The following is a 144,179-nucleotide window of genomic DNA, read 5'->3' as shown; positions in this document are numbered from 1 at the left end:
ATTGATAGCTGACAGACTGGCTGCTTCTTATTTTTGTGGTTAATAAAAAGTTCTATGAACGGACTAAACTGGCCAATATAAGGGACTATTTATCTAGTGGAAGCAGATACACACCTTCATAAGCTCTGCAGTGTTGGCAGCGAGTATCTTTATATTTGGCAGCTCTGACTCGTCAGTTTGGACACAGGCATCTTGTCCAAAAAATCCTGCCCTCAGCTGGTTTGACAGAGCATATCTGAAGAGACAGAAAGACCGTGTGATGAAATTAAGTGCAAAACCTGCGCTACTGAACAGATTAGTTTAGCATAGTTCACCGGAAAGTTGGTCTTGGCTCTGGAGGTCTTCGGCAACGTTAAAGCTTGTTTGCAAGAGAGCAGAAATTCTTACCGACGTATTTCCTTAATCTCTTCTGAAATCAGCTCCTCCTCGGCTTCATCCGCAATGCTGTCTATTCTCTTTTCGATAACGTCCATGAATCCAAACTCTGGGACATAAAACGCTATAATGTTTGACTACAGATTTCGGCTGCGCTAAAAACGGTTACCGTGGCAACAGAAACTTAACAGGAAGCCAACGACTCTCACTGTAACCTGAGCCGTTTTGTGCTGGACTCTGTAGGATACAGTCGTTTCACAATATTATTTTTTAAATAACCTAATTATTATTATCAATAAAATTAATTAAAAGAGTTATTAATAATATATTAAACAGTCTTAATTAAAATGCAAAAAAAATGTGGCCAAGTATGGTGACCCATCCTCGGAATTTCAAGTGTACACACAGTAGTGAATATACACCCGGAACAGTGGGCAGCCAATATTGCTGAGGCGCCCGGGGAGCAGTTGGGGGTTCGGTGCCTTGCTCAAGGGTCTCACCTCAGTAGTGGTATAGAGGGTGGAGAGAGTGTTGGTTATTCACTCCCCCACCTACAATCCCTGCCTGAGACTCGAACCCACGACCTTCAGGTTACAAGTTCGACTCTCTATCCACGACTGCCCCGTGGCCTAATGGATAGAGTTTAAACACAATCAAAAACTGAAAACTCTTAAAACCTATCAAAACATAAGATTATACAGTTGAAGCTTCTAGAATCATAAATTTACTTTATTTAATTTACTGTAACAATGTAAGTCTGTTCAATTTTTATTCAGTTTAACATATCATTGCTGACTAAAATATTAATTTCTTTCTAAATATAATAAAATAAATTACTGCCCGCAGACCTTTGAACGTTAATGTAGGCCTATACTGCTACAAAAGATTTCTATTTTAAATAAATGTTGTTCATTTTTACTTTTTATTCAGCAAAGAGTCCTGAAAAAAGTATCACGTTCCAAAAAAATATATGAATATTAAGCAACATAACAGTTTCCAACATTGATAATAAATTAGCATATTAGAATGATTTCTGTTGGATCATGTGATACTAGAAGACTGGAGTAATGGCTGATGAAAATTCAGGTTAACATCACAGGAATAAATAATATTTAAAATTATATTAAAATAGCAAACTGTTATTATCTATTATAATGTATATTTCACATATTTTTGATCAAATAAATGCAGCCTTGATGAGCTTAAGAAACTTCTTTGATCTTACTGATCATATATTAAAAGCATTAAATTAGTTTAAATCTTCTGGATCCACTTGTTAGCAGAACAGATCCTGACAAATGAAATTACAAGTGAAATTCGGAAGCCTATTACCCTTGATTAGCTCTAAACAGCTCTCCTAATTCACCATGACAGCAGACAACTAGGTCTCTGTGTTTATTAAGTAATTCTAGTCAATTCATATCTCAGACTGAAGACAGACAACAGACTTCAAATGAACTGGGTTTACCTCCTTAATATATTTTAGGGGACTGTTGTGCACTTTCATGTGTCTAATCACAAAGCCCACTCTTCATTTTCAGACAAGGAAAAGTCCATTAAAATAGATTAGTCTACCATAGTCTGTCTAGATGGCATAATCTCTTTGAGTCTGCTTAAACAGCATAATCCCCAATACTGAAATATACTCCCATGCATGCTGTAAACCGTACCCTGAGCGAAGCAGTCACAACAGCAGACTCTAGGTATGTCCCCTCCCCCTCGTAGACAGCGTTGCTTGTACTGTAAGAGTCTGCCCTGGGGCAAGCCAATATGGCCCTTTAATTAATCTGTGTATTCCTCAGTATAGAGGAAAGGGCTAATAGTGTTGATTTTTTTTTTTTTGGCTCTGTTTTCACTGAATGGAGATTTCTGATCTTCATTTTGCATGTGGTCCAAAACAGTTTGTTATTTTATGCTGCTCCAGTTGAGAGGCCTTATGATCAATAACGTATGCACCATTGAGTATCAGTCAGGCGTAAAGTGAGCGCAACTGTCTTGGACATGCTTGTTTAACACACACATCTCCTAATGAAGAGACTAGAGATGGAATAAATGTTCTTTAATTTTTTTTGCTAAATTGTTATTTCAGTTTTGTCTGATTGGTATTTTCACCTCAAGGTTTAATGTTGCATCAAAATGCTTGTAGTACGTATGCAACTTTAAATTTATATTGAGCATAACGTGTTATGTAAAAACAATTAAATATCTGCAGGCAAACATAATATCATAAATTATATTTTGTAGATGTATTTAAACATTTACTATTTGGAGTAAGCCTTGTGTGGTAAAGTGTAAATTGTACGTTGTTTCTAAAAAGCGAATTTTTTAGTTTCATCTGACCATAGAAGCCAGTCCCATTTGAAGTTCCAGTCGTGTCTGATAACTGAATATGCTGGAGTTTGTTTTTGGATGAGCTAGGAGAATTTTTCTTGAAACCCTCCCAAACAACATGTGGTGATGTAGGTGCTGTTTGACCTTTTTTTTTTTTAAGGTTTTCTTCACCCTGAGACTCAACTATTTTCTGCAATTCTCCAGCTGTGGTCCTTGGAGAGTCTTTAGCCACTCAAACTCTCCTTGTCACCGTGCATTAAGACGATATAGACACATGTCTTCTTCCAGGCAGTTTCGTAACATTTTATGTTGATTGGAAATTCTTAATTATTGCCCTGATGGTGAAAATGGGAATTTTCACTGCTCTAGCTCTTTTCTTAAAGCCACTTCACTAATTTGTGAAGCTCAGTTATCTTTTGCTGCACATCAGAAATATATTCTTTGGTTTTTCTCATTGTGATGGATGATTAAGGGAATTTGGGCTTTGTTTTCCCTCCTATTTATATTTCTGTAAAACAGGAAGCCATGGCTGGATAATTTCATGTTCATAATCACCCTGGAGTGCTAAAAATTGTGAATATGAATGGGAGTATACTTCAGAGATATTTTATTCATAAGAATTTCTAGGGGTGCCAATAATTGTGTCCAACATGTATTTGAGAAAAACATTTATTTCATAATGATATTTTCCCCCATTTTAAATTCTTATTATCCAATGAAAGGTTAGATTTTTTTGTGAATTTTTTAAATAAAATATCAAAAGGATTAACAATGCAGATTAATTTTCACAGCCTTCTTTGATCATATTTACCAAGTGTGCCGATATTTTTGCCATGACTGTATCTGTTAGCACTATATATCTGTCATTGATTTACTATTATAGCTTTTATTAATATTTTAATTAGTTTTTGGTTTTATAGTTTCCTTTTAATTTTAGTTAAAATTTTAGTAATTTTTCTGTGTTTTTTTATTTTGACAAATATATTTTAATTAATTTATATTTCAGTTTGAGCTTTAGTTATTTTATACATCAAGTTAAACTGAAAATAAGGAATGTTGCCTTGTTTACCTTTCTTATATTTTAATTTTAAATAAAGCTTCAAATAAAGCTTATTTTATTTTAAATAACAAAAGTTTATTTTATGGTTAAAGTTTTTAGTTTTAGAACCTGGTCTGAAGAGTTCTGTGTAATAATGATGAGGCAGACAGAAAATGGAGGGTATCTTTATGAAGCCAAGTCAAGCAACAAATTCCCTAAGAGATGGCCCGCCAGCTGACAATGGAAATCAGCCTTAATTCGTTTAGTCTGAACCAGCACTTCGCAGAGGCCTTGGGGCCCCAGTGCGAGCCTGAGCAGAGCTACATGCTGAAAGAGGAGCTGTCACACTATGGACTCCATTCATGAGGACTATTCTGAGGAAGAATCAAACTAATCTAATACAATGCCTGGGAATGGGTGCTCTCGGACAGGACAACAAGATCATTATATTGGTCTATTGACACTAATTTATGCAAATTAATAAAATGCTTCACATATGTATTTATATATTGCACATTTATAGATGTCAACATGACACTCAACAAAATAAATAGATAAATGATACAGACTCTCATTAGTTTGCACGCAGGGCTTCGGTTTCATAGGGCTTAGTATTTACCATGCCAACAAAACCCAGCAGTGTCATTGTAAACAGTTCATTTTAGCATGATTTCAGCTCATCATCAAGTCTGGAGGCTGATCTCACATCACTACTCTGGGTGACTTTTTTCTAAAAGTAGGCGCAAATACAAAGTCGAGTTTTGCTGCCCTCCACTGGTTGAAACGCCTCAACCTCCAAAAGAGTTATTCCTGCAAATAAGAGACAAATAAACAATAATATATATATATATGTATGTATGTATATGTATATGTATATATGTGTGTGTGTGTGTGTGTGTGTGTGTGTGTGTGTGTGTGCGTGTGTGTGTGTATACAGTATATATATGAATTCTTTTTTTTTACAACTTAATTGTGGGCTATTTCAGAAACTTGCAACCCTAAAACTTTAGTTAAAAAAATAAAAAAATAAATATATATATATATATATATATATATATATATATATACATATATATATATATATATACATATATATACATATATATATATATATACATATATATATATATATATACATATATATATATATATATATATACATATATATATATATATATATATATATATATATATATATATATATATATTGTCTGCTCAATTGTCTGGACTCTTCATTTACATACTTCCTATTTCATTTGTTATCAATATATGCACAGAAGTAATAACAGTAATCCCCATATTTACTAAAAACTGTGGAAAATAGGTCAGTGCTGTGGACAGTCAGTCTTTTTTTTTTTTTCGCCCCAGCAGTCAGAAATGGGCAGGCTGCCAATGAATCCCTTGTCATACTATAAAATTGTCACTAATTATGGATTGTGGTCATTAATTGTTTTATATATATATATATATATATATATATATATATATTCGAAACAGTAAAATAAATTTACCTTTACTTTCACATAACAAAAATAACATGACAAAATTGCAAAACAAACTTATATATATTATTGCTGTTTTATTTCTATTCATTGATTTATTTGTTCATTTTTCCCCATTTTTTATTTGTTTGTTTGTAGGACAATCTAATAAATAACTATTGTGTGATTGACCTACGTATGTCATATTTATTGAAAGCCACAACACAGCAGACACAGTGGAAAAGGGACACAGATTTCTGATGAACCCCATGGGATCTAATCAGGGCCAGATTGGTTAGGAAACCAAAACAAGACATGCAAGCCCCCAGAGAACACACCACTGGGAGGGGGAAAACATGATATTAACAAATGGCCTCTGGTGACATAAGCTAAAGCTCCCCTTCTGAATACACAGAGAAATTAATTAGTTAGAGTTGGCAGCATATGACAGAGGTTCAAAATGGCATATGGCATAAGTTTGCTTATTGCTGATGCAGTCTTGCCCAAGAAAAAGAAAGTGGGAACAACTAGGCTGATACAGAAATAAACTGGATAACAAATACCATGATCTAATCTGTGGTTTTATCTGATGCTCCTGACATTATGTATTTTAATTTAATGTGTATGGACATGCTTTGCAGAATCTTAGGCTTCGCTATATCCAACTGTTTTCTCTAGAGGGCAGTAGCTGACCAGGTGTGACATGTTAAAATTAAACTTTTTCCTGAACTCCGTGGAGGTAAAATTCATTATATTAATATACTTATACAGCTTTTTGGTGCAAAAATCGTTATTTAAAAAAAACTAAAAACATATTAAAGTATCTCTAGAAATATGCGCTGGTCAAACGCAGGCATTTATTATTATTAACTATAATTCGAACGTCGAGAAAATGAGCAGCAGTTCTAACCGGATGGAATCCAAACCAATAGAACAAGACCACAAAACATCACAGATTACCAAAAACTAATATTCTCTGCAAATATCACTTTTTTGAGGATGATGCCATCAAGGAACTGGCGTTTTTCATAAAAATATTAATAAGGTTAATAGCATGGTTCAATCAGCCTCTACTGGTAAATGTCATAACTACACCATTCTGAGGGGCAAAAAGCATTCAAAAGTGTCCGTGTAGAGGTGCATCTCAGCAAATTAGAATATGTGAGAAAGTTCATTTTTTCTTGTAACTTATTTCAAAAAGTGAAACTTTCATATATTTTAGATTCATTAAATGTAAAGTAAAACACTTCAAAAGTGTTTTTGTTTTAATTTTGATGATTAGAGCTTACAGCTCATGAAAGTCAAAAATCAGTATCTCAAAATATTAGAATATTTACATTTGAGTTTCAATTAATGACCATCCATACAGTATAAATTCTGTGTATGTCTTGTTCTTTGAAACCGCAATAATGGGGAAGACTGCTGACTTGGCAATGGTCCAGAAGACAATCATTGACGCTCTCCACAAAGAGGGTCAGTCACAGAGGGTCATTACTGAAAGGTGTGGCTGTTTACAGAGTGCTGTATCAAAGCATATTAAATGCAAAGTTGACTGGAGGAAATTGGGTAGGAAAATGTGCACAAGCAAAAGGGATGACCTCAAGCTTGAGAATACTGTCAAGCAAAGCTGATTGAAACACTTGGGAGAGCTTCACAAGGAGTGGATTGAAGCTGGAGTCAGTGCATCAAGAGTCATCACCACGCTCAGACGTCTTCAGGAAAAGGGCTACCAAGCCACTTCTGAACCAGAGACAACATCAGAAACGTCTTACCTGGGCTAAGGAGAAAAAGAACTGGACTGTTGCTCAGTGGTCCAAAGTCCTATTTTCAGATAAAAGTAAGTTTTTCTTTTCATTTGGAAATCAAGGTCTGGAGTCTGGAGGAAGACTGGAGAGGCACAGAATCCAAGATGCTTGAAGTCCAGTGTGAAGCACTTTATGCTTCCATCTGCTGACAAGCTTTATGGAGATGCTGATTTGCTTTTCCAGCAGGACTTTAGCACCTGCCCACACTGCCAAAACCACTTCCAAGTGCTTTGCTGACCATGATATTACTGTGCTTGATTGGCCAGCCAACATGCCTGACCTGAACCCCATATGGAATCTATGGGATATTTTCAAGAGAAAGAATGAGAAACAGTGGATCCAACAATCCAGACGAGCTGAAGCCTCAATAGTGCCTCAGCAGTGCCACAGGCTGATTGCTTCCATGCCACACCTCACTGATGCTGGAGTTTGTGCTAAAGGAGCCCTGACAAAGTATTGAGTGCATAAATGAACATACTTTAAAGAACTTGAACTTTTCTGTTTTGCAAATCCTTTTTTTGATTGATCTAAGAAATATTCTAATATTTTGAGATACTGATTTTTGACTTGCATTAGCTGTAAGCTCTAATCATCAAAATTAAAACAATTTTTTTTTTTTTACTTTACATTTACATTATTTTGTAATGAATCTAAAATATATGAAAGTTTCACTTTTTGAAATAAGTTACAAGAAAAAATTTACTTTTTCACCATATTCTAATTTTCTGAGATGCACCTGTATTATACTGAAAAAAGGGTCTCAAGCTAAATATAAATCACAAAAATGTCGTTATATTTTAGATTTACAGTGAATGTTTTTTTTTTGGGAGGGGGGGGGTTGTTTTTTAGGGCTCTTAAGGTTGTGGAACTGTGACATATAATTGCTTAACAGTTTCATCAGTTTTCTACTGTAGCTGTGATCAGTTTTGGGGAGTAACTAGTTATGTAACGGAATTACCTAATTTAATTACAAAATAAAAGTAATTTGAAAATGTTAAGGATTACAAAGGGGGTTACATCTGATTTTTTTCACACACACTCCCACATACAGATTTAACTGATTTCATTCATAAATTGCAGTGACTGCTCTAAAATATGAAACACCAATGTTTCAGAAGTTTATAACATGCTTATCCGATAAGTCTTATATTTCCTATATGTGTATATGTATATGCTTTTTTTTTAGCTATAACTGTTTTTTTTAGGCATTGTTAGATGCCAGTGTTTCCTGGCATAGCTATGCAAAGATTTGATTTCAAAAACAGTATCATAGCCATTAAACTATTTCTTGTTATGGTTTTAAATCTGTATTTAACCTCAGAATGATTGTAAGTCTGCTTTTGTGGTGGCTGTGCTTCAAAGGGGACATCGGATGACCATTTTCCACAAGTTGGTGTGATTCTTTAGGGTATTCTTGAAATAGTCTCAGTGGTCGTGTAAAACAACACAGTGACTAGTCTCTGTGCATATCCATTTACATGCTAATGAGCTCTGCTCACCCCACCCCTCTCTTCTGTGGAAGAGCAAACACGATTCGCAAATAATCATAAAAAATATAAAGTGTGAGACTTACTTCTTCTGGAGGTGCAGCTGGATCATGAACAGTGGGTACTGATCCATCCTTGCGTTTGAACTTTTTAACAAAACCTGCCTTGAATTGTCCCTTCAGAAAGCAGTCTGGAGTAAAATGATTTGCGCAGCCAGACATAAACGGATTTAGTGAAAGTGAAGTGACGTGTGGCCAGATATGGTGACCCATGCTTTGAATTTGTGCTCTGCATTTAACCCATACAAGTGCACACACACAGCAGTGAGTAGTGAACAAACACACACCGTGAACACACACCCGGAGCAGTGGGCAGCCATATTGCTGCGGCACCGGGGAACAGTTGGGGGTTTGGGGCTTTGCTCAAGGGTGGAAGAGAGCTGTGGTTATTCACTAAAAAATCAAAATGGCTTGATAATTAAGACTATTTAGGTTTTTGGGGGATTAATAAAAAAGAAGTGATTTTTTATCATTGTAGGGTGGTTGTGTCCACACACTGCTAAGACACATTTATATGCAAATGAGGATATTTTGCATCCAATGTCTCCTTTAAAATTAAAATATTATCATCTTAATTCAAGTGATGAAGGATTTTGAAAGTCTGACAGAAATCAGTATTAAATACTACTGTAAGGTTACATATACATAACATATTGAAAATGATTAACAGTTGAGAACATTTGAAATTTAGAAAAGTAATCAAATGTAATCAGTAACTTTACTTAAATAAAGTAGTTGAAAAGTTACACTACTTATTACATTTTAAGTAGGGTAACATGTAATCTGTAACCTATTACATTTCCAAAGTAACCTTCCCAACACTGGCTGTGATCTAGGATGCAAATTTGTGAACATAGGCCTATACCTTGAAGATTTCTTATTTTTTCAGTGTTTTTTTTTTCCTTTTCATGCTTAGAGTGTGCCTCTGTGTGTTCTATAACGTTGCAGTTCTGATATTTGTCAGTGAATGCCCACCATCCCTCTGGGATTTTTTTAATCCTGTTAATGCTCTTAGATCAAACTGTGCCAAGAACCTGCTCAAAGATCTGATATCTGCTAAAAGCTAATGGCTTCTGAACACAAAGGATGTCCTTTGTTCTCTGCCAGTGTCTGAATATGAAAACAATGTGCCAAGAGGTACGTAATTGAAATGTTGCTCACTGATAGACACAAAGCTTTTTTGATGCAGGCCATTTCTGAAAGAGGCACAAGAACATCTGTGCAACATCTGTCAAACTACAGCTTTAACTGCAACTGTGAAAGACTGATTGAACTTCACTGATGATTCTAATTTAAGCACATTATTGCCTAGACACAATATGAATTAAACTTTTATCTGCAATTATAGGTAATATTAACAAAACAAACAGTGTGTCTTTTTTTTTTTTTTCACTGAAAACATTTTCAGTTTGGACTTGTACTTGCTGTTGTGAAACCATCCATAACTACATCCTACAATTTCATACCAATTAATTTCCATGACTTTTCTAGTAGTTTTGTTTGTGATTAAGTAGTTTTAAAAAGAGCAATTTCCAGTCATATACTGCATGTTTTTTGAAGTGTATATTTGAGTAAAAAAAAAAAAAAGAGAATCTATTTCCTCTGTCATTTTCTCCTCAGCCTCCAGCTTGAGTCTGACAGAATAGTGTGAGTCACTGTTTTTCTTTGTGTCCCTTGAACTTACTTCCCTTGAGACTGACAAGACATATGTCACCATCAGTGCGGGGGAAGGTTACTTTGGAAATGTAATACAGATTACAGATTTCAAATTATTACCCTATCTAAAATTTTATAAGTAGCTTAACTATTTAAATTACATTATAAAAGTAATGGAAGTGATTAAATGTGATTACTTTTTGATTACTTTTCAAAATTTCTAATGTTTTCAACTGTTAATCATTGTCAAACATGTAAACCTGACCTAAAACATTGGTCTCATATTTTAGAGCAGTCACTGCAATTTATGAAAGAAATCAGTTAAATCTATATATGGGTGTGTGTAAAAAAAAAAAAATCAGCTGTAACCCCCTTTGTAATCATTAAGATTTTCATAAGTAACTGTAATTTAATTACACTTTTTTTCTCAGTTACTGTAACTGATTACAATTACATTTATTTAGTAATTTTATTTAGTTACATGTAACTAGTTACTCCCCAACACTGGTCACCATACAACTCCACTCATGTGGACTGATTATTTTAAGCTACAATGTCTTTGTACTCTGGGCGGTTTGGTTCTCTTTAATAAATCTATCCCAGTCTTTTCAGGTTAATGATGGGCCGCCAGGTATGAGTCATTTTTGGTGATTAAATTAAAAGTGTTTTCAACATGATAGAAATAGTTGTCTCTCCAACCCGCACAGTCTGCTCTTACTGTAGCTTGTCTGTGACCACAGGTCTGTGGGAGAGAACATCAGACGCATGGATATTAATGCAGGCTGAGTAGGAGTAGACTTCAAAGGATGAAATGAGAGTGGGAGAGAGTGACCTGGACTTGCTATTAGGGTCCAGTTAATTTAAAATGGACTTCTTCGGCTTCCCTCAGCACACAAGTCTCAACTCACTGACAGCCCACCTACAAACCGGCTCACTCACCACTAGCAATATCAATGAGGCAATCATGTAGCTAAACATCATTTTGGCAACACTTTAAAATAAAGATTTGGCACTACCCTGATGTAAATCTATTGACCAATCAGAGTAGAGTATTTCAGAGTAATAAATGCATATGAGTTGCTTAAGTGGAATCTTTACCTCTCAACAATCATAATGATTAGGCCTACGTATTGCAGGTCATCACCTATTAATTTCTTAGCTAACTCGCTGCAAGTGAAGATTGGATTAGGAGTGACGTAGCCCTGCCTACAGCTCAAGACACTTGGCTAGACTCCATCATCTCCACCATCCTACAGCAGTTTGGAAAATAGATGGATCAGTGGATGTATGGTAAGCCTGTGGGATGGATCATTCCTAAAACAATTAACTTGAGCCCACCTTTCTCATTCCTCAAACTGAACGAACTGAGCTATATGTCTTGATCAGAATGCTACGGTCGTATCTTATAACGTTTTTTTTTCTCCTAACAAGTGGTGTCACAATAAGCAGCTTGAGGAAGGAGATGTGCAGTATATTCTAAGCAAATCCAGTGTACACTCTTCCAGTCTTACTCAGGGAAGTCAGGGTGGCTTATTTTTGACCATGACACAGCTACGGCATTTCATCCCGAGAGGAGATAATGAGGGCTTTATTTTATCTTGTCTGTGAGTAAGAAGGTGACATTTATATTACTGTGGCTAATGGAGAAGAAACACAGGAAGGACTATAGTGACACCATCTCCTCCCTGGTGAACTCTACTTACCACTGTGCCCTTTCTTCTCTCACAAAGCTGGACACTAGCTGGACTTTACTCAGCTATCTGTCTAAAATAAAAAAAATAAAAAATCAATAACCCATAAGCAGGTATGTAGCCCATAGTCACTTACTTCCTTTCACCATCAGTGTGCCTCCTTCCTCTGCACACACACAATGTAAGTACAACGATCAGTCAAGTGTGTATATGTGTGTACGTACCCGGCTCCTAGCAAAGGCAAACTAAATTAAGAGGAGGGAAACTCATTTCCTGATAACTTGCTTAAACAATCAGGGACGGAGAACTGCCCGTTCCCTTTAAACGGAGGAGAGGGAATGAACTCAGAGTCATCATGGAAGAATGGTTCAGATTTAAAGACAGGAAATAAGATGTTGTGTAGTTGTGCCTGAAATTAAATGTTGTTGAATATATGCATAGGGTGAACTGAAGGCTCTCACCCCTGAAGTAACCCCCAAATGATCCATGCAGTAAATCTGTAATGTGCCTCAATTAACTTCATAATTGTGATGATGCCTTTGTTTGTGCTTTGCTTAACCCACACAGAGTCTAAACATAATCAAACAAACTGGAAAGCAGTGTCTTGACCCTTCAGAGCTCCTACTACAGCAGAAGATTCTTCTTCTGCACCTGCATACTGTGATTTGTGATTTTTTTTTTTTTAAATAGAACTGACAAAAGATTATACAACCAGTAATGTATAATATAATATAATGTGGTCAGTTTTGACTCCTTTGCCCATGTGATGTACTCCAATATTCAAGCGTAAGGAATTGGATGGATGTTCTGAGTGATGCCAGTTCACAGTCTTGTGTTGCTGCCTGGAATTAAACCACATGTTGGTTTATTTGGCCAGAGGAGAACAGGCTGGTGACTAAGCCTGTTTTCTCCCAAGGTTTTTTCTCCATTTCTGTCACTGATGCAGTTTGGGTTCCTTGCCGCTGTCACCGTTTTGCCTGCTCAATTGTGGATACTTAATATTTGGAAATATTATCAACTTGTTTGCACAGACATTATTGGATGATGACTTCACTGAATCAATAATGAACTGACTTTAACTGAATTATAATATAATATAATATAATATTTATTTATTTATTTATTGCCAAACAACATAATTGTCTGGAATTTCTTAACTCAAACACATTCGTACATACATACATCAATTATTCCAACCATTATAAAGAATGAAATAAAGATTCATAGGTGCTAAAAGAGTTTAAAACATGAACCATCCTAGGTACAGTTCAAAAAGTGTGCAGACTTCATTTTAATTGCGCCAAGTCGTCTGCCTGAGGGTAAAGGAATAAAAAAAATGTCTGGCCGGATGTGTGGAATCTCTAAGAATTGTTAAGCAATTTTTCTGCAGATGTGAGACATAAATGTCATCAATGGTGGGCAGATCACAGGCTATAATATTCGAGGCAGTCCACATTATATTACGAATCTGACTTTTTTGTTGAACTGTGGAGCTGCCAAACCACACTGTTATTGAGAAAGTCAGCACACTTTCTATGACAGCTCTATAAAACCTGAACATACCAGCATTAGATACTCCAAATTTTTTGAGCTGTCTTAAGAAATAGAATCTTTGATTAGATTTCTTAATAATGCCTCTTAAGTTATCCTGCCACTTCAAAGATGCAGATATTGTGGTTATGAGAAACCTAAAACTTTCCACATTTTCAATGACCTGGCCATTAAAGGGATACTCCAACCTAAAATGCAAATTTTGTCATTAATCACTTACCCCCATGTCGTTCCAAACCCGTAAAAGCTTTGTTCATCCTCAGAACACAATTTAAGATATTTTAGATGAAAACCGGGAGGCTTGTGACTGTCCCATGACTGCCAAGTAAATTATACTGTAAAGGCACAGAATCTGTGCATCTGCCATCAGTGGTTCATGAAGCGACAAGAATACTTTTTGTACGCAAAGAGAATAAAAATAACGACATTCATTTATTTAACAATTCGTCTCCTCTGTGTCTCTCTGTGTGTGGGGTAAGTGATTAATGACAAAATGTGCATTTTGGGGTGGAGTATCCCTTTAACAGTCTTTTTACCCCGTCGAAAGTTAAACACAATTTCCTTTGTCTTAAAGACATTCAATGTCAAATTGTGGGTACAACTCCATTCAATCAATGTACCTCCTTTCTATAATCGGTTTCATCATTATCTGTTATCAAACCAATTATTGTAGTATCATCTGCAAACTTAAAAATAACTGATTCATTGTGATTTGAACTGATTCACTGTGTGAAACACAATCATAAGTGTACATGGAATATAACACTGGTGACAATACGCAACCTTGTGGAGCTCCAACACTTATTGTTCTATATAATATAATATAATATAATATACTTACATTTTAGACCCTTAAATATTTTATAATTGATTATAAATATATAATATAAAAATATAAACTTACAATTTTGATATACTCTACAATTTAGAATATGATACTTTTAGCTCTGCATTGAAAATAGTTCAAAGTCACAGCAGAATGTATTGCACCAAGCAACACACAGTATAAAAGCTTCTTCAACAAATGGGTTGGGTGAGCGATTCAATGACTTAATCATAAAAAGTCTCAAGAATTTCTGAATTAATCTGCCTCACCCATAAAGACTTTTCTCTCAAAGACCTCCTCCTATCCAACATGGTATATAATAAAACCAGACACCAATTTTTGTTCTCATGTGACAGCGCTGACAGCAGAGTTGATAGGTAGGCTGTTCTGGCAGTACTGCTGAATATGTGCTTTTTAATAAAATCAAATCCAGACGCTGTAGACAGGCTGATGAGTCAAACTCTCATAAGACGAGGATACACCTAAAGTCTAGGATCCTGTGTGCCTACATGTCTGTTAGCTTTCATTCTTTAGACCTCAGGCCTGCTCTCATGTGAACCGAGGGCGGGCTGAAAATAAACATCTATTAAAGCCATTTTATTCCTGTTCTTCAGAGAACCATGACAGCATGAACTCCCTGGACCATGTGCTTGGGAGATATTTTTGGCACAGATTAGAGCACAGTAACCCATGACAGACACAAAAATATGCCGGAGGGGGCAGTGAGACATGGGCATCACTTAATTGTTGTGACCACAAGATACTTCAGTGCATCTGTGAGTCTAGCTATGGATGTTTTATAGCTATCACAGAGGAGGATGTGGATTGTCTTTCTTTTAATCTGAGAAACAAGACATTGTGTGGCTGCAGGCTATGTTGGTTGTGAACTGTCAATTATATGCTGTAGTTACATGTCTTATTACAAACCGGAAATGTTTGCTTTTGACCAAAATGCCCTTTTATAACAGGCAGTGTTTGGCAAAAACAGCCAGATGAACTGCCGAACAACATCTCTAAATCCTCCTGTTGTTATTAGCTAGACTGAATTTCAAACCGTAGCAGGCTATGATGTGTTTCTGCTGGATTCTTAAATTATGCATTCAGAAAAAACATTTTTTTTGCGCTAATATCTCTTGCTGTCATAGTTGCTACAAGTTTTTATAAAGATAATCATAATAGGAAAGTAATAATACATTTACCCCCCCCCCCCCATTTATTTATAAAAAAAATAGATATCAAAAATAATAATGATAAAAATATTTAAAAGAAAATAAATTGTGCTACTTAATGTTTTGTTTTTTGTTTTTTATTATTATTATTATTATTTATTTTTTTATTTGTATGTTCTCGTCAAGTTTAAGGGTTAAGGTGAATTTAGATTATGTGGCTACAAAGGAGTTGACGCCATTTTATAGCAGGATATGTTGTAATACTGGTGAACTCTCTAAATATTCAAAAATACATATTCATATAGACAGACCCTTATATACTCCTATTAGTACCATAGCAGAGCAGTGGTTAGAATAATTGTATAGGTTTCATAAACATGCAATGCACTCAAATGCACAGAAGGTTAATGACTGTGCATATTTCACTGCACATGTAAACACGTGAACAGACCTCAGATGATCAGTCATCCCATTAAATACTCAAGCTATTAAACTCTAAACATACCATTTGTGAATATGAATTGCTTCTGCATTTCTCATAAGAGCAGATAGTTCTTGTTAAAGATCCTCTCTTTCCTCACAGGCTTTGCAGCACGATCAGCAATCTCATCACTCTTCTCCATCCCTTGTTCTGGTTTAGTTTAGAGTCACTCCGGAGGGGAATGGGCGAGACTAATAGCCTTAGTAGGAGGAATGCTTTCTTTGCCTCAACATGCATTGTTTTGAGTAATTGCCTTTTTTTTCTCAGTAATGTGCAGATTCTTTTTGTTTTTTTTAAGTGTTTAATGACCAGTACTGGACTGTATCATTACTGAATAGTGTTACAGTCACTTAGTTACAGTAGCTTGAAAATCATTTTCCCCTCAGTTTTCAATTCATAGTAACATGATCCAGATGGTAGCAGACTTACATCAACATAAAATGAGCGAGAAAATCAATTATGAACCTTCTATTTTGGATGCGTGGAGAGAAGTCATACAAGTTCAAGTTTAGAGGTGTAAAACAGAGTCAGTGTCACATTACTTCCCATTATATTTCTGGGTAAGCATTAACAACACTATTTTTAAGTGTGCTAAAATGAAATTGATTTTTTCTGTTTGGGGAAATATAGAGCACCCTACAGTGGGGATCTGTGTACCTCATTTGCATATAAGAGAGTGTGATATTCTATTATAAAAAATAAGATTTGTTAATTTTGATTTTATGGACTTTGAAGTGTAAGGAATTGTTTGTAAGATATATCAATACATTTTCTATTTTAATTTAAAGAAATTATAATAATGCAACAATTTCGATAGCCAGTACTTTTTTCAAACAAAATGAATGTTGATAATGCAGCACTAGAAGATGACAGTTATTCATTAATTATTTACAATGAAAATGAATGCAAATTCAATCTGACCCAGAGTTTGACATAAAGAGAAAAGGTTAGTAAGCAAAGAAATGTTATGGCATGAAATAGAAATATTTAATATTAAGAGCACTAATTCTAGAATATATATATATTATTTCTAGATCACTAATCACATTTGTAGCAATGTGAACTTTGTTTAAAGTTTTTCTCAGTTGCTTTGGTGCATTTCTCAGAACAGAAATGAAATCAGAAAATCAACCTCCACATCATCTAGTCACTTGTGCACATCATAAAAGCAGTTTCTCATTCTTTTGAACAAGTTGTGATTGCTTTGGTACATTCATGCAACTGATTATGTACATTTGTCTGCTGTTTCCTACATTATCAGTTGGAATATATCAGATTTATTTTTTATAAAACCTTAATTTCCATGGTTGACTCTCATGGTGAAAAAACAACTAAACATTTTGACCAGTGTGGCTCACACAATGACAAAAATACTTTATATTTTGGTGGCCTTGGCCAAATTACTGACACGATAACTAGGTTTTGAAGCGTGAATGAAATGTTTTGGGTGAGTAACTACATTTTGCAGACATGCAATAAAGTTCTGAAGTCCAGCAAACAGTTGTGACATTTGCACTCACAGTTTAGAGAATGTTAACACTGTTTCGAAAAATTTCCAAAGCAATTGAGAAAAACTGTAAAAGGTCAAATGTTTCTCCACTGAAGCAAATCATGCTGGAGAACACGATCATCAGGTTTTTCTTTAAACTTTTCATTTAGACTGTTATATTGTGATATAATTTGTGATGAAAAAAATAAAATAGAAAAATGCAAAACAGAAGCATTTCACAAATTTAATCAGACTTTTGAACAGCATAGATCAATACTAGATAGATAGATAGATAGATAGATAGATAGATAGATAGATAGATAGATAGATAGATAGATAGATAGATAGATAGATAGATAGATAGATAGATAGATAGATAGATAGATAGATAGATAGATAGATAGATAGATAGATAGATACTGTAATTTACCTGTGCGCTGATCATTCCAGTGCAGTACAACATGCCTTCACTTTATGAGGATAAGGTTGGGAGGGAGGTTACAAGAGTTCTTAGCCTATCACAACCATGCACATGGGAGTAAATCTCTCTCCTCTCTATTCCTTCTCTCTCTCTCACTGCCCGAGTGTGACTTAGCTGTGGCTCTGGTCTGCATGCACAGCAGTAGGAAGCCAACTAACACACAGTGATCATCTCTACTGCCTCCCTGGTTAAATCTGCATGGCGACTTTACACAGAGATTACATCTGCATTAAGAGCACTGTGTTTCACCAGCAACTACACAAGTAGATTAGATGCCTGATGCTTGCCTGGTGCTGGATTATTAGGAGGATCATTTCTCCAAAGCGGGAGACGTGTTTAGACATCAGCATGCTGTGCCTTTCTGCATAGCGAGAGAGTTTAACAACCTCAGCTCTTTCAATGATTCAGTTCTTCAAGCGTTCAGTTGTGTCCTCACTGTGGTGCCTCAAGCTGAGCAGATGGTTCTCTCCAAGGACTCCTCAACTACTTCAACTGGTTTCACTCTCCAGTATTCTTCAGAGCAAGAATGAATATTAACAGAGAAGGACAGCGAATCAGTTAGGTGGATGTCAGGTTATCTGCAAAGTTTGGACAGGTGAAGGTGTGTGCAGTTTCAGAGAACTTTGGAAAATTCCCTTAGCAGCGTGCTTCAGGAGAACGTGGAGAGATGTCCAAACCTTCACGTCTGGTCAAACCCTCCAAGCTGTCCCGAAAAGAACCTCCAGGGAATCGCTCACACATGCTGGTTGTCGGGGAGAGGTTGATGAGAGCTGGCAGTGAGGGCAACCTGGTGAGATCCAGACCACCCCAGAAGCCTTCTGACACCAGTCCAGTGGGTTCCAATCCAGGTATTATGCTTCCTAAATCTGATTGGTGTATCTTGATTAGTTGATTAGATATTTGTGTCACACCACAAAATAGTAGACATATGACCACGCACACACATAGAGATATGATATGCTTACGGTTCTGCCATCAGTTTATATCCGCCCGTCTGAGAAGCTATTGTGCGGTATTCCTGACTGCAGCACATGAGTACGCTTGTATAGTTTGGCTGATGCCTTCTCTATATGGGGGGATTAAGACAGGGGTTTGACCCTCACTGTTCACTCTGCTGATTAGTTACATTCCCTCCTCATCATCAAATGATCTCACATGATCTCATTGGTGCTAATCAAACCAGCAACTCTCAGATAGATTCAGTAAGAGTTACATGTTTTTTAAACAGTGACTGAATAGGTAGCTAAACACACGGTTGTATATGTAATACTGATTTTAGCATAAAATGATTATAAATCATTTACGAGCCAGTAGATTTTATCAAACTATGCTCTTTCCGATTGATTTTGATGTATATTTGCAATAGTTGACTTCATAATCTCTGAAGTTATATTTTAAGAAAATAGCAATGCCTTCTGTGCACTTGGGTGTATTGTGTAATAGTTAAAAAAGAGAGAAGAAGAGAAGAGCAGTAATGGGAAGCTCTCTCAATTGATGTCAGCAGTTGACTTATAAGTTTTGACAGTGCGGTTAGGCAAAAGTTTTGAAGAACTGTCATCACTCTAATTAGGTCAGTTTAGAAACCACATGGTAGCTAATGGGTACAGGGACTGAGGCTTCTCAAATCAATTAAAATTTTATCAGACACCTTCCACTAAAGGACTTTCTTGTGATTCATTACGGTAAACACACACATACACACTGGTATTCTTATAATTATGGGGACATTCCATAGATGTAATGGTTTTTATACTGTGCAAACTGTATTTTCTATCCCCTTACCCTACCCCGAAACATACCCATCACACAAAACCTACTGCATTTTTAGATTGATCATTCTATATGATTTATAAGCTTGTTTCCTCATGGAAATAAAAATAAAAAATGTCCCAACAAAGTCAAAATTTACTGGTATTACTATTCTTGTGGTGACATTTGGTCCCCATAATGTAGTGAATACAGGTACACACGCACACAAGATGAAAGTAACACAAACAAACAATTTCAAAACAAGGCTATATTATCAGGCACTACAGTATTTGTAATACAAGATACATTATGGAAGCACAAATAACAAACATGCAATTTAAAATCCAATTCCGGTAGTACACTTAACTATAAATATGCAAACTCATTTTGCTCTTTTTTACAGAATATTACAAACTCGGTAAATTACACAAACACAAAGTATGCTGGGTAATGGGTGTGTTACAGTACCATATAGAATCTTGTTTTATTTTTATTTATTTTTTTTATTGCCGTTTGAAAATAGGAAATGACCCTGAACACACATTTACTATTGTGTTTAATTTCCTTGTAATCTATATCATTTAAAAGTTTGGGGTCAATAAGATTTTAAAGTAATAATACTAATATTTTATTCTGCAAGGATGCATTAAATTCAAAGTTCCAGATTTAAAGTGACGGTGACCGTTTTACTTGATTACAAAAGAAAAAATATTTTAAATTAATACTGTTCTTTTAAAATGAAATAATCCCTAAAATAAACAAAATGCTTCAACGTTTCCACAAAAAATAATAAGCAGCACAACATTGATAATAATAATCAATGTTTCTTGAGCACCAAACTACTGAAGACTGGAAAAATGTCTGCGGAAAATTCAGCTTTGACATTGCAAGAATTTGTTATATTTTAAAATATATTCAAATAGAAAAAAGGTATTGTATAGTGTAATAATAAAAAATACAGTTTTTACTGTATTTTTGACCATTCTTACTAACCAGGGCTTTAGACTCATTCTTCCCACTGGTCGCACTTTCTCAGTTGGTGGCAAGAGCACCTAATTTGGTCGCATTTTTTTTTTCTTTTTTTGCTATTTGATTAATCAATGCATGCTGATGAACTCATAGTTTATAGTTATATGGTAACGAAAGTGTTCAACATTCAACCCGTTCTGTTTCATCAGTATTATTCGTGATTTAAATTTTGTGAACAGGAATTCCTTTTTTTCCTGCGCTTTCACTTTCACTTTCAAATTCGCGATCTTGGTGTCACACTTAAAAAAAAAAGATAGTTGTCTATTTTGCTTATATCTATACACCTTTCACTTTTTAAGAATAAAACAAAAGATTGATTCATTGTTATTCTTAATTAAAAAGCACAGCAACAATAAAACAGTAGGTTACAATGACAAACTAGCTTCCATAACATTTATTAACAAAAACGAATAAGACAAGGCATGGCATAGGACACATCACATGCTGTATTATATACCGACTAATAAATTACAGAATGTTTAGCAAACACTGAGGAATCAAATAAATAATAATATTTTTAAAAATTAAGGAAAGCCTCCATAGCATAATGTGAGGTAAAGAGCAAAGATAACAAGCTTTTCAAAACGAAAACAAAAAGAAAAGTAAAACTAAACTGTCTGTTGCTGACAGGACTTGCATGTTTTGTTTTGTTTTCTACAAGAATACCAACATGTTCACCTTCTCTGGTTTAAGAAGTGGTCTTTTACTTTAGTTTGAAAACCAAATCTTCCGCAAGTATAAACTAGGCTCTACCGACGAAGCGCTCGCGCTGAAAGCGCCCCTCTTCTCCTGATCGGTGTAATCTGACTCCTGCTACGATGTGCCGTGGCTCTGCAGCGCGCGCTATATGAAGCAGACGCTTTGGAGCAGCACAGACCAGGCACTCGCACAAATGCGACCACGTCAAATTTCAACTCGCACACTCTCAAAAAATGGTTGCAGTCTAGAGCCCTGGTAACCCCCAATATTTTGAATGGTAATATAATTATATTATTTATCTATTATTACTACCTGCTTTCCACTAGATTGCTATTTGCTGTTTTTGGGTAAGGTTTTTTTTTTGAGTATTGTGCTTATTTATGTTATCAGTCTCCAGTGACTTTCAAATGCCAAAATAGTTTTCTTTCGCTTCAATGATTTTTACTCACACTGCTTGGAGAGGTATTAGATTGAAGGCACAGCCTTAGAACCACTGTCCCCCATTCCATCCGTCAGGTCTATTAAAACAGAGATTTATCCCAGAGACAGCACCAATCCTGCCACGCCACTGCAGATACAGTACATGACATTTCCACAGGCACAGAATCCAACACTGCATGGACTCTTAGAGTTCTTTCTACCCTCAGAGGCTCCAAATGTGCTAAAAGAGATTCCTCTGAAAAACCTGCAGCTCCAATTGCCTCCATTAACTGACACCTAATCTTAAAGCCTCTTTTCTTGTGGCTATATGTGCAACGAACTGCAGTTCATGTTTATGAAGAATGTATTTTTTCATATTCAGCTGAACTCCAAAATGCATTTTTAGCAAAAGGTGCACCTGAGATATCACACCTGTTTTTGTGACAGCCTGAAGCTCTGTAACAAGCAAAAAATAAAATAAAAATTGGGGGTGTGGCCTTTCAATTTGTAGCCAATCAGAATGGTTGTCGCATCAATTTGATTGCAATAGTGCAATAGTCAGGTTTTGGAAATAAAAATTCCATTCATTTTCTCTGTCAAGGGATTGATTTTAAATGATAACTTAGAAGACAGCCCCACTGTGAGCAACAAAGTTGTTAATCTATGATATGTGTTTTTGTTGAACAACATATTTCATTTTTTCTTTAAATAACTTTGTTCAACAATAGAGTTAATGTAGTAACCCAAGATTACCCAAGAAAAAAAAAATCTCCACCAATGGAAACAAGTAAATTACACGAAAACTCTTACACCCGGTTTCACAAACAAGGCTTAAGCCTAGTCCTAGACTAAAATGTAAGTCTGAGCTATTTCAACTGAAAGAAACTTCCAATGATTGATCTTAAAACATATCAGTGACTTTGTTTTGTCTTTAGATGCACACCAGTAATGTTTTTTTCTAAGGCACGTTTATAAAACTTACTTAAATGTCCTAATTGAACAATGGTCTAATCCTGGTTTAGGCTAAGCCCTGTCTGTGAAACCGGGCCTTAGTGCCCTTAATGAGAACTTTATATCAATGGTTTTATACTTCTCTGTCATTTTTCATTCAATATAATTGAAAGAATTTTGTCTTTTTGCCCAATTTTCAAATACTTTTCTAAAAAAGTTTTTTTTTTTTTTTTTTTTTTTTTTTAAATTCATTCATCACTTCAAGCTTGTAATGTGATTTACGCTGTAGCTGTTTGGTTTGGTTCATAACTCTTAAGCAAATAATCAAACACAATTGCCAAAATGGTCCTCTCACTTTCTCTTTTATTCTAGCAGATTGGTTCATTTAAAACAGTCCTCTTTCTCAAATGTGCAGCACTAAGGATTCATTCTAGCTCATTAGTGTTCACAATGATATGATTTATCAATTCATCTTCTACTATATTTTTTACTTGCTTATGTAAATTAGGATGTTTTCGTTTGTACATTTACCTGTTCAAATTTGATACCTTAAGATTTGTTTCATTCAAAAGCCATTAACTATTTTAGTGCCAGCAGAAATACTGCTCTGAAAAAACAATTACACCATTTGATAATTATATCCTTTTATATATAATAAAAAATCACTATTAAGTAACATCAGTCTAGTTTACTTTTTGTAGCTGCTTCAAATCACGATAAGCTTGTACTGTAGCTTGAACCTTTGCTCATGCTTATTATATCACCAAATAAGTAATCTTTCATATAGTGGCTCTTTGATTTTGTGCTGTTTAGGGAAAGGAATGAGAAATATGTTTCAAAAGCAAGTGACATTAATCATAATTAGGCTACAGAGGTGTAGCATGTGAGAAAATGCTTTGCTAGGTTGGAGATAATTTGGGCCTCTCTTTGCTAAATAGTGTGATTATATTCGCCTACACTGCAGCTGTATGGGAAAAACTAAAAGTTCTCAAAAAAGCTTTTGGAACAACAAATTGTTCTTTTAATGATAGAGTTAACGCTTATTGCACAATCAAACCCTAAGAAAAACAGAATGCTTTTTTAACACACTCCCATTAGGAAATGTCACGTTTGTGACTTTTATCCTACTCACAAATTTTGTTTAAGTTTTATCGTCAAAGCTTAAAATTTTACTTAAGCATCCTACTAAACTGCTTATTGTACACAGAAATTGGAGATGTCTTAATCTTGCTAGTGAACTGAACTTTAATGCTCTGCAGTTATATAACCTCCCTGCATCTGCCACTGAAGCACTAATGTAATACAGGAATTAACCAGATCTTCATGTGCCGTTACGTCAGCTTAATCAGCAGGAAGCGATATGGTTTGACATCAGTGTAATCTCACACAGAATGTGTGCCTGTCTTGTCCCATTCCTCTCTGCTTCCCTGTCCAACCTCATTTTTGTTCCCGCCACCAGCTTAGCTCTATGGCATTCTCACAGCTTTGAACCAAACAGTTCAGAAAACATATAGTATGCGGAGCACAACAACCTAAAAAAAATCAATGTTGGAAATTATGGAGATTATTTTTTTTCCAAGATTCAATCATATGTCCACATTAACATTCCTGTCATTTAGCAGCACATTCTGCATGGAAGACCAGCAGAAAACTGGTTAATATACTGGCCACTTCTGTGCAATTTTCTGATAATGATTTGGAATTTAAAGCTGCTGTGAGCATGCGTTCAGTCTAATCTCCAATCAAGTCCAGTTTGTCCGGTTGTGTAGCAGCTAAGACCAGGAATATTAGTGCTCACTCTTATTAGAACCACACTACTTCAAAACCTGAGTGGGCCAAGATCCACACTGCAGAATTCTTAGCTTGGCCTCTTCAGATGGAGTTATTAAAGATACCCCCCCCACACACACACACACACACACAACGAAAACTGCCTATAATGAGACTTAGAGGTGACTGGAGGAAGAAGACGGCAATAGCTCTTCCTCAGGTTGCACTATCCTTCTTCTCAGACAATTTATTTCCTACTCATTATAGTCAGGAAGGACACTTCATTACAGACCATTTGGCAGCTGGAGTTAGTCTGTTTAAAATAATAATTCTGTAGAGCTGTTGTCAAAGTTTATGTTGTATTTTCAGTTGTTAGTCAAGCCACTGAATTATAACATTTTATTAGTATTTTGTTTAAAGCCTGAGATGTGAGTAAAGTCAATCTGGGACAATCAATCATTCATAATATTACAGGTTGAAGTGTTGTCACTGGTATGAGTGGTGTGTAATATTAAATGGAGAGTGTTTCCTGAGGTTATCCATTACCATAGATGGAGGTCATGTATCATTTAAAAAATGCCATGGTTTGGTTTCTCTTCCTGCCTCTTCTCTTTCTCCATAGTGTATGTTGCTTTTCGCTCTGCACACACATAGAGACATGGAAGGAGATGCTTTCTCAAAATATGATTTTGTGGTTTTCTGGCTAGCACTGGTTTTACTATTTTTAGGGTATTTTCAGATTACAGTCATGCCAATTTAGCAAAAGTTACAGTGAAAGTACCTACACAATTTAAATAGGTGACAAGGGACCCAGCATAAGGAGACATGACAAGCATACTAAATGCAAAATTAACATAGCAAACTCAAAACTAGCTTTTTCCTGGAAGGTTAAAACTTATGAAAATATTTTAAAAATACTATTTAAAAAAAAGGCCTTAAACACTTTAATGATGCCAAATAAAATACAGATACTGGACAGTAAGTTATGAAGTTTGAACAAAACTAATTCTGTTATTCTTAATTTTTTTTTTTTTTAACAAAGTAAGTCAGTGGACTGAACATAATGAAATTTTAACAAATAACCTGAAAAAGTCTTTTTTTTTTTTCCTGAAAGCAAAATAATTGGCAAGCCATATGAATGTCGATTAGTAGAAGTAAGGCTAGATGTATAATAATGCATTATAATATATTTTGTACATTAGGCTATATATCTATTTTTTTTTTTTTTGAGGGTGAGGAGGAGGAGGAGGAGGAGATGCTATTTTTTATTTTTATTTTATTTTAAAGAATTATATCTGATTAATCCAACTACAGGACTGTGATGAATTGGAATATGATGAATAGGAGTTTTGGCAGTGATAAATTGCATAAGGTGCATAAATGGGCCAAAAACAGACTAATGCACGTAATTTGAACTCTTTATTACTACCGAGGCCTGTACACATTCTTCAAGTATGTCATAGTACAGTTTATTATGTGCATTCTCATTTAAATATTTTTTAATAGCTGTTATTGCACAGCACTGAACACAGAATACTTCAACTTCATGCTTGACTGAAACTGTCCTTTTAGATAACTCTAACAGATGCTGTCAAATCACAGAAGCATCTTGTAGCTGTCATACAAGGACAACACTAAATTTCCCATTGCTTCAACTAGTGCCGAACAAGCCAGATCTAACTGATCAAAAGCCACCGTCTTGAACACGCTGCAGTATTTTCCTTTATAGATGTTTATAGGTTCTTCATGCCTGAGTCCTTGTCTCGACTTCCAGTAATGTTTTGAGTGTTTTTTCATTTTCTAATATAATTCTCTGCATCTCCATAACCAAATGAATCATAGAAGTGAATTATGTAAAAGTCCTTCTGTTTTAAAACAAGTTGTATATGATAAAACTGAATCCATTGTAGCATAATATACTTTATCATGGGCATTTATTAGCCAGGGATAAATTATGGATTTAGATTAGATTTGTCACTGGTTATTTAATAGTCTGCCCAGAATGGCTGGCAATTTGGTACACTGCCTAGTCCACAAGCCGCTAGCTGTTATGTCATGTTTTGCAACAGCATATAAAAAGAGATCAGCGTCCCTCATTCCTGCTCTCTTAACCGCCTCACCATGGCTCCCCATCTCTATGCTTGTCTTTGCCCAGCCAGAAGCTCTACAGAGGAGCAAACAGCAGAGAAGAGATCCTTCTCAGGACCATAATGAATTTCTCCTCCTCTCATCTGTGCTGTTTGTGATGTGCGCTGTACATGCTCACTGAGAGTGTAGTGAACCATTGCAGCATGGCAGTCCAGAGGACCCTGCTTCAGGGCACAAGTGAACTAGATCAATCAGCTTGGCTTTGTCAACCTAGGAGAGCCCTCCACCGCCACCATTACATCTGTGTCCCTCCATGCACCGCGCTACTCTTAGGTGTCACATCCTTTTGGCAGCCTTTTTGTTTTAAATCAAAACACTGACGGAGACAGTTCTTCAAATATATCCTTTATGTCTTCTACAAATCAGGTCTCTTATGTTTACCAAGACTGCATTACAGTAAAAACTAACAGTGAAATATAATTACGTTTTTTTTTTTTTGTGTAGGCTATTTTAAATGTAGTTTATTCTTAATGGAAAAGCTGAATTTACAGCAATTATTACTCCAGTCTTCAGAGTCACATAATCCTTCAGAAATAATTTTAATATGCAGATCTGTTGCTCAAGAAACATTTCTTATTATTATTATTTTTAAAAACAGTTGTGCTGCTTAATATTTTTGTGGAAACTGTGATAGACTACCATTTAAAAGGTTGGGGCATAAAAATGATAAACTCATACTTTTATCCAACAAAGACACATTAAAAATGTATCAAAGTTTAGAGTAAAGACGTTTATAATATTTAAAAAGATTTCACATAAATCTTGTTCTTTTGAATTTTCGGTAACACTTTATTTTAGGGTCTCTTACCTAGTTGCTTATTAGTATGCATATTACTAGAATATTAGCCATTTATTAGTAGTAATTAAGCACATATTAATGACTTATTTTACATGACCTTATTCTACAGCCCTAATCCTACCCAATACCTAAACTTAACAACTAACTTACTAACTATTAATAAGCAGCAAATTAGGAATTTATTGAGGGAAAAGTCGTAGTTAAGTGTGAATAAGTGTTCCCTATTCTAAAGTGTTACCGAATTTTCTATTCAACATCCTGAAATCATCCCAACACTGATTATAATACCCATTATTAATAACTGAGCAGCAAATCGGCATATTGAAATTATTTCTGAAGGGTCATGGGCCACTAAAGACTGGAGTAATGGCTGCTGAAAATTCAATAATTCAATTCAATAATTTATTTATTACATCTTAAAATATATTCAAATAGAAAAAATAGTTATTGTAAAGTGTAACAATTAAAACAAATAGTTTTTACTGTATTGTTTTTTTAAATCTTACTGACCCAATCTTTTGAGCGATAATATATTGTTTATCTGTTACTACCTGCATTCAAGTCGATTGCAATTTTTTATATATATTTGTTTTTTACACTTTTTGTTTTATAATTGTTCGGGATATATAAAAAAAAACACACACATGTACATTAACACTGAACAAAATTAACTTGCAGTTAATTCTCCTTATCCTACTAAAACACAAAGTCCGAAAGAGTTTCAGGAGAGTGTCTTGTATCCTAGAGACCTGGTGTATTTATACCCTCATGGGTTAGCTTGGAAACAGAATATCATTAGTGAAGAGCTTAGAGGTGTAAACTTGGCTGCGGCAGTGCTTAAGTCTCTCATTGGTTGAATAAAGCTGACCTGCTCAGGGACTTTTATCTGTGTTGTTGGTGTCTGTCTAATGGTGCTGAAAGAGGAATGACTAAAAATATGATGTCCGCTGGGCAGCCCTTCATATAAATGTCAGTTTTGCCCATTGGACTGTATAGTTGGTCTTCTGTTATCACTTTGTTCTTAGTCTTTCTTTTAAATGTTAAAAGTGGCTGGAGAGAGTGGATTTGGATGTGAGAGGAAAGTTACATGATATGAAAAAAGCAGGTTTGAAAAATTATGGGCATTTTGAAAAAGTACACTCTCAGAAAATGGTACAAAATCTGTCACCGGGGCGGTACCTTTTATGTATAGGGACCAATATGGACCCTTTAGATACAAACGAAAGATGTCCTGTGAAAATATTTTACAATGTTTAGGCTATGGTTATCATCATCATTTTATTTTTATGGTCAACTTATGAGATGTAAAAAAAAAAATCTGACATGACATAAAAATGAATTACATTAAATAAAATTAATTAATATATTAATTTAAAAATAGTATTTTTAAAATATATACTGTATCTTTTTTAAATGTTAATTTAGAAAAGTTTTAAAAACTATTACTGTGGCAAGGGGGCGTGGTTCAGCGAAGTCTCTTGCCTCTGACAGTCATGGAAGTCAAAGAGAGAGACGGGATAGAGACTCGTGGACACTGACTACACTGAGAACTGGAGTAAATTGCGTAAACTGGCATAATTGTGAAAAGCTGAGCTTTTGTGAACCGTGCCAAGAAGGTGACCTTTGTTTTGTGAATTTGAGTTATTGAATGAAGCCACACGAGTCTCCGTACATCAACCTTGTCCTTGTCTGCTGCCATCATGTCATCTCTGTCAAGTTCGCCGTTTGCGGAGGTCATCCACTCGCTCGCGGGACTCTATCAGGATCATCATCAAGCGCTGCTTGACATGAGGGAGGATCAGAAGCGTCGGTTCCGGGCCCTCGTCCACATGCAGCAGGAGGACCGCGAGCTGTTCCAGAGCTGGATGGACCGGGAGGTTCGGGCTGGGGGAATGCCACCTGCCCCAGCCCTGACCACCCACATACCGTTGAACAAGATGGGTCCGGCCCGCTGGATGATCCGGAGGCCTTCATCAACCTCTTCGAGAGGACCGCGAAGGTATATGGGTGGCCCCAGACGAACTGGCCAGTGCGCCTCATTCCGCTGCTTTCGGGGGAAGCAGAGATGGCTGCCCAGCACCTGCCAGTTCAGAACCTCCTGGTCTATGTCGAACTCAAAAGAGCCATCCTCCAGCGGGTTGGCCTGAACCCTGAACAGCACCGTCAGCGCTTCAGATCACTGGAGCTGGGGGAAAACGGCCGACCCTTCGTGATAGCTCAGCAGCTCCGGGATGCGTGCCGCAGATGGCTGTTTGCCGGGGGAGACGACATCGACAAGATCATAGACCGCACGGTGCTGGAACAGTTCATAGCGCACTTACCGAAGAAAACCGCATAGTGGGTCCAGTGCCACCGCCCGACGTCGTTGGACCTGGCCATTCAGCTGGCGGAGGACCAGATGGTGGCATGCCACGGGGTTGGCGAAACCCTGCCTGCTGTCTACCCCCCCCCCCCCCCCCCCCCCCCCCTTCTTTTTTTGTTAACAACTGCTTTTATTGAGTTTTATTTTGTGGAACAGTAGCACAAAACAAAAAGCAGCTGTACAAATTTAAAACCCACCCCTTGGTAGACTTAAAAAATAAGTAAATAAATAAAATAAAATAAATAATAATAATAAACACATTAATTAATATTAATAGATAAACAAATAACAATAAAATAATTTTTACAAAGCTTTTAGAAAAGAAGACAACATTAAAACCTGAATGCCATGAATTAACAGTTTTCACGTTAGATCCATGTATACGAGAAGTAGAGAGTTCCATTGAGATAATGTCCAACAAATACACAGTCCAGGTTCGTCTGTCCATTGTGTGAGGAGGATTCCAACGTTGATTAGCAATTTTTTTGCTGCTGTGAGAGCAGCTAACAGTAAAGATCTTTGTTGGACGGACAAGGTGAAGTCCCAAAAGTCATTCATGAAAAAATGGCGCGGGGTCAAAAATATCTCAGTACCCAACAAATATGATAGGTCCAGTGAGAGCTGAGTCCAAAAAGGTGAGAGAGAGGGGCACTCCCAAACAAATTGCAAAAACGTGCCTAAAACTCCTTGGGAACAGAGATTACACTTAGGAGAAGACGACAGATTCATATAAAAACGTTTCATTGGCATCAAGTAAACCCTATGCAGCAATTTCCAATGAATCATTTGGTGATTAGGGTTTTTAGAAGACAATTTAAACATTAATTTAAACCCCATACCTGATCGGAAAATAAAACATGCATATTCTCATTAAGATCCTTAGCCCAAACAGTTGTAATAGATAAAGGTTTGTATGAATGCTCAAGAAGAAAGAGATAGATGACTGAAGCAGAGGAGGGAGATTCCTCAGGAAGGATTAGTTTGCGCAAAGCTGAACAGGCAGTCGAGACTTCCAAGGCACCCCATATGCCCGTAGGGCCGATCTAATGCGCAAATACATAAAAAAGGAGGTGCCTGGCAGATTATATTGAGTTTTAAGATTCTGGAAGGATTTTAAACCACTATCATCATAGGTATCTCCCAGAGTGTTTACTTTATTATGAGTCCATTGCGGACAATGAAATGGAGTACTGTCTGACAAAAGCTTATTATTGTGGAAAATATGCCACTTTGTAACTAGTTGTGAACATCTTTCAACATCCCTCCATGTGGAGAGGAGATGGGTTACAATGGGAGCAAACCGAGATTTACTCTGCCTAAGCGGAACTCCCGAAAAAACAAGATGCTTCAGTTTATACGGATAAACAATAGATTCCTCAATTGTTCTCCAAGACACAGAAGCATCAGGATCAAACCAAACAGCTAAAGGGTGGAGGGAAAAGGCTTGAACATTCAGTCTAAAATTAGGGAAAGAAAGACCTCCATGTAATCTACATCGTTGTAAGGTAGTCAGTTTAATACGAGGACGTTTCCCATCCCATATATACCGTGAAACACATGCATCTAGTTTATTCCAGTAGCCAACCGGTGGAGCGAGAGGAATCATGGAAGAAAAAAAATTAATACGTGGGAGAACATTCATTTTAATCACCGATATACGGGCCTGAAAAGAAGTAGGAAGACGAGACAAATTTTCCAAATCTGAGTATACTTTGGCTAGAATACCAGTTTTTTTAGACGATTTCCTGCAGGGAAGGAAAAAATCTATCCCCAAGTACTTAAAGTTACATGGACATGGAAAGGGACATGGAATCAATTTTAGATTTGAGGGGAAGTAAACATTACTTACTCCAATTAATTTTAAACCCAGAGAGAGATCCAAAATGGTCAAATAAATTCAACACATGAGGAATAGAATGTGACGGCTTCTCCAAATACAATAAGATATCATCAGCAAACAAAGAAATATGATGATTAATATTCTGTATATATTTATGGAAGAAATAGTTTTAGATTGTCGGACCGCTTGAGCTAAGGGTTCCAAGGATAGGGCAAATAACAGAGAAAGCGGGCAACTCTGACGAGTACCTCGATGTATAAAGAATGGGTTAGAGTGAACAGCACCTGTGAGAACAGTGGCTGCTGGATTGGCAAACAGAACATTTATCATATTTAGGAAACTCGATCCCAGACCCAGATGCTATAGAACCGTCCATAAATAGTTCCATTCTAGCTGATAGAAAGCTTTCATCACATCTAGAGATAATACTGCGCAAGGGGAGGACAAACTATTCTTTGAATTAATAATATGATATAACCTGCGTAAGTTATCCGAAGCTGAGCAAAATTTAATGAATTCTGTTTGGTCATGATGAACTAGTCTATTCATAAATTTCTCTAGACAACGAGATAGTACTTTAGCATATAATTTAACATCAGTCCCTATCAAAGAAAGTGGCCGGTAACTAGAACAGGAAGTCAGATCTTTATCTTTTTTTAACAAGAGAGAAATAACAGCTATATTAATAGATAGGTGAAATGAGCCTTGAGTAACTGAAAAATGTATCATATCTAACATGAGGGGGCCTAAATCCGACCAAAAAGTAGTATACAATTTGATTGGAAGGCCATCTGTGCGTGGGGATTTCCCCTTGTTCATAGATCGAATAGCTGACTCCAGCTCCTGAAGAGTGATCGGTTCAGCCAGGTATTCCGGGTAATCAAGGTTGGACAGAAAGATGCAAAAGAGTCAGGGTCACCATCAGCAGAAGAAGTATAGAGGTTAGAGTAAAAAGAGTGAAAGGCCATAATAATGTATTTTGGATTTGTCATAATGAGCCCAGATTGGGATTTCACTGCTGAAATATTAGCAAACTTTTCACTGTTGCGTAATCTTACGGCTAAAAGGTGGCTTGGTCTACTCCCTTGAAAATAATAATTCTGCCTGGATCTTTGGATCAGGAATTCTGCCCTGGATCTCAGTAATGAATTGAGTTCGGACCTAACCGCCATGATTTTACTGAGTGTATTATCTGAGAAACAACGCTGATTATCTCTAATCAGATTCTGGAGCTGTGATTCCAGTTCAACTATCTTTTTGTGTCTGTTTTTCTGAAGGAAAGAGGCATATGAAATTGAGTTATTCCTTATAAAAACTTTAACTGCATTCCAAAGTGTTCGAGGATCATCCATTGAACCTTGGACAATTTCAATAAACTCAGCAAATTTATTTCTAAATTGACTGCAAAAGGTTTCAACCTGTAACAATTTAGGGTTAAATAGCCATCTAATGGCACGAGATGGCCGAGGGAACAAAGATAATCTGCACAAATTTCCATCATGATCCGGAACAAAGATAAGGAACAGATATCGGCATCACGAACAGCTGAAGATAAAGAAGTAGAAATTAAAATATAGTAAATTCGCAAATAGGATTTATGAGTAGCAGAAAAGAAAGTGAAAGACTTAGCAGAAGGATTTAATAAACGCCAACTATCCACCAACGAGGATGAGGTTACACATTGCTGAAGTTTGTCAGATCACAAAGCTTGAGAGTGTGATTCCTTTGGTCCAGATCTATCTAGGATATTTGACATTACAGAATTCGTATCTGCACCCAATACAATTTCAAAATCTGAAAACGTCAAGAGATAGGTTGACAAAACAGAGAAAAAAGTAGGGTCAGGAGTACAAGGGGCATAAACTGAGAGAAATACAATATTCCTATTCTCCACTATTGTTTTTATGTTATTCTACCATCTGTATCACCACCTTTATCTAAAATAGTAATATCCAAAGTCTTCCGGACCAATATTAGGACACCCTTGGTTTTAGTATCCGAAGATGAGTGAGATACCACTTCATAAAACTTATTATTACACAGGTATATCCTCCTCTTTCAAATGGGATTCTTGAACTAACACTATATCAATCTTTCTTCTTCGCAAAAAATCCAGAAAGTTTGTGAGGGCCATTTAGCCCATTAATATTACAACTCAGAATATTAAGGTCAGTCATAGGTATCAAACAGAATTATTGCATAATAAGACAAAATACAAGTTTGAAATTAAAACCAGTTGAGTCTACCATTAAATCACACCCCACCCTCCCCGTTACCATTCAAAAAAACATAAACACATTCCCATGAATTATGGCAGATAAAACCAAGAACAAACCTTGATCTGCCAGCACTCTTTAATATGGTCCGTGGCGTCAACAGAAACCTGCACATTACTGTAGCACCAACATTTGGCCCCATAGTCACATATTGACTAGGTAGTGTTTCTATTTAAATAAATAAATAAAGAAAAAAATACAGAAAAGATAGAAAGAAAAGAGAAATGCAGAATACAACTAAAACAAATAAAATACCATAATCAGTAAGCGATGCTGTATGCAAAATGAACTATGAATTAAGAAGTGAACATTAAAGTGAACAGTGAAAGACACAGTCACCTAACCATTTAGAGCATCTCTTCTCCGATTAGACAGCAAATGTCCAGCTGAAGTTCACTGAGAGTTGGTGGATGAAAGGTATTTGAGAAAAACTCTTGCTTCTTCTGGGGAGTGTAGCATTTTAGGTTCACCTTGATTGAGAATGACCTTCAGCATTGCAGGATAAAGGAGAAAATTCTGGATGCCAGCGTCTCTCATCTCCTTCCTAATTGGTGCAAATGCACTTCTTCTTTTTGTGGTGACCGGAGAAGAATCTGGAAAGAAAGATAGCATTGCTCCGTCTGAAGTTTTAACCGGGGCATGAAGTCTGGCGGCCCGCAGAATGAGCTCCCTGTCCGTGTACCACAGCAGTTTAAAGATGAAAACCCGCGGTTTAGCGCGATCTGAGGAGCGCCTTGTGTACACGCGATGCGCTCGCTCCACTTCAATCTCTTTGCTCACCAGAGACGGGAGCCACATCGGTAGCGATCTTTTCAAAAAGCCCATAGGGTCATCCTTTTCGGAACCTTCAGGCAATCCAACCAGACGCAGATTGCTGCGCCTATTGCGATCCTGTAAGTCCACAACCTGTTGCTTGAGCACGGCAACGCATCTATCGTGATCTGCGACAACTTTCTTTTGTTCTCTCATCTCCCCTGTAGGAAGATCCAGTTTAGAGCATAGCGACTGAACAACTGACATGTGAGAAGCGAAATCATTCCGCATCGCCATAAACTCGGTTCTAAGAATGTCCTCAAAGTGTGTAACGGTGTTCGCCATCTTGTCCATCATATCGCTTGAGTTCGGTGACTTGGATTTCTTCTTAATCGGAGAAGCCGACGGAGACAACTCCTGCTGTTTACAACTGCATGCCATCAGGTAAAGGACCACCAATTAATAAAACTTAAAACGAAAGAAAAAAATCAGCAAAAAGAGGCCAAACGTACAGAGCTCTACTCAAGTGCGACTAGGTTCATGAGCACGTCACGTGACTCGCCCCCCCTCTTCTATCTCCAAGCCTGTCCCTCTTCCTAGGTCCTGCGTGAATCTCCCTCCTAGGGTGCAGCCTCGATGGAGGGGTAGTCAAGCCGGAATCAGTTGGGCTGAGACCCCTCGCCAGGGGGCGGGATCGGCCAACCCAACCTCCTCAGCTACTCCCGTTCCTCCACTCTCTCCATGCCAAAGTGTTGGAAACATTATATGAAAAACAAAGAGGAGTGGAATTTTTTGCATTTTCTGAGAAACATCTTTCTCTCCCAGTTCATTAAGGAGGGGATAGCGAGAGATGTAACAGAATCTGCCCTACTCATCTAAGCTTTGTTAAAAATGCTGTTGAAACCTCTGTTGTTGTCTGTTCAGGGTCACAGGTAGGGTTTGTTGCTGAAAAATGAACCCCTTGTTGACAGAATGAGAGCTGTGCTTTGAAACGTGAAGGAAAGCTCTTATTGGCTTTATTGTGTTCTTTGTCTTAAATCTCTGATGCCGCAACCATGTGTCCAAACTCTCTGGAACCACAAACATAAATGCTTCTTAACTAATTGTCTATGCCTTTTCTAGGCAGAAATCTCCCTGTCACCTCTGTCCTATGCTTGCTGATAGTATACAAAGGCGAGGTTTCAGGAACAGGAGTACCATTAGTCTTACAATAGACCCTCCTTTTTGCTGCATTTCCGACTCGCACACACTCTAACTTGCATAAACTTCAGCCCAGTAGTGCAGAGAGTAGAGCAGTGGTTTGAGCAGTAGGCGAGACACTCGTATATTTAATAGAGGGAGGCAGTTTGAGCCTCACACCGAACAGGATACACATGCAAACTGACTCGGAGGACATTTAGAGCTGGTGAGTTTTTAGGACTGAATTACCCCTATAAATGTCAAATCATTTATGGGCACACATTTCATAAACAGTGGTTTGGGTTGCTTATGTTTTATATTTGTAATGCTGCTTTAGAACTCCTTGCAGATATTGAACTTTGTCATTGAGATTTATATTGCATGTTTTAACAACCAGAACCAAATTGTTGTGTGTGGTGATTTAAAGTGCTGCAATTATATCGACTTAAGCATTTTTTGCAAAGCTTTTTGTCATTGAACCAGTGTAAAGAGATATTTCAGATTTTGCAATATATAATTTTTACATGACTAGTATGTTGATGGCGAGTGTGTTAGACTTTGTATTATATTTAGCAATCTACCTGACTTTGTTGTAAAGTTGTATTTAAGGTAAATCCTTATTTATGCAGCACCACAGTGATTAAGTATAATCACGTCATATTCAGGTTATTAATGTTCAAGAATTGGGCGGCTGTATCTGTCTGGCAGATTAATTAAATAGGATGATTGTGGAATGAAAAATTGGCTCCACAGTTTCATTTCTGAAAAGATATCAGCATGGAGCCAAATGTTTTGACAATATTTAATGTGGTGTGGACCAACTATTCATTCCTTAAAATTCAAGAAATGTTTTCTTATTCCTCTTCTCAGGAAATGTTTTAGTCATGCTTTATTTTGGCAAACCACATGTGTGCTTGTATGATTTAATAAGGGGAACGGTGTTTGAGCTCCATCTGCTATGCTTTGAAAAGACTAACAAAGGCATAATGAAAGTTTGAAATGTACAAAGGGGAGTGTTGCTCACCTCATTTGCAGTACAGATGTTATTTTTGTCATATACTCTCACACATGCAGGCCAAGTGATCATTTCTTGCACAACAAAGCAGTCACATCTATTTAATAAAAAGTTTAGTCCTCTAGTAGGAAATAACATGTCTGATAGCTTTACAGTCTGTCAAAAAGCAACTGAACTACCACGTTCAAGGCCCAGAAAGGTAGTAAGGACAACGATAAAATAGTACTCTTGTGAACACACGTCAAAGACTGACATGGAAGATAAGAAATTGCTGAATTAAATAATTATTTTTGTTTTCTTTGCACACATAGCTTTATAAAATTAAGGTTGAACCACTGATGTCACATGGACTATTTTAACAATGTCCTTACTACCTTTCTGGGCCTTGGACGTGGTAATTCCATTGCTGTCTATGCAGGATCAGAAAGCTCTCGAATTTCATCAAAAATTCATCTAAATTTGTGTTCCGAAGATGAACGAAGGTCTTACAGGCTTGGAACGACATGATGGTGCTTTAAGTTAAGAGAACACATGGTGACAATACCCTTACAATTATAATAGAATACACAAACATGAAAATTTGCTGAAAATGTACTCACCCTCAGGCCATCCAAGATGTGGATGAGTTTGTAGAAATTTTGCATTGCATCACTTGTTCACTAATGGATCCTCTGCAGTGAATGGATGCTGTCAGATTGAGAGTCCAAACAGCTGATATAAACATCACAATAATCCACAAGTAATTCACTTACTTCAGTTGATCAATTAACATCTTAAAAAGCAAAAAGCTGCATGTTTGTAATAATAAAAACAAAATCATCATTAATATTTTTTTAAATTCAAATCATTGTTTCTTAGCTAAAATATGAGACATCTACAGTATAATATTGCTTTCTCCAGAATCTTGATTTTTCTTTCATTTTTTGGTGAACTATTCCTTTAACTTAAAGAGGTTTGTCCAATTCAACTGCAGTGTTTTTAACAGACTGGCAATGGTCCTTAGCAATGTATGCTTTTTTCCTCAGCATGTTTAAAGCTACACTATTTAACTTTTGGCCCTCTAGGGGTTGAAGCATAATACTGCAAGTTACTTGCAGAAAAACGTTTTGGTAATGTGAGTTGGGCTTTGGTTATGTTCTTCTGCGTGGATGAATCTGATATTTTGAAGTGTACTGGTGTTTTAAAGATAATCGTTTTATCAGAGCGAATGTCACACGTTGGAAGTCTCTCCACTGCCCCTTTCAATATATATAAAGAAATCCAGTGGTTATAACTGGATGTGGGCGTTGCACTAAAAAATAAGCAGACTAAATGAGTGGACTGTGTGACTGTTTGAGGTCAAAAGCATTCATGGGTGAATCGTTCACATTATGATCTATGACATGCATTTAGAAAACAGATAAGGTAATGTTCATTTCATGCAGAGTCTAAAGTGAAAATCTCTTCAAATGAATCAAATGAGATTTTAATATAAAAACAAAGTATGTTTCAAAATAAAATTGGATGCCATGTCAAATGCTCTGCATAGGAGCTAGAAAATGAACCAGCAGTTACAGGTACATAAATAATGGTATCAGTAATGAGTTGGCTATGCCAGAGTAACCCGCAGACAGTGTCACAGTCCTGAAATCAGGGTTCAGATATATGTGATACATCAACAGAGATTTGAGCCCTAATGGAGTAGAATGCAGGGCTCTGTGGGCTAGCTAAATGGTCTATGAAATAGCACTGGTTGATGAGGCTTAATTGTTGTTGAGGTCTGCTGAAATGCTGATGGCCATGCGTCAGCCCAAATCTTTTAAGCCCAGGCATTTGTGTGAGTGGGCGCTGGATGGGTTGCATTCCACTGCTTTGCTGACTTAGGGAGAATTTGTATTTGACGTGATTTTGCCAGCCCTGAGTTAGAGAGCAGGGATGGCACATTCAATATTTCCAACAACAGGTGTGGGGTTTATACTGCGGCTGTGGGTGGGTGAAAGCATCAAAATGTGTTTGTGAAATACTACTGAAGTCATTTGAATTAGCTTTTAAATATGAGTTTGTACAGGAAGTATTTAACAGTACATTTTTTTGTTTCTTCATTTTATTAAAATTACATATGTGATTATGAGAAACTACATAACAGTTTAGGTCATGCAGGTTTTACTTGCATTGTACATGCTGAGGGATAGAGCGAGAAAGAGAGAATGAATACTGCATACTATAAAGTGTATAGTGCAATATTAATGTGTTTACATACTTTATTATGTTTACACTGCAATGCCATTACAAATACACATTATTAATGTAGAGTTTTATACTTGTGCATTGCATTTTAATTGTACTTAATACATTTTAATGTGGGAAAGACAATGAAACAAAGTATTTTGGATTAATTTTCACTTTTTCTTACAAAAATGACTTTGATATGAAACAATAATTCCTGGACCCTCTGTAAAGTTCTTCTAAGATGTTGATGATTTGGATTATGAACACATTTGATGGCATTTTTCAGCAAATTTTCATTTTTGGTTAAACAATCTTTTAGATTTTGATTTCACAGGTCTTTAAAGATTTGCCACTGCAAAACATGTCTGTTTAAAGGAGGAAATTACTGGCACTACATGTTTTCGTATAGCCAAGCACCCTTGTAAAATACTGCCCAGAGACATTCGGAGTTGTGTTTATGTGCCATTAACTTAAAGGTGGGGTAAGAAAGTTCTGAAAGCCAATGTTGTTTTGAAATCACCAAAACAAACACGCCCATACTCCAAAAGGGTCTCTCTTGCCCCTATTTTGATAGCTCTGCCCCACACATACGTAGCCTACGCAACCCAGGCAACGATTAGTTCTGTGAAACAAAGCAAAACCAATGTTACACCGTGTCTACACCGGATGTGAGCGTGTCATGAAAAAATACTATAGAAGTCATTATAATCAGTGATACTGTCTACACTGGATGCTGTGCGGCGTGACAAACCCTCGACAGAGAACTGCTGCCACGTTCTATTTATGACGTGCTGACACAAGTTTCAAATAATTTTCAACGGTCGCTTTGTCGCATCCAGTGTAGGCAGACTTTAGCTGTTGCGTCCAGTGTAGACACGGTGTTACTACCGAGAAGAACTAAAGCAACCTCGGCGTCCGATCGCAGGCCTTCTGCTCCTTGAGTTCTCTCCAGCGCTGTAAAGCTGATCCGATATTTACATGGGTCCTACTTCTTGCCTTATGGTTCCGCAAACGTTTTCAGCTTTTGTTTTTTATCCGCCATCTCTATCTTTCTGTCGCTCAGCTAGGCTGTTCACCGAATGCTCTCTCCTCCATATCATGAGTAGAAACGCCCCTACTGCTGATTGGCTACAAGTTTGTTTTGGTACTCGGCCCCAACTCAGTTTTCTAAAGCGTTTTTGAAAAATTACATACCCCACCTTTAATGTTACTGATGATGCACTGCTTCTCAACAAACAATGAAGTAATAATGATCACCGAAACCCATAGCAGTTTATGCAATGCATCACATGTGTAGACACTGCACTGGCCTGCTCCCATTGCTTACACAGTGTGTGATGTACTCTAATGAGCTCTCTCTCTGTGCACATGCCCATTTGTATTCTGTCGTGCTCTAGATCCCTGGTTTAACTCAGCTGACGTTCACATACCAGTATATACACTTCTTTTACAATCTATTGCAAGCTTGACTCATGAATCATGCATGTCAGAGAACAAGACTGTGATTCGTTCTGAGCTTGGAGGGAACAAGATATAATTTTTTAAGCATCAACTTCACCGTCTCCTCAGAGCAGTAGAAGTGCTGGTAAAACGATGAGCTTGCTGGAATGGTCTGAAGTCATTCATGTTGAGTTGCTGAGTATTATCAGCTGAGGAGCATTTCCGCCTGTTGTCACTTATCCTGTTTACAAAATTGGGTTGGAATAAGGTTTACTCACAAGATTTGATAATTTAACTAACTAGTTGATCTGTTCACACCATAGACAATAACTATAACTCTAAAGTTTTAAAACAGTGTTAATACAGTAAAGTCCACACTATAACGATAACAACAAAGAAGAACAATATCTTTGGAATCTTTTTCAATTTTTTATTATAATTTTTTTTATGAACAATAAAATCATTGACAGCCAATCAAAATCCACCCAGTGTTAACGGGTTACTCAACCCCAAAATGAAAATTTTGTCATTAATCACTTACCCCCATGTCGTTCCAAAACCATAAAATCTTTATTCGTCTTCAGAACATAATGTAAGATATTTTGGATGAAAACCAGGAGGCTTGTGACTGTCCCATTGACTGCCAAGTAAATACCACTGTCAAGGCCCAGAGAAGTATGAAAGACATCGCCAAAATAGTCCATCTGCCATCAGTGGTTCAACCGTAACGTTATGAAGCTACGAGAATACTTTATGTAAAACAAGGAAAACAAAAATAACGATTTTATTCAACAATTCGGATATTCTCCAAAATGGCGCTACGCTGACGCCGAGGAGACGGATGGTTGAATAAAGTCGTTATTTTTGTTTTCTTTGCATACAAAAAGTATTCTTGTAGCTTCATAACGTTACGGTTGAACCACTGATGGCAGATGGACTATTTTGGCGATGTCTTTCATACTTCTCTGGGCCTTGACAGTGGTATTTACTTGGCAGTCAATGGGGCAGTCACAAGTCTCCCGGTTTTCAGCCAAAATGAACGAAGGTCTTACAGGTTTGAAACGACATGAAGGTGAGTAATTAATGACAGAATTTTCATTTTTGGGTGAACTATCCCTTTAAATGCTCAAGCTCTCTAAAGGGTTACTCCACCCCAAAATGAAAATTTTTGCCATTAATCACTTACCCTCATGTCGTTCCAAACATGTAAGACCTTCGTTCATCTTCGGAACACAAATTAAGATATTTTTGATGAAATGCAAGAGCTTTCTGACCCTCCATAGACAGCAACGGAACTACCATGTCCAAGGCTCAGAAACATAAGGACATCAATAAAATAGTCCATGTGACATCAGTGGTTCAACTACTATGAGAATATTTTTGTTAAAAGAAAACAGCTTATTCAAAAATGTCTTATTTAATATTAATTAATACAATTTGTGTATTCATAAATTTGTGGGTGGGTTGCAGCTGTAGCTGTATAGCTTTGGCAACCCAGCAAAGGGCAAAGTATAGTCTTGCAGCCATACATCATGGTGTTTTAGATGAGGAGAGTTGGTCTGGGTTTATTGTTAGTCTGTGTGAATTACAAGGGGGCAGGAAAAACAGTCAAGGACAAATGAATGGAAAAGACTATGCAAGGGGGATCTGGGCTGGGTGATATTTCCTGCCCGTGTTGATGCTGGTGTCCTGCTAAGTGTAGTACCAGCTTAATGGAAGATTCCTATGCTCTCCACTCATAGAATAGCAATGAAAAAGAGGACTTTATTTATTTATTTATTTTTATTTTTTTACTGAAGTGTAACAACTTTAATATTTATCTATATTTGAGACCACTCGCACTCCAGACACTAAATTTCTAGGCTCATATAAACATCCATCAGTCTTAGTATAGTCAATTTTCTAATGATATGTTCCAATCCTTTATGGAAAACAGAGGTGAACAGCCTGAAGTTGAGTTTTCTCAGGGTTTTTTTGGCTTTCTGAAAAGTTCTGTTTGAGCAGTTTGGTTTAAATATGCTGTTGCTACACTGAGAGACTGATACTCTTGGCTAATAAAGCACTGCACAGGTTTCTATGGACACTGCCTACTTTAGACTGTGAGAAGGGCTACCAAAATAATTGCAAGGTCATGGAATAAGTTTTACAAAGGAGGTACATTCCTCTCAAAGTGTGAAGCTCAAAGATGGCCAAGAAAAACACCCATATTATAGACTCCTACCATATTAATAGATGTTATTTTTGAGACTGTGGCTCGGCATTGTCAAATATGTCTTAAGAACATTTAAATCTGAATTTTCATTTTCATGTTACAAATAAAAATAATTAATTTTTTTTAAATTATTATTGACCAATTATAACATGTGAGAAATGTCAGTCTTATTAAACACTAGATGGCACTGATACATTATATTAAAGACATTTGTAGTAAACCTTTTAGTCATCCAACGCCTGATTCCAGGGATTAGCTTCACCATTTGAATGTTGTATTGTTGTTTGGAACTTGTACTTTGTATAACTGAGGATCTGTTCGAACAAGTCAGGGAATCATTCTCAGCAAGTCAGTTGACGAGAATGATGGATGTGTTGGTTTTATTTCATTCACACAGTGTCCCTTCAGTTACATAACACTTCAGAGCATTTATTGCTGGACTGTAAACGAATGCCAAACACAGTTTAGGATTTGAAAGATAAAGCAATTCTCCCATAACAGGACAGAGAGGTAAGTATGCAAAGCTGCTTATCATGGTTAGCACAGGCGCCAACACCTATAATGCAAGCGCTGTAGTGAAAACTGATTCAAAGCAAGTCATTAAAAACTCCACTATTAATTTTTACATAATACTTCAGGATTCTCAACTGAAGACACCACACTGAATACTAATCACAATACACTGCAGTCTAAACATTCAAGCCATGGCAGATGGCAGACACAAAATACTCTAAGCATGCAAGTTATGTCAAATGCCATAATTAGGACATTCACAATGCCAGTTAGAAGTTGATTTGCCGTGAGGAAAGTTTTCCTTGTCACATAAAAAAAAAACTTTCCCGTCAGAATGGGAAGACAAACAATGGCCTTGCCTTAAAAATCATGGTCTCACTGTGGATCTCATGACTAAGCCTGTTCTGTACTGTCAATGTCCTTTTACCAAAGTTTCACTCACTATTTGTTTACTAACTAATATTAGATATGTATTATTAAATTATATGAAATAATAATATATATATATATATTATTTTCCAAGTCTCTTATGTTCACCAAAGCTGCATTTACTTGATCGATTACACAGTAAATACTGTAATATAGTAAAGTTATTACTTTTAATTTAATATATTTTAAAAATGTTATTACTGAGATGACCAGGATAAATTTTAAGTAGCCATTTCTTCAGTTTTCAATGTCACATGTGTCACCAGAGGGAACAATTCCCATAATACCCCGTACCTGTGGCTGATTACCTTCACAGGTGTTTCATATTGACTCTGCTCCATTTAGGCAGTTCTCCCAGTCACCTCAGCGAAGTCTTGTCTTGTCTGATGAATAAAAAGAGAAAAGAAAAATAGAACATAAAAAGGATAAATATTGCTTTTAACAATGTTAAATTCGTTAGATAAATCGCATTCAAATTCTAATCTAATGCAAAGATAAATGTAGTGTCTACGTGGCATGTGACTGCTATACCTAATTTTTAAGCACACAATACTTGTGAAAGAGGCAGAGGAATCAACATTTACTTCATTTTGAGAGGAAAGCAAATACTCATGATGCCAGGCCTGCAAATCCCAAAACCTATTGAAATCATCCACGCTTATAGCTTAGTATTGATGATGAGACATTAGTGAAACACAGTTTGACGTCCTGTGTAATGTGTTTAATGTGAAACTTCAGATTAAACGTCAGAGTGAGACTTTCAAATGCGTTTACAAATGGCTCATGCTGTATGGCTGTGCCTCAGCAAGTTTTGGAGATACAGGTTTGTCATCCAGTCCCACGTGCATAAACAACATCTGTGAGTGGAGATAGGATATCCTCTCCATAAAGTGACCTCACATGCTTGGAAAATGACAGACAATGCCTGGATTTTCTCCAGTGGTTGTCTGTTTTACTGAGGAGAGTTTTCAGAGGAAGTGAAAGGATATAGGGGAAGGTTTTTAATAATCCATACACTTGGAACTGGATAACATTAAAAGACCATTAAGGGGAGAGTTTTACTGTGGAATAAATTGGATGCAAACATAAAAAGTTACCCAGAGGGGCTTTGCAAGACCACTGGAGATAATGTTAGCTCATTTTTTGTTCATCTGAAGTAATTAAAAGACAATAAAAAATATAATGTAGATGATGAATGGATGGATGAATGGATAGATACAACATAAATGCTTCAACAATTCTAACAGATTTAATAAACAGCTCACTGTGATACAACTGCCTATAACACAAAATGTCATGTATTCATTGTCACACTCTTATCTTGCTCAGAGGATCACAATTTTTTGTCCAAATGTAATGTTTCAATATACAAAATTATGTTATGTTATATGTTATGATACGTTGCTTATTTATTTACATTCAAAAGTTTGGGGCCAGGATTTTTTTTAAATTGATCAAAACTTTCATTGAAGACATTTATAATGTTATAAAATAAACAGTTATATACTTTCATCAAAGAATACTACAAAAAGTATCACGGTTTCCACATAAAAACTAAGCAGCACAACTATTTCAACATTTACAACTATAAGAAATTATTCTTCAGCACCAAATCAGCATATTAAAATGATTTTTGATCATCTGACAACGAAGACTGACTGCTGAAAATTATGTTTTGCCATCAGAGAAATAAATTGCATTTTAAAATATATAAAATTGTAAACATTTTTTTTATTATAATAATAATTCACAATATCACTTTTTTACTTTATCTTTGATAAAAATAAATGCAGCCTTTATGAATAAAGAGTATATAGCGTATATTTTTACATTCATAAAAACATTATTTATAATATTCATTGTACATCTTAGATCATGAGAAATTGTACATGTAAAAAAAGTATTACCTTAAAATCTCAACCTTACATCAAAAGATTATTTGCAAAACAATTGCTAAGGATGTGCATAAGAACACAGACGTCCTTCACATTCCTCAGAATAACTGCAGTAGTATATTGTATCTATCTGCATGTAAGATAGCTTTCAGAGGAGTGTGAATGTTTCTTTAGTCCAACAAAAAGCAGGCATTCATACATAATCACAACAGGAACAGCTGGTCATCATCAGTTATCTACAACCACTCAGCAGCATTAACCGTGGCTTTCCTCTCGGGGCCGTCCAGATGCCTGATGTTGATCACACACACACACCAAGCATGTTTTTTTTTCAACTGGGTGGTAAAAATGTAAAGAACATCTATTTTCTAGTCAGAAATGGGAAGCGTCTTGTAAAAATGTTTCATTTTTCTTCTAGACTAGTACAGATGTTATTACTCCATCTCAACATACCTCATTCACAATGTGTGACACTTTCTGCACAAAAATGAGAAAAATTATTTATATTCTCTCATGCAATAGGCTATGTTTTATGGGGAATAAGTGCAAAGGCATGCAAACTGGAAACATTTTCATCTTCATTGGTCTGACCGTCTTCAGTCTTGTTGACAGTGTGATTTTTCTTTCACAACGTACCTGTGAGGAAACAACTCTTTCAGTGTCCATTTTTTCATAAGTGAGCAATGGGCTAGGGATATTTCAGGTCAGGAAAAGTTAAAGGGCTCCAGCAGACCGTTACTGAAGACATTTTCACCGAGATGACACCTTAGCTGTCCGACAAAGACCAGGCCTGTAGAAAAACAACAACAAAAAAAGCACAAATCTCACCACATATTGGCCCTCATTTATCAAAAGTACGTACACACAGATGTATGCGTAATGAGTGCGTAAGCACAGTTTCACGCAAAGTGTGTGATTTACCAATTTGTAATTGTATGTACGAATGTCTGTAAGTACAAGAACAAAATATAGAACCTTTTCTATACGCACTGTTGATAAATGAAGCCCATTGTCTGTGCATGGATCATCTTAGTCCCTTTATTCAAACTTGTGCACTACAAACTACAGGTCACATGAAAGAAAGAGCATCAAGAGCATAAAGTTCCTCTTTTTTTCCCTAATGTTTTCCAGTGAATCTTATCCACAAAGGGAGGACAGCACAGTAAAGAGTGAAACAATTCCTCCACATACCATATCTCCTGATGAAAGTTTTTTAGATGTCCTCATTAAGCATTAAACTCTTTCCCTAACAAGAAGCCTGAGACTCTGAAATGGCTACCATGAGAAAGGAAATTAAGTGGGATTACTGCTTGTCTCTCATTAGCTTCCCATAATGGAATGTGTCTGTCATAACCAATAATGAGGCAATAATTCTTTACAGTAAACTTGTTGGCACATTCCCCTGAATAAAACCTAGAGGTTCCACAGATGGAAATTTATTTGCAGAAAACATTTTACAGAGATTTGTGCAGTGCTTGCAATATCAAACAGCATGGTAATTTATATCTAAAATTATTTTTAAAGGCTTGTTAAGCTGTTTTATTGTATAAGAAAATACATTATTTTTTATCATATTGCTTTTACGTAGGTCTCTTGAATGCACATTCACAAAATGACAGAAATAATTATATATATATATATATATATATATTATATAAAATAATATATAAAAATAATTTATATATAATATATATATATATATATATATATATATAATGGTGCCCATGTAAGCAGTGTTATTTATATACTATTACATAGTATTTATTAATATTTGGAGTTAATATTTATTTTAGTTTTAGTTTTCAATTTAATTCTTTTCAATTTTCATTTTTTAAATATCTGTATTTAACTGTTATTTATTTTTATTTCCGTCTTAGTTTGACTCGTTTTATTACTTGCAATTAAACCTATTTATTTGTTGACAAATTATAGTTTTATATAATTTTATTATAATTTATAATTTTCATTTCAGATTTCTTTATTTCAAATACCAACATTATTAAATGCATTAGCTAACACGAACCAACAATGACCTTTTTAAAGAATTGTTTAATTAAAATAATCTTTGTTCATTTTAGTTAGTAGAAATATAATTGTGAATTGTTTTTATGTTAGTTCGCAATCCATTAATTAATGTTAACAAATACAATTAACTAATATGTTTTAAAAATGAATTCATAAATGTTTAAATTATCATTGACCAATATAAATGAATGAGAGATATTGTTCATGTTAAAACCTTACTGTTAAGCATTACCGTGATTTTTAAGAGTTTTAGTTTTCTCAGTTTTAGTTAACAATAACAACAATGCATGTGAGTAATAATGCTAAAAGTACACTACAGTATATAAAACTGTGACTCATTGCTTTGTAGAAATGACCCATGATGCTGTGCAGTGGTTTGACTCCCCACTGGAGGGCCTCAATGCCATGCAGTCAGCCCGGGCTAATAATGAGCCATCACACTGAGTGCTCTGAGACCTCTTTTGGCAAGGTGCAAGCTGTTTATGGGAAACAAATAGCCTGTTTGTAGCTTTGCTCAATAATTGCTCTCTTGGCCAGCAGCTGTCCGACTCTAAGCTGGTCATTGCCTTGACTGTGTTGCTTATCACACTAATTAATTGCAGGTCTCAAGCCAAGTACAGCCGCCCACTGAGTGTCCCTATCTAATCTGTATTCCTTTGTAAAAAATGTTATGTCTTTAATCAAAGAGCCAGCGAGAAGCAACCAGAGGCTGTGCTCCCATGAGGATGTGGACAGCCACAGCAGAAAACAAAACAGGGCAGACGAGAGCGAGAAGTCAAACCCCTGGTCCCCTCGCACCGTGCCAAGGAGACACACAGTAGGAGGGCCTCGCACTGCTGGGGACGTGATCGTCATGCAGTCCTACAACATGGACCACAAGAAAGAGGCCTTTCTTGAACACTTGAAACAGAAGTATCCCCATCATGCTTCTGTCATTATGGGGCACCAGGAAAGACTCCGAGACCCGGTAAGCGCTGAAATATTCAAATCAGCTATTGGTAAAGACTTTTTTTTACTTAAGCTAAATTGGGTTTTTAAATACAAAAATCAAATCAAAATGGCAACATCAAAAACAGATGGAAGCATAGGCCTATATGATAAATAAGATAATAGCACAACAAATATCCATTGATTTTTTTTTATGTAAATCGTTACATTTTGTCATCATAGTCAATTAAATTCCATAACATGACATATTTCTATAAGCCATTGATCCAAGCCTTGCAAGAAGAACTTTTACAGCCCCTCTCCACACGTTACCATTCATCTACATATCACACCGTTACTTTAGTTTACTGTGATCTACACATGCATCAAGTGAGGTTTGACAGATTAAGGAACACTTACATTTTTTATTACTGCTAGTTTCCGCTTGACATTTTCATTGTATCTTTGCCGGATGGATAAATTTGAGTGGTGTTAGCTTGGACTGCAGGTTTATTTGAATGGATGCTTAAATAAACAATTAAAGTAATGAAAAGTGAAATAAATGTGAATAAATTGTATACGTAATAATAAATAAATAGGCTAAATTATAGCTAGGCTATGCCACGTAAACATATGAGAATAGCCTACCATGCCTTCTCCAGATGACTGTGCTCACGTACTATCCAAAGCTCTAGTATTTACACCATTAGTTGCCTTCAAAGGAAGCAGGTACACAGCAGAACACGAAGCTGAAGTGTGGGGCGCGTGATGTAAATTAAAGTGCGTGACCTGAGCGCAGCTGGACATTATACTGACCACCAAAACCTCACTTGCGATTACTGCGATTTGTATATTTTATTTTATGAGTATGCATGTAGACAATATTGAAAAAAAACAGCTATGTATGTAGGAAAGGTTCTCGAAAAACGATCGTTTACGTTACCGTTTATTCGCATAATAGCCTACCGCGACTGACCAATCAGAATTAGGCTTGCCTATATTTCAGAGAGTTGCGGAATATATTTTAATAGTTTAATAATAAACATCCTCGTCAACATTTTCAAAATGTAATGCCGCTAACTTGATTTAAGTTTTAGTAAACACGATGGAAAGGCACATTTCGCAACCTGGCTTCAATGCATTAGTCCAACAAGTCTTTCAGGTAAGTTCATACAGGTGGGTGTGTCTGTAAAAACGCTGATGTCACGGCTTTCAAAGATCACTTCACTGCAGACAAACTTCTGCAGCGATCTACATCAGACACACTACCGGACTAGCTATTGACATTTACTATTTATTATCTGGAATATGTCCTTCTTAGTGTGAAGAATCAAGGTGGAGGTTTTACATCAAGGTATTGTAAATTAAACTAAAATGACAATTGTTTTATGTCAGCAAGTCAGTCTTTGTAAACAAGCTCGTTGAGTAAAGAAAATTAATGTTTATCTTACTTATATTGTAAAGGTTTTTTTAACGTTCCTAATACCGTTAAACTAAATGATGATCTTTTTAGCAAATGAATCAACGCATTGTCTTGTAGTAATGGATGTGTAAACTGCAGATGTAAACAGAGAAGTAGTCATACTGGTTCTCTTTTGGATCAAAATACTTAAAGTTATGCAAAACGATTCGATATGAGAGTTATGAGATTCTGCTAGTTATCAGATTATGAGAAACTGTTGCTTATCCATTTCAATGTACCCAAAATAACATGTACCATGGTAATATATTTGTATTTAAAGTAGGCTACCTTGGTATACCAGGCAAATACCACGAAAAGGTACCATGTACCAGCATATGATTCCATTGTATGTGAACTGCCAGAGTACTGTTTGTAAGTTTTGTGTGTGAGGATTTTGTAATGTGTCTGTCTCTTGATTTCTTTTATTTTTTTTGGATATGTTTTTTTTGTGGCTGGGTAGAGCCGCCGTGAGTAATATCATATCATGCCCCTGGCACTGAATAAAACTGAAGCCCACCCAGCAGGGAGTGTGTCTTTCATCCTCCTTTCGCTCTTTCATTCTTTCTTTCTTCAATATTCTCCAGACCCAGAGAGAATGAGGTATGATTTATCTGACCCGGCCAGTGCGTTCAAAGACCTGGCATTAGACCAGCTCAGATGAAGCATGGTCCGTGGCCATTCATCTGCCTGTGATTAGAGGAGAGTGCAGTGAACCGTGCGAGCTGCTCCCCTCAAGCCCAACCTTATGCTTTAAACTGCTGTTTTCAGGCCTCTCTCGATTTCCTGGCATTCTGCAGGTAGCGCATTCTGACAATGTGAGCGTATGTCGGCACGGCTTGCTTATGCATGTGGAATAGGTGCAAATTTGATCCCTGGTCTGCAGGGTGCAGTTGGGGCATCTGGATAATCAGAGTAACACTTTCAACAAGTGTTAAGTACAGCGGCTGTTGTTGACTACTTGTTTTTTTGGGGGGGGTTCAGGGTTATCCTTAAGCAATCTTAAGAATGCGATCATATTTATTTTTTTTAATCCACACAATGAAATGTTTAACTTGCACAGTTGCATTATGCATGTCTAAAATGATCCCAGTTGTCATGCACCATTAATCTGGGCACAGTTTGATGCACTTTTTTTTCAAGTGAACATAAAAGCCTATTATTTGCTCTTGCCGCGTCTGTGCACACCGGAGTGATTGTTAGTTGACTCACAATGCAACACCTGTGCAAAGATAACATCAAACTCATATTCATCACCTTCAAGTCTCAGCCTGGGCCTTCAGAATGAAAGATTTTTGGATATTCCTCCTAGTGAATTGCCCGAGCACTGTTTTTCGTCAGTCAACATAGTTTTTGAGGTTTCTGGTATTGCCTGCATAATGGGCAAGTTCAGTCACCTCCATCAAAGCCATCGAAAACAATTTGTGTATTCCCTAAGAATTAATTCAGTGTAGGGATATGACGATGTGGTGAATCTGGTGTCGGTGCAGCTGTAACATGCAAAAAGTGAAGCTGAAGTTGACCTCTTGTATTCTTAAGGGCCGTTCACACAGAATGAGTTTTTGCATTCCACTGTGCTGCTTTTCCATTGTTTTTGTATGTAAAGATGTCTTTGACCATTGGGTTTGCATCTTGTGCCTTTTGCAGTCTAAAAATGTGGTGCCCAAATTTAATTACAATTCAATTACATTTCCCAGTGTCTCACATTTTGCATTCCACACTTTTTCATTGTTTTTCTATAAAAAACTTGCATTGATGGATGTCTTTGACCGTTGTGCTCACATCTTTTTGCAATGTCTTGTGTATAATACAGCGTTCTAAAAATGTGGCTCTCAAGTTAAAACGTCAACTTTAAAAAAAAAAAAGTCTCTGGACCTTGAATGTTTTTTTGTTTTGTTTTTTTGCATTCCACTGATCTGATTTCTGTGGAAGCCTGTTTCCGCCACTGAATAAAAATAAAAAAAATTAATGAATTTTTTGCCACTTTTTATCTCACAATTCTGACGTTTTTTTCACAGAATTGCGTGATATAAACTCAAAATTGCGAGTTATAATGTCCGAATTACGATTTAAAAAGTCAGAATTGCAAGATAAAATCTCGCAATTCTGACTTTTTTTTTTCTCGCAATTGCGAGTTTATATATCACAATTCTGACTTTTTTTCTCCGAATTGTGAGATATAAACTCGCAATTGCGAGTTATAAAGTCAGAATTGCTTGATATAAACTTGTGACTTTGTCTCGCAATTGCGAGTTTATATCTTGCAATTCTGACTTTATTTCTCAGTTTTATGACTTTTTAACTCGCAATAGCGAGTTTATATCACGCAAGTATAAGAAAAAAGTTAGAATTGTGAGAATTTTTTACTCAGTGGCAGAAACAGGCTTCCATAGATTTCCCATTGTTTTTCTTTGAAAATGTGTTAGACAGCAGTGTTTGACTGATCCACTCACGTCTCACATCTATTGCAATGTTTTGCACATTACACACCACTAAAAACATGTTGCTTAAATTAAAAGATCAACCTTCTTGCATTATCTTCTATTCCATTGCTCTGTGTCTCGCATATTTAGACACAAGACCCTTTTCTAACCCTTTTTAAAACTTAAAGGTACAGTTTACATGGAACACACTTTGCATTCATACTTTTCCATTGTTTTCTATGTAAATATTTGCTAGACGGATGTCTTTGACTGTTGCATTTATATATTCCATCTTTTACAACATCTCGCTCATGACTCGCTCAAGTTCTTTAACTTTTAAGAAAAGTAAAGTTTTTAAAGTTGTTCAATTTCTCTTTTTTAAGCTTAAAAAACACATTCTGTGTGAAACACCCCTTAGGCTGAACCGGTTATGACCTTTCTCTTTAGTAGGCTATCAACTCGCATACAGCATGTCATAGAGATTTTTGCATTTTTGCACAGACTACTGTCAGCAGAGATCCTCCCAAAGGTACAACAGTATTTTTTTAGATTTGCATAACACAAGACCTCAGATCGAAAGTGTCTGAGTTATGCTTTGACTAGCACAATGGAGCATTGTTCGGTCAAAACACATTTAGAGCTCAAACTAATCTGTAAGGATGCACAAAAACTTTATAAAATGTACGAAAGAATGATTTGATTTAAATATAGTTCTGAAAAGGTGTTTACAGAAATGTTTCGAGACTCTTTCGGAAATGCCTGCGTCAAATGTGGAGTCTAAGGTGTAATTGTGTGCTTCTGTCCTGACCTCATAATTGCATTGTCACCAAAACCACAGTGGAAAATGAAACAGCGCAGTATAGAAGCATTAAGTTCCTTGGGGTCATGCAAGGTAGTAATCTGGCAGGCGTGCATGTCAGAGCAGGTCAGTGTGCATGCTGCCGTTACGATGAGATGCAGTCTGACTCAGTATCTGTGGCCTTCTGCCTGTTGCTTCTTTCTGTTGCTGAGAAGGGATAAATGACTTCCAGCCTCGGGGTGAAAGCCCAACCTTTGAGAACATATAAATAATCTACGTCTGCTGTCTGTATAGGCCCAAAAATGTGTGGTTGTATTGTGAGGACAACCACGTAGATGCACTTTGGTCTTTGAATATAAATAGGTTACAAAGGATAATGTCTGTGCCAGAGCACACTAATTGGTCTTTGTGCATTTACTGCTTTTGTGTCACTGGAGATAAATCACTCCATTTTCTTTTTTAGAAAATGGAGCCGTAATTGACTTGAAGACGTGTTGACGATTTTATGTCCACGTGTCTTGAAACAGAAAAGGAGTCAGACTACCATACCTTCTTTTTATTTGGTAGTCACTCTTGTCATCAGTAAATCATTGTTTTTAGTTCATCTCTTTTAGGCACATAAATGGCAAGTGTGGTTGAATAATAAATGGAAGATTTTAATGACACATTTTTTTGTTTAGCTTTTTTTGTTCTCTTGATTGTTTACTGGATATTGTTGTGTCTGTCTATTTAGTATTTCTCCACAATTCATCTCTGACCTTTCTGTGGCCTTTTGTTGAGCATTAAAGTTTATGATGGTACCACACTCCTCACATCTTGACATTCAGAATGGAGAGTTAATACACTTATCATTTTTTCCCAAATGTTTACCAGTTCAGATGCTACCCAACTATGTTTTTGGTGTGTAAACTAAAACTAAAATTATTAATTGAAATACAGATAAAATAAAATAAAATATAAATATATAAAAAAAAAAAAAAAGATAAATGTTGCCTTTGTGATGTTGAAGTTGTTTTAGTACTAAGATTACTAAAAGTGAAAAAAGAGAAAAAAACGAATAAAAATGAGCAAAAGCACATAACAAAATTACTAAAATTAAAATGTAAACTAAAAATAAAAAAATTTAAGCTAATTCAAAATATTAATAAATAATGCTAAAATAACATAGGGTTAAATTATTCAGACAAAACTACTGTCTTTTGTGAAGTGCTTGATGATTCTGTTTAACCTCTTCTTTGATCATTTTGTGTTGTCTTGTAGATCAGGAGTTCTGGGCACAGTGTAACCCCTCAGTCTGCTGTAGGGGAGCCGGGGGAGCATCTCTCTTTGGCCTCCCTTGAGTCTTTGGAGGCCATGTCGGAGGGAGAAGCCCCCTCCGCCTTCACCCGAGGCATCCGCTCCCGAGCGAGCCTCCCCGTGGTCAAGTCAAATAACCAGACCAAGGACAGGTCATTAGGTAAAGTACTCACTCGCTGTTTTTGAGTTTTTAACTCATGGGTGTGATTTTGATTTATTTGTCCTTCGCACATTATATTTTATAGTAATATTAATGAGGTTACAAATCAAGTTTGTCAAAATTAAGGCAGGGTTGATGTTAGTCAGATAATTAAGAGAATTTTTGTTGCACATTTAAAGGGATGGATGATCTATATATCCTTGTTGTTATTTTAAACACAATATTTGAATATTATAATTGAATTCTTACTTAAACACTTTACATATTTCTTTGTTAAACAGTGTGTAATAATATAAATTCTAACACATTGTGAGAAACTGCAAACCTTTGAACATGTCAGATCAAATGTTGACGCCATTTCTAAATTCTTTGCTATTTTGCCAGCTGGCCTATTGCAGCATTTTTTCTTTTGTTTTTCAAAAAGCAAGAATTTCATGAATAGTAGATACCAGTGTAGTGTACAAATTATATATAAATACATGCATACAACAGTTTCAAATTGACTTTTAGGATTTCACTTAAAGACATTTTGGAAACTTTCTTGAGGTGAATGTGCAAAAACTGGGCATTCTTTCACTTTAATTGGTAAATTTATTAATGTAGATATTCTTTATTTTTAATAAAACCTCTATATCTGTTCACGCAATGTTTAAACATCTGGTTTGTTACAGCTAGAGAGCAAATGGTACATTTTGCTGCAGATATCTCAAATCAGATTTGGGCTGTCTCAAGAGAATCATTTAATAGAGGGTCTGGGACAGAATGCAGTTGTCACCATTGTTAGCCTATATGCTCTACTGTATGCATTTAAGATATATTTACACAGCTTTTAGTCATTCCGTACTTAATTAATCTCCAAAGTACTGCAGAAATCTTAAGGTTTACACATTGTGCTAGTATTAATCTCTTATATTTGCTTTGTATTTAGGTGTCCTCTACCTGCAGTATGGAGAAGAGACCAAACAGATCCGAATGCCCAATGAGGTGACGGGTGCAGACACCATTAAGGCTCTGTTTGTCAGTGCCTTCCCTCAGCACCTCACTATGAAGACACTGGAGTCCCCCAGCGTGGCTGTATACATCAAAGATGACATGAGGAATATGTACTATGAGTTGACTGATATCAGGTGTGTGTCTCTTGTCATTGTAAGACGTTATTTTGCATGAATTTAAAAAGTGTAACATACAATGTACAAAATTTTTGATTGTTAAATATCACGAAAATATCACAGCCTTTCCCTTTTACAGTGTGCTTGGATTTAAGTACAGAAAATTGTAGGCAGTGCTTGATTTTAAGTGCATTCAAACTGTTGGGTGACTCCCTTTTCCACACCCTGCTCTTCGCTGGCCTGCGGCTTCCTAACAAGTCAGCAGGAATGGAAAGCGAGCATGATCGATCTGTTTTTCTTTGTGAGTGTGAGTGTGTGTGTGTTTGTGTTATTCGGCACAGGATGGGCTTGGTTTTTTAACAAGCGTTATAGTTATGAGGTAGGAGCTTGTGTTGACACGCTTCTAACCTTTGTGTCGCTGTGAGCTGCAGCTCATTGTAGTAACGCTCTGTTCTGCCTCATTGAACCTGAATTTTCAAGTTTTATTTACACCACAACACTTTCGAGACATCAAGAAAGAAATAAAGTCAAAGTAAAGTCGTGACGTATTGTCAAGTATGGTGACCCATACTCGAAATTGGTGCTCTGCGTTTAACCCATCCAAGTGCACACACACAGCAGTGAGTAGTGAACAAATGCGCACACATACACACACACCGTGAACACACACCCGGAGCAGTGGGCAGCCATGCTGCGGCGCCCGGGGAGCAATTGGGGGTTCGGTGCCTTGCTCAAGGGCACCTCAGTCGTGGTATTGAGGGTGGAGAGAGCGCTGTACATTCACTCCCCCCACCTACAATCCCTGCTGGCCGGGGACTCGAACCCGCAACCTTTCGATTACGAGTCCGACTCTCTAACCATTAGGCCACGACTTCCCCCAAATATACACCAACATTCAAATGTTTGGGGTCAATGCATAAATATTTTATTTTTCTTATTTTTTTTAAAGGAATAATTTTATTTTGCAGGGATTGGTTAAATTGATCAGAAGTGACAATGAATATTTAAATGCTCCAAAAGTTGTATTTCACGTAAATGCTGTTCTTCTGAATTTACTATTCATCAAAAAATTACAAAAATACGAAGCAGCAGAATACATATAAAAAAATGTTTTCTTTACAGGAACATCACATCACACTCTTGCCTGAAAGTGTATCACAAAGACCCAGCCCAGGCCTTCAATCACAACGTAAGAGCCAATAATGGAGAAATTAGGGTGAGTGACAAGAATGTGACCGCAATCCCACTGAACTGTCCCAATATTATTACTCCTCATGTTCAACTCAAAAATCATTAACTCAAAAAGCTCTTTTGCTTTTCAACACCATTTGCAGCTGGTGTTGACAGGTGGCAGGACCCTCAAGGTTAAGGCTCTGCATCTGTTCTTTAGAGCTCAGAATTTGAAACAAATACTTGCCACACCCATTCATTTTGGCATTCATTTCTCCACTGTTGCGCAATTATAATATGCGATCACCTTTAGCAAAACAGGTCAGTTCTGCTGAGATCTCTACTGTATGTCAAAGGCACAATAGTATTCGCCATGCTGCGTTAAAGTGATTTGTTTGTCATCAGGAATGTAGATAATGCAGAATTATGGCAGCATCTCTGGAGACCAATGAGGCTATATATACATTTTAAAAAGCCAAACAATGCCTGTTCCTTATCTCATTATGCAACAAATGGAATTTGATTTGAGCAACAGATTTAATTGGAACCAAGCTCTAAGCATCTTGCTTTCTAATCAAACCCATCTGCTTTCCATGAATCCATGCATATAAATTTATGATATTGACCTACAAATGTACAGGAGGGTAATGTTATTCATGTTTAATATCACTTTAGCTACTAGAGTGATATTAAGTTTTGAAATGCATAATAGTGCATAAACAAATTAAAAAATATTAATTTCAGGCCAGAAATTTACTCATAGCATCCTATCTCCAACAGGATGAGTTACACATTTAGGAGCTGTTCTGCTGTGGTGTAATTTGCTTTATCTAATTATAAGCGCTTCTGGAGAAGACTGCACTGTCTCCAGCTATCTCATCCATATCTTGAGTTCAGCGGGCCATTGAGGACTGGGAAAAGTGTAATTCAAAGCCAGGGCTGAAATTCCTGGGCTGGGTGTGGAGATGAACTGAGGTCAAGCGGATGCGTCTGACCTTGTAGTTCTCAGCTCTAAGGAGAGTGCAGAAGGGACCAGCTCCTGTCTGCACCACCACACCACCCACAACACAAGCAGCCTGCTGTTTAGCTAGGCTCATGTGTTCTTCATAACAACATCTAGTGCAGAAAGCAGTATCTAGATGATACACAGCTATATCAAGAGGAAACCCACTTCAAACCCAATGCAACTAACAGGAATTTGGATTGTTTTAAATATTTTCTTGAGCAAAGTCTGTTCAGAAGAGTGAGTCTAGACTAGGGATGTGCGAAACTGCATATTTGCAAAATTGACTAATGCAGTTGGTCTGAACAACTAGTCCACTAGTAAGTCCTCTATAATTTGGCTGGCTCAGGGTTATGTCCACCTGACTCCAGTCAAGCTTTTTTAAAATAGGAAATTAATTGAAATAAAGCTGAAATAAAATACGCATATCAGAAAAAAATCTTTATAAACTTTAAAATGAGAAATGATGCCTAACTGCATACTAACTGACTTAAAATACATGATGAAGCACTAAAATTACTTAGTATGATATTAAAAACAAAAAAATAATGAGAAATTTTATATTTAATCTAAATTTAAAATGAAAGCTGAAAATATGAAAATAAAAGCTATTTCAAAATATAATTTAACACTATAAATAGTATATAAATAATACTAAAGTAACATGGATAGATATTCTACAAAAAAAAGTGCTAAATAGCCATGTCTTTTTATTGCACATAACTGTCATAGTTTTGCATACAGGGTTACCACATTCGTGGAATAACTGGAAATATCAGCGGATTTTAAAAATAGTGATTATTAAGTGCTGGAAAATAGCTCCATTTCAAATAGAAAATAACTCATTCGGAGAAGGAAGTGTCTATACACGTTCCATTTTCCTGTCCTTCACAGCTGGAATTGCCAACCTGCCACTCCCATTTTATCTCTACACAGTGTGTTTGCATGTCAATTTGAGTTCATGGGACAATAAGGTCTGTGCAAAACACTGTGCTCCGTCCACGTGTTGTGGTATTGGGAAACACTTTTCCCACCTAAACCAAATTTTAGATTAGTGGGATGATAGGAACTAGAAAAACAAATGGATGTGTTAAACAAGTCCTCTGAGAGTGTGAGAAAGCAAACATGCACAGACACGTTTGTTGATGCGATGCACTTATTTTGAAGGATTGCAAAAATGGACCCATTTTCTCTAATGTTTGGGCCCGATGATATATTGGCCTTTCATTTTAGCTGTTTATCAACGCTGTAAATCTGTTGAACGTTTAAGCTTGTCCTTCAGACACACAATTTATAGACCCATGTACAGTGGTGCTCTGTGAATTCGCATTCCCAGGTGCTTTGCATCACTTCTGACATGTGGCAAGCTAAAGGTCCTAGACTTTTGTGTTTAAACATGCATGTTTGTAGTACATTTGGTTCCTGTGGTCGCATGAGAAATATTAAGCTAATTTTATGGAGGTCTTTGTGTACCCATTGAAAGAAGACACCTATTTTGAGCTTAGATAATACAATAAAGAAACGATGGCTGCACCTGTTTATACATGCCTGACTCAGTTTGGGTTGTCCTTCGTGAGAACTTGGTCTATGTCTAACAGCAAACTTCTTTAAAGAAATCTTTAAGAAGCAATGACAGACAGACTTAACTCTTAGGTATTTCATTTGAAGCAGCTTGTCATTCATTGTCTTGTCATTCATTTGATACAGTTTTCAGGATATAAGCATTCAGCCAAATCATCAACCAGATACATTAAGAGCAATTATAATTTTCTTGGTTCGTCTTATTAATGTGGTCTGAAACTAGACCTGAGGTTATAAGGACATGTTTGGAGAATGTTGTTCATCTTTAAGCTAATGCAGAGGGAGTTGGTGCTCTGAATGGCGGATAATTCACCTGCACGCACACTCTGTCTGTGGGCATTATTATTAAACGCTTAAGCATGACCACTGTACAAAGACAGGTCTGGGCAGGGCTATTGTCTGTGCTTTTGCACTGGTTCTGTCTTTTTGTTCATATCTGTGCACTTGTCTAAACATAAATCATATCAACACAGTCATACAATACAATTTTTGTTTTTAGTGTCCTGCTTTGAAAACTTCTCTGTGAAGATTAATAATTTTCATGACATACTGTATATGTAATAAAAAGCTCCTTTTCGTTAAATTCAAGGATCCTTTTCATATCCATTGACCTTCTTTGAGAGTTGTTTACCAGCAGTTTGAACTGAATTGAACAACATGGTCACGGACAGCAAGAGGAAACAAAAAAAAGCAATGCAATCTAAATAAGAAAATGCAACTAACCATATAATCTTGTACAGTTAGAGCAAAATGCATAGCTTATCAGCTTTTAAAAGTGAGGGGAATGTTTTATATACATTTTGTTACTGGTATCAAAGGTTGTGGGAACAGTTAAACTCTACACTACAGTATTTTGGCACAAATAAATCTGTTACTTGGTTGAAACTAGCCAAACTAGACTGATTCCAAAACTGAGCAAAAGCATGCAAAAAGCCATGAGCAGTAGTACAAATCTAAGATAATACAATCATATAAATAATAAGATAAAAAAGCACCAACCATGATGTCTTTTATGCAGTGAATAAATATATTAGTCATGCACCAAAATTTCAGAAAACAATAATGTTTGAAGTTTCCATTTCAGCCGAAATATTGTAGTTTTGGCGGGCCTAAACCATTAATCAAAATTTACCAAGGACACATTTTGAGCATGTTATGGTCAATTTTGAGCACAAAACATTGATAAGCTACAACAGGCGAACATGTCAGCAGTGTGAATGCAAATATTATGCAAGAGTTGCAATATATAAAAATTGTTGCCAAAGAACTTCCCTACGACTGGTTTCATTTATCAACAGAGGAAATGATACCCAGAACATCAGTTACCCAACTGCCCAAATTTAATAACCCAAACTTTATTTTCAGTTTCAGTTTTCAGCTAAATGAAAACTTTAATTTTGGTTTTGGTAAAAAAAAAAAAAAATGTTTAAATCATTTTGGTGCTTCACTTCACATGTTAAAAAGAAACTGAAAGCACAAATAAATAAATTGTAAGCCTAATGAAATTTATACTTAATTTTAGTATTAAATAATAATACATTTTATTGTTTGATTTTAAGGATATTTTTAATGGTACTTTTTGCTTTTTTTTACTTTTTGGTTGCCACTTGATGTAGCAAAACCAGTTGATAACCTTTACTTTACACTTTTTCTTTCTCGCAAGTGTTACATACCCTCCAAACATATTTTATTTAAATTATTTATGTATATTGCATTATAAAAGTAGATGTAACACTTATCAATTCATTGTTACACCATGCATTTTAAATTTGGTTAAAATTATTCACGGCAAGATCTATTGTATTACAAAGCACATTATTAATAATTATAATGCATTGTACCCTTTAGTAACCCTTTATAGTGCATTATACACAAAGGCTTTAAGTAAAGTCTTACCACCTGTTTTTTTTAACCCAAATTCTCTCTGATAAGCTTTTTCGTTCTATCCCTAGATCACAAGAGAGCGGCTCTACAGCGGCAGACAGCAGCCGGGAGGCCAAAGCCCAGTGCACACTCTGCCTCACAGTCCCATACATTCAGTCCAGGGCTCCATGTCTCCTCCTACACCTCGCTCCATGCCCTCATCTCCTTCCAGGATCCCTTTCGGCCACTCTGTTGCCATGCCCGGTGGTGCCACCTTACCCAGGGACCGTATGTCCAACGCGGCCCCAAGTCGCTCTATCACACCCTGCTCCAGTGCCATCCTGGAGCGACGGGACGTGAGACCAGATGAGGATCTGAGCAGCAAGAGCATTCCTTTGTATTCAGAAGCGTACGCTTCGCCTGAGGCCAGGCTCAGCGTCTCCTCATCGCAAGGCAGCCATACTGGAGACGTCCCGGATGGGGCGGCGTACATCCAGCACCGCGCCTCTGTCAAGTCTCTAGGTGCGTACGCAGATGGCCAGGATCTGCAGCACTCCCTCTACAGACAGAAATCTCGCAAGTTCAGTGAGAGTCAACTCGCCAGCATGGCCTCCAAAACACCGCCTGCTTCTCCTCACATGGTCAGTGAGGTCAGAATGATTGACGTGCTCCCAGGCCAGAACTCCCACATGCCCTCACAAGGTGTGGCAGTGGAAAGAGCATCATCTGTGCGGAGATCTTTTCGCAACGACAGTAATGGGGCCGTGGAGGTGGCGACCAGGGTGAGAGGCAATGTGGTCTCCCCTGTTTTTGCCGACCTTCCGCCCAGTCACGGAGAGAGGCCGTTTCAAGGACACGTGGCAGCCGGAGATCCTCAGAGGTGAGACTTTTTCAATTCCCTGCAGCTTTGTGAGACAACACAAAATGTGTTTTAGACACATGGTGCTCATGTGTACGTATATTCTATTCTTTTCGATTATATTAAGAGAAGGATACGGTGATGATACTTCCCTTTCTCTTTCGTCTGATGTTGTTATTTGTTCAAATAATGTATGAGTAATCAAGGGCTGATGGGGAAAATAACAGAATAGTCATGTTGTGCAATTGAGAAAAGGGTAAGAGTTCCTCTGGGCAAAGCCCAAAATTTATATATATACTGCAATGCCTTGAATATCAAAGTTCATCACAGTTTTGCCCTCAGGAACAGAGAAAGGCAATATATTTTGCTGGTTCCCTCTTTAGCATTGTTTAATTCTCCTTATAGTTGCACTTGAACAGCATGTGTATTCATTTATGAAATGATCTCTTTATTGAAGTGAGTCATGTGACCTTTGTTTTGCAGTGAAAGAATAAAGGCAATGGAGCAGAAGATAGCCAGTCTTACTGGACTCGTTCAACACGCTCTTATGAAAGGGCCAAATACAAATGCCAAAGAGACTTCCAGGTGGATGTTTTGATTCATAAATAGCATGCATCTAAATTGTATTAGTATAATGTGAAGAAGAAAACAGTAAGATGAAGACTTAACGTTTTGTCTTTCTCTATAGTGAGAAACTGGTAAAGATGGGGTCTCCGGCACAGAATGGTGGTCAGTAAACGTTCAGTTATTGATTATAATGATGCTTCATTTATCATAACATTTTTTTATGAATCATGGTTCTGAATTGAATCATATTTGTGTTGTTACCAGAGCAATAATGTCATAAATTGGTGTTTTTGTACAGGCGTCTGTACTGTAACGTCATCTAAAGACCCGGTTGTGCAGAGAGACTGTATTTCAGCACAGGTTCAGCCTCCTGTTAGAGACCCTGCTATATTCTCAATCCTCTCCACCTTCAGGAGAAATGTCTCTGACCTCAGACTGCAGCTCCATCAACTCAAACAGATGCAGGTACATGTGAAATTCAAATTGAAACAAGGTTCTGTCCAGGGCATCTGCTCTTTTTAAATGCTTGTCCTAAAATTAGTGCTGTCAAACGATTAATCGCATCCAAAATAAAAGTTTTTGTTTACATAATATATGTATGTGTGCTGTGTATATTTATTATGTACATATAAATACACACATGCATGTATATATTTCAGAAGAATATGTTATGTTTATATATAAAATATATTTATTTATAATATAAATTATACAAATATAAATGTAGACATTTACCACATACATATATTATGCAAACAAAGACTCTTATTTTGTATGTGATTAATCACAATTAATCATTTGACAGCACTACCTAAAATATTATAATGTCTTATAACAATATAGATATTAGGGCTGTCAGTCAAATAAAAAAGTATTTTGCAATAGTTATGCAATAATTCAGTAGTGAAGCAACTACCTTCACATATTTCACTTCTGAATAATACACTACTGTTCAAAAGTTTGGGTCACTAAGATTTAAAAACAAGAAGTAAAGAAAAGGAAATTAATACTTCTATTAATATCATAAATATTAATAAATATGATAATATCTATCATAAACAATCCATTAAACTGATCAAAGTAAAGTCATTTATTACTATTATTTTTAAAAATCGGTTTCAAGCAAATACTGTTCTTTTGAATCCTGAAAAGAATAATCTCTGTTTTCAACATTGATAATAACAATAAAACAAATGTTTCTTGAGCACTAAATTGGCATATTAGAATGATTTCTGAAGAATCATGTGACACTGAAGACTTCAACTTTGTCATCACAGGAATAAATTACATTTAAAATGTATTAAAATAGGAAAGTTCTTTTATATTTTAATGATACTAAACAGGATTACTCTTTACAGTATTTTTTATCAAATAAATGCAGAATTGGTGAGCATTTTTCAAAAGATAATTTTTGAAAAAACATTAATAACTCTTACCCAACAATTTGAATGGTAATATATAAACACAAACACATAATATATAATGATAGTAATGTGGTGTAGTGTTATAATATACACAGTTGGTCAGAAAACAAGTGTGCTGATAGAGCTTTGTCTTGCATGTACAGCTCCAAAACCAGGATGCCATGAGGCAGATGCTGCGACAGGCAGAGCACGAGATCTCAGAGAGGTTTTCAGACACTCTGCTGCACCTTGAGGACCCTGTTCATAGACAACGAGTCCAGGTGGAAGAAGAAAGACACAGATATCTGGGCATGGAGGAGACGGTTCTCATGCAGCTCGGGTAAGACAGTAAGGCAGCATAATTTGTATTTGACTACTGATCCTGTTAAGACATTGACATGAATTACCCATGAAGAATTCATTATGGACTGGTCATCTGTAGAATGTGAGAGATCTAGAGGGGAAAATCAGCGCACTGATTAGCTGCTGGAAACAAGCCAGATTTGATGCTGATTAACTGCTCACGTCTAATCAAAGCTGAATTCTCCCTGATCCCCCATACTAATTAATTATAATACCATGTCTCCAGTCATTGCTGAATGCACACTTTAATAAACAAAGATCAATGTAGGTTTTTAATAGATGTGAGCAGAGGGGATTTTTACATCGTTAGTGCTGTATTGAGTATTTTTCTAAAACCCTGGTGTAAACCTTGATTAAGTAAAACTAGTCATACCTTCATTGGGTGGAGATGTGTGTGATTGCATGAAACAACGCAGTGAATAGTCCACTGTCCTAACCTGTCTCAGAAGAATAAGGCTTGTGAAAGTTTCTACGTGTTTCCTGTCACGGGGAATGTGTGCTATCCTGAGGGGGAAATATAAGTCAGATTTCTTCAGAAATTAATCTGTGTTTAGTCACAATGTGCATGAAACCAGTGTTGTTATTCAGTTGGTAACTAAAAGCAAGAAAATCACTTAAGCTATGAAAAATGTATGTGTTCACTGAAAAAAGGACTGAAACTTAATATTAGATTAAAAAAGTAAAACTAAAATCTTGAATGAAAATTAAGAATGTTGCTTTAGCACCTAACTGAAATTAAATATATGACTAAAACTGAAATAAAAATAAATGAAAGCTAAATATAAATATTTCAATAATTGTAATAATGACTAACAGTTAATAAAATGAAAGCTAAAAATAAAAGCTAATTCAAAATATGAATACATACTATATTAGTAAATAAATAATACTAAAATTACACTGCATTAAATATACAAAGCATTTTATTCCAGTGACCAACAGATATCTATTCATAGAGATAATAACAACCAAGAAATGTTGTTACTGCCTTATGTTAGATTGTGCTATGGTGAGAAAGAAAACAAAAAGCAGGACTTGACATTGTGCATGGGAAAACCCTTAAGACACCCCTCAGGTAAATTACACAAAACACAAACTATTTCCCACAGGGATGATGTTAAACCATGATCTCAGAGCATGTGTACTGGCTTGCAGATCCCTGCGTAGCTGGCCCTGCTAAAGGCTTTTATATGCAGGTACAACTCATGATGACCAGCTTCAACAATTTACACTTTATAAACATTTCAAGATGAATGAAGTCAGAAAATCTGAGAAAGACGTAAGTTACGATGATCATCTGAAAGTATTTGGCTGAGGGCAGACTTTTGTTGCCAAATTTGCTTACACAACCAAACTTCTCTGTATGTGAACTGCCAATCAACAAACAAGACTAAATCATGTTAAACAGGTTTCAGCCTTTAGCCGTCAAGACTTACAGTCAAGACTTGCTTATTGCATAGTATTAAGTGTCGCTAAATGCTGGATTAAATACGATTTAAATATATATAAACAGTGGCGTCCAAATGTCTGAGACTACATTGGAAATATGGGAGTTTTTTTCCACTTACATGTACACCTGGAAATTATTATTTTTTTTTTCAGTTCAGTTTACATTGTAGAGTGCATGCAGCTTGAGCAAAAAAAGCAAAGAAAAATACTTGTTTTATAGCATTAAAGTGACAGTTGCGCTAATAAATGACACATCCTTGTAACAATGTCACAGAGAGCTGGAAAACTATGTGGAGATGCTCAAGAAAGAATCCACCTGTGCCATTAGCAATCGACCAGTCACTCTGAAGGATGTGGAGGAAGGGGCGGTCAACTTACGGAAAGTAGGAGAAGCTTTGGCCACACTCAAAGGTGATTGCATTTGTATTTATCCTCCATGTGGACTTAATTTCTTAATTATTATACACTACCGTTCAAAAGTTTAGGATTAGTTGTTTTTTTAAAGATCCTTTTATTCAGCAAGGATGCCTTAAATTGATTAAAAGTGACACTGTAATGTTTCAAAAACTATATTTTAAATAAATTCTGATCTTTTTGAACTTCTTAAAGGGGTCATATGATGCGATTTCATGTTTTCCTTTGTCTTTGTAGTGTTACAAGCTGTTTGTGCATAGATAAGATCTGTAAAGTTGCAAAGATTAAAGTCTCAAACCCAAAGAGATATTCTTTATAAATGTTAAGACTCTGCCACGCCCCCCTAAAGGGAAGGTTTGCAGAACACTGCCCAAATGTATACGCAATGAAAGAAGGCGTAACTTGTTCTCGCTGTAGTATTTTTGTTGCCACCGCCATGTCCTGGAGACGCTGTGTTTTCGTTCTGACAGATATTTCGATATTTAAAGAATTTGCTACTGACTATTCAAATGTGAGTTTTGAGCAGTGTAGTGCTTGTTTGGCGTTTCCACGATCATAAATGCAGACATGATGTTATGTTTACACGGCGAGGTGCAACTCTTAAAAAGCCCTTATGAGTCATTATAATAAGTAATTATGTCCTCACTCAATGCAACAAATGCCTCGAGTCGTTTATAGTGGGTTTTATTGTTTTAGTCTTGTCGCGCTGGGACACGGCATCACAACATGGTAAGGGGCGTAACATTTCCGTCACACGCTTGAGATATTCGGCCAATCACAATGCACTGGATAGCTGGCCAATCAGTGCACACCTCGCTTCTCAGAACGATGAGCTTTGTAAAAAATCGTCACGTTTCAGAAAGGCGGAGCATAGAGGAGCAACAATAATGTACAGTATGTGGAAAATAATGTGTTTTTTGAACCTTGAACCACATGAACACATTGCATTACACCAAATACACAAAATAATGTTATTTTTAGCAACGTCATATGACCCTTTAATAATCAAAAAATCCTAAAAGAAAAAAAAAGAGGTTTCTTTCAAAAATGTAAAGAAAATAATAAAAAAAACAAAAAACTTAAACTACGCAAACAGTGTAGATCTTTCTCTTGAATAATAATCAATTGCATCTTTTCAGGAGAGTTCCCAGCCCTGCAGATGAAAATGCGTGCCGTGTTGAGGGTGGAGGTGGAGGCGGTGCGCTTCCTTAAGGAGGAGCCTCACAAAATGGACAGCATGCTAAAGAGAGTCAAAGCTCTGACTGACACTCTCAGTGGACTGAGAAGGTAAAACTCATGTACCATTTGAAATATTAAATTCCTTCAGAGCTTTGGCAGGTTCATTGTTAGGGTTTCTGTTTGTTGTAGATACTCCACTGAAAGCCACAACCATACTTGTGACCCGCTACCAGCTGCTTCAGTTTCCTTTGTGGAGGAGTACAGATCTCCAAAACCTGTTTGTGAGTCCCCCACCCCACAACCAAGATCACCTGCCAAAGTTAGCTGCTCGGAGCCTGTGCCATCTTCTCCAGTCACTGTGCACCGCATTCAGACGGCTCCCATCAGCATACACCACCCCAGTCCCCCGCTCACACCCACCCATGGCAGGGACTCCCCCACTGTGGCGAAGATCAGTCCCAGGAGCAGAGAAAACAGCCCTGCCCTGCAAAAGAGAGCAGTTCCGCAGGGCCAGGAAACTGTGCCAGCAACCGCTGCCATCAGAACAACTGGATCCTCCTCACCAGAGGAGATCTCTGTCAACACAAGCAGGCCCATGCCTGAAGAGGTGTGGTTCAATTGTGACTTTCACTTTTGATTGATTAAGATTCATGGATTGGCATCAACACAAGAATGTCTTATTTCTGTAACTCTGTTTATCTGCACACTCTTAAAAATAAATGTTCTTTATTGGCATTGATGGTTCAATGAAGAACCTTTAACAAGGTTCAAAAAATGGTTCTTTTAAGAACTGTTCACTGAAAGGTTCTTTCAGAAATCAAAAATGGTTCTTCTATGGAATCAATGCAAAAATCCCCTTTTGGAATCTTTATAGGAACTTCCTCTAAATATACTATTACTATTAATATATATATATATATATATATATATATATATATATATACTATATTAGCTAAATTTAGCTAACAAAAATAGGTCAATTCTCTCTCAAATATACTTAAATTAGCTCAATTTTGCTGACAAGAAAAGTTCACTTTTCTCTCACACAAAACAATGTAGCTTTCTGTTGGTTAGCATCAAGTGGCTATCCTGAAAAGTAGTCAAATCTGCATGAAGAACTTTTTCACCCTCACACAAAACTCCCCTATTGTGCCGATTCCTATTGAAATGACTCGGTTTTGCCCACAAAATTTAGCAGAACATTGGTAAATGTGACCTAATAATTGTTTCCAACAAACTAACTTCAGTCGGGTCCTCCACAGGTTTCAAAACGGGCAGTAGAGGAGGACAAGGTTCATTCTACTGGATTAGAAGCGGAAAAGGAAATGGAAAGGATCCTTCAGCAGACCCAGGCCAGACTTATGAAGGCCATACCTGACCTGGAAGTGAGCAAACAGGGGGACAGCGCCCCCTCCCAATCACCCAGCACCTTGCCTGATGAGGTGGACTCTCCACTTCCAGTGTCTCCTCTCCCTGGTATGCATGTTCACTCATATGAACCTGCATATAAACAATTCATTCAGATTGTAGGATATATATAAAACACTAAACTGGGATCTGGCTGAATGACATATAAGAGTGTCACATCTTAGAGATGTGTTCTTTGTATTCAAGTTGGCTTCATATATTTTTTGTTTGTTTTTAAAAAACAAACAAACAAAAATCATGCTCAAGAAAAGTTTAAATGTAATGGCTTTTGAATGAATGTAATGAAATTTGAAACTTGAGCAAAATCACAGCTTCGAATCCAAAATATGTCTTTTGTGTGGTTTGTGTAGTTTTTTTCTGTGAAAAATAATAGCTCTATGGTTTAACATTTGAGAGTCATTAATATTATCAGCATTGTTTTACTGTTGTTCTGTAAAATAAATGTATATTATTATTATTATTATTATTATTATTAAATACTAAATTATTTATTTTAAAACAGAATTGTATTAATGCTTTAGAAAAATATTTCACACTGAATGGGTACCAAAAAATAAAATAAAAAACAACAGGGTGAATGTGAACTGAGACAGGGCAAAAGAAACCCACTGGGATGGGGGCTCACATCTTTGTCAGCTTTTTCACCCCTGATGAGTTCGCATCCCCGTAAAAGTAAAAAAATTAAAACTCATGCTTTGCAAAAAATAAATACGCTTTTTTAAATTGTTAATTCATAAATATTTTTAAGTTTTGGGGTCACACTACATTACAACCTGAACTATTATATGATATTTTTATTATATGAAATTTAATATTTCAGAAGCCTTGACACAGTCATTAAAGGCTGCAGGGGTTCTTTCTATCATTTCCTGTTTTATGTTTTTTCTGCATGCTGGTTTGATCACGTTATGTTTAGTTTTTTGTCTGACAGAAGTTGTTTTTTTTATATATATATTACAGCACGCCTTTTTGTTTTATTAATAAACCCGGATTAGCTGGTTCAGATGTTTTTGATTACAGTTGGATCTAACCTCTGGAGGATTTAATATGGAGGCACTCTTTATCCAACTTCAAACAGAAGCCGCACCACAGGATGGACCCAAAGCAGATAAACGAGTCCAGACCAGTTTGGAGAGGCCACAGAGGCCGACCATAGAGAAGCCCCACAGGGCCAGTGTTGACAGAGTACAGCCCAACCCTGAAACGGCCAGCAAATCTCCTCCCCCTCCCCCTCCACGCAGATTCTACCCCTCTGGAAATGGACTCACCACTGGACGTTCAGGAGAGGTGATCTACACCACCCGGAAAGAGTCCACGAGCGCACAGGTGCTTGAATCATGCTTGTTCAGCTTCCTCTAATTAAGATCACACACCATTACTCATTTGACTTAGGTCTTGCTGAGCCGCATTCCCAGACAACATGACAATTGTCATTACTATTATTTGAAAACAACGCATCTATCGTACAGTGTACCTACTACAAATTTAATTTAATTAGAAATTTAATTGTGCTATATTTTGCCTGGGTGTGCCATGCGCTTCACATTGTGTCCTTGTTTTTGTGAATAATAATGACTGGAAGTCACGGTAGAGATTCCAGCTGCTTTTGTTGATTTGAAAGACATAATGGAGGGTGAGGGTCGGTCACACTCGGCTGGTTGTTTTGGTTATAGGAGGGTGAAGAGGAGGCTCCGAAGCCCAAACCCTTGCGTGTGCCCCCAGAGGTCAAGCCCAAGCCCCACACCCCTCCTCCTGTCAACACCTCCACCTTACAAGATGAAGAGGATGAAGGAAATAAGATCATGGCTGAGCTACAGGTGAGCAAACCACAATCGTCCTCACAGGAGACACTCACACAAAGACATGAACGCACACTTATTCTTTTACAAACACACAGGAAGTCTGACAAGAGGTGTTAAGGGACAAATATTGAGCCCATACGAACTTCAAACCACACCAGTGTCAACATTTACAAAAAAAGTATCAAAATGAGGGCACTATGGCTGTCTCAGACGTTTGACTTGTGCTGCCCTCTATTGTTGAGAATGGGTAGGATTTACTATAAATCTGTGTCATCATTAATTCGATTTTTTTTTTTTTCAGAATAAAATTAATAAATCAACAGCATAAAGAGGCCTCAGAAAGTGTTTGTAAACATCACACTGAAAAATGTATGAATGCCACTGTATTAGCTAACAAAATATTAAAGGAAACCAAGTGCAATTTATTTAAAAAATAGCACAAAAAAAATATATATTATGATAATGTTTGAAATTATTCAAAAAGTTAAAAAAGACAATAATCCTATAGTGTGAATAGGATTATGTATATATTGTGCAACAGAAGTATTTAATAGTGATTATATATGAATGAATGATTATACATTTACATGAATGAATATAACTGAATGAATATATGTATATGGGCTTATAGTGAAATGAAGTATATGTTTTATGATTGATATAATTATTATTCAGATTAATACATTTTTTAATTAGATTGTAAAAATGAAAAGTGAAGTTCTGAGAAAAGAAACAGCATCTTATATTTCCAGGTGCCACTTGTATCGAATGCAGTGATGTTTATATATATTATTTTTAATTTATATATATTTGCTTTTAAGTGTGTAAATACACGGCAAAAATCAACAATAATATTATATTTAGGGAACATTTCCTTATTACCTTGTCTGGATGAAGGTCTCATAATTGCACAACCACAGGACAGAAAGCTCGCCCATAAACAGCCACAGCACCTAATGCCCGTACCCTTACCCATCCTCAGGTGTTTCAGAAGTGCACAATTAAAGATTTACAGCCCAGATACATTGTTGATCTCACAACCCGTGAGCCCTCAGACAGTGAGATGGAGCCAGGGCTTTCCCTATCTTACCACACAAAGGTAACAGACGTGATGTGTGCTAACTCCCCATTGCAGTTTAACAACAGTGCTCACATGAGCAGTTAAGTCCCATAACCTCCCGCTCTACTGACACTAATACGCAACGCCCATACTGATATACTGACATACTGATGCACGTCAATGCCTGACCATAGCCCCTCATCAAGAGAGGGCATAATACATTTGAATGTGTCTAACATTGGTCTGTCACTCACACTCTACTGCTGAATGCTAATAGATACAGCTGTAGAAGATGGGGTGGGTCAGAGTGACTGGAGCGTTGGAAAGGCCATTCAGCGCTCTGACTTCTGACCTTTTCCTTTTTTAGCATTCAGAGTTCACTTTGAAAAAGGACCAGAATGTCCACCATAAAGACATATAAAGATATAATATTAATGCTTTGTAAATATAACTAAAATATGTATGTAGATAGCAAACAATACATATTTATTTATATTGTTTTATAAAAATAAATATTTGTAATATTAATAATATTCAAAAAAATAATCATTTAATACTTTTTATTAAATATATATTTTTAAGGAATATATATTATTTTAATCTCTATGTTTTAATGCACAATAAATGTATATATTTGTGTGTTTAACTTTAGTATTTATAATGTTTTTAGTCCTACAGACCAACAGTGCCAGGGTTTTCAAGAAACAGGAATAATATTTCAATATACTTGAGTGTCTATACAAAGACTAGATACAAGTCACTTTCTTCATTAAAATGTTTTGTTTAAAAATAAACAAAAAAAGATTAAGCATGTGTTTTCCAACAACCTCTATCACCATCAAACATCTTTGCATGGAAAATGATATGCAGTTTGCTGCTCCCTCACCATAAATACATTATTTTGAAGCAATGCCTGACAACATCCAGCAGTCCTTAGTAAACTAAGGATGAAAGCTAAACTAAACTCTAGATGGCACCATTGATCTCTTTTGTAATGTTTCTCTCTGCATTGTACTGACTAGCTGGATATTAATTTGAGAATGTAAATAAAGGTATCTGTGCTAACAAACTGTCCTAGCAGACCACCTCTCACCTATCTGAAGGAGGAGCACTATCTGAAGGTAGAGAATATAGTGCAACGCCTGGTCCACATGGGGTAAATATTATTTGTTTTACTGTTTCCATTAGTTTTATGTGTGATTTTAAGAGCATGTATATACATTGCATTCACTTTGACTTTAATATGTTGTTTGAAGTCCAAAGAATTCTTGATTTCTTTGTCAGGTCATGTATTATATCGCTGGAACATCAACAACATCAAGGCAGAGCACCTCTAGGCCAGATGACCTAAAGGAACCCAAGGAAGCAACTTTTTCTCTTTCAAAGGTTGCACCTGAGAATGCTTCTGAACTTTCCCAGCAGCAAAAAATGTTAACATCAAATGACTTATCTGTAATTTCTCTTCAGTCAAGCCAATCAGTCAAAGAGGTCCAAAGCGAGCTAAATTATATTCATAAGGTGCCATCTGGCCCATTTAACTCTTTAAAGAACAGCACTGAACCTGAAAAAGGGGCATCGCTCATTAATCCCAAAGACCTCAAGACTGAATCAGTGCTGAAGTCCTTAAAGCAGGTGGTTCCCACACCTTCTGAGAAAGTTTCACCTGTTGAGGAGAAGTTAGAGCAGCAGATACTGGGTACTTCCTCTGAGCAAGTCGCACCTGTTCTAGATATGTCAATAAATGATGGACATCGCACAACCACTGTTAAAGTTACACTTGTTAGCAAGATTCCTCAAAGTGCTGAACTTCAAGTTCATTCACCAGTCCATCAGCCCTGCACTGATTCCTCATATTCAACACAACAGAATGACCATGACAATGAGCAGGATGTAACAAAGAGATCATCTGAAGATCAAGCCAGATACACTGAGGCCAGTCTAAGTCCAGACCTTCCAGGAGAAGAAGGTCCTCCTCCACCAAATAACTTTGCTTTCAGGATCACTAAAACCAAGGTACAGGCTCTATCAACTGGAGAGTACCAACAGCTGGTAAACAGTAAAGGCACAGATGTCCAAACTGTTAAAGTGGGCTCAGAACCAACCCTATCTGCCCCTGAGGACTCTGGATATGACAAGAAGCCGGTTATCATCATTTTTGATGAGCCTATGGATATCCATCAGGCCTACAAGCGGCTGTCCACCATCTTTGAGTGTGAAGAAGAGCTGGAGAGGGTGCTATCAGAGGAGAGGATAGATGAAGAGAACGAGGAGGAAGTGGAAGCCAGCTCAAAGAGTCAGGTTGGTCAGATAACACCTAGACATAATCTAGATCAGTGCAGAACTGAGAACAGGGTAAACAATCAGAGACGTAGTAGCATTCCAGTGCCTCTACAACAGCAGACGTCCTATGAGAGTCCGGCTCTTACTGTTGAGGAAGGAGACAAGACAGAATTTCCTAAAGATGTGAAAAAGAAATTCAAGTTTAAGTTCCCCAAGAAGCAGCTTGTAGCTATTGGCCAGGCTCTTCGTACGGGGACAAAAACTGGCAAAAAGACATTGCAGGTAGTTGTATACGAGGATGAAGAGGAACCAGATGGAACCGTGACGGAGCTCAAAGAAGCTAAAAGGTTTGAGATCAAGTCCCACACAGACACTGATTCTACCACCCCTAGGTCTTTATCGCAAAACCAGACCACCACATCACAAAGCACCAAAGACAGAACTGAGGAACTCCGTAAGACTACTTATCAAACACTAGACAGCCTTGAGCAGACCATTAAGCAATTAGAAAGCACCATAAGTGATATTGGGCCTACATTGGTTTCTGAAGTCTCCCGCAAGGAGGAATCGAAAACAAAGAGAATGGCCAGTGATGCAGAACCGGAGGAGGGCAGTCCCATGAAAAAGCCTGCCCCTCTGAAGCCCAAACCCCACAAGTCATCTCTGCAAAAGAGATCGAAAACACAGTCTCGATCCTCCTCAAGCACGTCCACTTCCTCCAGTTCCTCCAGTTCCTCCAGCAGTAAACAGGTCTTTCTCAACTCCTTTGCACCCTTCTGCTGGTGGCTTGGGTTTGCTTTAAAAGCCTGACTTTCTAACTAATGACTTCAATCAACTTTGAATGTGTTTCATAGGTGTCTTTGAGTGAACGCACTTGGGAACGCTCTGTTTTGAGGGCTTTGTGTGATTTCAGTGGACATGATTACGGACTTGGTGTTCTTCTATTTTAAACCACTATGTCTGCTTTCACTATTCTGACTTTCAATGAGTTTGAATCCACAAACCGTTTTTCTCGTCTTGCTCCGGCCTATTTTGGGATTAATAAAGTGCATGTACTCTGGTTCGGAAATTGGTGGTACACTTGAGCATGCTGCCTGTATCTTTCTCTCCCCAATCATGTCTACAAATGAGAAATCTTTAAAAGCTCAGTCCTCATTCTGTCATGAACTTGTCAATCGCCTCAATCCATCGCTGACATTGTTTCCTTATTGATCTTTTCAGAACTCTGGTGACTCTCCAGCTTCGAGTCGGATTTCCTCACCCAAGTCTCGCCAACAGCCAGCAGGGAGTGTGGAAAATCCCGGAAAACCTCAAAAGCTCCAGGACTCCCAGAGGCAATTCCGTCAGGTAGTTTTACTGTAGGTCAGTGTAAGGCATGAAGACACAGATGGGAAATGTCTTTGAGTAGCTTTGAGGACACACAGGGATCCAGTATGATGATCTCTCTTCCCCTACAATTCATCACAACCAACTCCTTGTGCATGTTTATCATTTACACATAGACACTTTCAAGATATGCTTCTTTTTTTCTTTTTTACCAACCCTTGTGCTCCCTGGGAATCGAACCTGTGACCTTGCTGTTGTTAGCACTATGCCCTACCAATTGAGCTATACAGGAAAACTGCATGATTGTGATTATCCAACAGTCAATCGTAAGAGCAAACACTAGGAACTACTGTGTTGGTTGGGGAGTGCTGGCTTATATTTCCATTCTTTAGATTATGAAGATATTTTGAAGAACCTGGTGCCCAAATTCCTCCTTTTAGTCCTTCTTTTCTCTCTTTACTGCTTAATGTGTGAAATAGACTGAGAGAAAAGAAACAAAATTATGCCTTTTGTTACAAGAGTAATATTTTTGTTGGTGTTGTACTGTAGAATATTTTTATGGAATATAGAGCTCTATATTTTCACGTATGTGTTATCATCCTACTTGACTTTCCATGTCTTCCGGCATCTTTGTTCGCAGGCTAGCGGGAGTGCTATGAAAGCTGGTGGGAATAGTAAACATGCTTTCCTTGCTTTGCCTGCTTCTAAGATCCCGGCTTTTATACCTAGCTCATGGAAGCATAGCTCAACCCGTGCTGCTCGTTCTAGGCTTTCTAACCAAACTTCTTCCTCTTCTTCTAAGTCCTCTATCCCATGTCTCAGCCTGAGCTGGCCCAGCTGTAGACCTGTCTCACCCTCTCAGCGGCCTGAAGGTCAAAACCTAACCCTCCCTCCGCAGACTAAAAATGGCCAGTCCTGCTCCTATTCGTACTCATCTTCATCATCCTCTAGCTCATACTCTTCCTCTTCCTCCTCTGTCTCTCCGACCTCTACTTCCTCCTCCTCGTCCCCTTCCTCTCCATCCCTCCTGTCTCCCACTGCCACGTGCCGGGGAGGTCGAGCTGTACACATGACCAGCTTCAGCAGCCGCAGGTCTCTGAAGGCCAGCAGTGGCCAAGCCGCTATCACACCAGCATCCTTTACCGGGAACATGGCATGAGCTGTCCATTTCTCTCTTTTGCTCATTCTGTTTGCACTCATTCTGGTGGTATTTAAAGGTGTAACAGAAATACTGAATTAGTTATGCCGTGTATTTGGGGTGGTGTTATTTTCTTTGTGCACTTCCACTGAAATCTGTAAGTGGTTCAGAAACTAGAGCCGCATATTAATGATTTTGTTTTGGTATATGTGAGGGATTAAACTTGACAAGTGTTGGCTTTTTTATTTTTTAGAAGTGCATTTGTTTACTTACATGAACTATATATAATATACATTGCTATTTTAGAGAAAGGAAATTAGATGAATATGATACTTTAGAGTGTTGTTTTTAAATTAGCCGTGTATAGTGGCATCCAAAAGTCTGTAGTCATGAAAACAAAACCTTCATAAAATCGTTTTGTTTTGTTTTAGGATTTCTTTAGGGTTTTTACTAAAAAATGTAGGATTCTGCTATTCTTCTTGGTCATTAGAAGCAAATGACTGGGTCACCAAAGCAAATTTGTAGCTTTGTACATATAATAAGATCTTCATGCGTCTGTCGAAGCACAAGGTGCTCTATGAATCATCTCAAATCATGCTGGAGAACATGATTATCAGGTTTCACACAAACTTTAATCGTTATACTTATAATTTTATGTAAAACATGGTGTAATAAATATTAAAAATGCAGTTTTACCAGATGTTTCAGACTTTTGGAGCCCACTCTATATCTATCAGAAATGGTTTAACAGGTTTGTGGTGATTGATTTGACAGTTTGAAAGGGATTTAACCAAATTGAATCTGAATTGTTGTTGTTGTTTGCCTCCAGTGCACTGCCAGTTATAACAATATGCAGTTTGTAGTGTTTTGCCATAAAACCAAAGTTTTGTTTTTCATTTAAAAACAAAGATGTATATACAGTAGTGCGAGTGGTTCTGTAGCCCTAGCTTTGTGTTGCTTTATTCTTGTAATTCTTCAAATAGCTCGTCAAATGCCAAATTTAAAATTGCTAATTTACATGCTAAATATTATTCTCAAAAGTATTGGCTATGAAAATAATGTTTTAAAGTGCCAAATTTAACTCCTATGCATGCGTTTCAGATATTTAACCATGGATACTGCAAAGGTCAATGCTGTAAATATTACCTCTGATTTTGTAATACTGTATAAATTGTACAAAAATTGTTTGGAAAAAAATGCTTGCCAGAGATGTTTATCAAATAAAGGGCTTCCAGTGTGCTGTAATTAATGTTTTTATTTAAATGCTGTGTATGTGAATGTGTGAAATATCTGACAAATACATATTTTAAAACAAGGATGCAGAACAGAATTCAAAGCAAATGTAAAAACATCACACCTGTCTCTCTAGCAAACATAAATCAGTTGAACCTGTTTTAAGGGCTGATTAAATCATTGAAATCTGATGATAGCGTTTCCAGTTTCTATCACTTCAATACTCAACTGCAGAGGGCAGCACTGACTTGTAGGACTTTTCAGTGAAAAGAGACATGCTGTAATAATCTAAAGCTCAATTGGAAGAATCTTTTCATATTATTGTTGATTTGTTGTAATCTTGCCTTTTTTTTTTTTTTTTGGCAGAGGTGGAATTTGTAGTGGAAAAAATATTGAATCGGTAAAAAAAAAAAAAGGCTACTGACCCGTAAAAAACCCAGCAGCTGACAATAGTTTTTTACCCCTTATATACTTTGGACGTGATGTTGCTAGAGTAGCCCATTTCATTCCAGACCTTTAAGTAACAATTTAAGAAAGGCTATATTGAGATATCAGATAAACTGAAGTGGTGATCTTAAACAAAAGTCTTTAAAAATGGGTTTCAAAAGCCATTTTAGAACTGTGCCTATGCCCCTTAGCAGTCGTTTCATTATATGAGACATGAAAGCAATTAATACCTGATTGATGTAAGAGTCATATCTATTATGTGGACAGCAAAACTCCTCTGAGACAAATGATTGGCACATCTATTAATTTGGATTTCTCCTCCGCGCTTAGATATACATTACTTTTAATGCCAAGTTCAATTCCGTCTTAAAGAATTAATTTAGCATACCTGTTCATGGTGCAGTTGATTGTTAGCTTAAAACGCCAGTTTTATTGTTGTCATTCACATACTAAGCACCATGGTATTCACTCAAGGGCTTTTATAATAAATAATAATAATTTATAAAAATTTATTTTCAAATTGTATGTTTTTTTTTTTTTTTTTTCAAATGTATAGGGATAAACAATCCCACGCCTAATTAGAGATGAAAACACTGTCTGGACAAAGGAACACTGTTTTTTTTTTTTCATTCCAGGTCCTCCTCAAATTTGTAATTAGCCAGCTTTAATGAAAGATAATTAGTTAATATGCAAATTTTAGAATGACTGAATCCCTAAGCTTTGCACCATCTAATTAGCATGTAATTTGTATATTATAATACATTTACCATTAAGAAGTGAGGAGTCCAAATGCTACAAAGCTATAGAGAGGAGGAGAACAAGAGTAATTAAAGCATAAGTCCTTTTAGCATTTAAGATTAATTATTGTGTCTCCTGATGTTTTATGGTACAAGAGCATCAACATCATTAATCTTTGAGGACATTAACAAACCAACAAGGAACTTGTGTAAGTTAATCAAAGATCTGGTCACTAATTAGCATTTTTAATTCATCACAATTAACGAGAGTGTCAATTGGATAGGAAATTAAGAAGGCTGCGATAGCTATTCAAGCTACTGCTGTTTGCTTACAATTTCTTTGTAATCCTATTTATTGTGCCTCTAAAAAAAGGAAAATTACATTTATCCTTCTGCTAGAGCTTATTTACTGTAACATATCCAGATAACCAAATATTAAAAACACATTTTGTAACCATAGAACCATAAATGATGCATGTGTGGAGTAAAAAAGCTGGACACACAACAAGGTTTTTGTAGCTACATAAAGACCCACTATGTAGTACAGTTGTAAGCATTCCCTGATGTTAGACTCTAAAACAAAAGCATTGTGAAGCGTATCATTAGCGTAGATGTCTCGATCAATATTTCCACACCAGAGTGGGTGATCTCAAGCTCTGAGCGAACCACCTATTGTTTCCCCTGTTGCATTTCTGGCACATGACCTTGGCTGGGTAAGTTTTAATTTATCCCAGTTTAGAGGGCATTACTGCCAGCTCCACTCCACAACCCAGCTCAGGAGTCATGGGATCACCCCAGGCGAACTGTCTGACAGCACACAATTGCCTTCCACCGGTAAGTACTCTAACACTTCATTAGCATTTAATTGAATTTTGTCTATCAGGAATAATGCTTTTAAGAGTAGAATGCCTCAATGAGAACAGAGTACCCCGTGTACTCCCCAAAGCATCGGTGAGACGACATGATTGGGAGTCGTTGTGTAAATATGTTTTGCGACTTGCCAAAAGTGGTTGTATTTTTGTTTTTTAAAACCATTTTAGTGCATAAAAGCTCTGTCATTTAGGAAATCATTATTTCAGTTATAAATACTACTCAATGTCTCCAGATCAAGAATCACATCAGACAGATATACTGACAGATTCATTATTTAAAACACAATCAAATTCAGATTTTATTCCAAAACCATAAAAGGGGCACACATTTAATCACAGTAAAAACATAGCTTTGCCTTCATTTAAAACAACCATTACAAATAACAGTAATTTATTTAGATTCACTGTTACTTTGTATACAAAACTGGTAACAAATTATTTATTAAATCAAGTAATAAAATACAAACATTGAAATATAACATGACTGTACACTCAAATTTAATAAGTAACCTTTAGCGTTGATCCAGAACAGGGCACCAGCAGTCCTTGACATCATGTGAATTTATATGTGAGATTGTTAAGGAGCATAATAAACCATACATTCATAAATCAATAAATACATTAAAATGGATTACAAAAAATCTGAAAATGTGTAACAACATGCTGTCATATGAATGTCAGTAACGACGAGCTTAAAGCTTAATTACACAAAACAGCTCTTGCTTCATTTTACTCAGATGTCGATTCGGAAATCATTCAAAAGTGATAGTTTCATGTGTCTGTTAAATCTTGCATGCATTTGAAAAGGATATGATTCATAATCCAGGGTCTGAGTCAACACCCCCGTCAATATGAGCTCAGCAGTGTAAACATCTGAAATGAAGACATCATCAAAAAATCATTAGATTGTGCTTGACTGATGGCTGATTGAAATGTGTATGTTACATTTTCCTACTACAGTGGTTTTATATTATACAGTGAGAAATGTAAATGTTGAGATGGGAACTGGGCCTGAATGATATGCCCTCTTACCGATGTTCTTCAGGAAGTACTCTCGACACAGATGGGAGTCATTTTCGCAGGTTATTAAAATGATCTCCGGTAAATTCTAAAACAAACATGAATGACACAAGAGTGTCAGTTATTATTACACAGACAAGACACCAATAGAACAAAGTTATAATTTTCAATCGGCTCTTACATGCACAAAGCATGCTCAGGACATAGTTAATGACAAATTATTTGTTAAAGTAACACCTTACAAATAATTATTATAAACAATAATTATTGTATCTATTAATTATAAACTAACATTCAAAAGTCTGCAATTGGTACATTTTTTAAATGTTTTTGAAAGAAGTCTCTTTTGTGCACCAAAAACAGTAAAAATAATGTAATGAAATATTATTAAAATTTTAATTAATTTCAAATGAATGAATTTCAAATAATGATTTGGTGCTCAAGGAACATTTGTTATTATTATCAATGTTGTTGATAGCAGTTGTGCTGCTTAATATTTCTGTGCAAACTGTGATACTTATTTTTCAGTATTCTTTGATGAATATTTACTTGCAATAGAACTTTCTTTATAACATTACAAATATAATGTGTCCTTGCCAAATAAAATAATCACCTACAATTTCTTAATTTTTCTAAATTACTTTTATTTGTGCACATATTTATATTATGTATTGTATTATATTTTTGTAGTTTTTTTTATGGCAGCCTTTGTGCTAAAGCATTGTTTGGCCACTAGTACATTTATCATTAATGATGTCAATATGATTCTTGATTGCTTAAATGCCATCAGCTTGCGTTGATATTGTCAGTATGTAATTCTGTAATTATTAATGGGTTTAACTATCACTTTTGATTCATTTATTGTGTCCTTGCGGAAAAGTATTACTTTTTCAAAAGCAGAATGTTACTGCCTACAAACTTTTGAACTACAGTGTATATTCAGTATTATATTATTAAGCCTACATATCATAGCAATAAATAAAGTGTAACGCATCCTTGTTTATCTACTGGCATAACTCCCTTTAAATGGTACTTTGAATTCACATTGTGACTCAGAGCAGTTACTCCAATCACCAAACAAAACAAAAAGAGCACCAAACCCAAAGAACAGCTGTGTTGGTGGTAAATAGGTGTTCATTAAGTAAGCTAGTCGAGTCTGACTCAGCATCCTCATCAATACAACAGCCCCACACACCTCTGTATTGGGGATCTGATTAGGGTACCTTGTTTTGCTTGTGCTCCATGATCTTGCGGTAGGAGGGCTGCTTGGACAGCACTTTCCCTCCGGCACTCTCCACTATAACTTTCATTGTGCTGAGGCTCGGACAGATTCCTGGAGTTATATAGAAATACTTCCCCTGTAAAAGAAGAAAGAGACAACTGAACACATGCTTCCTTGTGATATCCAATTAGACCACATGTCAGTGCAGAGATACATAGTTGTTTGGCCTATGTTCTGCACAGTCACATTAACAAGTGATAGAGTGGATGGACTCTAAATATCCCAAAGCTCCTAACCTTGAAGAGTGGAGCCGCATGAGCTCTCTTCAGTGACTCCTCCAGACTGAAACAGAACAGCACCTCTGCCTCTGCATCTCGCAGCATGTAGCTCTGCTCATCTGCAAACACAAAGAGGAACAAATCAAATTAGCATTATGGATGCACAATACAGCTGTATCTACTGATATAATGTTCTCAAAGGGATACTTAAATCACATGTTGTTTCAAACCTGTATGACTTTCTCTTGCACAACATGTTACAGAAAATGCAGAAAAATGTTGGCAACAAGACCGTTTTGGTGAGCAATGCCTTCAAAATGTATGGAGAAAATCTCAAAATATCTTCTTTAAATGTTCCACAGAAAAAAATCATACAGGTTTGGAGCGACATGGGCGTAAATGACACACTTTCATCTTTGGGTGACATATGCCTTTAAATTACAGCCACTGGTGTAATTGAAACATTACTCAAATGCAGATCATATCATGCCCTATTTTGTCCCATTTGTTGTAACATTCTAGATCAGAATTTATGGAAAATACACTACAGGACTGATTTCAAATTTTCAACTTTCGGGTAAAAAAAAAAAAAAAAGCTTTTAAAATACGAGAAAGACATTTTTTACACCAATTTGCACAGAAAGGAAACGAGATAAGGAATAAAATAATTCCCACTTCCTCCTCTTACACTCTTTTGTGTTCTGGCAATTTCATTCTATGTTGTCGGCTGTCTTCTTGCTCATTGGGACAGTGCTCAACCCAGACAAGTGGTCAAATTTCAAACCAGTTTGAAATATTCAAAATCATTTCAAACCTGTCAGAAAAATTTTAAACAAACCTAAAATATTTCAGGGTGACAGGTTGGTCTTCTTGTGACAAGTGTGAGCTTGGCATTGGTGTCAAAAAATTGGCAGCACCAATGAAAATTTCCATTCCAGCACATTCCTAATAGGTATAGAAATGACTTAACACCCAAGCCAGAGATGGGTTGAGATTGCTTGTCCATTTCTATGGAAACTGCTTGTGAACTCAAGAACCAACTATATTCCAATCCATTTTTCATTACATAACATTAATATTTAATTTTTTAATCACAAAACATTTCTTGCTGGAATATGAAGCAAGGCTCCTCCGAGCATCCACAAATCAGTAATAATCGATTGAAACATAAATTAGACTCCACACTGACTCACCCACAAATTTCTGGCTTTTCCAGCTTTCCTCCAGCCATTCTGGAGTGACTATGTGCTTGACTACAGATACGGCAGTGAGGAACTTCACAGTTCTTGTCACTTTGTTAGCAACCAGATGAGTGCACTTCTGAGCGCTGTCAGCCACTTCCCCTCCAAGATCATACAATTTCTGCAGTAAAGGAAAGAGAAAGAGAGATGATAAAGGATGCAGGGAAGGGCGAGCAGAACACCATGAGGGTTACTTACTGAAGCACATCTTAATGGAGCAATATATTTCTCAGTGCTCTCGAACAGTTCAGAGGAAATGAGCTCATGACCATTTTACAGAGCTTTCCAGCAGCCTTGAGAGCTGCCAGCTAGACACAATGTGGACTAGAGACATTTTATGGTACTTCTTAAAAGTAGGTCAGTGTCATTAATTTTTCCACTGTTTACAAAAAGTGTGCATGCGTTTAGTTACCTTTATGTATTGCTGTGCCTGCAGAGGTTCGAAGCCTGTGAAAAGCACGTAAGGTGTGGACTCCGGTGGAAGCTTTTTAGTAGGTGTTGGCAACTCTTCTAACCTGCAAAAGAAGAGAGAGCGTGATTTGTTCAGCATTCTTCCCTGGAAATTTTTCCATATTTTTTTTTATTGTACTTAACACTATTTTTATCTTCTATTTTTTGTATCCTTTTTGTCCCCTATTAAGCCTAAAGTAGGCATAAGCTAGGGTATATGCATGAAGCAAATTTCATCATCACCAGAGCATGCGCATGCAGGTTTCTCTAAGTGCGCTTGCGCTGTACACTCAGCTCACACATGCACCTTTAATGTTTTATAATGCACTTTTTTATGCTACTGTGTGTAAATGGCAAGGTATGCTTGTATGTCCTCCAGGTTTAGTTTTCCTGCCAGGCTGTTGCTGAGAGTAAGAACTTGTTTATATAATAATTAGTCTCACAGTCAAAATTGTTTGGACATTATAGAGACATTGAGACATACTGTACAACAGAAAATTCTAGGGAAAAACTGGATGTGGAAACGGCACAATCTTGATTCTACCTACAGTCCCAACAATCTTTCACTGTTTAACTCACTTGGGCCTCTTGTTGGACGGCTGCGAGCCGACATCAGCCTGTTTCTGTTTCAGCTGCAGACGTAAGCTCTGTGTGAGATGACAACAAAAAAGATGACAGTCTCAACACATACACCTCTGCCCAGACATGCTGTTACATGTGTCTCCGCTGAGGACTTTCACTGCAAGGCTCAAGCATCACAAACGAGAGCAAGCAATCAAGAGTGTGTCCATGTGAGAGCCCACTCACCGCCAAAGTCTCCTGTGAGATCTTCACAGGAATACGCCAAGCACCTGACCGCAAAAATGAGAGCATGTTATGTTCTACCTCTTCAATAGCTTGGAAATCTGGCAGCTATAGCATCGTAATAATTCAAAATTGCATTGCTGTTTGGAAAAAAGCTTACTAAGAAGGTTGTGCACAAGATGAGGGTTGGGTGCCAGCGGTTCAGGCAAATTGAACTGGGAGTATCTGCTGTGCTGGATCTGCCGCAGAGCTTCAAAGTGCCCCAGTAGGATGTCACACAGCCATTGGGCGTTCACACATGGGATCCTCCACTCCTTTGCCTTCTCATATTTCAACCCACTCGGTCTGATGCCATTGAAAGAAAAGAGAGGGCATTGCATTTATAAATAATAAGACTGAGCTTTCAGAAAGATATGAAACAATTAATGTGATTTGTCATGTTTAATATATTTGCTCCATTGTTACAGTAAAAAAAAAAATTAAACTGTCTTAGGAGAGGCATTGTTTAAAAAAATAAAAAGTGCTGATATTTACCACTGAAATAAAAACAACAGTTTATTATACTTCTATAAACTGTCAGTGAGAAAAAAAACTCTAGATTTACTACAGAAAGAAACAGGGAAGGCAAAAAATCTCCAGAACTGAACCAGTTGAAAAATGGCAACAACTGGAGACTGCACTGGTTCTTACTCTTTACAGATGAGTACAGTGTTGCTACGACAAAGATAGCCTGTGTATCGGGCTCCTGCTAGATAGGCCATGAGCTTCAAATCATCACGATCACTGTCCACGAATCCAGTCACAGAAATTATCTGTTACAACAAAAAGTAAACAATATCAGATAATGGCACTAAATTTCATGTATACACCGCTCAAATGTACTGTATGATAAACTGAATAACAGCACATGTTTGGGTATTCATTTCCAGATTCAATTTAACACACTAAAAAGTGCGAACGTGTGTCTTAGATGTAAATTTTATTATAATTATCAATAATACTTGAGTATTATTTAAAATAATATGATTCTTTAAAATCAGGTCATTTTTTATTATTTTTTAAAAAAGAATAATAAAATATTAGGATTAATTAAAATCATGTCCTGATTTTAAATAATCATAATATTTTAAGAGTTTTAATTTCATTTCAACAACAGCAATAGCAATTACCATTCATCCTATGACAAGCAGGTATAGATTAAAAGTAAAAGATTATTCTTATGAAAATGAATTCTGTTCAAATGAACGCTGACAATTTTGATATTTTTTACCCAGCCCTAACTTAATATGATGTTGAACTACAGCCACTGAACAGAAAGTACTGGTTCTTACATGCTGCGAGCACGGCTTGGCCCCTGGAGGGAAGCTGAAAGGAAGATGAAGGGTTCTGTGAGGGGGAACCATCCTCTTCTTCTTGAGAACAGTGTTAAGCCAGTGAGCCGTCACACAACGTTTTCCCTCTCTCAGCGCCTGGCACAGGAAAAACAGTTTAATAACAGATCATTAGTAAATGTCACGACTGAGAGTAGCCTAAAAAAGCAGACATATCATTCAGGACGTTTTCCCACCAATTAAACCACTATGCATTTGAACAGACAGTAAAGATAATGTATAATGTATGCTTCTTTTCAAAACAAGCTTTTATGTTTACCTGGACATAGGTATTGCTGGCTTGACTCTCACAAAGTAAATGAGTGCAACGGCTGAGAGCAGAGTCCACAGTCCCTCCATTTGCTTGAATGATCTGTGTGCAAAATAGCAATGTCTTATTTGCATTCTGCCAGAAAAAAGGGATGTTCAAGTGAGAGGTGAATTTCAAAGATGTACCTTTCAACTGATATTCTTACCATTTCATAATGTGATTAGGAATGTTCATTTCGATTATTTTTCCTAACCGACAACTGACGCTCCGATTATTAACCGTTAACCGACAAGATTATTTTAAATTAGAATTTAATTAAATTAGAAAGGATAAGTGTCAGTGACCCGTTCAAAATATTAATATGGTAACACTTTACAATAAGGTTCATTAGTTAACGTTAGTTAACTACATTAGTTAACATGAACTAAGAATGAACAATAATTCTACAGCATTTATTAATCTTAGTTAATGTCAGCATTTACTAATGCATTATTAAAATCACAAGTTTTGTTTGTTAACATTAGTTAATGCACGGTGAACAAACAATGAACGACTGTATTTTTATTAACATTAAAGATTAATAAAGAGTGCAATAAATGTAGAGTTCATTGTTCGTTCATGTTAATTAATGTAATGTAAACAAATGCACCTTATTGTAAAGTGTTAAAATTAACATTTGTTTTCTGGGGATTCATTTTACGAGCGCAAAAAGTTGCAAACAGCAGAGCATGAGGATTCACATACAGTGCACTCCATAAGTATTGGAGGGCACTGTATGTGAAAAACAGTAAAGACAAAATTGCTCTGTTGGCTGTGGAGTCAAGACATTTGCAAATATGATTAAAAGATGAATATGAGACAAAACTACAGAATGTCACATTTTATTATTAGCCGTTTCAACACATACATGTTTTACCAAATAAAAAGAACAGCACTTTTAGAGTTCATCCCACTCATTGATGTGAGCATAAGTATTGGGACAGTTGAACATAAGGCAGATATAAAAGATTAAAAGCTATTATTTAGTTGCAGATCCCTTGCGCACAATCACAGCAGTGAGTCTGTGACCCATAGATATCACCAGACTCTTGGTCTCATCCTTTGAAATACTTTTCCCAGCCTTTAATGCAGCCAATTCCAATTGTTGCTTGTTTTGGGGAGTTTCTGCCTTTACTCTCCTCTTCAGCTGGTGAAATTCATGTTCAATCGGATTTAAATCTGGAGATTGACTTGGGCAATCTAAGACTTTCCATTTCTTTTCCCTTATAAATTCCTTGACTGAATTGGCAGGGTGTTTTGGGTCATTGTCCTGATGCAATATGAAGCACTTCCCAATGAATCTGGTGGCATTTTCTTGAATATTGGTAGGCAAGATGGTTTTGTACCCTTCCAAATTCATTCTGCTACTGTCATCATACATTAAGTCATCAGTAAAGTTGAGAGGGCCTGTTCCAGAGGCAGCCATGCATGCCCGTACCATGACACCACCTCCACCATGCTTTACAGATGAGGCTGTATGCTTGGGATCATTTGCAGTTCCCTTTTTTCTCCACATTTTTGCTTTCCCATCACTTAGATAAAGGTTCAACTTTGTCTCTTTGGTCCATAAACACAGCTCCAAAACTCTTCTGGCTCACCTTTGTGCTTTTTTGCTAACTCTAATCTTGCCTTTCTATTTTTGGTGCTGGTCAGAGGTTTGCATCTTGCTGTGTAGCATCTGTAATTCTGTGTCAAAGTCTCCTGAGGACAGTAGATTGTCAGAGCATCACCTTAGCTTTCTGGAAGTTGTTAGTGATTTTACAGACACGTCTTTTAGGATTCATTTTCACAGCTTTTGTGATTTGTCTGTCATCAACTACTGTTGTTTTCTCAGCCGATCAGGTCGTTGTCAGTTGCTGGTTCCTCTTTTCTTTTAGCATCCAAATTGCTTGCTTTTCTCTCAAAGTCAGCTCCCTCATCTTCATCCTGGTTTGTGTGTGTCATCATCGAATGCAAGATTCAGAATGCAGAAGTAATGGATATAACTGATACGAAACATTCCCTGCTTTTAATATCTGAAGAATTAATGCAACAGGACACAGCTGATTACTTAGCAATTGTCCCAATACTTATGCTCACATCAGATAGAGGGATGAAACTCTAAAAGTGCTGAACTTCTTAGCTGGTAAAACATGTATGTGTTGAATCACCCAATAATAAAATGTTATATATATATATATATAGAGAGAGAGAGAGAGAGCGAGAGCGAGAATAAACAGGCCTACACGAGAAACATTTTTACTTAATAAATTAAGAAAACGAAAGAAAAACTGTGCAACAAGTAGCCTAGTATGCAGAGTTTTGGTTCATTTTTGTGTTGTGCGAAAGGAAACAAAGACGGCAGAAAGCGGCATCCTATTTTTCTTTAGGCCTATTTTACAAAAGCACAAAGATTTGTTTTTGTTTTTATTATGGTTTTATTATGAATGTACACAATTAAAAGGGGGGTGTGCCTGAAGCATGAATCCGTATTCAGAAAGGCACATAAAACAAATAGCAAATTGCCTGTTACATACATAAAATTTCGCATACCACATAAACAGAGCAAGGAGAGATGACTGGCAACGATGGCGAATGATTTACAGATCCTGAGCACCAATGACAATCTAATCTTGTAAAATGTGTGGTAAGTACTGCCGCTCCATAGTGTAAACAGAGTACGTGCGATCGCGAATCTCGAAAGTGAAAGTGAAACAAAAAAGCGATCATGCATTCAAAAGCAGTTCAATGCCAGGCATAATAGCAGCTCCCTCATGCCCACAGTTCTATATACAGTATAATTACCCAATGATATAACTGCGAGAGAAAGTTTTGAAAAAACATTTCCTCCCATCTCGCATTTATTCCCTTTAGGGGTTCCGTCATTTTCTTTCCGAACATGGTATTGGGATGCAGCGGATTGCAGGGGCGTATGGGGGGGCTGGATCACGATGTCGGCTCAACATAGTGATGTCTATCTGCCATCGGTGATGGACGATGGCATCGTCTATCGGCCCAACCCTACTTGACAATGCAGCCTGTTCATTATCATAATAAAATACAGTCAGTCAAACACACTACTCAGTTTAAATATGTAGTAAAATCTGTGCCGTTAAGCATTATCACCGTAGCACCGTGATGTTGTGCAAAACATTGTTTTACGTGATTTTTTTTTTTTACGTGTGGATTGAAACGTCTTCTAACTGGATCGTTGCTGCACTGTTTCTGCTGCTTTCTGCATCAGTGTTGATGAGAATAACAGCTCTGATTTATTTGGCTTTAAACTTTAAATTAAAGAGACGTGATGTGTACTGGAGAACTCTGCGCTGAACTCGAGTGCTTCTTACTGGATTTCACAGCGTTGTTTAGCACGTGATCGTGACTAGTCACTGTAAGAAATGCATACGCGCTAAGCTCGCGCTAAGCTGTTTTCTTTTGAGGAGAGCGGATAAAAGGTCAGTGTGGTGAACAGTTCAAACGAGTACCGCACGTCTGCGGCGCATTACCGCTCCACGGCCACCGGAGCTGATCGTAGCTACTCAGTCAATACTGGTGTTTATAACAGCAGTGCCGTAGCCCACAACTCATGCTTATCACATCGGTCACATCACATTTCCTAACTGGGTGTCTACACTAGACGCGAGCGGCGCTGTGTGACAAAATACAATAGAACCCATTATAATCAGTGATGTTGTCTACACTGGGTATGGTGACAAATCCCCGAAAGTAAACTGATGCCGCGTTCTATTTTTGACGTACTGACACAAAGTTCAAATTATTTTCAATGGTCGCTTGGTCGCATCCGGCGTAGACACGGTGTGTCAGCATAGTTTGTCAGTACAGTCAGTAATGTAGCAGATTGAAAAGTTAGTATCTTTCTGCAGCCCAATAGACGGCAATGCAGTGGTGGCTTGAGCCTGTTGAATTTACATTTACATTTAGCAGACGCTTTTATCCAAAGCGACTTACATTGCATTCAAGTTACAGTTTTGACATTTTATCAGCTCTTGCTTTCCCTGGGAATCGAACCCATGACCTTGGCGTTGCTAGTGCCATGCTCTACTATTTGAGCTACAGGAAAACTGGTGAATGGTGATTTAACGCTACGTTGTCACCTAATTAGAGACTCAATGCTATAAAGTAAATAAACAATGTCCCCATCTTTTACTTTCACAATGAGCGTATCAAACTCGTTTGCTACATTAGTAGGGCCCTGTGATTTCCGTGAAGTGGAAAACGCAGATGGAATTGTGAAATCCAGTCATGAAAACGGTATTTACTGTATAACGTGGAATTTCATGGAATTTATCATATTTTTGATGAATAAATAAATAAACCGGTCAGTACACTTAAATCAAAATCGCGATATAGACTGGTGTCTGTGAATATTAAACTGCAAAAAGACTATTTAATAGGGGTGGAACGATACATGTATTCATACCGAACCGTCACGGTACGGACATCTCAGTTCGGTGCATGAGACCTTACAATGAATACAGGCAATACCCCCCCCCCCCACCCCCCACCCCCCAATCCAAAAGGGGGTGTCCGCAGTAATGCAATGCTGTTTGATAACCGCCAACAGAAGAACAGCAAATGCCATGAGTTGCACACTTGAAAACAAAGCCCCCAGACAGTGACCATGTGCCGATTCTGAATGCGTCTCTCACATAGACTGACAAAGGAGTATACTTTAAAAGCTTGCGCACTCAACTGTTTGCGAAATGGAGCTTTGTGCTCGTGTATCCTACCCCTTTCATTCGGCACAAATCCAAATATTCCATAATACATTTCCATATTTGCAATGTAATGTATCTGAATGCTAAACTTATTTATTATGTAAATTATAGGCTTTGTACTTCAGTCGCGTTCCAATGGTGACAGAGTGCTGATGTTTGGTTCACAGTATTTTATTTTGATAAAGTATCAACTGCGCTGTCAATTTAGCAATGCTGGAACTGATACGTTTTTTGTGTGTGTGCGCGCACTCCGGCACGATCACTTCAACGGTTTCCTTATACTAGCACAAAAATTAACTGAAACTCAGCATATATAGGCTACGTTACGTGTCGCACTGTTCTTTTCCCTTGTTTATCTGTAAACTAAATCAATATACTTCAAGAATTTATTCCTTGTATGCATATGTACTGCAGATTTTATATATTTAACAATGTAATAATATTTAGAATTTAATTTAATATTTTTTAATATTAATATTTTTTCATTTGTACTCAAATTACTCTGTTAAAAATAAATAAAAAGAAACTTAGATTTTTTTTCCCTGTTGTACCGAAATCGTATCAAACCGTGACCCCCGAACCGAGGTACGTACTGATCCATGACATCTGTGTACCGTTCCACCCCTACTATTTAAATACGAATCCTCATGTTCTGCATGTTCATTTGATTACCAGAAAATACACAACACAGAACTTGTGAAAAAATATCATTCATTATTATTATTCATTAATTTTAGATGTTTACATTTGGAAAAGCTGTGCTTCCTGCATAAACCTGCCCCTGTTGGTACACAGTTACCTTGTTTATTTTCTCAATTCGAGTTATATATATTTTGTTCTATTTGTGTTTAAGTTATTAATAATAAGTGAAGTGAAGTTTACTGTTAAGTGCACTGATGTCAGACTCACTTTGAATAATAAAGTTTGTTAAATTGTTAAATACACATAGGCCTATGTTCGTCACATCATTATAAGTGTTTGTTCACCACATTTGAGTTATCATTGCAAAAAATGTGTATGTATAGATAGTCTGTGTATATATTGTATTCTATATACAGTACCAGTTAGAGGTAGGCGATATATATCGTCTGCGATATCATAATAAATCTGCTGTTTTAACGATGTGCAATTTGACAATATCGAGTATTTTACGGAGTGCACGCTTACATTATCCTACGTGGTGATGAAGCGGGTTAAACAGTGCACGTTCGCATTTAGATTTAGATTCAGTCTATTAAAATGAATTAAGAATGATCGCAAAATTCAAGATATGGGGGCAGAAAATGTATATATTTATGTTTCATGCCGTTTTTCTTCAAAGATAAGCATGATTACAAATGTGATATTGATTTTATACAACAGTTCAATAAACAATAAAAGTTAATATTAAGAGACTTAAGTTTTAGACACCATATTGCCTGTTTTTGCTCCATTTCGCCGACAAAAAATTATTCCAAACAGCTACAGCACTGTTTTGCGTCTCTGAGCAACATGACAGTGCTTAGTTCCTGAATCAATCAACCGTTAAATGATTTGGTTCAGTCGCAATGACTCGCTTATTAACAGTGACTTTCTGCCACCTGCTGGTGGTTTCTATTTTCATTTTTAAAATAATTTTAAATATCAGTATTCAATGTTTTGTTTAAAATGTCAAAAAATTATGCATTTGTAACTGGTTAAAGCACTCCATGTCCATCTGAGCTGCATTAACAATGTGTAAATACATCTAAATGCCACTTCAGATGCAACTTCTGCAAAGATTAATTTTGATGATATTGGTTTCATTTGTTGGATAACAGCCTAAATGTGTATTATCTTAATTGACTGATTAAATGTAACAATTTGACTCAAAAGATGTACACCTTTAGAAAAAAACTGCTTTATGAAAGGTAAAAATCTATTTAAACTTAAATGAAAAGATGAATTAATCACTGATGTGAACTGACCACACAGAATATGAAGAATATCAAAAACTGCAGCTGTCCACGGTAGTCAGATATCAGCACAATAACACATTCTGCAAAATATAGTCTAATTATTGTTATCGAAAAAAATCCAAAAAAATATAGAAATATCTTTTTTTTTTCAATATCGCACACCTCTAGTACCAGTCAAAAGTTTGGACACGCGAATAGGAAGCATGTCCAAACTTTTGTCTATACTGTACTATAATATAACCTACACAAAGAATATCGGCCGATATATCGATATCAGTCTTTTTTACTCCATAATATCGGTATCCCCAAAAAAAACATATCAGTCAGGCTCTAGTCTTAAAGTACAAGTATGGAAAAAAACTACATATTTTGGAGTGACTAATTCAGTATTGTCTGATGTGCGGTGGAGTCACTTACCCTTTTCCATGTGGCCAGTAACTGTTTATCAGCCATCTGTTCTGGATAATCTGCAATTGCAAAGATACAGCCAACCAGGAATCCCTCTTCAGGGACTGAAAAAAAAAAGCATGATGTTAAATTCCCCTGCCATATTGTCAATCCATTCAGTAGAAATCACTGTTCCAGTTAGCTAAAATGTGAGACTCCACATACATCTCAATAACAAAGACAAACTATTTCTATTGTGCACTCCTGTGTGTTATCGCAAAGCAACAGCCACTGTACTTACTGTCTTGGCCAGGCTCGTGCCCAAACAGTTGGTGTAGCTGTGCAGGCATCAATAGAGGCTGCAGCATGGTCTGGGTCTGATGTGGAGTAACCTGCTGGTTCTGATGTTGTAGAGACTGCTGGTTCTGCAGATGCTGCTGTTGCATTTGCTGCTGTTGTTGCAGCTGTTGCATGTGTTGCTGTTGGAGTTGCTGTTGTAAGAAATGTTGTTGCTGCTGCTGCAAATGCTGTTGGTGCATCTGCTGCTGGTTTTGCTGCTGTTGTTGTTGTTGCTGCTGCTGCTGCTGTTGTTGTTGTTGCTGCTGCTGCTGCTGTTGTTGCTGCTGTTGTTGTTGCTGCTGCTGCTGCTGTTGTTGTTGTAACTGCAACTGGAGCCTATGCTGCTGTTGTAACTGCTGCATCTGTTGCTGCAATGCATGTTGCTGCTGCAAGGGTGGCCTTGGGAGCTGCTGTGGTCGCATTTGTTGCTGTGGGAATGTATGTTGTTGTTGTTGTTGCTGTTGTTGTTGTTGCTGTTGTTGTTGTTGCTGTTGCTGCTGCTGCTGTGCATACATCTGTTGATGCATCTGCTGCTGTAAGAACTGATGGGACTGCTGAGCCATTTGGGGGAAGCCTTGCTGCGGCGGCTGCGGTGGCTGCTGCTGCTGTTGCTGCGGTTGCTGTTGCTGCGGTTGCTGCTGCTGCTGATGGTGGTGCATCTGCATGACCTGGGGTAGCATCATAGGATGCTGTTGTGCCATCTGTTGCGGGTGCTGCTGTTGCTGTTGTGGTAGCTGATGTGACTGTTGCTGCTGTATTAACTGCTGCTGTGCTTCAGGTGGTAGTTGCTGCTGGGTCTTAACGGAATTAAACAGAAGCTGGTTGGGAACACCAGGCTGGGCTTGATTTCCCAGGTGCTCCACCACACCTTTAGAGGAGGCTGAAAGACTCTGAAGGATCTGAAATTACAGAATTATTATTATTTTTTTTAATTCAGCTTTGCAATGACAGGAATAAACTTCATTTTAAAATGTATTAAAACAGAAAAAAAGTTACTTTAAACTGTAATAATATTTCACAATATTTTTTTTACTGTATTTCTAAACAAATAAATGAAACTTCAAAAACTTATTTCAAATATTTAAAAAAATTACCATCCCCAAACTTTTGAACAGTAGAGTACAAAGCAGAATTTCTAGAAGTGGACATCTCTATTGTCACACGTTACAACTAGCCATAGAACCAGCCTTAATAATAAATTGATAAGTAATAAACTGATAAATTGAAAATTTCTACTTCTATGTAAATTACATTCTAGTATTGTCAAAAGTACCGACCGTGATACCACTAGGTACTGAAATTTTAAAAACATCCATTTCCCGCTAAGATTTGAGCGCTGTTGAGCAGATTCCTACACTGATTGGTAATTGTGTTCACGCACACAACAGAAAAGACTGTGATTGGCTACAGAAGCACACGGGAGCGTTTGAAAGCTGCGTCCACTGATAAGACGCGGCTTTCAAACGCTCCCGTGTGATTCTGTGTGAGCGCTCGGTGAAGAGCGTGAAGGGATTATCACTGTAGACAATCACAGTCATCTGTAGAGGGCGTGAACACTATGACAATCAGTGTGTAAGAATCTGCTCAACAGCGCTCAAATCTTAGCAGGACATGGATGTTTTTAAAATTTCAGTACTAAACAGCATCACGGTCGGTACTTTTGACAACACTACTACATTCAAAACCAAGCTTCTTACGTGTGCCACATTGGAGGGTCGCGAGGCCTGTTGCGTGTCTGTGTTGTTAGTAATGTTCCTCAGAGTCCTAGCAGCTGGATTCCAACTACCCATGACATCGGATCTCTCCACCCCTAGAGGCACACCTCCACCTGCGCCGACCAGCCGAGCATCTGGCGTTCCAAAGCCTCCAGGTACAGGTGGGACATTTGCACAGAGATTGATCAAACCGGTTTCTTTGCCAGGTTGTAGTCGACGCTTGGCGGGACCAGGCTGTGGCACCTCAGCTGGGGTCCAGTTCAAGTTACGGTCCTCCTTCTCTGGGGACGAGTCATCAGAGTCATCGAACATCAACTCTGATTTGCGCTCATGTTTTGATGAGGGTGAACGACTACGCCTGCCTACTGGGGAAGCATCGCGGGATGATGTAGGGCTGGACCGCCGGCTGTGAGGTGAGCGTCTGTCACTGTAGCTGCCTTCAGAACGTGAGCTCATTTCATACTCGCTGCCTTCCTCTTCTGGTGCCTCATATACTGTAAGACGTGGGTGATACAGAGTCTCATCCTTCCTGTTCTTTTCTTTTACAGAGTCCAAAATCCATTCCGGAGTTACTATTTTAATGTTGCTATGCCGCAAAGCACATTCATACTTGGCCTGGAAAAGAAAGAAAAACCCACATTAGAAACAAATTACACTAATCAAAACTAAACACTAAACAAAAACTGCAATATTGTGCAGTGCGATTATCATATCACAATGGTTGCAATTTAATTAAATAAATTATATGCACTGTGGTTCACAGAAAAATTCTGCTCCAGATTAAATCATTTCTGCATGTGCAGCAAGTTTGGGTTGCTTATAATGTGCATTTGGGAACGCAAAACTCGCCAACCATCTTTCCAAACTTGTAAAGAGAAGCTCTTATAAATTGACTGTTGTCAACAAAAGAGAAGCTTTAAGTGCTTCATGCTGTCTTCTGCCAAAATAAAAATAAAATAGTTATACTGTAAAATAAAATAATTATTTTATATTATACGTTCAATTTTATTTTACAGTGAAACATTAAAAAAAGTAATATTACACATTTTGCTTTATATTAATACTATTTTAATTTTACTATTATTATATAATCATATAGCTATAAAAACATTTTTGGCCAAAATGTGCAGACCTACAAACAAACAAAAACACAGCAAACCTGGAGCATTTATTAATAATAATAATAATAATAATATTTTTTAAAATTATTATTATTATTTAAATCCCAAACAACAATAATCTGAAAATGTATCTGAAAAATTGAAGCCTTACATTACAGCATGAGAGTGATAATATATTTTTTGTTTGATAGATACATTAATGCATGCTGAAAAATCCACAACTTCATCACTGATCACTGCAGTGATTATATATTTTCATGATATTTGTTGAAGTACACAAGGATTCAAGGATTCAGGATCTCAATATTATGAGTTAAATCAGAAAGGTTTCTGCGTGGTCAATAGATAAAACCAATTACATTTGTTTGGTTACTAAGAGTAACCTATAAAAGGCAGGCTTTGAAAACCTAGACGGTTAAGATGGTGGGTTATAAAACTGACCCTTTTTTCAATACAGCACTCAGACCTCAAAAACAGACCCAATAAAATAAAGCCAGCAATCCAGTTCCATCCCTCAATTGATCCAATAGCAAACAACCCACAGACATAAACCAAGACTGAGTCTTCCAGATAGCAGCTGTTAAAGGCACTCTATTAGTCGTAAACTTTAACTGAGCCGCTGGATCTCACACACCTCTCCCACTTTACTTTGGAGAGAGAGTGGAGCATAAGGCTTTGCATTGATGTACCATGCCTTATTGTGCACCATGCATTCAGTATTAGTTTAAACACAACAGCCTAACCAGGCTGACATCTAACTACCATTAGTAAACATTGATTATATGCATTAAAACAGACATGTGCTTACCCCCTTTGGTTCGGGCACAACCAGATGTGTGCACTTCTTGTTGAAGTGGAGCTGACAGTCTCCTCCATAGAATGTTACAAAGGCCCAAAATGTGTTGAGATCCTCTGACAACTGTAAAAATGACAAGACTGGTAAATCCTAAAATCAATCCTGCTGCCTGACAATGACAGATGACATTATGCAGATTTGAATGAATTGGCAGAATATGCAGGCGCAACTTACATGTGGCAGACAAGCTGTAACACCAAAGAACACTTGTCCTGACTCTGGGGAAAATCCTGTAACTCTGATTGATTACCAGTCAAGATAAGTAAACATCTAAACAGCATGCTATTCATCTTTAACAAGTCATCAGTTACAAAATTGCATTAAGTTGATGCATGACATGTCGTGTACAAAAACGGCATCACAACTGTGGCCTTTCAAACCCATTAATCATGGAAGGATACGGCAGCAGGTCTCCACATTTGACAGACAGGATCACCCAGCTCGGCTGAAACAGAAAGCATTGTGAATGTTCAACATTGCAGCACATTTCCAGTAGTAACAGTAAGTGATCACATCTAATACAATCAGGAGATCAATCTAAATTATTGCATTTTAATATTGTGGGTGTATAACCAGTGCAATATTATGTGCGTTTACCTTCACAACAGGCAAGTCAAAGACTTCTCTGGATTCCCCGACCTCTGGATTGTCCCCATCTTCTGCTATAATATGGGTGGCGAGGGCATTGTAAGATACTTCTTTTCCTTTTCCAGCTTTCAGAAGTTGCACAACCTATCAGCAAATGTCAGGGATTGATCATTCAAATTCATCAGTTAAATAACAGTCAATTTATAAAACAAAGCATTTCTGTTTGCTGCTAGATCTTAAATCGGTGTACCAGGAACTATATACAAATCATGCTAAAATGTATTCTAAATATAAATGAAAACTACACAAATCCCAAGATCCATAATGTAGCCAAAAGACACTATCATAAACAGAACGGAGGGCTACATATGCTAACGTTATTTCATTTGTTCGACTTCCTATTTAAGATACAAGCTATCGTTGGCAAAAATTGTTTACACACACTTAAGGGGCAGGATCAGCCACACAGTCGCAAATAAATCGCTAAAACAACTCAAAGATGAGCACAACGTGAGCAGCGTCGCATTGTTGTCACTGACAATGGCTAACATACTGAAGACAGCTCTTTCGCTAACAGCAGATAAAGCCACCAGACATACGAAAGGGGGCGACTTGAATAAATAAAGCCTATTGTATTTAAGAATAACATTAAATACAATTTGTCCATAGGTATCCTCTAGGTTTCACCATGTTATGAGAGTTGCTGTGGGTTAGCCTTCATGCTAACACCAGTCAGTATCCAGTATTAGCCAAAAGGCTAAATGAATAGCCTATTACTGTTAAATGTACCTTCTGATCAATGTCTCCCACCACATAGAACTTCACGTCCTTGAAAAGCTCTTCCGGTACTTTTAAGTCGTCTTCCGACATTGTTTTAACTAGTTTAATTAATTTTACAGCAGAAAGTAAGCATTATGTTGCTGTCAGATTAGCGTACAACCGGCCTCAAAGGAAAAGGGTACAGAAGCGCCAAAGAGGATTCGGCGGGCTCCGGACCCTTACATGTCTTTCGTGGGGGGAGATCAATATCTTAACGCAACTACGCCAGGTGAAAACATAATATACAAGCATAACATTATAAATTATTTAATCAGAACTCATTATTTTATTTTTCGTATCATTTTTCGACTTCAATTATGCAGTTTTATTAAACGAAATATACTGCTTTTTTCATAACACCCCTATATTTGTGCAATATGTCATTTGCGGGCGGCGCGTCATGTTTTACGTGCTTATTTACATCAATTAAAGCGCCAAATATGAAACACTTCTGTCTGAATGTTACTGTTTCATCTGTATAACCAACACATTTTAATTAATGAAGAAATTTAACTTTGAAGTTTAATTTAAAGGGATCTATGATTTGGCTACACAGTTCTACACTTAACTTTATTTTAATTTTAACTTAATATTTTATCATCACATAGATCTTTTTAGTTACCTTCAAGTTAAGGCATCAAACACTTTTTTTTCTTTTTTTTAAGCTATTTATAAGATCAATATGATGTAACAGTCACATTTAACCTACTGAAACTTACATAAAAAAATTATGTAAAAAAAAAAAAATTCTTTAATTTCAGTACTGGCTGGTAGGGGACAGACAAGAAGAGACACCTTTATTCATAAGATATGTATAAAAATAAAATTTAATGGTATGTAAAGGAAAATGACTTAAATTCATATAAAGTGTAAATAAATAGGCTTAGGTTACATAAATCAGCATTTGCAAAGACAGTATAGGCTATTTCTCTTTTTTCTGCTCCCAGTTATCTTGGTGTCCAAAACCAATAAACCAACTAATGAGGTACTAATAAACTAATAATGTTTTTGTTTGCTTATTCCCTTTCCTTTTGTCTGTAGTCTACATATATAGCTTTGTTTGTGAGAGCCGCTTTTTTAAAAAATATAGTCTTTAAAATATAATATAAAAATTCTGTGAATTTCACCTCACAATTTCAAATGCTCGAAAATCCACATACTATTGTTCTAGATCTAATGTCAACAGGTGAGTTTGTGCGAGGGTTGTGTGTAGGGGCGGAGTAAATATCATGAAGCTTAGTTAGAAAATAATTTATTACTGGTCCTCACTAATATCGCATCAGGTCTGAGCGTGTTTGTTTGTTTTTCACATCCTGCCTCAGAATGTCATTTCTCATGTAGGCTACAAAAACTGCACAAAGCTCAAATCAAGCATGGAAGAAACAATGTACACACAGCTACGCAACGGTTAACTGTAGGCTACTTGAGAGCACAGCTCCGTGCAGCTGTCAATCTCACTGGGATTTGATGGTAACGGTATGTTCTTAACCTTGCATGCATGTGGTCTGCGCCGAGGTGGAGACTTGAGAAACTGCAGTAGCGCGGTCACTCCTCTGAACACAAGATCCAGAGACTGACAGTGTTCACTCAGGATATTGTTTTCTACCGAATGGGGTGATACTGCCTTCACCGACGCAAAAGTGTTCTTGCCTAAAGGTAAGTGGGAAGGGGAGGAAAACAATAGCCAGCTGTGGTGTGATGCCGTGAATATGTGCGCGTGTAAATCTCGCAGAGTTGCCATTGAATGATGCTGTATTCGCGGAGATATAATAGTTGAAGAAATGTGAATGTCACGTGAAAGTAATAGTCTTTCCAATTCATTAGTGGGCTAAGTTAACTTGTATTACCAAAAATATTGCGAATCATAACTACAACTTTACTTAAACACCTTGTGTAACTCAATTGTCACCCATATTATTAAGAAAATCATTTTTAATGTGTGTGTATGTATATATACACGATAACCCTTCATTAAATAATGTTACAAATGCTTCTGTGAGTCGCGCGATGTGCAGAATTTTGATTATTTTATTTATGTTTTTTATTTTTTTGCATACGCATGCACTTAAGTAACAGTGATGCTTAGCATATAAATTAATGCACAATAAACTGCCTTTACAGTTTTGATGTTACTTTGGCCAGATGATGGGTTTAAAGTGTACAGATGCACTCATGTTACAAATTATAACATTTTGCAAATGAACAGTACTTTTGAGAAATATCATTAAAATGTAGATTTGCAGAAAAAGCTGTTTTATTCTATTCTACATAGAGTGGGACATGTTTTGCTGCCATATGGAGATCACATGACCAGCCTCATCATACAGTTGAGTTAATAATAATTAATAATGTAATAACAAAAACAATGTTGTTTTCTTTATGCTTTCAGTCAGTGATCATGGCTGATGATTTATGAAGAATGAACATAAAACTACACTGTAAAACAATTCTGTAGTTTTTACAAAATAATTTTGGCAGCTGTGGTTGCCTGAATAATTTTGTAAAAAAAAAATACAGAAATACTGTAAACACATTTACAGAACTAACTGTAAAATGTACAGTATAAAACTGTAATTTACAAACATGGAAATTTAAATGTGAACCAGTAATTTCAGCAATACACACACTGCTATTAAAATCTGTTTTGTACCTTTAAACATACTGATGACCACCATAATAATGCAGGTGGTGAAAGAGAATCCACATGAATAATCAAAGCTCATCATAAGCAGCTTCGCCACAAGCAGAAATATATACTAATATATAGAAGGTGCACAGAGTCATTCATGCAAACACAAAATGCCATCATGGTAACACACATGATACTTAAATAGTGCAATAAACTTTCATTAAACAAGAGATGTAACATAAAGCCCTTATGTACATAACTGATAACAAAAACTATTAAAAAAACATGATTATTTAAACAAAATACTTTCAAATGTGTCATGCAGGGAATTCTGGGAATATCAGTTTACAGTTTTTGACTGTAAATTATACATTGATTTGTTATTTTTTTACTTCTAAAAACTGTACAAATAACAGCATTTTACTGTAAAATTTCATGAAATGTCTGGTTAGATATTTTACATTTTTTCCCTGTATATAGTACGGGAACTTATTGTTAACCTATTAACTTTTTTTTTTCCGTAGTGTTTCTACAAAATTCTACAGTTAAAATTACACTTATTTTTTAGTGTACATGTAAACAAAACATCAAATCTAACAATAACAAACACAATGTACACAACATAACAGAGAAGAGTAGGTTAAGGAGAATTGGGACATTTTTCCCCAATCATCCTAATGGGAAAATGTGTCCCAATTTACCTGAAGTCACCTCTATGGATCAGTGTAGTGAAGTGTAGATATAAAATGTCCAAACAGACTCTGCTGGAGTGATTAAACAAACTGTGACGACCAACAGCTTCCATGTCACAGATCAAGGAAAACTGCCTCCATTCAGCGCTCAGCGACCACAGGGAAGAGAACTCACAGCAGTCTGATCAATGTACAGAGCAGCTGCCAGACCGCTTACCAGTATGAACCTCCACAAATTCCACATCTACAAATTAATTGCCATTAAATCCAAGAATGTCTGCTAGTGATGTATGTAGAATGAGACAAAAATAGCAAAACAAAGATCATGTATCAACAGCAACAGGCGACATTAAGTCCAAAACCATACAGGCACAAATTCAAAGCTCACTGAGTGCCCCTTTAAAAGTGAGAACTAATAAAGTGCTGTAGCTAGGTTACATATTGTGCATACAACACAAAACATTTGGTGGTTTATATGTACTTGGCAGAAACAGTTTGAGGGAGCCTTGTGTTACTGAGCAGTGAAGTGAACCCTTGCCACCTTACGTTTGAAGGAATCTGCTGTGAAGAGTGAAGAAGTGCCAGTGTGATTAGGATGAGCCCTCCAACGCGGCACTGTTTTAACTGTCATTAAAGTAATGATTCAAAGATGAGGGCATTAACTATGTGAGAGCGGATGACACAGTCTGTTGAATGTCTCATATTTGATTGAAGGAAATTATGTGGTTTGTGAAAATCCTAACTTCCCACACATGCATTTTATTTCTAAAAGGCTGTCTAAAAGAACTGTTTGACACTTGGAGCTGAAGTTTGATTTAGACTGTGGACCAATAGAACAAAATATTTTATTGATTTATTGTGTATTCAGCCTGGAGGTGTTATGAATATTTGAATGTGTTATATTCCTCGAGCAAATATCAACCCTCCTACTTGTTTTTCTCCTGAAAACCTCATACCCTTAAGGCATGGAAAGACAAGAAGGGCTATTTTGGTCAGCAATCTATCTTTCCATATTTCACCTCTTCTATTTGACATGTTTATTGTTTCTGCTCATGGATTTCCCTAAGCCACACATGAATGCTTAATTAGTTTGGCCAATTTTCACTCAGACATTGTTCAAAAGTGCAATTACGTTTTCGAACAATTACATCTTGAACAGATTCCAGTGGCAGATTCATTATGCAGTCACAAAGCATGATGGAACTATAGTGTCATGAAGGAATACATGTTCTAAAATATTGATGCATGCACCTGTAGTAAAATCTTTTCTTTCAAATTAAATATGAATAATTATCAAAGACTTCATTAGATTTCGCTCCCAGAAAGATGCAAACACTTTGATGATTAAAACAGAGGAGTTGAAGTAAGGATCATTTAACAGTCCAGAATCCAATTTGTGAAGGAGAAGTGTTACAGGCAGTGCTATATTTTACATCTAATTATCAGCACAAATTGTTGCAGAAAATAGTATGTTTCTGAAGATTCAGACTTCAGAAGGATAGAGTACATCACACTTCTTATAGGCTGCTAACCCTGGGCAGATGGGGGGGGAAATCCATTAGATCATTCTTCATTGAAAAACATGACTATTTAATAATTGTAACTCTCTGCCAGTGGGCTGTAACAGTTTTACTAAGTTGAATTGTTACACAGGATATGTCAGGAACGTTGACATGTTTTCAGGCTGAGTATACCTTACTCTGCCATTTCAAAGTCAGCCCTGCCACACCAGAGATGGCGAATGGCATATTTTCTCTGGCATGTCATTTCAGCTAAAAATATGTTTTATTACACAATGTCTACTGATAAGAATCTGTGGTAAATGTCTTTTTCACAGTTTTTCTGGGTCATCTACATGTGGTAATACTAGCAGACTGTACAGTGGTCAGATATTTCTTCATATTCGTGCCATCGGCCATTGATATTGCTGTATATGAGCAACTGAAACTGACGGCACTCTCGTGTCTCCCGTATTGCACCGCGAGTTTCACTTCACAAATAGGCTATGTATAATGACTTTTATTTCATTCGCTAGTAGTCCACCTTTCTGTGATGAAAGGCAATGGGCTCTGGCCATGGCCGTTCACACAGAACACATTTTTGCATTCTACTGCACTGTTTTTACCAAGGTGTCTTGCGTTCTTTGCTGCATCTTGAGCATGACACAACCTTCTAAAAATGTTTAAGGGCATGTTTACACAACAAAGATTGCACTAAAAATGTTTCACATACAAATGACAATGTTGATAAAAATGATCCCACATGGATCCACAAAAACAATAAAAATACATTGTATTATGCTTGCCAAGCCAGTAGTTGGCGATGTCACTTTGTAAAGAAACACTACGCAGATATGAATTTGTTTAGACAGAACACGTAATAAGCATGTGTATTATGTAACCATTTTCACAAATTTGCATTTTCACAGTTTCGTAGACGATAAGTATCATTTTCAAAAACTTTGAAACCCGTTTTCAAAAGTTAGCAAGTTAGCACCAAAACACATTTGTCGTGTAAATAAACGACCAAAATGTTCAGTTCTTAGTTGAAAACAGTGTCATGTAAACACCCACTAATTTAAAAAGTTCATTAACAAAGTTGATGAAAAAAATTGCTCTAGACTAATTTTTAAACGCAAAACCACATTCTGTCACAAAAAAAAAAAAATGCTGTCTCTGTGTCTCTGGTTTTTTTCCATTCCATTTTCAAAGCATTTTCCATTGTGTCTCTGGGTTTTAAAGTGTTTCATTGTAGCCTGGATATCACTATATTTTTTCCAGTTGACAGCACTGAATATCTGTAGAAGCTGAATTTTTGCTGAATGTCCTTTTTCTCATTTTTACAGCTGCTGCAGTCCAGTGAAGATCTTTCTTGTTACTTTGTAAGTGGTGTAAAGTGGACAAAAGAGCACTCAAAAACATGGCTGATATCAGCCAGAACAGCTCCTTTAATCAAAGTTCAGAATATGGAAATGTCTACAGACCACAGACAGTTTTCAGCGTCTTGACATTCACCCTTCTGGCCATGCTTGTGGTGGCTACATTTTTCTGGAACATGCTCGTCCTAGTCACAATTCTCAGAGTCAGAACGTTCCACCGTGTGCCCCACAATCTGGTGGCCTCCATGGCCATATCTGATGTTATGGTGGCTGCTTTGGTGATGCCTCTCAGTCTAGTCCATGAGCTGAACGGTCGACGATGGAAGTTGGGCCGAGTTCTCTGCCAAGTCTGGATATCCTTTGACGTCCTGTGCTGTACAGCCAGCATTTGGAACGTGACCGCAATAGCCCTCGACCGTTACTGGTCCATAACTCGCCACCTGGAATACACGCTGAAGACCCGAAAGAAGATCTCTAATGTGATGATTGGTTTGACCTGGCTGCTGTCGTCTGTTATTTCCCTCTCCCCTCTGTTTGGCTGGGGTGAGACGTATTCAGAGGAGGACATGGAGTGCCAGGTGAGCCAGGAGCCGTCTTACACCATCTTTTCCACTTTCGGGGCCTTCTATCTGCCTCTTTGTGTTGTGCTGTTTGTCTACTGGAAGATATACAAAGCTGCTAAGTTCCGTATCGGATCAAAGAGGACCAACACCATCACTCCAGTTGCAGAGGCTGTAGAGGTAACTTTTTAGGTTCTTTATCCCTCACACACTAGTATACTGCATTTTAATACAGTACTATGCAGAGAATTTTTGTTCTCAAGATTGCTGAATGTAATCGATTGTTTCAGATCAGACTGTTCCTATTTTACGGGAAGTCGTGGCCTAATGGTTAGAGAGTCGGACTCGTAATCCAAAGGTTGCGGGTTCGAGTCTCGGCCCGGCAGGGATTGTAGGTGGGGGGAGTGAATGTCCAGCGCTCTCTCCACCCTCGATACCACGACTGAGGTGCCCTTGAGCAAGGCACCGAACCCCCAACTGCTCCCCGGGCGCTGCAGCATAAATGGCTGCCCACTGCTCCGGGTGTGTGTTCACGGTGTGTGTGTGTGCACGTTGGATGGGTTAAATGCAGAGCACGAATTCCGAGTATGGGTCACCATACTTGGCAGTATGTCACTTCACTTCACATGTCATTATTTTACAGAATACTACTAGAGAGTAGACAACAATTCAATAGCCGATTGAACTTGAATGTCCCATTATGTTACTCTATTACCTTGAACAGCATGGTTTAATCTCTGAGCATGTCACAACACTTTAGCGAACAGTATTCCTGACACCTCCCTTAGATAAATTCTATGTTATTTTCTACTCTATTACCACCCTGTTCTACTTCACTGGGTTTAAGAGGGATTGTCAAAGGTTTGATACAGAAACTTTAAGGGTTTAAAAGCTTATGCTTAAATGGCTATTTTCATGACCATTTCAATACTGCAAAAGTTCAATGCATTTTTATATTATGTTATCTTAACCTCTAGAAATAATGACTCGAAAAAACTAAGGAGCATGCATGAGGAGGATCAAAATCTCTGTATTGAATTCAGTAGCTTTTGCTTTTCTTTCTTTTTTTCATCTATATTATCAGTGTAATGAAATCATTTCATAATTTAATTATATGTACATACAATTAAAAAGTTCACTAAGATTTGTTTTCAGTATTATGTAAATTAATACTTGTATTCAGTAAGGATGCATTACATTGATTAAAACAGATATTAATAACAAATATTTACGACAGAGCCAAATGAGCATATTGAAATGATTGTTTTAGGAACCATGTGAGAGTAATGACTTCTGTAATTCAGCTTTTTCATCACAGGAATAAATTACATTTTAAAATATAGTACAATGTAAAATATTTATTTTAATTGTAATAATATTTTCACAATATTACTGTAGTTTTGATCAAATAAATGCAGCCTTGGTGAGAATAAGATACCTCTTTCTGAAAGACCTATACTTTTAAATGGTAAGTGTACTGTACATTGCTGAGGCTCACATATAATCTATGAAGAATACATGTAATCTTGAATAAATAATTTGATTGAAAAAATCTGAATAAAATTACGCCCTGTAGGGATGTACACTACTTATGTACTAAATACATATTTATTTGACCTATGCTTGACCTAGATCTATGCTTCTGACTGATCCACTCACAGCAGTAATGCTCAAGACACATATGTTCCCTCAGGTGAAAGAGGCCTCCAGGCAGCAGCCTCAGATGGTGTTCACAGTACGCCATGCCACGGTGACATTCCAGACCGACAGCGAGACGTGGCGAGAGCAGAAAGAGAAGCGAGCAGCTCTGATGGTGGGCATCCTCATCGGAGTGTTTGTCCTGTGCTGGATCCCTTTCTTTCTCACCGAGCTCATCACCCCGCTGTGCTCCTGCCACATACCACCAATATGGAAGAGTTTCTTCCTCTGGCTGGGCTACTCCAACTCCTTCTTCAACCCGCTCATTTACACAGCCTTCAACAAGAACTATAATAACGCTTTCAGAAATCTCTTCTCCCGACAGCGCTGAGAGATAACAGGAATCTTGGCCTTGCCACAAATGCCAGTTTAAGCCACCTAGATTTGGGAAAGTGCGGTTATCTGAGTTCTTCAAAAAGCACAGATTCACAAAGAAACAGAGCTCAAGTATGGACAGAATGATGTCTGGGCTTTTACTGACAGGCAAAGTGATGATTTGACCCAGTGTCAACAGTGAAGAATGCTCAGCTGAAATGTCAGTCTGTCCCCTGCATTAAATGAATATAGACCATGTCCCATGTTTGGCTTTTAGCAGTCAGTTTATATGAGTTTATATATATACAGTGTGTGTGTGTGTGTATATATATAAGTATGAGTTTTTGCATAAAAAATATTAGTATTTTAAAAATATTAAAATACTAATATATTAAAATATGAATATTTTAGCTGTTTTATTATTTAGCTTTATTATTTATTTTTCTAGAGCAGAAAATCAGCTTATTAGTATGATTTCTGAAGGATCATGTGACGTGTATGTATATATATATATATATATATATATATATACATATATATGTACATGCATCACATGATCATGAACTGACCCCAAAGTTTTTCACAGTAGTGCATATATAAAAATAAATGTCTGTGAAGAAATGCATAGAAAGAGAGTGAAAGCGAAATATTTCAATATTTTAATGTTAAAGATTTTAATATTTCAATGTTAAACTTGAGATTCAAAAATACCAATGTTTTTTTTTTCTTCTTGGAAGGTTATATGGGATATTGTCTTATTTAGGAGAGAAAACATCCTAAAAGACCCAGAATTATGGACAGTAGTATTCCTTTGATAAAGATGATTCAGGTTTTGTCCTATAGCTCTGTTTTAGGATTTGGATTCATTTTAATTTACAAACACATTGTACATTTTGTGTAGGCTGCCTTTTTGCACATGGTAACCTTTTATGTTGTTCAGTGTGGATCATTATTGTTCCTAATTACAATGCTCAGACTCATACAGATTATTTGTTAACCTGAAAGATACAGCTTGTTATAAAAAATAAACGCAATGTCTCTGTTTTGATGAGAGTGAACATGGGATTGATGTATTACAGCTCCACTGCTGAGTTATTGGAACTGTCATTTTACATAAGCTCGTGAGAATTAGATTCTCATAGTGGTAGATTTTAAGGAACATGCTGATGACCAAGCCAGAACCTTTCCATCTGTGTAATTTAGACTTTTCCTGAAGTCATCTCTGTTTCTGGAAATTGGAAATGATGGATTAACAGCACTTATTTCCCCTATAATGTCAGTGAAAATTACACTTGGCTACTTGATGGTTTAAAAGTGCCTACATTTTCATTCACTCCCGTCTGTGTATGACGCTCCCACGAATTGTTCGTCATTCCGAGAGGAAATAGCAATATCAATAGAAGCAATCTTGATCAAAATACTGAAGAACAGATGAAGATATACTGCCTAATATTTGGGCCTTAAAGAAAATAATTCAGCCGTTGAAAGGATTCAGCTCTATTCAAGTCCAATACCGTGCTCTTGTTCACTTTCAATGAAGATGCTTTAGAATTCAGGCTGTGGATTCATATTACGATGTCTCCGAATCAACTGTACCTTATTTGATTTAGCTGTTCATTCTATCGCCCCGCACTTAAACACGTTTTGAAAGCCATCAATACACAGACAAGTGATTGACAAACCAAAGGCTCAGTTGGCTGCAAATGGAGCTCTGTAGAGTGCTTTTGAGTTCGCAACACACAGCAACAAAAAAGAGACATTTTCAGGGCTAATTGATGTGAAGTGTCAGGTAAGAAATTTGTTGGTGGAGTGGATACATGAATAATGGATGCGACACCTGCCTAAATGGCACCTTCCCCTTTAGCAGAGATGGAAAGTGATAGAAAGAGACGTTCAAATATCTGACTCACTGAGGAAATAAACAGATATGATCCTTTTTTTTCTATTGCATGTGCTCTTACACACTACATGATGTAATAAATTATGGTAATGTCCAAACAACATAAGAGTTATTTTTAGAGGTTTTCAATGTCTGGCTCAAATATTTGAATGCTTTCATTACCTGCGGGGAAAAAACTCAAGCAGATGAGAATGAAATTAGCTGTATGTAAGTAATACAAATCTATTTTTGAAGCAGTGGTGTGGGATAATTATTTATTGGCAAATTCCTATTGCTTCACCAAAGACAGATGCTAAAACATTTTTCTTTTAGAAGAGTGACAGAACACAGCATTTTAATATCCTTTTCAGAGCTCTGTTGTGATTTCAGATCAGTGAGCAGGGACTCGAGGAATTCAGAAATGAACTTTTCATAATGTTCATATTCTTCAGCCTTTAGAAATAAAGAGATAACACAAAGAGATGGAAGAACATGCCTCTGTGGATGGTAACCAGAGAAACGCTATCTGCTTCAACAAATATAAATCATATTTTATTGAATGATGAGAAAGCAGCAAGGAATCAGATCCATTTGTTGAAATATGACATCTGATATTCATTCACTGTAGTTTATGGGTCGCCGCTTTTTCTGTGGCGCCGATGGCTAAAGGTTCTTTAATGGGATCTATAATCTTTCTTAAGTGAAAGTCAGGTCTTGTACAGATTTTCTGTGTTTTGCATTTATTCTCTTCACAATACTTTGACTGCAGTAAGTAAAAATCTTGAAGCAGACCACAGTTGTGTGGCTTATTGCTTTAGAAAGTCATTCAATAAAACAGTAGTCATACATACACAGGTATTCTTTATTCTCACACGACAGCACACGTTTTACATGCAGAGGACAGGAAGGATACTTATAAACAAATTTAGAAGAAAAAGTTGTACAGGAACTATTTTTCTGCAATAAATAAGCAATAAACTCATGAATCATTTTGTTTGACACAAAACTCATATTATATGGTGCTCTGTGGGTTATGGTTAATCTGGATTTGATTTGGATTCATAGTACCAATATTTACAGTTGCATCAGCTGTGTTTATTTGTTATAAAATTTCTGCTCTTGAACAGCTGTTCAGTTATACTCTGATTTGGCAGGGATAGTGTATTAAAATGGCACGAGAAGATACAACCGATGCACAGATAGATCCAAAATAAAACATATTGCCAGATTTTCTCATTATCTTAATTATATGTGTATGAGATAGAAACTTTCAGAATGAAATTTTCACAAAATAAACAGTGTAGATTATAAAGTGTGTTTCAAAACAACATTCCGGTCAAGAGGAATCAGAAAAAGTTTGCTCTCATTCTAACTGCAATGTCATTAAGTGTTATTTCCCTGCAGATGTCAAGCAATTAATTTTTCAATTATTATCAAAGCTTTCTTTCACAATAATTTTTGATATTATATAGCTTGATTAATGAGAAAGATTCTCTAGGTTTTAAATTTCATGCAAGAACAATGTAATTGATAAGTGTTTGACTCCCATCTATTGCTCAACTGTCATTTGATTGAATTTTTAACTACTCTACAGAACTTTAATAAGTTAATGCAATATAATTGTGCGACAATCACAAAATTGATTCCCAATGATGTACCCATATTATTACAACAAGCTCAAATTGCCTACCCAGAACTTGGACTGGAACATAACAGTGAATGTGCAATTCAAAGACATATTCCTGTATTCAGTTATGTATTATTTTTTTATTTATGTTTTTTTGTTGTTGTTGTTTTTTTTGCAAAGCATTCTTTACTGCATTGTTTAGCTGCTGTCTTATGCAAACCTGCCCCCTGGTGTACAAACATGGGAAATACCTTACCTGAGGATTAAAGATTCTCTATCGGTCAAGAATAAAAACAGCACAGCAAGCAAAGTCGATATTTACAATTCAATGTACATTATTATATAAACTTAAGGCAGACACGTATAGCAGATACACTGCTAATGCACAAATCTAAAGGCCAGTACAATATTAATAAGTAAATCAACATAATACTACAACAAAGCACTGGAACACTATTAATAAAAAAAAATGGAATATGTGCATTATGCAGCATAATTTGTAACTAATGTGGTACAATATTTAATATAGTGCAGCAATAATACAGTTATTATAATTAGTGGTTGACAGTAATATTTATGATTGTCTGAGTTTCAGTGACCAGAAAGACTCAGTTGTCACATTTTTACTTAAATACAGTGACTAAATCTCAGAGTAGGTTCATGTTTGAAAGTCAATTTACATGTCTTCCTTATAGCTCCAAAAAAGACTATTAAACATTTCCATTGATATTGCCCATGAAAAACACTTAAAAACTATTTTGTTAGCATTAGTGGTGCAAGTTGTCACTAAGGAACCTGTCATTAAACAACCAATCATAGGCTTTCCAGAAAAAAAGGGGAAAAAAAGTTGTTGTAAATGTTTAAACTATTCTATGTTCTTATAATAACACATATTTTAGATGCTTGTTATATGTTGAATATTGTCTACATTACATTATTGTCTACGCTACACTATGTCATGCCATTGTGTAAATGTAATGTAAATCAGCCTGATGCGTTTATATGCTGTTGTGCGGTGTGGACTAGTTCCCTTCCCATGTAGTTATCACCTGTTGTCTCCTTTTTGTCCTGGTGAGGGCAGACTAGACAGCAAAACAACAGACAGAGAGACCCTCCATTATGTCAAACAATATCACGGACTTAAATGCACGCTAATAAGGTCATGTTGTAAGTGCACTAACATATATTTACCATGAAATGGCATTCATATTTTGGTACACTCAGGAATGGAAAGTCCAAAAGTTGTCACTGGGGCATTACCTTTTCAAAATGTATTCAGGTACTACTATGTACCTTTTATGTACTAATATGCACCCTTTAGTGGTAAATTGAGGTAAATGGGGTAAATTTGAAAGGGTTCCACATCATAGCTTTTGTATTATTTTTCTAAGAGCGTAGAGGTGTATTTTCTGTTTTTATCTCTCTGAATCCATATAAGATAAATATCTCTATGATCTTGAGGTATGAATGGTTATGCATCACATGGTCAAATAGTACATCAACATTAAAAGACCTTGACAAACTCTGAAACGCGTCCAATCGGAAGCATAATTAGATCATTTAATTGACAGCTAGATTCAGTGCAGGGATGGGACCTTTTGACCTGAGAGAATTAGGCTTTGACATCCCTTTACCTGACTGTCTGACACAGCGTGACAGGATGATTAAGACCAATTTTACCCATGTGGTCACATTTGCCACTCGCTTTTCAGGTGTAGCCATCACATCTGTGTACAAGCTTTGATTTCTGGACTATATGCCACATGCTATAATTGGTGTGAAGGTTTTCATTCATTTACAGGCAAACATCCTGAGAAATATTCAGAATCTTTCATTTTATATCATGAAACGGCCAGTTGATGTCATATTCGACAAAAACGGGATCCTTGGAAAATCTAATCTAGCTCCAGAGCCTCCATCAGCACAAATTCGTCATAATTAAAGGTTAACAGCTAACGAAGGACAGATCAAATCACTTGGCAACACAGCAGAATATAACACACTATGACATGATGAATTAATTCTGATTCAGATTACTCACCGAGAGGTGTTATGCTATACCTCTGACAGCCAATAAGCATTCTGACATTTCAAGCAGTATGGCCTATATGATGAATTCATTACTGCCAAAAGCCATTTGTTTACATTTGTTCACACTTTCCATGACAGAGATGATCTGTTTTGGCTTAGTGCACCAAAATATGTTAATTCAATATCTTCATTGATCAATGAAGACATTCAGATTACAGAATTTGAAGACACCTTGCTCTATAGTTGATTTGGTAACCTACCTAAATATGTAAATGTGTTTATACAGCTTTAGGGATAGTTCACCCAAAAATGAAAATTCTGTCATCATTTACTCACCCTCATGTTGTTCCAAACCTGTTTGAATTTATTTCTTCTGTTGAACACAAAAGAAGAAATTTTGAATATATATATATACATATACATTTATACATATATAGATAGGGTGAAGTCAGCTAAAGTGGGACATCAGCTAAAGTGGGACAAATAATAAAAAGTTTTTTTTTTTTTTTTTTTTTTATATTATTTGAATATCAACATTTGATTAGTCAAATGTAAATCATATGGGTGTGGTTAAAACTCAAAAGTTGGAAGGTCTGAGAAAGTACATGTTAAGTGCCGCTATCCCCCGGTTTCACAGAGAAGGCTTAAGCTAGTCCCAGACTAAAATGCATGTTTGAGCTGTCTCGACTGAAAATATCTTGCTCTGACATATATGTCAGTGTCATTGTTCTGTGTCAAAATGCACACCTTAATGTTTTTTTTTCTAAGGCATTTTTGTAAAAGTTGCTTAAATATCTTAATTTAACTAAGGCCTTTCCTGGCTAAGGCCTATGACTATTAGAATTGTTCAAGTTTAAATTCTAATATAAACAGTATTTCAACCAACAATTTAAATTTGAATTACATGTTTACATGTGATAATTCAATTCCATGCAAAGTTATGCAAGTTTATTTTTCTAAAAGTTCTATTAAAAAAATAATAATAATCCTATAAATTTTAAAAAATTATAATACATTGCTTAATGTCACAAACTGTATAAGCAGATGAAAGGTAAAGAAAAAAATAAGAATAGAAATTTGTGAATATTAAGTTTGTGTGTATAAATTTGGCTGTAAACAAACACATGCCTGCTCTCATATACTTACACATACCACATAAACACACAAATATGAAAGCATGTTACACACGCACACACACACACACACACACACACACACACTTAAGCACACAGTTGGATACAAACACTTACAGTACACACACATCATTCATGAAATCACATTTTTACACTACACTGTATTTGTTTAAGTGATTCAATTCTTTGTTTTGGTCCTTCTGTTGGAGTGCTTTACATGCATTTGTACTTCTGCTAGAGTGCTTTAATAATTCTTTAAATGTATGTTTCTGTTGAAGTGTTTTAATTCAGTAAGAGGTGGTTATGAGTTCATAGTCAATAGCAAAATCCACTAGTAGGCTGTCTATTTTTATGAAGTTATTCTTTAAAATTATATTGCAAAAGATTATTTGTACAATGTCCTGCTGTAGGGATTGTGTAAGCACACAGATTAGATAAAAATGTGTCCCAATTTACATGAAAAAGCCCGAAGAAAAAATGGGTGCTTAACATTTTTGAATCTCTGTATGTTTAAAACAACAACCATTATTCTTTCAATGACCATATGTAACAGTTGTGTTCAAGGTGGATCCGTTAGGACCATTATTTTTACTGCATGATTTAGAAGATGATTTAGACCCACTAGTTTGAAAAGTACCCACAAATTTAGAAATGCCCTCTTTTGTTCGGAGACTTCACCCTCGATATTCCAGCGACATTTTGCCAACTAAAAAGGTAATAAGCCTTCTTGTGAATACGCGATGGATGAAGCATGCTGACACAAAAGTCACTTTCAAACCAAGCTATTTTTCTGTTGGCCAGAGCCGCGAATTTTCGCGACCAACTTGTAGGTGGGCTACATGAGCGAAGTTTCGCCCTCACGCGAAGCTCCCTAACGTTCGGATTCCTGCTGAAATGGATTTCGCCAAACTTCAATGGAAGGCCTAAATGTGACGGCACCTTACGCGTTCTAATAGTGCCATATTGCTGACATTTATATTCTTCGCTGTCAAAGCGATGCAGTAGCCTATATCACTCCGCTCATTTGGCTGACTTGGGAGTGCATATAATAGGCTACGCAGTTTTTGCGTGCATATGATACGAAATTTGTTGACGTGCATATGATACGCAGTTTTCGCGTAGGCGTAGCCTACATATGATACACATCTACCCCACAACCCTAATCCTATACCCATAGCATATGCCCGCCAAAGTCGATTTTTGCGTATCAATACCACGAGTTTTTGTTTTTATTTGGCGTGCTATACGCACTTTCATGAGATCGTGTTAACTTGCGCTAATTTCGCTCCTATCGTAGGCCTACCGCAAATTCACTCTCTCTCATTTCATACATAAGCAACTGTTATTAAATGTAGTGGAACTGACCTCAGAGAACGTCCCATTAATGTTACTGTAATACCGTATGGATGTAGTCATTAATTGTTCCGATAGGCTCGTTGTTTTGTAGGCTACATTGTAGTGGAAGCTTTAAGATAAAAATAAATTCACTTCACTATTTATTTATTTGGATCAAATGTTTTTGCTGTTTCAGAGATATTTCTTAAAAGACAAATATTCCTATAAAAAACTTAAAGTAGCCTATTGTCTTCACAGTTTCTCAGAGGGACTATATAAAAACTAGCCCTTCACAGCATTTCACCTTGTCACATATATCTTTACAGGCTTATCTTATCAAATTAAATGGTGATGGCTCCTGCAATAAGGTATCAGTGTAATCAATACACATACATTGTCATTGCTCTCCCTTTAAGTTACTCTCGTTCTCACTCCCTCCTTTTCTCTATCTTGTTAGAGCACAGCAGAGACGCTGGCATACATCCAGCTCTCTCAGTGTGCCCAGACTGCCGCTGGGATGAGCGCAGTAACCTTCAAGGAAATGTATTCCGGTGTCATTGGCCGGGCTCCGTGCCTCTGTTTGCAGACAGAATACAGAGGTGCCCATTCTCGGCATCATGGGAACTCCCACCATCCCTTGCATCTGTGCCTCCACCCACCACCAACCAATTATGTGTGAAAACAAAAAACGAGGGGTAGAAAAGAGGCACTGCACCCTCTAAGGAATGAGTCTCTTAATTTCAATATCAGAGCCAGAGGATGAGCATGTTTGCACATTCAGACCAGAAGGCCTGCATTCAATATTCCATCCTCAGTCACTCTGCTGAAACAGTATCAGTCAACCCGATTACTAAATGTTGATTTAAACTCTTGATACGTGGCCATCAGCTTTATGTTGAAAGTGTGACATGACTGACACGGTAAAATTAAATATGTTTTTATTTTATTAATTTGGTGCCATTTACTAGTGATCGTATGCATCTCTCTTTCTCTTTTTTAAGACCCATCATTAACATTTTGGAATCTTTACCAACATCATGTATTACTTAATTACTTTGCTTTTGGCATCACCAACTGCTAAAGAGAAGAGAGATTTATGATATTCTGACAACATTTAAATCAGAAAGGCATGCAGCAAAATTGGACTTGGAACAGAACTACTTTCATCCCTAAAGCATTAATGCATCAAATATTCATTTCTTGGCATTCATGTGATATTAGTCTGAATAACTAGACACACAGCAATAAAACAAGTGGTGTATCAGGGGATTTGACAGACAACAATTACATCAAATTGACTTTAATTAAAAACTGATGAAAATGTCATTTGAGGCCTACAACCTCTGGTTCAAATATGTAAGTGCATGCTTGTGATTTACCAGAGATGTGAAAGTTATCTGACCTCAAAAAGAAAAAGAAAAAAGATATAAATATTTAAATGCCAAAAGGGCCAAAATTATTTTTTTTACTTAATCCATTACTATTCTTATTTATTTTATTTTGCAAATACCATATACATTTCTGACATATATATATATATTTATATATTGTTTCCAAATGTTTTGCGAAACATTTACATCTGTGCATTTCATTCTGTAAACATCACGCTTGTCAGTAAATTTGAACATATTTTATTCAGAAACTGTGGCGTTATGGAAATGACATGTGTGTCTGAATGTCATTGCTGTGAAACACCATCGCCGCATCCCTCCCATTTCCCCTGTCCCACCCCTCACAAGCCAGACACTGTTCTATCTGTTTGCACACTGTCAGTCTCAAAAGCAAGTGGCCCTCTCCTCTCCTCCTGGGCAAGTCCCTCCTGAGAGGCGGCCATTCCTGCCTGCTGGGATACTGACAGTTAACCTTTCGCTCAGAGATTTCTGGGAGCTCTGCCAGATTTTCCTACCCTGAATAGCTTTTTAAGAAAAGTTGCAAACTTAACAGATTGCACATCCCGAGCAGTGTACTACCTCTGCTGCATTTGCTTACCTACAGAGATAATAAGCCTGTTAGCAACCTCTGTTGGAGTGAACCAATCTGATGACCTCCCCCCATCCTCTTTTCGGTTCGAAATAGTCCCAACAAAGCATTCCATAAGTTTGAGCTCATCATAACTGGCATTATTGGGAAATTATAGTAAACTATATTTACATAACACAAAAGGTATTGCACATTTTATAATATGAAAAAGTAACGCACCATACTTTCTCTGCTCCTGCTGTTCACCTCCTGCATACAGCATCAGTACAATGGCATTAGTATGCCAATGGACACATGAATGGATATCCTGTCATACATGACATACATCATAAGACATCTCTGAACTTTTGATCCCCTCCAAGTCTTGATAGATCTATTGTTGAACCCATAGAGTTAGGGAACAGTGCTAGTTGACACAGGGAATCTGGGGTACAGTACGGGTATCTGTAGCCCAATCTGGTAATTAAGTGGGGTTAAAGCCAGGAGGGGCTCAGCGGGGGTGATGCCTGGTAGGGGTGCTTGAGTGACTGCAGGGTATATAGGAGATCACAGAGACAGACACCCCGCCAGGAGACCAGGCTGCCTTCTGACATGCCAGGAGTGCAGCGGTGTCACTATTCGTGTGTGCAGATTTGAGATTGTCTCTCTAATTCATGAGGCCAAATGAAAAGAGTTCCACCACTAATATAACATAACATAATATAATATAACATGACATAACATAACATAATACAGACATAACATAACATAATACAGTACAATATTAAAAGGAGTGGGTATAAATAAATAAAAATAAATAAATAAGTGCACAATTTGGTCTTACCATTGAAAATGTTAAACTATCGTTAAAACAGGATAACAATTTATACTAATTACTAATTCTTGCAGAGCTGTCTTCCCTTTCTCACTGTGAAAATCTACAAAGAATGAGCTAAAAAATAATTCAAATAAATGAAAGAGATTACTATCCATTGCAATTATGAGCCATTAGGGCAGCTTAGCAATGTTGTGTCTTGAAATTCTCAGTCTGCCCTAATGATAAATAGCCAACCATTATGTTTTTTTTTGACTGGGTCAGAGCCTTTTTTTTCTTTCTTTTTAAGTGACACTGTAATTTTCCTTTAAGTTCACTTTTGTCACCACACAAAAGAGCTTCTAAAAAAAGAAGCTATGATGGCAAATGAGTCTATTATTAATTGCTTTTATGCACACACATAAAAATTTCTCATTAGCTATGAAAACTCTCTTAAAAATGTTTTTTTAAAGAATTTAAACATCACAAGGAAAAACTACACAGGGTCTTGAGGTTCAACAGTTTTTGAAAATTAAATTAAGGGCTTGCTCCCCAAAGAAATTGAGATCATATCATTAGGACTATTATACTTTAATAATACGATATTAATTGAAAACCAAATAGTGACCTGCTGGAACAGACTTTTTCTTAGCAGTGCTTTTAACAAAAATGCCCCTTGGGTTGATTTACAGTAGTACTTACATTGGGAGTTAATAAGTAGAGTTAAATGAAAAAACGGGGCAACGTTTTTAATTAGGGCAGTCATCCCTAAGAACAACATACTTCAACTTGATGAGTGAGATTATCATAAGCAGATTGCAAGGTATTATGCTGGTTTTGACCTACAAAAATGACTCCATGTAAGGTCAAGGTCAAGAATCATACTGTCCTGCTGAGTGTCAAAATTAGGATGATTTGGAAAAGCATCACACAGAAAATAAATCATTGTAAGAGAAGACCATCTGGAGCAACTTGTCCCAATTCGATACACAATTAAAATCAAAAGCTATTTAATCAATCTAAAACTATTTTAAACAGCATTTTGCTAATTATTATGCATGTAAGCTTTAATTAGTTCATATTAATTGAGAGGCTATGGAATATTTGTTCTTGTAAAAAAGTTGCCACAATGCAGGATAATTTAAAAGCAATAAATGAAGGCAAAATAAATACAAATAAAAATTGTGAAAAACATAGGCTATAAGAAACGGTTAAAGGAACTATAAGATATACTTTCCTTCACAAAAATGTTAAAGTCTTGACACTAATTTAAAAAACAATTATATAAAAACTAACAATTATATTAAACAATGCAAGAACTCTTTCTACACTAAAATAATAAGAACAGCTGGCAACATTTTGGAGTTTTTTGTCAGTAAAACATTTGCAGAGGGCCATTACCCAAATCCTCAATTGTTAGGGTTCTTAAAGAGCTTAAGGGCCTTCCGTCTCATAAGAGAGCAGTCCAAAGAGCGCGTTGAGCTCCGCTGAGCCTTTAATAAGTAAGATGCATCCCTGTCTCTCAGTGCACCTCTCTTTAGCTCACATTTCAGTCATGCCTTGAGCGGGTGGCACTACCCAAAATAGGGTGAAAGGTCTCCTTTTCTTTGTACACAGCTGAATTTCAACGTCATTTCAAAATGTATAAAACAAAGTAATAGTTGCTGTACAGGTCACCGATCTCATACGAGAAAGACGAATTCATTAAAACATAAATTACAATTAAATTTTAATTTCAGTTCAAATTTGTAAAACGTTCTAGTCTAGTAACATTTCGTAGCCTACTGACACAAAGACGCAACATTTGTCCAAGTTTGACATTTTTTTGACACCATGTAAGTCTAACAGGTGAAATTCATAGAAATTAGTCTGTCTTTATAATTTCACGACTATTACGGGCAAATAATTTACTTAAATTGCCTATTAGTGCTATCACATATTTTCTTTATTCCTGGATGGCAAAACAGCCACGGAGTCAGATTCAGATCGCAGCATAATTTGAGAGTTGGGGTTTTACAGATGAGAACATAGACCCATATGGTCGTGAACCACCAATGAACATGGCCACATCCCTAAATGCATAATGTCAGTTTAAAACAAAGGAAAATGAAGCCGACGCACCGCTGATGCGTTTCCCTGCAGCTGGCAAATATCATGCTCAAGTCACTGAAGTTACGGTGTCTAATCACGCTAATTAGGTTGAAAAGCAAACTTTAAATCCTTGCTTTTTTAAAAAAAAATTACTTTCTATCAAAAGTTGCAATTCATAAACGTTCAGTAAAATGGAAGAAAATGTGGAGTAGCTACTGAAATAAAACACATTTTTGGAAAAACGGAAGGGATTTTATTTAACAAATAGAACTAGAACAGAAAAGGGCTTTTCAATCTGATGCCATATGAGAATATTTTTATATAGGCTATGAATTAAAAAAATTGTGATGAAATTTAAAAATACATCTACACAAATATAATCACACATCTATGTTCTGGTTCTTTAAAAGCCCATTCAGTTTTCAGAAGAATGAGAAACGTACATAACATTATGCAAAACATTTTAAATCTCCAAAGAATCAAGAGAATCAAGAACTCAAAACTTTAAAATATTTCTTGATTTGAACATGATTCATTGCTGAAGACAAAGCGCAGCAAAATAATAATAATAATAATAATCGCCTTTTAGAAACCACAGAAAACTGAAAACTTTATGAAGTTAATTTTTTTATTAATTCCCATGATAAAACAAACATAAGATCTGTGTAGCGGTCTTCTTTTGGATGAATAAATCAGTGATGTGGAACTTTTGCGACAACCTGTCATCAACATTGTTTTACAAGGTTATTTTACATCTGAGTGATACGTTTAATTTCATTTGCACGCTTAATATCCAATTTAAATGCATATGGTATTACAAGTGTCACCGTTTTGCATACACTTTAAACATTAGGTGTAATGAGGTTTGGTGATCTCGGAAAATGTGATAAAAGTTTACATAAAGATTAATCGTGAAGGAGATGAAAAGGTATTTTATACCTTGTAATTTTGGCACGCTGGAGACAGATAATCAAACGGCTTCATATCTTTGAGGAATTATTTAAAGGAAGGACCAGAAGTAATTATTAAACTCACCCAGATAACAAATGTAACAAGGAAAATAATTATTGGTGTGTCCTCGCTTTTTGTTTTGCCTTTTGCTGCATGGTGCTTCAAGAATCTTTCCCAAGAGATGCCCAATGTTTATTTATTTATTAAAACTTCAACATCAAGAGATGTAACCGAGGATAAGGCCAGCATTGGCTTAACGGACTGCAGCTAAATAGCACATTATCTGATTCATAATATTAATAATAATCCTGACGACATACAACTGTTATTCTATGCTGAATTGTTTAACTGCTTTTTCTCAGCCCTTCACTTGTGGCACAAGGGTCCTTTACACCACAGCAGACGTGGTTTATCTGTCAAAGTTAAATACAATTTCAGACCAAAATGGCTGAATAGAGCTCCTCGAGCCATGCAGCAGTTTTTTGTTTTTTGTTTTTTTTAATCGAGGTTTAGAGCACTGGGATTACTTTAATGGTGGTTTGTGATGTCACAGTGCAACATCCAATTAAAGGCTCGTCCCAAATGACATTCTGACACTGCCAAACCTTGCATGGCATCCAATACACATACAGTAAATTAGGTGAAATATTATTACTTTTTTGTTGTTGTTTTACTTTTTAATTGCATAAATAGTTCAATTCTCTGTGTAATAAATAATTATTTAATCCTATTATATAACATTTTGCTCGATTTAATGATTACAGTATGTGGGGTTCAACAACAATACACGACGAGCAAAAGAGCTGCAGATTAACACCATCAAAAAAGCAATGAATAACTACCAAACTTTCATCAAGAGTTGGACATTAAAATGTAGGCTAATTAAAAATATAAAGTCACAAATAGGGAATATTCTGCCACATTTTGAATGTGGTGCTTTTTGAAATTTGTGCAAATGTTGTTTGGTTAAAGTTAACAGCATTTGAATTATTACATCAAACAGTACTCTCAGTGGGAAATATCTCTTCACAGTGACATCATGAATAGGCTAATGTAATCTACAGATCAAGTACACCAGCAGAGCCCTGAGCCATTAAAATAGTTTCTCTCACTGTATATGGACGTAAATATACATTATTATTTTGCCAATTTAGCTTTAAAAATAAGAAAATAGGCTACGAGTTGCACAAGAGTTGTTTAAACTTTTTTTTTTTTTTTTTTTTTTGCTTTAACAACTAGCCTAACCTATTAAAAACATGAAAAAATAAATAAGGAAAACTTACGAACTTTTGAAGCTCAGTCGGTTTGTTCTGGTGGTCTCGAGATGAAATCGAAATGTTTGTCAGAGGCTTCCAATCATAGAATGGCACTGGTGTGATGTTGTATGAATGACATGACCATGTCATTTCCTCCCCATTGAGACTTGCTGAGTCCTTTCACCGATATTATTAGCATCTGGGTCAGTCATTATTGTAGTCTATACAGAACAAAACGAAAGAGGGGGGTGAAGGAGACGGAGCATTTCCTCTCCTTGTGAGCTTTTCTGAATATTGATCTGAAATACATTAATATAGATGTTCGAGCTGCAGAAGGAGTCTATAGCATAATATGCATATGTATCACGCTGGCAGTCAAGAGCAGTGGCTTTTGAGATCAAATGACTGTCAAGACGAATAATGAAAATCCGAAAACTTTGTTGTAATAGAGCTTCATGTAAATGTCACATTTTTATGACTTTAAACTTGAGTAAGAACGTAACAAAGCTTTTGACTGGCTGGAATTCTTCTATTTAATGTGCTCACAAAGCGTTGACGCTATTGTGCAGCAGTCGGTTATGCCTGACCTCAGATTCACAATGACAAACTTTTACAAAACAATAACGAGAAAGGATTTCGGGGCGCCCAGTTTTTTCACGCTTCCCTTTATCTCCGTCGTGCTCTTTATTTTTCCAAAAACATGCACACGATTTTTTAAAGGAAAAAAAATCAAAATCGAAAAGATTCTGAGGGGAAACAAAGGGCGATACTGTCATTGACAAAAACATTTTAGTTTCAAACACTATAAAATATTATTTTAGATGGACCTTACGCTTTGTTTCTTTATTAGACCGTCCTTTAAAAGTCTTTATGATGTTTTCATAAAAACAGCGGGACACGAAAGACATTAAGCTTTATAGGAAAAACTAAAATAGTAACATAGTAATAGCAACAGCATTACTTATATATATATATATATATATATATATATATATATATAGCCTATACCCCCAAAGCTCTGCCCAAAACACTTGACGTTTTAAAAGAAAGACTAATTGAACGATATAACATATAGTTTTACTTCCAATGTTCCAGAGGTCAATAGGCCTTTTTTTCTCTCTCAAAAGTGTAAACATTTTGGAAATAATATGTATTTTATTGTATACCTTTGTGTAATATAATATAAATTACACAAAGTTAAATTCATGCAGTGTTTTCCATTCATCATAGGCAAATCCACAAGAAAAGGTGTGTTGCAACAAACACACATGGAAGAGAGTATAATTAATTTTCACGTCTATTGCAAATGGTCCCACAATTTCGGCTAACCTGAACTGCGCAAAGAGACCGTTTTCGTCATTACAGTGATGTAAAGTGAGATTCGGAGAACTGAATGAACAGCACTCGATATACACCTGTTGCTTATATCTGAGGGAGCCTAACAGCTGTCCCCTTCCGCTCCATCCCGTGAGGCTTAGAACATTTGAAGTTGGCCAGCTAACTGAGAATCTACTGTGGTTTTGTTCTTTAATGTGAACAAAATGTTTTGTGATTTGTTCTTTAATGTTGTTGCATTTACAGTGCTTTGTACGTTATTTGCTTACAACGAAGGTCGCACTGTCATAATGCAAACTTATCCAAAGAGCCCGGAAAATGTGAAATATATATATATATATATAAACTGGTCCAGGCCAATTAATGAAGTTACTTGTAATGTCATAGATTGGCAGTTCTTATTTGATGTGATATTAATTAGAATCATTCACTCACTAGGAAAAGGTCAATGATTCGGTAATATTTCAAAACACAAAATTATTCACATGAAAATAACCAAACACTAGTTTGTAGCTATATGCTTCAAAATTGGGAGTTTAGACCGTCCTTCCCCACCAAGCTGCTTTATTACCACTTAAGATTGCATAATTTGCTTATATATATAATATATATGCAAATGATGTCATAGCTATGATGAACAGATTTAAAAGCCCCAATTTATATAAAAACATTTAAACCTACAGAAATGGAACATTACAACATAATGGTGATATGAATATGCATCACTGCTCCACAGTCTCAAACAGGAAGTGGTCAGTAACCTTTATCCTCATCCTCGGAGTCCCTCAAGGTTTTCCCCCTATTTCTTCAGTTTGTTTTCAAAAGGGCAACAGGAAGCTGGGGGATCCCGTGTGACCCCAGCATTGTTCTATAGCCCGATATCACATCCATTGACTGGGTCACATCTGTGCTGATCTGAGCTCTATGATCTGTGAGCTGGCAAAAGCTCTTGCACGCATTCACAAATCCCTCTTTGCTTCTGCGCGAGACCTTTTGTAATGGAGAAAACAGAAATGAGAAAAGTTTCGGAAACCCACAAACAGGCTGCATTCTAAATAAATAATGCTGATCAGTGCTAATACTACAAGAACTAAATTCTAGAATAGGCCTAGTAGAACTAGAAATAGTCTACTCAAGAACATGTCTGTTCGACTTTTAATATAGGTCGTGAGCCATTCGTTATTTAGATTATAAAGAAGACAATGAAAAATATTCAAAGTATGTTCATAAAAAGACTTCTGAACTTGAGCCGTTGCCTTTACGCGCAAGCTTTTGTTTCCTGATTTGTTAAATGGTTGATTTTTAGCGGGCTGCATAACCCCAAAAGGAAGCCAACGTGATTCAAGAGTGTTAATCCTCTAAAATGATGTATCAAATTACCCCGAGCCGCAATATGACAACTTTTAAAAGTTTGGCGTTTTATTTATCGTTTCTTTGTTATGATTAGTTTGGGAAAGTGAAAAATGTCACGTGGGCACAGGGTCTTTTAGAAACATAGGGTCACCTTTTTACTTTACAATTAGGCCTCCTTTATGATCAAGACTTTTACTTTGTGAGGAAAACTTGTTTTTTTTAGCTTTGCCCTGTCGTTGCAAAACAAACACAGGCTAGCTTTAATGTCATGTTATTAACATCATATTAAACTCACATTTACAAATCAGTAAACCGAAAATAACATAATATGGAAACTGTTCACTCTTAATGTTTTTATTTTTATATGTCAACATTTGAAAATATTTTGAAACAAGAGTTAGGAGGTGGCATATTGCACTGGCTTGTTTTCAGGAATTGGAGAGAGCGTAGGCGTTTGATTGCAATAAGTAACAGGCTGGTTAATGTCACTTATAACAATACTGCACATAACAATGTTATTATCATAGCCTAACTAAAATACATATTTTCCCCAAACATGCCTTTGTAGGATTATATCTTAAAAGTCTTTGTGTAGACTACAGAATCTTTGACGAGATAGGTAGCCTAATTTAAACAAACCTATATCCTGTGAAAGAACCCTTCATTTAAAGCCTACTTTTCTAGCGCCCTAAGGTCTCTGTAATAGTTAAAGTATGTTAAAAAAAAAAGTTAATTACGATAGATATCAAATACTTGAGAATACGATAGCCTAATTGAAGAGCTTTTAGTAGGCTAGCCATAGACGTAAGCATTACGACCGCAATTATAAATATAAGTACAATGATCACAGGTACACACAAGTACCCAGAAATTAAAGACTTGCACCTTGATAAAAAGCTATATATATATAAAAAGTTATCCAAACCCCTGCTATTTTGTGGCCAATGATGACCTCACATAAGCTAGTGATCACCGTGCACACTGAACATTCAGACGTCCCAAGTTCAACGATTCTAAACAAGTAGTAGGCCTATTCTGTCAATATCCCATTCAAAAACTGCGTAGGCCTATTGCATAGCAATATTTTTCATAAATGTGTCTGTTACCACAAGAATGGTTGTGTCACTGGCACGTGTCTATTTTAAACAACGACTTTGGACATGCAGACATAGAATTATCTAAACTTACGGTCATTAAGTCAAGCCGAAGATCCCTTAGTAAAGTCGAAAATGAAAACGAAAAGTTGACTTTATTATTCCACGATTTTCCAGGGACGAAAAAGTGAGCACGAGAGTGATATGTAAGCTCTGCTAATAAGCTACTATGTAGCCAAATACCATGGGCCATGTGTCACCTTTTAGTTAGCCCATCTAATTTGCACCAAGGCCAAAAACCCTGTACTGGAACTTTCCAATAAGCTCACTTCTAAAGTGGTCGTTTGTTTCATTTTGACGCTCCAGGACGCCATGTACGCTCCAAAGATCACTGTTAGTTTGCTTCGCTGGTTTCTTTTAAAGCGCCACAGCCACTTCATCTACTCCTATTTAAAACTACTGGAGTGAATTGCTTTTCGGCGAACCATTATAACGATACGATAAAGCGATTGATGTAACTAAATATTTTTGGATACAAATAACCTACCCTAATCACATCACAACACGCTTAAGCCAGACTAACAGGGACACCGCATAGCCTACTAACATCTCAAATAATGGCGGTTTGATCTATAAGGAGGAACGTAATGCATGTAAAACATTAAAAACTGACATGGAAACGGATGGGAAATGAAAACAGTTGTTTTGAGTGACGCTCCATAGAGAGTTGCCGTGCGTAATTTGTTACTTCATTATCGTACCTAAATACTCTGGTGTAGACATTGATTTTACCGTGAAAATAGCACAGCAATGCTTACTGTGGAATAAGAAGTCTACCAAATTACGAAATTGGACAGTGTGTGACCTACCACTGAATTAGGTGTAAAAATGAACACACCCCTCCCCCAGTGCGTTTTATAAACCATTTAGTTTTACGAGACTACTCAAAAAGACATAGGTTCCGCATACAGGCAAATTTGTTGATATTTTAAGTTGTGATTTGAAAAGGCAAAATATTGGGATGCTGAACGCTTCTGAGCTAATAGAGTACTATCACTTTAAGCACTGAGAATAAGGAGAGGTTGGGTGCTGTCATTTACTCGAGAGTCACTGTGTCATGTGATAAAATTTCGCTCCATTTATTGGTCAAAGGCACGTGTCTAGGATACCGGACTGCGACGTCACCCGGGGGACTCGTATTAAAAATAAGAACAAAAATCCGTAGTGAAAGTATTCAAGAGCCAGTTTGCGTTCCCTTATTTACTAGAGCAGGTCTACTTCTTTGATACTGCACAGATTAAATTTGCCTGTATGTTTTACAAAGTAGATATAAAGACAGGGGCACACTGTGGAATTAATTTTCAAAAACTATGTTTTTTCTTTCTACGCACACAAGGCGGTTTCGTCGTATTTAACCCACAAAAGAACCAGAAAAAAAGGATTTGTCCTTTTTTCTTGTTTGTTTCTCTTTGCAGTGAAGCTAAGAAATAAGGAAAATATACCACAAAAACTGGAACACAAACATACGTGTGTGCGCGAGAGAGAAAGGGGTTAAAAAGAACATTTGGAGAGTTTCACTATGGAAGAAAATGATCACAGCAGCAGAGATGTGGAGCGCCAGGATTCGGGCGATGAGTCCAATAGGGCTATTCTACCCCTATTGCAGGCTCCTGGAAACCTACTCCCTCACAGAATCACCAACTTTTACATCGACAACATTTTGAGACCAGACTTTGGTCGCAGGAAAGAAGGGGCTAGGCGCGACGAAATTAATATAGTTGAAAGAGAGAACCGCTGTCCATCGGCTCCCGGGTCAGGGCAGGTAGGAGCTCCAGTGTCAGGGGAAGGAACCTCGAGCCCTCACCCAGTGAGCGCGTCTAAAAAAACTGATATTACCGAGGACGCACCTCTCAAACCCCGTGCAGAGACTGGAGATCAGTGTTTAAGCTCAGATTCGGATTGCTCGCAAAGTAACGCTGCGCAGACGAAACAACCAATGCTTTGGCCGGCTTGGGTATACTGCACAAGATATTCAGACAGACCTTCATCAGGTAAACATTTATTTTCTCTTCAAAGTTCAATTTATGTACTCAAATATTACCTGTTATAAAAGTGCGCATGTGCTTTGACTCGAATGTGAGCAAATAAAACGCTAAACTACAGAAATGTATCGATGGAAAGGGGGCACGAAAACGAAGAACAAATGTTCTTTATGAATATGAAACGGCCCGCCAAGAGTCAGGGAGTTTTCTTTTATGAAGTCTGTCCTCTTAAATTAAAAGGAATAACTACGAAGATATTTGTATTATTATTATTAATTTAAATCTAATATTTACAAATATTTTAAATGTATAAAATAGGCTACTGCTGCTGTAGCCTATGATAGGCTACATGTGTATAATTATTAATACTTTTTATTGTTGTTTTTAATATTATTTTGACCATACTAATAATCAGAATTATGATTATTTTTATTACATATTATTTTAGGCGTAGTAGCCTATTATGTAATCAGTAGAAAAGCCCAAAAACTACGTTAGTTTCGTACGGTGAATGTCCCTTCGTTTATGTCTGATTTGACATTTCTTAAGTTGTTAAAGAAAAGAAATGATTTGATTTATTTACAATTTTAGGAATGTAATTATGGCACATTTTTGCCTTTATTTTCAAAAAATGAACGGGTAGTTTTGCGCCATTGTTACTTCGATGTCTTTGTTGATATTTAATTAGCATATTTTTGACAATGGAGTTGGACGCACCACAGAAGCTAAATGCTAAATCAGATCTCTTCAAAACTAGCTTCTGAAATAAACATGCTATTCCTGCACTTACCGGCATATACGATAGAACAAAAATTGGATAATTTTAGACAGTAGCCTATTTCAGCATTTCTAATGAACTAATTTCAAATGAAGTTCAAATTGCTCACAAAATGGCCTTCCGAAAAAGTGGCAACGCAAGTTTTATTTATTTTTTTGTCACAAAACTTCTGATTAATAAATTCTACAATAATCTTGCGAATAGGCCTAAATCTTAAACCCATTTCTATAGAAAATGCAGTTTGTGAACATAATTTTACCAAAGTTTGTATACAATGAAGCACTCTACATTGTTAGCTATATAGGGATGCATATTTGGAAAGGTCACACTAATTTAAAAAATGTAGCTTATCACCCCTTGTCATGATGCGAGTACGTTTAATGGTTCCTTAAATTGATTTTTCGATTATACAAGGTGAAAATATTAATATTGTATCATAACAGCAGCCTACAATCGAAATCATACTCAGTTTAAAATATAAAAGGAGTAAAATAGGATGCGTGCAAGAGCTCATCTCATAGGCTGCCGATCAATCTATTGTCAGCATTCAGACCACGCGGAACCTTTGGGTGCACTGTGTAGGCTAAGAATTAAGTAAAAATAGAATATGCAGTGGGTAAGCATACTAGCATTGAACGACAGGTGCTACTCTTATAAGAGAACGTTTTGTAAACTTGCTCTAAATGTAGTTCCTATGGTAACAGAAAGAGGGGAAAGCCTCTTTCACCCCTCCCTTTCTGAAAGTCACCCCCACCCCCATCACTACTACACCATGCTTCCATAGTCAAAACTGGAGCAGACCCCCTGAAAGATTCGATCTGAAAGAATCCTTGATCCAAAGAGTAACTCTTAAAAGTAAAGGTGCTTCAAAAGGTTCTTCAAGCGATACCATAGAAGAACCATTTTTGGTTCCACAAAGAACCATTCAGTCAAAGGTTCTTTAAAAGAACCATCTCTACCTTTTTATAATCTGAAGAACGTTCTTCAGATGTTTAAGGTTCTTTATGGAACCATTTAGACAAAAAGGTTCTTCTATGGCATCGTGAAGCACCTTTATTTTTAAGAGTGTAACACTAGGCTATTATTGAAACAGCATTATTGATTCTTGTTGTATTATTTTTAATAGTGATATTATTAAGCAATTATATTGAAAATAGGCTACTGACACAACATTAATAGGTGACGTGCATTTATGGCACGAGCAAAATGTAATCTCTTTCGTTACTTTCTGAAATGCAGGACCAAGATCGCGCAAACCAAAGAAGATTAATCCAACTAAGGAAGACAAGCGTCCAAGAACAGCCTTCACAGCCGAGCAACTCCAGAGACTCAAGAACGAATTCCAGAATAACCGCTACCTGACGGAGCAGAGGAGACAAGCTCTGGCCCAGGAACTCGGCCTCAACGAGTCTCAAATCAAAATCTGGTTTCAGAACAAAAGAGCGAAGATTAAAAAAGCTTCGGGGAGCAAAAACTCACTTGCATTGCATCTGATGGCACAGGGACTATACAATCACGCTACAACAAAGGACGACGACAAATCAGACAGTGATTAACGTGAAGGACAGGACATCTGAAATGCAATAATTCCAAGCAAGGGCCAGTGTACAAAATACCAGCATTAAACGGATGAAAATTATATGTATGAGATTTGATTCTGCAATATTATGTGTATATATACTTTACGTGTACAGTGGTGTAAAACTTTTTCAATTAGTATCACTGCTGTACACTTACTGAAACTTCATAGCGCGCGAAGAAAAGGACGCTTCTTTATTTAAAAAAGGGGGAGCGATTTGATGGACACTTGACGTTGAGCCACAAGTGAACGTGTTAAATCCATGCTGAAGTCCAAAGATTTTTTCTGCTGCATTCAGGCGACTGTGATTTAAAATAAATGGTCAAAATGTTTTATCTGATTTAGACGTTTGTTTTCATGCATAATTTTATTACTGGGTGAATGTTTTACTTTATTGACTGGAGTTGTGTTACAGAGACATGGTAGGCTATTTAAAAAAGACAACATTGCATTTCATCATATCATGCTTACAACAATTCAGTATATTGTATTTAAAAGATCTATGGTCTAAAATACTATCCGAAAGGATGCTACACATCCAATGTCCTCACATTTTCAGGAAATAGGCTAGATCAGACATCTGAATGCATACGAGTCAGTAAACCTCAAAACTACATTTCTAATGCAAGTACTTGACTTAAGTTGTTGTCTGTTGAATTTAGCTGGGAATGTACAATAAAAGTTCTCATCTTTTTCCAAATGGATATCTGGCAAGTTTATTTTACAGAACATTTTCGTTTAATCCCCCATTTACTTCAGTATGAAATTACAATTGTTATTTAGGGCTAGCTGAAAAAGCAACTCTCTTAAAAGGTTATTTGAATATTAACATTTAAAATCTTGTCAGCAGAGGATGTTAATAAATTCTGCAATTGTCGTATTAAAAAAAAATAACATTGTGAAAAAGGAGCATCAAAATATTGGCAAAACGTGTTGTAAATAATAAAAAAAAAGACTCATTTATAAAAAGATTATAAGTAACGAATTGAAACAAATTCACTGAAAGACAAATAATCGACAGTACAGGTGCAAAAACAGACCATTTGATTTATTTTTACAATAGGAGTGTAACATAAAACTGAGGTAGATCATTTGTATAGCGTTTATTTGTGTAGCTAACAGTTTCAAAAGAGAACTGGAACGCAATAAAATGTAGTGTACTACTTTGCAGAGCTAATAATGTTTTCAAATGGTTTGAAATGCCTGAGAAGGCGGCAATGGCAAGTATGGCATTAATTAAAAGGCAAAATAACTTTAAATGGTGAATTGTCCTTTTCATTGGATTAAATTCAATAAAAGCTTATAAAAGTAGGCGGGGCAGACACTAGGTTCTTTATTTAAAATTAAGGTAAAAATAGTCTTACAGGGGATGAAACCGTGATTACGCAGCCAAAAGGTGGCCTTGATTCATATTCAACTGGAAAGCACACAAATTAATTTTGCTGTGTACACGGTGCAACATGAGAAATAAACCTCTTAAAAAAATAAATAATAATAATAAAATAAGTTCACCAAATTCTGTACAGCCAAACATAAAATGAAAACTTCGTATTATGGTAACAAAGTTTGAGTAGGCCTACATCAAAACAGGGCCACTTTGACAGATGTACTATAGCCTAGTACACGGGATGCAGCAACAACCAGTTTACCAAACTTCGTGTGAAGTAATTTTTCTTTTATTATGGCACATACACATACACTGCTTTAGTCCAAAGGTTTATTTGGCGTCTAGCGTGATTTGGTTGCCAAAAAAAAAAAAAATCTATGCTGCAAAGCCAAATTTAGTCCAACTGTCAACACTTGGGGGAGTCCAAATGCTGCTAATAGATGTAATTTCAATTCTAAAAAAAAAAAAAAAAAAAACAGTTAACACTTTAAAAACGGTGAGACTTTGTTTCATCTAGCCTAAATCTAATTTACACACGTTATAACCAGAAATACGATTTATCACCTCTTAAATGATAGCAACATTTAGGCTAATCCGGCATAATTTTGCGCAAATACTCAAAAATAAAATAAACGAGATGGCCTACTATCGATATTGATTAAACTTTGTAAATGTGTTTAGTTGGCATGGTTGGAGTCGTAACTCAGAAACTTTACCCATACTTCAGTGTTACCTGACGCCATGAAAACATTTAAAAGTCGTATTACTGAAAAGGTCCAACACAAAAGGCGAACTATCTCTGAGAACCATTCCCAGCATTGGCCTGTTCCTCAATGCCAGAGAATCTCATCTGCATTTGTATTCTTGCCAAGCTTGTATGTGGAAGTAACGCCCAACGGTCACTGACTTGATGAGCTTCACTGGGAAGAAAAAGGCAGTTGCCGCTCAGACGCGCAGCGAGGCTCCTGAATGAAGTCTGTGGCCGGGAGACCCCGTTGAAGGTCAAAGCCTCCTGTCACAGCTGCAGGTGGCTCGTTTCATCACCTCCGAATTCAGCACGGATCTTAAAGGCATCTCATTAAGTGGTTTCGCTTCAAATAAGAACAGAACATTTTTGCAATCGAAGTTGAGATGAAATGGTGGGAGGAGATTCCTAGAACTCACATCCAGAAATTCCCAAGAACTCTCACTCTTGCTTCAACTATTTTGTCCAAGGAGTCATACTGCCAAATTCTGGCTGGTTGTCTGGAGTCTGGACAGACCAAAATATGAAGCTCTAAAAGCCTAGCTTAAAAAGTTGATCCCAGTTCCCCATAACTCACACGAAGTTACCTCAGAGGTTCTGATCTGGATTCGAATTCTTCCATTTATCATTGCTGAACTGATAACACACACTGATACTCTCCTCTCCCTAAACAGGTCTTTCCAGAGTCTGAATGGCTGGGGTTCCTGAGGCCAGTCACTCTAGAAAAGAAAATACATATCAGAACTGTGTTGATCTCCCTTGTCTGCGTATCAGAGAAAGGCCTATCTTGTCCCCTTTCCAACGGAGTCATTTATAGTTTTTGAATGCTTCCTAGTCAAACTTGAATATGCAATGAAGAGCTGGGGCTTTGTGGCGGAAATATAATTAAGGCAGTGAAAGATGTAAAGGGTGAAGAATGGGGATGACATCAGGCCAATTTCACACTTGGCACTCGGATGGCCAAGCCAAAGCCAGGCTCTTGCCACGCAACACAGATCAAAGCACACTGCCAGTTCAGAAAAAGCAAAAAAGGATTTAAGTATGCTAATCTCCAGGACAAATATATTTTAATCTTGTTAGAATACAAGTTAACGCCACAGCTCAGCGGTTGAACTTTATAGCGAATTTAAGGGTGAGATCAAATTTCACTTACATTTTTATCAGTGTGTATAACTTCAGGTCCATTCTGAGCGACTTAGGTAATTGTACAAAACTGTTAATCATCCAGCTGACATCAAGGGAAAAAAAAAGCATCGCGTTCATTGAGGATATCTCCACTCTCACAAGTAGCTCTAGCTAGCATGAAAGCATTTTGTATGCATGGGAAATTGATGTTTAGCGGTCCAGTTCCCTTTGTTTTGAGTCACAGCCCACTGCAACTTGGTACCACTTGATCTGTCATACCTAAGCTCAAAGCACATACACAGAGCTGGGTAAATGCAATAGAAATAAGCTACTTTGTAAAGTCACAACCAACTTTCTAAACAGCAAGCAGTTTCCTGAGTAGGGTTGGTTACATGCACAGAAAACTTTAGTTCATGGAAAAAAAAAAAAAAAAAGTGACCTGAGAACTGAAAATATTACAAGAACAGCAAAGTTCATCTTAAGGTACGCAGCCTTCAACAATTACATAACTTTGAATTTATGATGGCGTTCTTCAGGTATTTCATTGGCTGATCTAGCACTTTTGGGACCAAAAACCTTGCAAGTGCAGACAGTTAATACCAAGGATACTAGTCTACACTAAAAATAAATTAATACAAAAAGAAAGTTATATGTTTGTTCTATAAATTATTGAGTTCTAAAAATAATAATTTTGAATAAATAATGAATGTCCAGCGCTCTCTCCACCCTCAATACCACGACTGAGGTGCCCTTGAGCAAGGCACCGAACCCCCAACTGCTCCCCGGGCGCCGCAGCATAAATGGCTGCCCACTGTTCCAGGTGTGTGTTCACGGTGTGTGTGTGTGTGTGTGTGTTCACTGCTGTGTGTGTGCACGTTGGATGGGTTAAATGCAGAGCACAAATTCCGAGTATGGGTCACCATACTTGGCAGTATGTCACTTCACATTACATTTCCCAAAAGAATGTAGATTCCTGAATATATCCTTGTGATATGTAACATTTTTCCCACTGCGCACAGAGAGCAGACATGTTAAACAATGCAACAATATCAGAGAAAGCAGTGAGCATTGTCATTTTCCCCCTCAGTGATTTGGCTGACACCCATATCCAGACCAACTCACAGAGCAAAGCAATCATGGCGTCTCCTGCTCCTTTACTCTCCCAAAACAGGATCTGCCCCTGTGCTGCCGTCACAGCGGCGCATGCGTAGTTCTGCATGGAGGGAGCTGTGAGGGAAGGGTGCGAAAGGCATGCCATCATGCTTACCCAGCGGCCATGTTCAAAAGCCCGACTTGGACAGACATGGGACATCAGAACGAAACAAGCAGACTGTGCTGTGAAACGATTTGGGACAATAAAGTCTGTCTTTTTGCCATTGCATCTTACATGCCTGTTAACAGCTCCTCACACAAATTATTCTGAACAGGAAAAAGTGCCAAGTATGAAAACAAATGACTCATTTATCTGAAATATTTTATTTTATCACGGGTAAACGTTTCATAAATAACATTGGTAATACCATAGTTAATGCCATGAAACTAAATTGAGGTTAAAATGAACTAAGGAATTAAACATGTAAATTAAATTACAAGTCATCGGAATAAAATCAGGTTCAGTAGATATATATATATATAAAAAAAAAAAAAAGGTAAGCAGTTGTAATACGCTTTATGAATGTCAATTTTTATCATCATAATTTTGAAGTTACTAAAAAATTCTAAACAATAACACTTTAGGAAAATATTTGATGTCTTAATTTTTGGTCCAGGTTTTTGAGTGTTCTTCAGCAGATGCTAATCTGGAACTAAAGTTCGCTGTGCTGGAAAACGGAGCTCTTACAGTGACCTGGATGTGTGAAGAAAACAATAATGCATAGAATTACAGAAACATTTGAAACAAAAATGTAATGTAAAAAAGACTAAGCTTTTAACTGAGGTTCTTGCTACATTCCTGAACGTTCAAAAACAGTTTTGTTTTTGAATTGTTATATAGTCACTTGTTTGATAGACTTTTGAAATCTTATTTGAGAGTGACCACTTGCACAACTACTTGCATAACCCGATAAACAAGTCTCTAAGATTTAAATATGGCAGGCACAAGGTTAAAAAAAAATCTTTAACAGTATATGCATTTAATATACATTGAATTGACATTTACTATGCACATTTAATTTTATAAAACTAAACTGCAATGCAGTTTTTACAGGTTGCAAGTTGTTTAAGGCATAATTCGAAAAGAAAAAGCTACATTTAGGTCATACATCTCATAGGGTTAAGTTGATTTTAAAAGCAGAAAGTAAATAATAAAAACAAAATCTTTGTTGACTTAAATCATGATCATTTAAAAACTGCATTGATATTTGTATGCAGAAAAGCACTAGAGAAGTGCATTAAAAAGTGGAACACTGTTTATGCACAAAGCAAATCAAGAAAACACTATGGTTCAGGTTTTCAGTGTAAACATGTTTAACACTAATGAATGAAAGAAAGTATGTCACATCATACGTAAATACCTGATACTTCACTGCACAACGTCTTAGCCACATGGTCTGCCTCACTGGTGAAGAGGGAGATGATATCATCTTCCAACTCTTCCACAATGCTTTCACACTGCAAAACACATTTAAAAAAATAGTCATGAGCATTCTACGAACAGTAAATAAGAAAGCAGCAGTGGCAAAGCACATCAGTGAAAATACAGAAACGGGCAGCCATCTTTAGCACTACACAGTTGGCAAGTCTACCATCTTGAATGGTTCACGAGGCAACTTACAGGCAAATGGCATTGTCATTTCACTGTGGTCTAAAAATACAGCCATCTTGTACAGAACACATAAAAAAAAAAAAACATTGTCGAATATAAAAGCTTACAGTATATGACCTAGACATTATCTTTGTATTTAACAGGGGAAAAAAAGTTAACAGCAATCATGTAACAAATTAAATAATAATAACAACAACAAATAAATACATTTATAATAGTAAAAAACAACTAAATCTAAAATTATCATAGGGCAGTGTCATTTTGTTTAGGAAAAAGATGTCAGTTTTGATCATTCATGAAGTATCTTCAGGTTTATGTAAATGTTTCAAAGGCCTTCAGAAAAATCACTACAATTTATTTAAACTTATGTTTTTGTAGTTTGATACTACACAACTGTCATATGATTAAAACTAAATCAAAATAATTTATATGCAAATAAAAAAAGCTTCTGAATAAATGTGGGTAACTCACTTTTTAATGTGTATATAGGCCTATATAGGTATCAAAAATACTAATATACATAAGGACAAATCTCTCAAATTTATACTCACAGCAAACTTCAAGGCACTAGAACTCTCTGGTCCATCAAACTTAAAATTTTTGAAATCGGGAAAATTCACGCCATCATTTCCTCTTGGTGCAAATCTCTTGTAGCTCTTTTCTTTGGTGTCCGGGTCCTCATAGAGAGCATAATCACTCATGCTATTGCAAACTTCTTCCAGCAGTTCAGTTAAGTAAGTCTCAGACCTAGCCAGAGGAACCTATCAGAAAAAGAATTCAGAATAAAATTATAGAAAAATTAGTTGGCCAAATTACCAAAACCGAACCTCTCCTAAAAAAAAAAAAAAAAGAAAAAAAGAAGGGCACTGAGGTCACTTAGATGACCTTTCCTTCCGTTCCCATCTAAACACATCCCCTGTGCCACGACGCTGACTTTTAACCTGCATCTCCAAAGTTGCAGAAGTAGATCCCCTTGCCTTGGCAACAGAACAAAAAAACACTGTGGTGTCTAGACAGGTCAAGGTGCACCCTGCTCCCGCCCCTTTGGCCTCCCCCGGAAGGAGAAAGGGGAAAGGGTGACGGGGGGCGGAGAGAGTGAAAAGGCTGGAGAGCGGGGGGTAAGCGGTGGGGAGGGGAGTTGTCAACAGCAGCCAAGTGCAGGGTAAACAGCGGAGTCCCATCCTTTGGTTCTCTCGGGCAGCTCATGTCTTCCACCCTCCAATGATCAAAGCAGGAAGTCTTCCTTGTCAGGCCAGTCAAAGGGTGGCGGGGTTGGGGGCGAGGGGGTTATTGGAAAGAGGACAGGTTGCAGATGAGCTGGATTTTCTTGCAATGTAGATATATCCCTGACCCCATTGTCCCCTTTCAGACACAGTATGGACCCTTCCGGTCTCACTGATTACATTATGAGGGCGTCTCTACCCCCTCCACTCTTGTGAGGCTCGGTGACATAAAGAGGCTTCCGTGGCTCGCTGCCATCTGGTCACAAATAAGATAAAAGGTCCCATGGAAGGACAGCAACCTATCCACACATCCCCCATCTTTTTAATTAAAAAGCTGAATGCGGTTCGATGGACCGCAAGATAAGACAATATACAAAAAACTACGAGCAAGAAAATCAGTGAGCGAAGGAGCCGATAGGTGCAGGATGTTTAAAACCCATCAATATCAAACAATGTGGGTGTAACGACATCCTCGGCATTAAAACTGAATTATCATATTTTCACCAATTACACTCCAAACTCATTTCAAAAATTTAGAAGACTTTGGGCTAATCACCGGAGAACAATCAGAAATATTCTGTCGTGCACAAAAGTCCAAAAGCAATAAAAATCTCGCCTTTGGATCTAGCGGAGGATGGCTTGTGTGCCGCATTCTCTGCAGAGTCCTTATCATGCAATCCTGAAAATGGAGGGGAATTAAAGTCCTCCCCGTAACAGTCTGAAGGGTTTGAATAGAAGCTGTCAATAAAGAATTTCTGTAGGAATAAAGGGGGGGGGGGGCAAGGCAGCCCAGGCAGAGAAAAGGCTTCTCAGGGATGCCATCCTTCACTGAATTCCCATTGGAGAGCCAGGCATCATTGTAGTGTTGGGACACAGGCCATTTCATTTTGCTGCCTTAATTCCCCCCAAAAAACGGCTAAAAAGTCTAAAAATGCACACAAAAATACATATAGATTAGATATAGGATCTGATCGAGAGTTGTTGAATGATTATTCATACATAAATTGTCCTTTCAGCAAAGCTGTTGAAAGTTATCTTTGGTGAATCTGCTGAAAACATGGGGCGCGTCGCAGGGGTTCACCTACAGCTTCTGGGCAAGTGAACCAAGCCAAGTATGAAAAGAGAAACAGGGAGGGATTTTGCGAGCTTTAATTAGCATTTATTTTTAAGTGAAGTCACTCTCAGGGAAGAGTGAGTGAGTTCTGCTACACTGCTCCTGCTTTGCTTCCTTATTATTGAAGAGAAATGGGATACTAAGGAACCATGGATCGGTATCATTTTCCGGCACCACTGTTATGGTGGTTATGTGCGATAAGTAACTATGCTAAACAATTCAGTACAGCACAAAAACGGTTTCGCTCTTCAGAGTGGCATTTGAGAGCTGTGGCTTTTTTTAGACTTGTTACAAGCTACACAAATTGTATTGCGATAAAAAATAAAAACTTGATAGACCAAAATCTTGTTACAGCTCCCTGAGCTGCAACTTAAAGCATAATATGCTATTAAAACCCAAATTCCTGACTTCACCTCAATGAGCTGATAAATGACAAATTAAGAAAAAAAGACAGATGCATGAAACAAAAAATTAAATACTTCATTAATCAACTGTTTCATCTGCAATGAAGCAAGACATAACAGATTTAACAGGTTTCTTTCTCATTCCCTAACAATACCTGTAAGGTTTGTGTTTTTGTTTTTTTTTTTTACACTCAAACAGTGTACATGAATCAATAGTAAAATTCAAGCATCCCATTCCCAAGTCCCAAGCATCCCAAGTCCCACCATCAATTAGGGCAGAGCATTACTATTGTTGCATTGCAGGCTGACAAACATTTTACCCACAGTTGAAACGGCCTAATAGGGGAGGGGAAAAGTCAGAACTGAACAAACACTTGTTATTAGGCAGCAGTTACAATCAAAAGGGGATTAACCCCTAATCAATAGTGGAGTCGGGCACCTAATGACAGTCCCTGGATACCAGGGGTCAGGGCTTAGAGTTCATTGGGTCTGACCTTTACACATTGACACCACTGCTGAGAAGGAAACAGTAAAAATGGCTCCCTTTACTCAAGTAAACAGAACAAGCTTATAAAGACCAGGGAAAAATTAAAGAGTTACGTAATGCAACTAGCCTAATCACAAAATACACAAACCTCAAGAAAAATAAAATCCTCAATTTACAATTACATCTTAATAAAAATTCATTTTAAAACTGAAACTTACAATTCAGCTCTTATCAGTATATTGTAGAGTATTTTCAGTCTGTGTTAATAATGTAACTAAAAGCTCATAATAAATACAGTGGTGGTAAAGGCTGAAACATTGGGGCACAAACAGGAATGATGCAAGTTCTATCTTCTGTACAGATTAACCTTTTCACAATTTATCACAATCAAGGTTGTGCTCTTGAGCAAGACAAACCCCAAGTTGCCCGTCAGAACCATCCTGGATGAAGAGGAAATGACTTTAGAGGAAACTGTAAATGAGAAATGCGATAAATTGATTCTGGAGCACTTAACAGTGCTTATCATACCTTTTTGTCTGTCAGACTTCCATCGGGTTTAAGTCTGAATCCACCAACATGAATCGTCTTTTTTGGATCAGTTTGACTGATTGAATAGTTCATCTCCTCTGCAATTGCCATGCAGGCTAGGGAGAAAAAAAAAAAAAATAATAAAAATAAAATTCATTACAATTCAATCATTTAAAAATCTAATGGTAGTGATAAAGGTGAAAAAAAGGTGAAAAGACGGCTTAACTTTTTTTATGAACATCTTGACAATATACAAATTAAACATTACCAGCAAGAAATAGAAGTGTATATAAAAAAATAAAAAATTAAAAAAAAATTAAAAAAAATTGTAGCAACCCATTGTTATACTGCATAAATACGGCTAAATATACATTTCCCATAAGATAATGTTGTATACCTACTTGTACAGTTAATGATCAGGCCTAGATTTTTAATTATGGCTTGTACTTAAATCATCTGAACTAGAATCAAATTTGTATCAACTTTTTTTTACCTGCATTGCTGCATGTAATTTTTTAATGGAAAAATGGCAATGGCAAAAAAATCCACTAGCTATGCTTCTGGTAAAATCTTGAGTTTACTGGTGCTTAGTCATGCTGGCTATATTACCATGGCAACTGCCAAGCCTGGGCGGAGCTTAAAGTAGGATTTATGTGAACCAAGCTTTGCACTCTTTGATTCTCCAAAAAGGCTTGGTCCTAGCATTAGTTTCACAAAGTTGTATTATTTTGTAAAACTAACAATATTATTCCATAATAGAAACTAACAGGGCTTTTTTGAAAGAATCTTAGTCCTGCAAAGTGACCAGAATGGAATAAACATTTAAATTGTACATTTACCATTCAAATTAACTTCGGAATCCTCTGAAAGTAAGAAATGAAATCTATTCACATACAAGATAGTAGAAATAGTTTCAATGTTGGTTTAATGCTGGCCTTTTATAGCAATGATTCATATGAAAAACTAGTCAGTAAAATTATTAACCTATGAGACATATTTGCTTATCTTAGTTTAGTATAGCTTAATTTAGGATGTAAAAAGAATTTAGTTTAGAAAACTAGATTAGACAAGGCAAGCAAAACACACACACAAAAAAAAGTGTAATAATAATAATAATAATAATGTTAAGATGCGGAAATTACAGTTAAAAAAATTATTCGACTAAAGACCTACACTGTATACTGTAGTCATCATTACTAAGATCTAAATATGCTTGGAAAAAAACGAGTAAAACTTGCACAAACTGCATCAATGCAACATAAGCATAATCTTATGATTAAGTGCTATGTTGAGTTTTATTCTTTTGAAGAACTGCAAGTAATCTGTGAAACCAAAATATAGAATACAGAATAAATAATACTGCAAGGTGTGATGTATATAAAACTCACAATAAGTTTGTTATTAAAACGTTATGGAAAAGACCACAGTATGTCCTATTCCAAATGACCAATCCAATTTAAAGCAACATGAAAATATTCATTTATTATTTAGAGCTCACTTCAAAGTAGTTTATATCCAGCCGACATCGCTTAAAAGCACAAAACACATTTTAAAACCAAATATTTCCATGACGATATTAAAAGATAAAAAGGAAATCTGTAGTACTTTTTCATTTTAAAAACTAAGTTTTTAACTCAGCAGCTCAACTACAGTTCATCTCAAATAGAGTTTTTTATATAATACTTTTTAAAGCACAATTAGTTACCATTGAACAAGTGGTTGTCTGCCTCAGAAACTTTTAAAATGTCAATTTAAAAAAAAAAAATTATAAAAAAGGGGAGTATTTGCATTGTTTTCAGGGCATTTTAGTCAGTGTAAAATTTCAACCTGAGTGAAACGTGTGTGTGTGTGTATATATATATATATATATAATAAGTTAAACTATTTAGTGAATTTGGTATCTAGCAAGCAATTGTTTTTTTCTTTTCAAAAGGTCAAATCAAATGATGAATGGATAAATTAAGTGAAAAACTGCTCAATTAGAATCATGAGGTGTTGAACAGAACAGAAATTCCTCAAAAGTGACTGTTTACATACATCTTAATAATAATAATTCTGAATTATGCCCTTATGAAAAAACCTTGAATATCTTTGTTTAACCCATCACTTAGAAAATATTAGCCATATAAACGCTTGATCAAACTACTTCATGTTTCTGAATAAATTACCATTTTATTCATGCGCATGATCCCCTTTATCTGCATTGATGTCACAAAATGTTTAAAAACGTGGCAGTTTAAAAGAAAGTGAAAATTAAGAGATAAAAATTACACTCCTGGTAAAAAAGTTAAACAACTAGAAACAGTTGTTGTAATTCAATCATTACTTATTATATCCTTAAAAATCATTTGCGTTTTATTTATTTAGAATCTCCACGTAACATCAACTTACCTGAACAGTACAACGCTTCATCCTTTGACTCTGTTGTACTGGACAACATGAACACTGCCGCAAGAACAAGGCAAACCCGTTTAATCCATGGTGACATGCTGATGCCCTGAATGAGGTCATTGAAATTGCATTATTTCATTTCATAAATACACTCACAGAACAATTATACTGAATAGTCATCACAAAAAGCTAATGGTAACCAACATAAGAAAGCCCAGTCTGAATGAACAACTGTATAATTGTCTAAAAGATCTTACTTAAGCAAACACTTAGCTATCATACAAATATATCCAAATTGGCGCCCACTAGTTAGTCAAACGGACTGAGTGTATTGGCTTTGCATATATTAAAAACAGTCTGATGTTCACACAGCCCTGTATGGACAAAAATATGGGATAAATTAATTATGAATAATGAATATGGTACCATAATACATCAATGGTGTCTTAAGAATGACAAATCTCTGAAATGCCATAATTACAATAAGTATTAATTTGACATAATTTCTTAAACAAGGAGCTTCCCTGACACAATAATGGGGTGTGTCATCATTACTAAACTCTTATAAGGACAGAATAGTGTGTAGTGTGTAAAGGGAATAAAGTATGATGCATCTTCCTTAAGTGAGATTTCAAAAATACACAAACCCAGCTGGAATAGTGGCCAAGACACCTCAGAGGGAGCATTTTAAAGTCTTCAAATGATTCCAAGTACTCATCAGATGTATCTTATGCATAATACGTATTGCTGCTCTTCATTCAGTTAAACTTTTTGAAAACTTTAGGGACTTTTCATAAAGTTCTGAATGAACTAGCGCCCCCAATTGA

The 144,179-nt window shown here is 36.6% G+C and overlaps 7 protein-coding genes across 11 annotated transcripts in view; 4 read left to right on the top strand and 3 right to left on the bottom strand.

Annotated features, from left to right (window-relative positions):
• The window catches only part of LOC306880769 (uncharacterized protein C10orf67, mitochondrial-like), a 17,308-nt gene extending 16,701 nt beyond the window's left edge, over nucleotides 1-607 (bottom strand). The window contains exons 1-2 of the mRNA XM_079434517.1: nucleotides 388-607; nucleotides 115-235 (exon numbers count right to left, since the gene is read on the bottom strand). Coding sequence (XP_079290643.1) covers nucleotides 115-235; nucleotides 388-473 — 207 coding nt within the window. The 5' untranslated portion in view covers nucleotides 474-607. The remainder of the gene's footprint in view (nucleotides 1-114; nucleotides 236-387) is intronic.
• A 35,399-nt stretch (nucleotides 608-36,006) lies between these two features.
• LOC306881061 (sickle tail protein homolog) lies at nucleotides 36,007-78,106 on the top strand (the record flags this gene model as incomplete). Of its 4 annotated transcripts, XM_079434960.1 has the most annotated exons (20): nucleotides 36,007-36,122; nucleotides 48,320-48,600; nucleotides 54,502-54,697; nucleotides 55,626-55,824; nucleotides 56,929-57,022; nucleotides 61,513-62,303; nucleotides 62,766-62,867; nucleotides 62,971-63,011; nucleotides 63,148-63,314; nucleotides 64,417-64,592; nucleotides 66,339-66,475; nucleotides 67,618-67,765; nucleotides 67,847-68,264; nucleotides 68,920-69,133; nucleotides 70,164-70,411; nucleotides 70,759-70,902; nucleotides 71,870-71,986; nucleotides 73,029-73,103; nucleotides 73,232-73,333; nucleotides 75,449-77,939. In XM_079434960.1, the coding sequence occupies 19 exons, from the start codon at nucleotides 48,487-48,489 to the stop codon at nucleotides 75,587-75,589; spliced, it is 3,624 nt and encodes a 1,207-aa protein (XP_079291086.1). In that variant the 3' UTR covers nucleotides 75,590-77,939. The 4 variants fall into 4 exon arrangements, with proteins under 4 accessions (XP_079291086.1, XP_079291083.1, XP_079291085.1 ...); XM_079434957.1 differs by lacking the exons at nucleotides 36,007-36,122; nucleotides 71,870-71,986 and having other exon boundaries at nucleotides 48,487-48,600; nucleotides 73,026-73,103; nucleotides 73,232-74,977; nucleotides 75,449-78,106; XM_079434959.1 differs by lacking the exons at nucleotides 36,007-36,122; nucleotides 48,320-48,600; nucleotides 71,870-71,986 and adding an exon at nucleotides 49,778-49,914 and having other exon boundaries at nucleotides 73,232-74,977; nucleotides 75,449-78,106.
• LOC306880986 (uncharacterized protein) lies at nucleotides 76,209-76,712 on the top strand (the record flags this gene model as incomplete). The annotated part of the gene is made up of 1 exon (XM_079434780.1): nucleotides 76,209-76,712. The coding sequence occupies one exon, from the start codon at nucleotides 76,209-76,211 to the stop codon at nucleotides 76,710-76,712; it is 504 nt and encodes a 167-aa protein (XP_079290906.1).
• A 2,132-nt stretch (nucleotides 78,107-80,238) lies between the features above and the next one.
• Nucleotides 80,239-99,307, bottom strand: LOC306881068 (PAX-interacting protein 1-like). The gene is made up of 21 exons (XM_079434968.1): nucleotides 99,126-99,307; nucleotides 98,346-98,480; nucleotides 98,150-98,193; nucleotides 97,923-97,986; nucleotides 97,701-97,811; nucleotides 95,754-96,386; nucleotides 94,019-94,955; nucleotides 93,748-93,842; nucleotides 86,646-86,738; nucleotides 86,327-86,464; nucleotides 85,686-85,807; nucleotides 85,156-85,340; nucleotides 84,999-85,042; nucleotides 84,771-84,838; nucleotides 84,154-84,256; nucleotides 83,694-83,862; nucleotides 82,519-82,619; nucleotides 82,224-82,358; nucleotides 81,013-81,088; nucleotides 80,793-80,853; nucleotides 80,239-80,548 (listed from the first exon to the last, which is right to left on the bottom strand). The coding sequence occupies exons 1-21, from the start codon at nucleotides 99,204-99,206 to the stop codon at nucleotides 80,533-80,535; spliced, it is 3,411 nt and encodes a 1,136-aa protein (XP_079291094.1). The 5' UTR covers nucleotides 99,207-99,307; the 3' UTR covers nucleotides 80,239-80,532.
• Nucleotides 99,308-105,395: 6,088 nt separating this feature from the next.
• Nucleotides 105,396-107,943, top strand: LOC306881203 (5-hydroxytryptamine receptor 5A-like; the record flags this gene model as incomplete). Its single annotated transcript, XM_079435155.1, has 2 exons — nucleotides 105,396-106,094; nucleotides 107,608-107,943. 2 exons carry the CDS (start codon nucleotides 105,396-105,398, stop codon nucleotides 107,941-107,943), a joined length of 1,035 nt encoding a protein of 344 aa, XP_079291281.1.
• Nucleotides 107,944-128,364: 20,421 nt separating this feature from the next.
• On the top strand, nucleotides 128,365-131,161 carry LOC306880829 (homeobox protein engrailed-2b; the record flags this gene model as incomplete). Its single annotated transcript, XM_079434604.1, has 2 exons — nucleotides 128,365-128,836; nucleotides 130,845-131,161. The coding sequence occupies 2 exons, from the start codon at nucleotides 128,365-128,367 to the stop codon at nucleotides 131,159-131,161; spliced, it is 789 nt and encodes a 262-aa protein (XP_079290730.1).
• Nucleotides 131,162-135,897: 4,736 nt separating this feature from the next.
• The window catches only part of LOC306881132 (protein canopy-1-like), a 9,118-nt gene continuing 836 nt past the window's right edge, over nucleotides 135,898-144,179 (bottom strand). Inside the window, exons 3-7 of one of the 2 annotated variants that reach the window (XM_079435050.1) lie at nucleotides 143,353-143,458; nucleotides 140,962-141,077; nucleotides 137,757-137,966; nucleotides 136,955-137,051; nucleotides 135,898-136,287 (exon numbers count right to left, since the gene is read on the bottom strand). In XM_079435050.1, coding sequence (XP_079291176.1) covers nucleotides 136,247-136,287; nucleotides 136,955-137,051; nucleotides 137,757-137,966; nucleotides 140,962-141,077; nucleotides 143,353-143,449 — 561 coding nt within the window. In that variant the 5' untranslated portion in view covers nucleotides 143,450-143,458 and the 3' untranslated portion in view covers nucleotides 135,898-136,246. The remainder of the gene's footprint in view (nucleotides 136,288-136,954; nucleotides 137,052-137,756; nucleotides 137,967-140,961; nucleotides 141,078-143,352; nucleotides 143,459-144,179) is intronic. The other variant, XM_079435051.1, reaches the window with a different exon arrangement.

Source organism: Barbus barbus (genome assembly GCF_936440315.1).
Source record: "Barbus barbus genome assembly, chromosome: 15".
NCBI lineage: Eukaryota > Metazoa > Chordata > Actinopteri > Cypriniformes > Cyprinidae > Barbus > Barbus barbus.
Note: the sequence above shows the minus strand (reverse complement) of the source record. Positions and strands in the feature narration are given on the sequence as shown.

Coding starts and splice junctions, on each gene's coding strand:
- LOC306881068 (XM_079434968.1), bottom strand. CDS start 99,206: ATGTCGGAAGACGACTTAAAAGTACCGGAAGAGCTTTTCAAGGACGTG. Junction 96,387..97,700: donor TTGTGCCCGAACCAAAGGGG/GTAAGCACATGT, acceptor TTTCTTTTCCAG/GCCAAGTATGAATGTGCTTT. Junction 81,089..82,223: donor TGGAGCACAAGCAAAACAAG/GTACCCTAATCA, acceptor TGTTTGTTTTAG/AATTTACCGGAGATCATTTT.